The sequence below is a fragment of the Rhinatrema bivittatum genome, chromosome 7 (assembly GCF_901001135.1).
Source record: "Rhinatrema bivittatum chromosome 7, aRhiBiv1.1, whole genome shotgun sequence".
Taxonomy (NCBI): Eukaryota; Metazoa; Chordata; class Amphibia; order Gymnophiona; family Rhinatrematidae; genus Rhinatrema; species Rhinatrema bivittatum.
This window is the reverse complement of record NC_042621.1, coordinates 216801718-216945896: the sequence shown is the minus strand read 5'-3', so window position 1 is coordinate 216945896 and position 144179 is coordinate 216801718. Positions and strand designations below refer to the sequence as shown.

General features: G+C 43.6%; 1 protein-coding gene and 1 long non-coding RNA gene across 2 annotated transcripts; one reads left to right on the top strand and one right to left on the bottom strand.

The window, feature by feature from the left end:
• Positions 1–47392: 47392 nt before the first annotated feature.
• FAS (Fas cell surface death receptor) lies at positions 47393–110040 on the bottom strand. The gene is made up of 9 exons (XM_029609831.1): positions 109907–110040; positions 95288–95420; positions 90756–90893; positions 81445–81559; positions 74272–74333; positions 61183–61257; positions 60998–61080; positions 60882–60906; positions 47393–48830 (listed from the first exon to the last, which is right to left on the bottom strand). Exons 1-9 carry the CDS (start codon positions 109946–109948, stop codon positions 48457–48459), a joined length of 1047 nt encoding a protein of 348 aa, XP_029465691.1. The 5' UTR covers positions 109949–110040; the 3' UTR covers positions 47393–48456.
• A 5076-nt stretch (positions 110041–115116) lies between these two features.
• LOC115095734 lies at positions 115117–143613 on the top strand. The gene is made up of 4 exons (XR_003857857.1): positions 115117–115284; positions 123729–123922; positions 124602–124726; positions 143465–143613. It is a non-coding gene; the product is annotated as an uncharacterized LOC115095734 (long non-coding RNA).
• The last annotated feature ends 566 nt before the right edge of the window (positions 143614–144179 follow it).

The following is a 144179-nucleotide window of genomic DNA, read 5'->3' as shown; positions in this document are numbered from 1 at the left end:
GAGGGCCTGAGCCAAAGAGCCCGAGGGTGCCTCATAGATACGCTCCAAGAGTCAGCTAATTACAGTGAGGTTACATCAGCACTTCAACATATCCCAAGCCACTGAAGGCTAGAAATGTATAATACGATAGTAGGGATGTCCATGGAAAATTAGTTTCTTGGGGGGGGGGGGGGGTTTCATTTCATTTCATTTTGGTTTTGTTTTCTTTTTCCCTTTTAATGAGCACTGAAACATTTTAGTGTGCTCCAAAAACTTTTAATATGCACACGGACGGTAACTTTTAAACAGGCGCACGGGCACCCATGTCAGCACATTTGTCGGCCCGCAACAAGGGAAGCGGCCATTTTATAACAATCGCGCATATATGCGTGCATGTTATAAAACAGCCTGACCGTGTGCAATTTTAAGTGGACGTGTGCCTATGCTGCTTCTACCGTGTAAGCGGGGTGATTTTAAAAGCCACATGCACCAAAAGCATTAGCCGTTTTCCCAGTTCATTCCCATTTCACCCAGTTTAATAGCCTCCCTTCTCCCATCAGACCCGACCCTTAAAACCCTGCTGATTTGTCTAGATTTGTTGGTTTTACAATTTGAATGTTCTCCATAGCAGAAGTAAAGTTATGCAGCAGGGGCTCACATAAGTATTTATGCACTAATTTCAATGTGAAATCCACGAACGCCCATGCCCCGCCCCGACGCTGCCCATTGTCAAGAATAGTAACACACGTGCTTACCTAATAAAAACATTCTAAGGTGTGCTGAAGCTGCTGCTGGTCTGTATGCGCATGTACGCATATTTGTATGCGCAAAACCCTATGCAGGGATTTAATAAAGGTTTTGTGCGCAGGAAAAAAGTACATATGAACGTGCTTACTGACCTGCGTTTTTTTCTGCACGAATGCTCTGCTAATGGCATGCAAAGGAGGCGATTATCTAATCATGGGCAATGCAGGAACCGTGCTAATACTAATGCGCGTTTATTAATGCAGGTCTTTTACCGCCACGGTCAGAGCATGAGAAAGTTACAGTGCGACTCAGGGGCCATTTTATTCCATTGCTTGCATTGGTGTGGTGTGGTTGTGTGTCCGCGCAGCTCTGGTGTGATTTCTATGATGGAGATTTCTGATTGTGTCCAGCTGTTCGCCAAAGGATGACAGCAGCAGAAAATTTGGCAGGTGGCAGAAGTCGTGGCAGGAGAGAGAGGATCCGGAGGAAGCAGGCAGAGGGATGGTGAGGAGCAGGTTGTTCCGGCTGGAACAGGCCACAGAAGGGTATGGAGGAAGCGGATATTTCAGCTCAGGACCTGGGAGTGCTCTAGTCTGATGTGGTGAGGACCTACAGACTGAGCTCCAGGACTATCATGGGCCTGTATAAAGATCTCAGAGAGGACATTGATCTCCTCACAATTCTTTCCAGAACACAGTGGCTGTGGTGGCTGGCATGGAGCAATCCACGTTCTCCTGTCACTTCACCCAGGTACTGAGGGCCATGCTGAAGAGGGTGAAGAAGTACATCAGATACCCACAGCAGCTTTAGGAGTGGCAGCAAATGAAAAGAGCATTTTTCGACATAGCCGATATGCCAAATGTGATGGGAGCTATCGACTGTACCCATGTGGCTTTCACTCCTCCTCTTGGAAGAGAGATGGCATACTGGAATCGAAAGCATTACCGCTCCCTCATTGTGTATGTGGTCTGTAATGCTGATCAGAAGATTCTCAGCGTGGTGGCAAAATTCCCTGGTAGCAACCATGAATATTTCATTGTGGCACAATCAGCATTGGCACAGCAATTCACTGAAGAGAAATATGGTGAAGACTGGTTGCTGGGTAAGTATGCTTAGCTTGGAGAAGAGACGGCTGAGGGGGGATATGATAGAGGTGTTTAAGATCATGAGAGGTCTTGAACGGGTAGATGTGAATCAGTTATTTACACTTTCGGATAATAGAAGGACTAGGGGGCATTCCATGAAATTAGCAAGTAGCACATTTAAGACTAATCGGAGAAAATTATTTTTCACTCAACATACAAACTCTGGAATTTGTTGTCAAAGGATGTGGTTAGTGCAGTTAGTGTAGCTGGGTTCAAAAAAGGTTTGGATAAGTTCTTGGAGGAGAAGCCCATTAACTGCTATTAATCAAGTTTACTTAGGGAATAACCACTATTAATTGCATCCGTAACATGGGATCTTCTTGGTGTTTGGGTACTTATTAGAAAGGGAATGGTGAATAAAAAGGAAAATGTCATAATGCCGCTGTATCGCTCCATGGTGAGACCACACTGTTATGAATCGGTTATAGATCTGTTGCTGGATACTCCTGTTGGGGGAGGAGTCAGCAATCTGATGTGAATACGTCTCCTGTGAAGGAGGAGTTAGCAAACTGTTATGCTCCGTGGGCGGAGTTAGCAATCTGTATGGAACTGCTCCTGAGGAAGGAGGAGTTAGCAATCTGTTATGGATCTGCTAGGGAGTTAGCCATCTGATATGCTCAGCTCCTGTAGAGGGAGTAGATAACAATCTGTTACCAGCGGAGTGCTTAGAGAGGGCTCTCAGCTGTAGTAGAATGTAGAATGGTGGATCCTTGGGCCAATGGCAGATGACAGAGCCCCCAGGAGGATATCCTGAGAGAGACCACCAGCTAGGCTTGGGTATGGAGACAGAGACAGATAATTCTTTTATTAGACAGGTTAGTAGAACCACCAGAGGTGGCAGTAGTGAGCTGATATGCCCGGCCGGGCTGAAGTCCCTCAGGTACCGGAACCACAATCCCAGAGTTGCTGAGCTGTAGAGAAACTATAGATAGTGAGTAGACAGGGTATGCTGTGTACATAGCCAATACTAGATGATAACTCACATAAGGTCTTGAGGAAGCTCAGTAGCTGGAAAGGGTTAGGCCCTCGAGGAGAGAGTACCTGGTTCAAAGGAAAGCTCTGAGAGAGCGATGGTAACTCACAATTGTCTGTATCTGTAATAGCTTCCAAACAGTAGAGAATCTTCAGTGAATTCAGGAACATGGGTCCTCAAGGAGCGAGTACCGGTTCCTATCTGCAATCTGAAATAGAGAAAAGAGAGTGAGACCCCCGAGGAGCAGGTAACTCTGGTAAGTCCGAGGAGGCAGAATAACTTGGATGAATCCGTAGAGTCAGTGTCCTTCTCCTTGCTAACGCAATTCATTAGTGAATACTGAGACCTTTTATATTGGAGGCGGATGACGCCATCTCGGGGAACGCCCCCGAGATTCACGCCCTTGCTGGTACATCAATGGGTGCATGCACCCTACGTCATCAGGAACATGGCGGATCTGCAGCGTCGTGCCGGTCTGGGGACACCGGATGGAGACAGCATGGAGACGAAGCGGCAGCTAACCGTCCATCAGACCCGGAGGGAGTCGCCACAGAGGTAGAGAGGGCGGAGTGAGCGCATCGAGCAGCCACGGACGCAACACACACCTTGAATACTGTGTACAATGGTCGCCACATCTAAAAAAATATATAGTTGCGATGGAGAAGGTACAGAGAAGGGCGACCAAAATGATAAAGGGAATGGAATAGCTCCCCTAAGAGGAAAGACTAAAGAGGTTAGGACTTTTCAGCTTGGAGAAGAGACGGCTGAGGGGGGATATGATAGAGGTATTTAAAATCATGAGAGGTCTAGAACGGGTAAATGTGAATCGGTTATTTACTCTTTTGGATAATAGAAAGACTAGGGGGCACTCCATAAAGTTAGCATTTGTTGCCAGAGGATGTGGTTAATGCAATTGGTGTAGCTGTGTTTAAAAAAGGATTGGATAAGTTCTTGGAGGAGAAGTCCATTACCTGCTATTAATTAAGTTGACTTAGAAAATAGCCACTGCTATTACTAGCAACAGTAACATGGGTACTTTTGGGTACTTGCCAAGATCTTATGGCCTGGATTGGCCACTGTTGGAAACAGGATGCTGGCTTGATGGACCCTTGGTCTGACCCAGTATGGCATGTTCTTATGTTCTTATATTTAAAACTAATCGGAAAAAGTTCTTTTTCACTCAATGCACAATTAAACTTTGGAATTTGTTGCCAGAGGATGTGGTTAGTGCAGTTAGTGTAGCTGTGTTTAAAAAAGGATTGGATAAGTTCTTGGAGGAGAAGTCCATTACCTGCTATTAATTAAGTTGACTTAGAAAATGGCCACTGCTATTACTAGCAACAGTAAGAACATAAGAACATGCCATACTGGGCCAGACCAAGGGTCCATCAAGCCAGCATCCTGTTTCCAACAGTGGCCAATCCAGGCCATAAGAACCTGGCAAGTACCCAAAAACTAAGTCTATTCCATGTTACTGTTGCTAGTAATAGTGGTGGTTATTTGTCAACTTAATTAATAGCAGGTAATGGACTTCTCCTCCAAGAACTTATCCAATCCTTTTTTAAACACAGCTATACTAACTGCACTAACCACATCTTCTGGCAACAAATTCCAGAGTTTAATTGTGCGTTCAGTGAAAAAGAACTTTCTCTGATTAGTTTTAAATGTGTCATATGCTTCATGCCCCCTAGTCTTTCTATTATCCGAAAGAGTAAAAAACCGATTCACATCTACCCGTTCTAGACCTCTCATGATTTTAAACACCTCTATCATATTCCCCCTCAGCTGTCTCTTCTCCAAGCTGAAAAGACCTAACCTCTTTAGTCTTTCCTCATAGGGGAGCTGTTCCATTCCCCTTATTATTTTGGTAGCCCTTCTCTGTACCTTCTCCATCGCAATTATATCTTTTTTGAGATGCGGCGAACAGAATTCAAGGTGCAGTCTCACCATGGAGTGATACAGAGGCATTATGATAATTTCCGTTTTATTCACCATTCCCTTTCTAATAATTCCCAACATTCTGTTTGCTTTTTTGACTGCCACAGCACACTGAACCAACGATTTCAATGTGTTATCCACTATGACGCCTAGATCTCTTTCTTGGGTAATAGCACCTAATATGGAACCTAACATTGTGTAACTATAGCATGGGTTTTTTTTCCCTATATGCATCACCTTGCACTTAGCCACGTTAAATTTCATCTGCCATTTTCATGCCCAATTTTCCAGCCTCACAAGGTCTTCCTGCAATTTATCACAATCTGCTTGTGATTTAACTACTCTGAACAGTTTTGTATCATCTACAAATTTGATTACCTCAGTTGTCCTATTTCTTTCCAGATCATTTATAAATATATTGAAAAGTAAGGGTCCCAATACAGATCCCTGAGGCACTCTACTGCCCACTCCCTTCCACTGAGAAAATTGTCCATTTAATCCTACTACCTGTTTCCTGTCTTTTAACCAGTTTGTAATCCACGAAAGGACATCACCACCTATCCCACGACTTTTTATTTTTCCTAGAAGTCTCTCATGAGGAACTTTGTCAGATGTCACCCATTTTCAATTTTCCCCTTACATGATTTGAGCATGGATATATACCTCGTTATATTGTAGATATTGATTTGGATTAAGTTGTTGTTCGGAACCAGTTTCAGTTATTGTTAAATGCTTTAAATGTAACAAGTTGTTGTAAATGTAAACCGGAGTGAAGGCAATTTCTGCTATACCTCGGTATATAAAAACTGCTAAATAAATAAAAAATAAATGCCTTCTGAAAATCCAAGTACACTGCATCTACGGGTTCACCTTTATCCACATATTTATTAACTCCTTAAAAAATGTGAAGCAGATTTGTGAGGCAAGACTTGCCTTAGGTAAAGCCATGCTGACTATATTCCATTAAACCATGTCTTTCTATATGTTCTGTGATTTTGATGATTAGAACACTTTCCACTATTTTTCCTGGCACTGAATCAGGCTAACCGCCTTTCCCGAATCGCCCCTGGAGACCTTTTTAAATATGGGGGTTACATTAGCTATCGTCCAGTCTTCAGGTACAATGGATGATTTTAATGATAGGTTACAAATTTTTACTAATAGGTCTGAAATTTCATTTTTTTAGTTCCTTCAGAACTCTGGGGTGTATATCATCCGGTCCAGGTGATTTACTACTCTTCAGTTTATCAATCAGGTCTACCGATGTGGTTCACAGTGATTTGGTTCAGTCCATCTGAATCATTACCCATGAAAACCTTCTCCAGTATGGGTACCTCCCCAACATCCTCTTCAGTAAACACCGAAGAAAAGAAATCATTTAATCTTTCCGCGATGGCCTTATCTTCTCTAAGTGCCCCTTTAACCCCTCGATCATCTAACGGTCCAACTGACTCCCTCACGGGCTTTCTGCTTCAGATATATTTAAAAAGGTTTTTATTGTGAGTTTTGCCTCTACGGCAAAAATTCTCTCTTTTCAAATTCTCTCTTAGCCTGTCTTATCAATGTCTTACATTTAACTTGCCAAGTTTATGCATTATCCTATTTTCTTCTGTTGGATCCTTCTTCCAATTTTTGAATGAAGATCTTTTGGCTAAAATAGCTTCTTTCACCTCCCCTTTTAACCATGCCGGTAATCATTTTGCCTTCTTTCCACCTTTCTTAATGTGTGGAATACATCTGGATTGTGTTTCTAGGATGGTATTTTTTAACAATGACCACGCCTCTTGTACATTTTTTACTTTTGTAGCTGCTCCTTTCAGTTTTTTCTAACTATTTTTCTCATTTTATCAAAGTTTCCCTTTTGAAAGTTTAGCACGAGAGCCATGGATTTGCTTACTGTCCCCCTTCCAGTCATTAAATCAAATTTGATCATATTATGATCACTATTGTCAAGTGGCCCCACCACCGTTACCTCTCTCACCAAATCCTGTTCTCCACTGAGAATTAGATCTAAAATTGCTCCCTCTCTCGTCGGTTCCTGAACCAATTGCTCCATAAAGCTATCATTTATTCCATCCAGGAACTTTATCTCTCTAGCGTGTCCCGATGATACATTTACCCAGTCAATATTGGGGCAATTGAAGTCTCCCATTATTACTGCACTACCAATTTGGTTAGCTTCCCTAATTTCTCTTAGCATTTCACTGTCAGTCTCACCATCTTGACCAGGTGGACGGTAGTAAACTCCTATCACTATAGTCTTCCCCAACATACAAGGGATTTCTACCCATAAAGATTCATTTGTGCATTTAGTCTTGTGCAGGATGTTTATCCTATTGGACTCTATGCCATCCCGGTCATAAAGCACCACACCGCCTCCCGGGTGCTCCTCTCTGACATTGCGATATAATTTATACCCCAGTATAGCACTGTCCCATTGGTTGTCCTCCTTTCACCATGTCTCTGAGATGCCAATTAAGTCTATGTCATCATTCACTGCTATACATTCTAATTCTCCCATCTTACTTCTTAGACTTCTGGCATTAGCATACAAACATTTCAAAGTTTGTTTTTTTGTTTGTGTTTTCATTCTGCTTTTTAATTGATAGGGATAAGTTAGAATGTTTTAGCTCATGGAATAGACTTATTTTTTGGGTACTTGCCAGGTTCTTATGGCCTGGATTGGCCACTGTTGGCCTGGATTGGCCACTGTTGGAAACAGGATGCTGGGCTTGATGGACCCTTGGTCTGACCCAGTATGGCAATTTCTTATGTTCTAATGAGAAAAAAGCTGGTACAAGTACTTGGAATAAGTTTCACTCAGCTCTATGGGGTACAGGGTATGCACAGACATAATTTAAAAACTGTGATGGGGTAGGAATCTAAGGCATAGTAGTAAGTACTTTCTTGTACATTGGCGCCCAAGTGCTTACTAATCTGTGATCTCACATGTTTTATAAATTAAAAATACCTTTTTATAAAAATTGGTGGTTTGGGGTAAAAATGGGTATATAATGTTCAACCTTTTATGTTAGCTGGGTTTTGGAAAGTAGGGGATTACTCAGCAGTTCGCAATTATTCTATGTGGACAGGATTAGTGGAGGGGGAAAGGATAATAGTTTTGTACCTATTTTTTTTCAGATTGGACTTGAAGGCGTTGCCCTCATTGGTACCATCATGTTTTTAAGGCTAGATAAGGTAGACAGCCAGGAAATGAGTCTATTATTTCATTTAACCGATTTTTTATTGGATAGTATGGACTTTAAAGGATATAGAGGTTCATGAGTTAGAGAACAAATGGTAAAGAATAGGCCACATTTTTCTGGCACACATGAATCAGATAAGTAATGGCAGAATTGTTCATACTATCTTGTACAAGGCTGTCACTGCGTCTATTAATATGTAGTGCATGTTAGTAAATAGGACTGAGCCCAAAAGGCAGAATAATAATTTTTTTTATTGTACATAAGAGACTCATTTGTAATTTTAAAAATGTTACAGATGTCAGCTTAAAGGAATCTAGTTAATTTTATGCAAAATAATTTTTTTTTCAACAGGTGATGCTGGCTATTAATGCAAATCATGGCTGCTAACACTACTTGCAGTTCCTAGGATGGCTGCGGAATTGAGGTACCAAGAGGCACATGTCAGGACACGGAATATCATAGAGAAAACATTTGGCCTCCTCAAGAGTTGTTTCTGCTGCCTGGATCACTCAGGAGGAGCACTACAGTTCTTTCCTAAGAAGACAGAGAACATTGTGGTGGTCTGCTGCATGCTTCACAACCTTACTCTGCAGCATGGTCCTCCACAGGACATTAATCCTGACCTGGAGGGAGAGCTGGATATGAGCTCTGCAGATCCTGGAGAGAACACAGCCAGGGGAAATGAGGTGGGGAAATGAGGTCAAGAGGTATGTCATACAAGACTTTATTGGAGACTGACAATAAGGATTGTGCCTTAATGAGTACCTCTTCTTCGGCCGGTTATTTATCCTTGTACACACTTGTTACTATTGTTAATAAATGTTTATTTCTTCACCAAATACTTGTTTTAAAATGTTCTCTATCTCTGTTGGATGCGGTCCTTGGTATGGATGGTCACTGGGGGTTGACAGTCTAGTGTCCAGGGTCTTACAGACCTGGGCAGGCAACATACAAAGCACATCTCTGCCAAGTTCAGCAGCCATATTGCGGTTTATTTCTCACCCCATTGAGTATGTTAATTTTAGGGAGGGGATAGGTAAGGTAACAGTTGAAAAAGGGGTTAGTAATGAGGGAGGGGGAGGATAACGTGTTTGGAGAAACCCATGCTTATGATGGGAGGGGAAAGGAGAGAGAGTAGTGGAGTTGATGGACATGGAAGGGAAGAGGGAGGATGGGAAAGGGTGATGGGAGAGAGGTGGGATTAGGAGAAACCTAAGCCTGAATGGCCAGATTCCTGCAAAGCCTGACACCTTTCTGGGCGCCCAAGCACCCAGATTCATGCCCAGCTGAGTGCCTATTTCATCACCCGAGCAGTTCCTGCTTAGCTAGGTGCCTTTCTGGGCACCCAAGCGCCCAGATTCGCACCCAGTTGAGTGCCTATCTCTGCACCCGAGCGGCCAGATTTCTGCTTAGATAGGCACTGTTCTAGGCACCCAAGTGCCCAGATTCGTGCCCAGCTGAGTGCCTATCACAGTGCCCGAGTGGTCAGATTCCTGCTTAGCTAGGTGCCTTTATGGGCACCCGAGTGCCCAGATTCATGCCCAGGTGACCAGCTATCTCAGCACCCAAGCGGCTAGTTTCCTGCTTAGCTAAGCATCTTTCTGGGTGCCCAAATGCCCAGATTTGCACCCAGCTGAGCGACTATCTCGACGCCTGAGTGGCTAGATTCCTGCCTAGCTAAGCATCTTTCTGGGTGCCCGAGTGCCCAGATTCTCGCCCAGCTGAGTGAGCATCTCAGCACTCGAGCGGCCAGATTCCTGCTTAGCTAGGCACCTTTCTGGCCGCTTGAGTACCTAGATTCACGCCCAGCTGAGTGCTTATCTCAACACACAAGTGGCCATATTCATGCTTAGCTAGGTACCTTTCTGGGTGCCTGAGTGCTCAGATTCACGCCCAGCTGTGCCTATCTCGGTGCCCGAACAGCCAGATTCGTGATTAGCTAGGTGTCTTTCTGTGTGCCCGAGCACCCAGATTCGCACCCAGATGAGTGCCTATCTCGGTGCCCGAGCAACCAGATTTGTGATTAGCTAGGCACCTTTCTGGGCACCCAACTGCCCATATTTGCATCCAGCTGAGGGTCTATCTCCCAAGTGGCAAGATTCGTGATTAGTTAGGTGCCTTTCTGTGCGCCACTGTTATGCACGTAGATCCATTCGCACCTAAGCACATACGAATGTGCACGCACATGCTCATACTAACTTCCTCGAGGGTAGAACTTCCTGTTTTTCATGGGTATGTCACCACAATACCTCCACCAGCATGCCAGCCCAATTTTACCACCAGGGATGTTACCCTTTTAGCATCCCTGGTTGTGGCTAATGAAACCAATTTATATAGGTGTACTGGTGAGAAGCGCAAAATCCCTGGATATCTTTTTAAATATCGGGGTTACATTGGCCATCTTCCAATCTTCAGGTACATCGGATGATTTTAATGATAGGTCTGAAATTTCATTTTTTAGTTCTTTCAGTACCCTGGGATGTATACCATCTGGTCCAGGTGATTTACAACTCTTCAGGCCTATCACATCTTCCAGGCTCACCGTGATTTGGTTCAGTTGATTTGAATCATCACCCATGAAAATCTTCTCCAATATCTTCTTCAGTAAACACTGAAGCAAAGAAATCATTTAATCTTTCTGGGATGGCCTTATCTTGTCTAAGTGCCCCTTTAACCCCTTGAACATCCAATGGTCCAACTGACTCCCTTGCAGTCTTTCTGCTTTGAACATATTTAAAAACATTTTTGAGTTTTTGCCTCTATGGCCAACTTCTTTTCAAATTTTCTCTTGACCTGTCTTATCAATGTCTTACATTTAACTTGTCAATGCTTATGCTTTATCCTATTTTCTTCTGATGGATCCTTCTTCCAATTTTTGAATTAAGATCTTTTGGCTAAAATAGCCTTTTTCATCTCACCTTTAAACCATGCCAGTAATCATTTTGCCTTCCTTCCAACTTTCTTAATGCATTGAATTTATCTCATCTCTGTTTCTAGGATGGTATTTTTTAACAAAGTCCATGCCTGTTGCACTTTTTACCTTTGTAGCTGCACCTTTCTGTTTTTTTCTATTTTTCTCATTTTGTCAAAGTTTCCCTTTTGAAAGTTTAGCGCTAGAGCTGTTGATTTACATACTGTCCCCCTTCCAGTCATTAATTCAAATTTGATCATATTATGATCACTATTGCCAAGTGACCCCACCACCATTATCCCTCTCACCAAATCCTGTGCTCCACTGAGAATTAGATCTAAAATTGCTCCCGCTTTCCTTGGCTCCTGAACCAATTGCTCCATAAAAAATGTCTTTTATTCCATCCAGGAACTTTATCTCTCTAGCATGCCCTGATGTTTCACTTACCCAGTCAATATTGGGGTAATTGAAATCGTTATTACTGCACTACCAGTTTGGTTAGCTTCCCTAATTTCTCTTAGCATTTCACTGTCTGTCTCACCATTTTAGCCAGGTGGATGGTAGTATACTCCTATCACTATTCTCTTTCCCAACATAAAAGGATGAGATTTCTACCTATAAAGATTCAATTGTACATTTAATCTCATGCAGGATCTTTATCTTTTTGGACTCTATGCCATACCAATATAAAGCGCCACCCACCCACCAAGATGTTCCTCTCTGTTATTGCAATATAATTTGTACCCCGGTATATCACTATCCCATTGGTTATCCTCTTTCAGCATGTCTCTGAGATGCCAATTATCATCATTCACTACTATACACTCTAATTCTCCCATCTTACTTCCTTAGACTTCTGCATACAATCTTACTTCCTTAGACTTAGTATACAAACATTTCAAAGTGAGTTTTTTGTTTGTATTTACATTCTGCTTTTCAGTTGATAGGGCTAAATTGGACTCCTTTAACTCAGGTGATTTTTTAATTAAAGGCACTTGGACTACTTTTCTTATTATTGAAATCTCTCTGTTGTGATGCCCTAACTCTAATGCTTCATTAGTATCCTTTGAAGATACCTTTCTCTGAACCATGCACTGCAGAGTGACTGTCAGCTTTCCCCCTTGTTCTAGATTAAAAGCTGTTCTATCTCCTATTTAAAGGTTAGCGCCAACAGCCTGGTTCCACCCTGGTTAAGGTGGAGCGAATCCCTTTGAAAAAGACACCCCCGTCCCCAAAAGGTTCCCCAGTTCCTTACAAAACTGAATCCCTCTTCCCTGTACCATCGTCTCATCCACGCATTGAGACTCTGGAGCTCTGCCTACCTCTGGGGCCCTGCATGTGGAACAGGCAGCATTTCAGATAACACTACCCTGGAGGTTCTGGATTTCAGCTTTCTACCCAAGAGCCTAAATTTGGCTTCCAGAACCTCTTTCCCACATTTTGCTATGTTGTTGGTGCCTACACGTACCACGACAGCTAGCTCCACCCCAGCACTGTCTAAAATCCTATCTAGGTGATGCGTGAGGTCCATCACCTTTGCACCAGGTAAACATGTTACCAGGTGGTCTTCACGCCCACCAGCCACCCAGCTGTCTACATTCCTAATAATCGAATCACCAACTATGACGGCCGACCTAACCCTTCCCTCTTTAGCAGAAGCCCTGGGAGGCACATCTTCAGTGCAGGTCCTTGCTACAGAATCATTTCCTGCTGCACCAGGTTGATGCTCTCCAATCATGAGACCTTCTTCCTCCAAGGTAGCACCAGGGATGCCAGACTGGAGTTGGGAATTGGCTACTATGTCCCAGAAGGTCTCATCTATATAACTTTCTGTCTGCCTCAGCTTCTCCAGGTCTGCCACTTTAGCCTCCAGAGATCAGACTCGTTCTCTGAGAGACAGGAGCACCAGCAGGTAAAAAATCATACATGTGACACTCAATGCAAAAGACTGGGAGGCCCCCCTCTTGCTGCTGGACTGCTGCCTTCATCTTAAATTTCTTCAGTTCCTAATTAAGTTTTAGGTTGTTATGATTTTGTAGACCTCTATTACATCCTCTCCCAGTCATTTCTTCTCCAAACTGAAAAGCTCTAACTTCCTTAGCTTTTCCTCATAGGGCAACCGTTCCATGCCACTTATCATTTTGGTTGTCCTTCTTTGCACCCTCAAACAATTGCACACCCCTCTCTCCTGCTCCATCTGCCCTTCCTAACTACACTCACCTGAGACAGATGCCTCACTCCTCCTATCCATCTTTTCCCCACTTGGCCACCTATCATAAGAAAGAACATAAGAAATTGCCATGCTGGGTCAGACCAAGGGTCCATCAAGCCCAGCATCCTGTTTCCAACAGAGGCCAAACCAGGCCACAAGAACCTGGCAATTACCCAAACACCAAGAAGATCCCATGCTACTGATGCAATTAATGGCAGTGGCTATTCCCTAAGTAAACTTGATTAATGCACATGCACATGCACATCCTTGTCCTCAGACAGGCCCCCTCCATCACACTCCACTCTTTTGTTATCTAGAGGATAAAAACACAGACAGCAAGACAATAATAAAACAATGCTCTCCTAAATTGCAATCACAGACAATAGACCAGCGGTTCTCAACCAGTGTGTCGCCAAGCACCGGCAGGTGTGTCGCGGCTCCCGGTGTCCCACTGCCCTGCTTGTGCTTCCCTTCTCCCCAGGGGCGGGGCTGAAGAGTGGAGAGATCTGTGTGCCGCCGCTGCCGCAGGCCAGGCCGAAGAATGAAGAGACGCTGCGCGCCACCGCCGGAGGCCAGGCCTGAAGAGTGGAGAAACCTTTTCTCTGCCGCCAGAGGCCAGGCCAGCGGGGCCGAAGAATGAAGAGACGCTGCGCACCGCCAGATGCCAGGCCGGTGGCGGCTGGAGAGAAGTTGCATGCCACTGGAGGTCAGGCCAGTGGCGGCTGATAAGTGGAGGCCAGGCTTATTGGGCCAAACAATGAGAAGAGACTCCATATGAGCTTGTGTGTGTGTGTGTGGTTGTAAGTGACAGAGCATGTGTGTGATTGAGAGAGACTGGTCAGAGGTGGATGTGTTTCTGTGAGAGAGACAGACTGCTCAGGAAGATGACTGGTGTGTGTGTGTGAGAGAGAGAGACAGAGGCTGGTCAGCGAGGTGACTGGTGTCTGTGTGAGAGAGACAGACTGGACAGGGAGGTGACTGGTGTCTGTGTGAAAGAGAGAGACTGGTCAGCGAGGTGACTGATGTGTCTGTATGTGTGTCTAAGAGACAGAGACTGGAGGGAGGTAACTGGTGTGTGAGAGACAGAGACTGGTCAGGGAGGTAACTGGTGTGTGTGTGTGAGAGACAGAGACTGGTCAGGGAAGAGACTGGTGTGTGTGAGGAAGAGATACTAGTTAGGGAGGTTACTGGTCTGTGTGAGACAGAGCCTGTGTGTGAGTGACTGGTTGTGGGCCCTAAGGAAGAGGACTGTGAGGGCAGAGCTTCAGCAGCCACTGCTGCTTCTGGTGAGTGCTATTGGCCTGCAAGGGAAAGGAGCAGGAGAGTTGCTGAAGAGGGTAAGTAAAAGAGGCTTTTAAAGTTTATTTTTCTTGATTGACTGCCATTTTAATTATTGGGTATTATGTGATGTGTCTGCTGTTTTGAAATATTTTATTGATATTTGGACAATTTTTAATAATTTTTATGAGTTTTTAATTGTTGGATGTTATTCTGTTCATCAGCTGTTTTGAAACATTTATTAGTATAGTTTTACAATTATTTCTGTGCAGGGATCTATACGCAGCTTGGCTTGTTTCTGTTTCCTGATAGGAGGTGTATAGTGTTTAGGGCCTGGTTAAATATTTGTAGTGGTAAATTACTGTCTTTTCATAAGGAGGGGTATTGTGCCTGCCGGTAAAGAGAGTTTGTTTTGCTTTTACTGAGATGTCATCAGAACCAGAATATCTTTTTTTGTATGGTGAGTTGTATGGGTAATGCCCTAGTTCTGCTCTGCACCCATTTTTGGGAGTCGAGGAGGTTCCTGAGGATATAGAATGTATATTTACATTTTGCCCCTTGATAGGTCCATGTTCAGTGTGTCACGCATGTGAGAACCATCTGTCAGGTGTGTCCAGGCCGAAAAAAGGGTGAGATTCACTGCAATAGACAATGGGAAAGGGAAAGAACAATGAATAAAACAATTAGCTCAAAAAAAGACAGCAATCGGCAAAAAATAACTCCTAAACCTGCCGCTAGCCTCTAGACACCTCCTACTCCCACCACTCCAAACTACACCCATGCCAGGCTAATGTAAGGATCTGCTTTCTAGCAGGAAAGCAGTGTATCCTGTGACTATTGACATGTATGTGCACCAATCACAACTCTTTGAAGATCATGCCACTGTACAGAACCAATAAAACATGTGCTACAATTTCCCACTCTCCCCTATACAGCCAATGCTACATTTCCCTTGCTTACCGATGCAGCCAGTAGAACAAGCACTGCTTTTCCCGCTTTTAAAAGCCCCACAATTATTGCTGCCATGCAGTGTGAATTATCACCTTTGAAAATATTTGACGTTTTCTGCAGCACACAGTTATTAGAAATATTAAAATACATTCCAGGGTCATCCTTTTATTGAATAAAGAGACCCATTCCCTCGCTCGCTTTTATGCACGTGTTATCGACGCTCGAGCAGCCAGATTCGTGAATAGCTAGGTCCTTTGTGGGAGCCCAAGTGCCCAAATTCGTACCCAGCTGAGCACCCATCTTGGTGCCCAAGCAGCCAGATTTGTGATTAGCTAGGCACTTTTCTGGGCGTCCGAGCATCCAGATTCGTTCCCTGCTGAGCATTTTTCTTGGCGCCCGAGCAGCCAGATTCGTGATTAGCTAGGTAGGTGCCTTTCTGGGTGCCCAAGCATCCAGATTTGTGTCCCGCTGAGTGTCTATCTGGTGACTGAATGGCCAGATGCGTGATTAGCTTGGTAGGTGCCTTTCTGGGCCCCCAAGCGTCCTGATTCACGCTTAGCTAAGCGCCTATCTCGCTGCCATGCAGTGTGAATTATCACCCATGAAAATATTTGCCATGTATTCTGCAGCACACAGTTATTCAAAATATTAAAAATACATTCCAGGGTCATTCTTTCACTAAATAGGGAGACCCGTGTGCTCGCTCACTCGCTTTTATGAGCGTATTATCGGCGCAGCTTTTCTGCAACGAATGCAGCTTGCTTATTTACATAAGGCCTTATGCGCTTAGGTACACGCATTTCTTCATGTGTGCGTGGATTTCTGTGCGCAAATAATTTGCATTATTTTTTTTTTTTTTTACATCCCACAGAGGCACCAGCCTGTTTTGCCACAGGTCTTATTACATCAGCACCTCTAAACTGTGGTGTTCAAAGCACAATTGTTATGGTCGTCAGTCGCAGCGGTCCCCGACCAGGGTCGACTGTCCAAATGTTTACCCGCGGCGCCAGGGCCGGGTCCAAATGCTTACCCGTGGCGCCGGGCTGTTTCGGAGGCTCCTGCTGGAGCAGGCAGCCTCCCTCGGCGTTCTCCCCACGGCCTTGGCTGCTGCTGAAGACTGGCAGCATGGCCCTGCTTGGCCGGGAAGACTCCTCCTCCTCCGGGTATGTTAAGAGCTGCGCGCATGGCTGAAGATTTTATTTAAGGGGCCACGACAGGAAGTTGTTGTGGCACCTTCCTGAAACTCCTCCCTCGATTCTAGTATTTAAGGCAAGGTCTGAGGAGCAGACCTTGCCTTGGTATTGAAGCTCCTTGTTGTTTGGATCCTGAGTCCGTGCTCCTGGTTCCTGCTCTTCGTCCTGCTCCTGCTCCCCTCCTTTGTTGGACTGATTCTTGGCATCTGACTTTGGACCGGCTTCCGTTCTTCTCTTGGCTCGACCCCGGACCGGCTTTGGACCACTCTCTTGACTTGCTCCTGGACCGGCTCTCGACCCCTCTCCTGGATGTGACCATTGGACCTGCTCCTGACCATTCTTCGGCTTTGACTCCGGGACTAACTACAACCTGCTGGAGGCACCAGCTGTCTGGAATCCACGACCTGCAGGAGGCGCCTCCTTCCAGGCCTATCTTCAGTCTTCCGTGAGTCTCCTAAGTCCCAGTTGCCCGGGTCCCTAGGGGCTCCTCCTGGGGGGGCCACGAGCTTCCAGGGCGAAGTCTTCGTTCAGCTGCTGATTCACCAGGCCTTGCCCTCCAACGGTAGGGACCTAAGAGGGTTGATTCTCTCTTTGGTAGCACTAACCCTACCTCGGAACAGGGGTCCACCCTCTTATTCATTACAGAATACCAAGGCCATGGACCTGGCAGAGGCTTCAGCTCGCCAGGCCATTCCTGGACTAGCCCAGAAAGTCATGGAGCAGCAACGGGTATTAGAATCCATGGCGTCTTCCTTAGAGCGACTCAACGCATGTCTTGATTCTATAGCTGTGGCTCACGCAGCTCCTTCACCATTACCACTATCATCCGTGATGCAGGGTAATACCCGTTCCACGATTCCATTACCTATTCCTCCACGTTACGCTGGCGAACCTCGCTTGTGCCAGGGATTCCTCGACCAATGCAGCATGCACTTCCATCTTTAAGCCTCCCTCTTTCCGGATGATCTTACAAAAACTACATATATCCTGTCTCTGTTACAGGGTAAGGCCCTGGCCTGGGCTTCTTCCTTCTGGCAATGGTCAGATCCAGTCCTGCAAAACCTTCCTAAGTTCTTGGAATTGTTTCAAACTGTATTTGACGATCCAGGGAAACAAGTATTCGCTGGCTCCAAGCTTCTACAACTTCGAAAAGGAAGTCAGCCACTGGCTGATTACACCATTGAATTTAGAACCCTTGCATCTGAACTCCATTGGGAGAAACGCTGTCTCCGGTCCATATTTTTGGAGGGCCTGTCATCCAGAATTAAAGATGAAATGGCAGCCCAGGAGTTTCCTCAATCGTTGGACTCTATCCATCGTCTACAAGAAAGAGCTCATCAGGGATCGAGCACGAGAAGGCACATGGCGGCTACTACTCTTTCTCGCTCTTTTGCTTCTGTCTCTCGAACTGCATCTAACACAGAAGGGACTGTCGAAGAACCAATGCAATTGGGTCATGGTCCTCTCTCTCCTGAGGAACGGCAAAGACACCATAACGCAGGCCTCTGCCTATATTGTGGAGGATCAGGCCATCTCATTGCTCGTTGCCCAATACATCCGGGAAACTCCCAAGCCTAGGCTCCATCAGGGGAATAACCCTAGGCATCACTTCTCTGGCTCCCCCACTAACTCTGCATATCACACTGTGTCTCTGAGATCACCAGTTCTCCACCCTGGCTTTAGTAGATTCTGGAGCCGGAGGAAATTTCATTCTGCAAAATGTGGTTGAACAACTGCACATTCCTACTCATCTGTGTCTAAAGCCGTTAATTATATCTTCCATCCATGGAGATCCCCTGCTGGGGAGAATAACTCATCTCACAGTTCCGATGGAGTGCCACATTGCACCGAACCACACTGAAAGTATCTCCTTCTATGTCATCCGGAGAGCCATCCATCCTATAGTTCTTGGTATTCCGTGGCTGCAACATCACAATCCACAGTTCAACTGGACATCTTTAAAACTTATCAACTGGGGTCCAGCATGCCATAAGACCTGCACTAAAGAATCAAACTCCTCCTGTAGTTTCATCTGCACCTTCCGTCTTGAGGGAGGTGCAGACGTTTTCTCCAAGAAAGCTGCTGACACTTTGCCTCCACATCGAGAATTTGATTGCAGCATTAATCTGATTCCTGGAGCTACCCCGCCTCGTGGTAGAGTCTATCCGTTATCTGCCCTGGAGAACCGGGCTATGACTGAATATATCCGAGATAATTTACAGAAGGGATTTATTAGGCACTCTAAATCTCCAGCTGGGGCTGGCTTCTTCTTTGTTGGGAAAAAAGATGGGATTCTGTGTCCATGTATTGATTTCTGTGGGCTAAACGCCATTACTATCAAAGACCGGTACCCCATTGCCGCTAATAGCTGAACTCTTTGACAGTCTACAGGGAGCCAAGGTGTTCTCTAAGTTGGATCTTTGAGGAGCGTATAATCTTATCAGGATTCGGGAGGGTGACGAATGGAAGACGGCTTTCAATACCAGAGATGGACATTATAAATATCTAGTCATGCCTTTCGGATTAACTAACGCTCCGGCAGTATTTCAGCAACTCATCAATGAGATATTCCTAAACTTGCTTTTATGTCTGCGTTGTAGTCTATCTAGATGACATTTTGATTTTTTCTTCCAATTTACAGATTGCCTCGACAACACGTTTACTCTGGTTTTACAAACGCCTAAGAGAAAATCATCTCTATGCTAAGATTGAAAAATGCATTTTCGAGCAAGAGTCACTACCATTTCTGAGGTATATCATCTCCAAACAAGGCTTCCAGAAGGATTCCTCCAAATTGAAATGTATTCAAGAATGGCCCCATCCTAACGGTTTACGTGCGCTCCAGCGCTTCCTTGGTTTCACTAACTACTATCGTAGCTTTATTCAGAATTTCTCCAAATTGGCTGCACCTCTCACGGCTCTTACGTGCAAAGGGGCAAACATTAAGTTCTGGCCTACAGAGGCTGAAGAAGCATTTTGGGCGCTCAAGAGTTCCTTCCTCAAAAAACCCTGTCTTCGGCATCCTGACCCCAGATATCCATTTGTGGTAAAAGTGGATGCATCAGCTGAAAGGGTAGGAGCTGTCTTAAGCCAGAATCACCCCACAGGAACTTCTCATCCTTGCTCATATTTTTCTAGGAAATTTTCGTCGGCTGAACGTAACTACTCCATCGGTGACAAAGAGCTTCTTGCCATTAAACTGGCATTTGAAGAGTGGCGGCAATGGCTGGAGGGAGCCCAGCATTGTATAACAGTCTACACTGACCATAAGAACCTGGTGTACCTCCAACAGGCCCAACGTTTGAACCCACGTCAAGCTCGGTGGGCCGCTCTTTTTCACACACTTCAACTTTGAACTGAGATATCGTCCTGCTAACAAGAATATTAAGGCAGATGCCCTATCCCGATCCTTCTCTGCAGAGGATATTGATGAGCCTATTCAACATATTATAGATCCGGCTTGCATCATCCTGTCTGCAACATTTACCATTCCACCTGGTAAAATGGTTGTGCCTAAAAGACTGCCTGGGGGCATGACTCTCAGCTAGCTGGGAACCCGGGAAGAGCTCAGATTCAACCACTCCTACAACAATATTATTGGTGACCTGAGATGTGCAAAGATATTCGAGCATATGTGGATTCTTGCTCAACGTGTGCGCAACACAAGATTCCTACTGGGAAGGCTTGGGGACTTTTACAGCCATTACCTACCCCCTGGAGGCCTTGGACACATATTTCCACAGATTTTATTGTGGATCTTCCGCCAGAGGGCAACTGTAATATGGGTAGTAGTAGATCGATTTTCAAAAATGGCCCACTTCATCCTGCTACCCTCCCTCCCATCTGCTCCTCACTTGGCCCAACTGTTTATGTTTCATATCTTCCGTCTCCATGGTCTTCCACTGCACATCGCATCTGATCGCGGCCCTCAGTTCACGGCCCATTACTGGCTCAATCTCTGTAAGAAGTTTCGCATTTCTATAGACTATACCACTGCGTTTCATCCCCAAGCAAACGGTCAGGCGGAACATGCTAATCGTACTTTAAAACAATTTCTTCGGATGTATGTTAACTCCCGTCAGGATGATTGGGCAACACTTCTCTCTTGGGCTGAGTTCTCCCACAACTCACATGCCTGTACCTCTACGGGGGCCTCTCCTTTCCAGATTGTATTTGGACAACAACCCAGACCACCTTTGCCTTTGCCGGTGCCATCACCGGCAACCCAACTTACTACAGTACAGTTGCGGTGGCTCTGGATTCATACCCAACACATACTTCGTAAAGCATCTCACACCGCCAAAACATTTGCTGACAAGCATTGGCGACCAGTTCCATGGTTCCGACCAGGAGAAAAGGTGTGGCTTAGCACCAGGCACATCCAGTTGAGAGTTCCTTCCATGCGATTGGCTCCACATTATATTGGGCCTTTTCTGATGCTGCGACAGCTTCGTCCTGTGACTTATCAACTTCGTTTGCTGGCCACATTGAGAATTCATAACTCCTTCCACACGTCCCTTTTGAAGCCTTTGGTTCTCTCTTGGCCTACTCGGAAGGTTCCGAAGTTCCCCAACCTAGGGCTGAGGAGGAGACTATATCGAGTGCGTGAAGTACTAGATGTCTGGAAATGAGGCAACACATGGGAATACCTTTTAGCGTGGGAAGGATTCGGACCTGAGGAGAATTCCTGGGAGCCTGCCAAGAACATCCTGGATAAGACTCTTCTCAAGAACTTTCACACTGCTCACCCGGGAAAACCCAAACCTTCTAGAGGGAGGCCTAAAGGAGGGGGGGTACTGTTATGGCCATCGGTCGCGGCGGTCTGCAACTGGGACTGACTGTCATGGCCGGGACCAAATGCTTACCCGCGGCGCTGGGCTGTCTCGGAGGCTCCTGCTGGAGCAGGCAGCCTCCCTCGGCGTTCTCCCCATGGCCTTGGATGCCGCTGAAGACCGGCCACATGGCCCTGCTTGGCCGGGAAGACTCCTCCTCCTCCGGGTATGTTAAGAGCCGCGCGCACGGCTGAAGATTTTATTTAAAGGGGCCACGACAGGAAGTTGTTGTGGCTCCTTCCTGAAACTCCTCCCTCGACTCTAGTATTTAAGGCAAGGTCTGCTCCTCAGACCTTGCCTTGGTATTGAGGCTCCTTGTTGTTTGGATCCTGAGTCCGTGCTCCTGGTTCCCGCTCCTGGGCTTGTTCCTGCTCTTCGTCCTGCTCCTGCTCCCCTCCTTTGTTGGACTGATTCTTGGCATCTGACTTTGAACCGGCTTCTGACTTCTCTTGGCTCGACCCCGGACCGGCTTCGGACCACTATCTTGACTTGCTCCTGGACCGGCTCTCGACCCCTCTCCTGGATGTGACCATTGGACCGGCTCCTGACCATTCTTCGGCTTTGACTCCGGGACGAACTACGACCTGCTGGAGGCGCCAGCTGTCTGGAATCCACGACCTGCAGGAGGCGCCTGCATCCAGACCTATCTTCAGTCTTCAGTGAGTCTCCTAAGTCCCAGCAGCACAGGTCCCTATGGGCTCCTCCTGGGGAGTCCACGAGCTTCCAGGGCGAAGTCTTCATTCAGCTGCTGATTCACCAGGCCTTGCCCTCCGACAGTAGGGACCTAAGAGGGTTGATTCTCTCTTTGGTAGCACTAACCCTACCTCGGAACAGGGGTCCACCCTCTGATTCGTAACAACAATAACCGACATGATGGAAAATGACCTAATAGCTGTGTGATAAATGCTTCTACGGTCAAGTCCAAAAGCAAAGCACGTTCAAGCAGCATTGTCTGAATTATCATAGAAACATAGAAATGATGGCAGAAGAAGACCAAACGGCCCATCCAGTCTGCCCAGCAAGCCACGCACCTTATCCATTTTTTTTATTTCCCTTTTTCTCTCTCCCACCTGTCACTATTGGCTTCCAGCACCCTCCAGCCCTAACTCCCCTCCATCCCACCACCAACGTAGAGAGCAGCGCCGTATCTGCATCCAGCTGAACATCCAGCTCAATTAGGGGAAGCAACCGCTGTGCTGTAACAAGCAGGCCACACCCCTGCTCCATACTCTTTCCCACCCCTGTTTTTTTTTTTTTTTTTTTTGAGATGGCAGCCCTCCATCCTTCCGCTCCGTGAAGGTGGAACACCAACCACTGGCATCCCGCTCCGTGAATGCCTCTGTGGCATTCACGGTTTCTCATCCAGTAAAAATGTTGCTAGCATTAATTTTGTTATGGGTTTGGCAGTTGCTTGGTTTTGATTGTAAACGTTATTACTCTTAATATAAGGCTTGGGGGTAAGTTGCACAGAGTGGCAGTTACTATTATAAGAAACTTGCTGGGCAGACTGGATGGACCATTTGGTCTTTATCTGCCATCATTACTATGTTACTATAACAATTGTATTGTACATACAATATTTTAATCATAGGTCAGTCCACAATTGAAAAACATATAAGATCCCAACTTTTTATTTTTTCTTAAATTTTTTATGTACTTACAAAACTTTTAAACCATTTTTGGACCATCACCATGAGATGCTAAGGTTTGCCATTGATGATCATCATGAGGAGAACACTCTGGTGAAGCAGTAACGTTGAAACAAAAATCTCCCAAGGCAGATGCATTAACTACTTCGAAACATGGCAACTGTTGGGTCTGGGATTATATTTTGATGATGCTCTAAATAAGATAAGTTCTTTAAAGATTTCCCTTTAATATGTTGTGTACTAGTGCCTGTGTGTCTATATCATGATGATGGTCCAAAAGTGATTTAAAAGTTTACGTGCATAAAAAAAATTAAGAAAAAATAAAAAGGGAACATGTTTTTCAATTATGGACTGACCTATGATTAAAATATTGTGTGGTATGTACAATCATTATCACACAGCTTTGAGGTAATTTTCCATCATGACTTGGTTAATGTTCCTATGTCATTTTAAAATTAAAACACATCCCTATACGATGAAAAATACTTTAAGGACATCTAAGTTTGTCCAGTTTGTCTTCTGGTGTAATGCTATAGACCCCTTGTCAATTTCTGCCTTTCCTATTACTTTCTCACAACTAGGGATCCTCTGTGCTTATCCCATGCTTTCTTCAAAAGCCAGAAGAATGCTGGGCTGCATAGAGAGAGGAATATCGAGTAAGAAAAGGGAAGTGATTATCCCCTTGTACAGGTCCTTGGTGAGGCCTCACCTGGAGTACTGTGTTCAGTTCTGGAGACCGTATCTACAAAGAGACAAGGACAAGATGGAGGCGGTACAGAGAAGGGCGACCAGGAAGGTGGAGGGTCTTCATCGGATGACATACGAGGAGAGATTGAACAATCTAAATATGTACTCCCTGGAGGAAAGGAGGAGCAGGGGTGATATGATTCAGACTTTCAGATACTTGAAAAACTTTAATGATCCAAAGACAACGACAAACCTTTTCCGTCAGAAAAAAATCAGCAGAACCAGAGGTCACGAGCTGAGGCTCCAGGGAGGAAGACTAAGAACCAATGTCAGGAAGTATTTCTTCACGGAAAGGGTGGTGGATGCCTGGAATGCCCTTCCGGAGGAAGTGGTAAAGTCTAAAACTGTGAACGACTTCAAAGGGGCGTGGGATAAACACTGTGGATCCATCAAGTCTAGAGGGCGTGAATAAAGAGGAGGCAGCAAAACACTGCATGGAGCGGCAGTAGCCACAGAGGCATTCAAACACTGCACGGAGCGGCAGTAGCCACAGAGGCATTCAAGCACTGCACGGAGCGGCAGTTGCCACAGAGGCATTCACAGAGCGGGATGCCAGTGGCCAGTAGTTGGTGTTCCACCTTCACGGAGCGGAAGGATGGAGGGCTGCTATCTCCAAAAAAAACAAAAAACAAAAAACAAACAAAAAAAAATAAAAACAGGGGTGGGTAAGAGTATGGGGTAAGGGTGTGGCCTACTTGTTACAGCAGTTGCTACCACTAATTTATTTATTTAGAAACTTTTATATACCGGTATTAGTGGGGACATCATACCGATTCACATAATAACTGAAAGTTTGGAAAATACATTTCAACAGGGAGAATGAACCTGGGCGGGGGTAAACCAAAAGGTAGTAGGAGGATAGAGAAAACAAGAAGGTCATAACAAAAGAAAATAATTTACAAATTTACAATGAATGTCTCCTTAAAATAAGTAGAGGGCGGTCACCTGAGTGGAGGGGGGGGGGGGGAGTGCAGGAGCTATTCTGTGTAGGCATGGTTGAACAGGAGGTGCACATTTGTGCAACCTGCGCGCGCCGAGCCCAGCGCGCGCTGCCTGTTCCCTCTGAGGCCGCTCCGATTTCGGAGCGGCCTCGGTGGGAACTTTCCTTCTCCCTCCCCCCACCTTCTCCCTCCCCCCACCTTCTCCCTTCCCCCACCTTCCCCTCCCTTCCCCTACCTAACCCACCCCCCCTGGCCCTATCTAAACCCCCCCTTACCTTTGTTCCACGATTTACGCCTGCTAAAAGCAGACGTAAATCTATGCGCGCCAGCAGGCTGCTGGCGTGCGATCACCCGACCCGGGGGCTGGTCCGGAGGCCTCGACCACGCCCCCGGGCCGGCGCCACGCCCCCGGTCCCGCAACACCGCACCACGCCCCCGAAACGCCGCATCATTTTAGACGCGCCCCCGACACGCCCCCTCCCCGCCCCCTCCCCGCCCCTTTTAGAAAGCCCCGGGACTTACACGCATCCCGGGGCTTTCTATGCAAAATAGGCGCGCTGGTGCGCGAGGGCCCTGCGCGCGTACATCTGGCCGGATTTGCGCGCGCAGTATATTTAAAATCCACCCGTCAATGAATATAATTGAATCAATGTAGTTGCATATTTGTAAGCTTTGAAAAATTATAAATAAAGAATTAAAAAAAAAAAAAAGATAGTTCCTCTTCCTCCTACGGCACCTTGGCTTTCAAAGGGTTCCTCTCCCCCCGCTGGGTTGGACGCCATTAATCAACCCACCACAGTAGGAATCTCGGTCTCCCCTGGTACGCGCACCTCGGGTGTACTCACCCCAGCTAACGACATCCGTTGTTGGGGGAGCTCTGCGCTTGCAGCTTGTATCCTTGCTGGGGGGGGGGGGGAGGGAGTCAGCGGTGCGCCAGGGCTCAAAGTTGTTTCGCCCGCTGCCGATAACGTCTGCTCACTAGTCATCACTGGCGCGGGACTCTCTGGAGTTCTAGCTGCCTGAGAGAAAAGATCCGGGATTAAAGTCTGCGACATCGGCAGGTTGGGGGTCCCCGAGGTAATCTCCCTTATCCTGCCTTTCCTTTTCATGTGCGGCATAATTTCCAATTCGTGGAAAAGGCAACAAGGTAACGCTTATATAGACAATCACAGGAGTTCCAACTCTGCGTCCTCTCAGATTGGCGCCATCTTGGATCTCTCCCACACCTCACTTTTTAAATGCTCTTGTTGCTGCTACCCATCACAGCTCTTCAGGTAAGAGAAGCTGTTGGGGGGGGGGGGGTACTGTTGGGAGAAGATTTTGGGGAATGCCGACCCTGCCTCCCCCACTGACCCCATCATTTTCTTAAGCTTTACAGGAACTCTGCATCCCTTCTGGGCTGTGCCTTGGGCAGCTACCTCACTCAGCCCACTCTTGTTACATCAGAGCTGAGAGGATCCCTAGATGCACTGAAGTGAAGAGAAAGCCAGAGACTGATCAGGGTCTATGGCATTGCATCAGGAAGGAAACTGGGCAAATCAAATAGCCTTGTGAACTTTATTTGCATCATATTTTACGGTTCTGTCTTTGAGTGCTTCCTACAGTTATATTTCATAAAGTAGTTACTTTGAATAACCTAGTGTGTTAGTCCACTTGAATGCACGGAAATAAAGGTTCACCAACAATATATATATATATAAAACACACAAAATTCAGGCAATATTGCTAATTACCCAGTGCTTAACACTTAATACCAAAAAAAAACCACTCCTTACAGAGTGGGATACAAGTACATACCAATACTTTATATTGACTCTGTGTCACAAACAATTTTTATTATTTTTCAAAATTCATCAGTACAAAACAAATTGCATTTACCATCAGTTAATTGTGCGGTTATTAACAAACCTCACATTCCATAAACCCATGGAGAATGTAATATAAAAGATTTTTATGTATAAGATTATCTTGATGAATGTACAAGATTAGTTTAGTAATTTTGTGGGTTTATGGAATGTGAGGTTGGAGGGGGTATTTTATGAATGAGTTGTTAGTATGATTGAGTATGTATGGGTATGAGTGAAATGTTTTTTAATGGAGATTTATTTATTTAAAAACTTTCCAGTACTGTCATTAAGTTAATTAACCATCACAACGGTTTACAAAAAAGCACAAAATAGGGTTAAAAGTTGATTGATATAGATAACATATTATAGGTATGCTATTAGGGAATGGTAACATTTTTTCAAATCAAAACTATATGTTGAGTTTGCTTATATTGGAATAAAAACTTCTTAACAGTTCCTATATAAAATATTTAAAAGGTTTGTTAATAACCGCACAATTAACTGATGGTAAATGGAATTTGTTTTGTACTGATGATGAATTATTGAAAAATAATAAAAATTGTTTGTGACAGAGTCAATATAAAGTATTGGTATGTGCTTGTATCCCACACTGTAAGGAGTGGTTTTTTTGGTGTGTATATATTTGATGATACTGTTTTATTGAGTTAACTGAATACATATCTTGACTAGCTTCCAGGTGTCAATACTCCCTTCCTCAGAAAGCTCATTGTGCACTTGAGAAAGGTTGGAGGAAGAGAATGTTAACTCTCTAAGTTAATCATCACAAGTCTTTTCTTATTTAATTACTTCACTACCTGAGACTGTAAACCCAGAACAAATAAAAGTGCATAGAATGAGGTTTTCTGCAAACACACCCTATAAACAGGTATTGCACAATGCAGGCTAATTCAATTGGACTGAACAATTACATCTGTTTTTAGGGAAATACAAGTGGGAATAGAGTGTAATTAGCCAACCACAAAAACCTAACTAAACACATAGTTAATAGACTGGGATCGTTTAGGTTAATTACATTCGTACTGGGAATAGAACAGGAAAGCCAGTTTATCTGCATGTGCCAACTGCTGAAGGAGTTCAGCAAAACACTTCATCAGAAGCTGTAAATGCTTGAGCATATTGATTCTACTGAATAGTAAAACAGGCTGAGGAGAAATGCCTCTGACTCTTTCCTAATAGTTATATTTCTGCGAAGGATGAAAAACCAGTTTCAAAGAAATATAAACAAAGAGGCCTAAAGTACTAAATTCGCTGATATTTGCAAATGCATGAATGTGCATTACGTTCACCGATAACATGAGCTACATTGATTAGGTGCATTATCAAAGCTTTTAACATGCATTATTTAGCTTTTCGGAACATTGGTGCAAAGCCTACGCAAAATAGGTAATGAGTTGCATAATTATGCAAATCAGCTCAATACTTAGGAACACATAACAAATTAATTCATGGGGGTGCAAATAGGGGGCGTGAACAAGCCTCCAGGGGATGCCAGTTGCTCTGAGGGGCAGGATGTGAAGGAAAATCTAAACCTTAAGCTGGCTGACAGGTGGCTGCCTTGAGCCTCAGCTGAGCTTGATAGCCTTAGGAGTGCTCTGTCTCATGGGAGACTTCATACTGACAGAAGCAACCCTGAGGGAGGCCAGAGAGTGTCTTCGAGAGGCAGAGGAAAACTTAAGGCATTCCTGCATGCTTAAGTTTTTTGGGTTCTCTTGTTGTGCTTCATCCAAGTTCTAAGTATAGCGAGGGCTTTGTCTCGTAACTGAAATTTCCCTCTGGTGACATTTTGGGAAATATTTACATCTTTGCTCCTCCCCCTGGCTTTAACCATTCCCCTTTTTGTGATGGGCCTACCCTTTTATAAAGGAGGGTCAAGCTTTTTTCTGGGAGGCATTTGCTGATGAAGAGTGGTAGTGGAGCTGAGGAGGCTGTTTTCCTCAGGGGTGTTCAAGTAGGCAGCCCTGCCTAGCTCTGATAGCTGGGGGTCTCTCAAGGACTTAATTTGGAGAGCCCTCCCTGATCTCAGGGTGTTTTCCTTGTTTTCAGCGGAGAAGATTTTGTAATTTTTGATATTGACCAACTCCTGGTAAGTAGGGCTGTACCCCTGCTTCAAGGAACTGGATTATCTCTGTGGTATGGCCCTACAGACAATTAACCGTGGAGGCCCAGCCCTTGTTCAGAAAGACTCTTTCCAGTCACCTGCGTTGTGAGGAGGGAACAATGGTGAGAGCCTGACTCCAGTGGACGATTGTTCCTGAGGACCATTTCTCTAACCTTGACTACCAGAGTTTTATCTATTAAGAAACAATCCAGCCTAGAGTAAGATTGGTGGACTTTAGAAAAGAAAGTATAGTTGTGAGCTGTTGGATGTGTTATATATATATATATATATATATCCACTAACCTCCTATATGATATCATGTGTTTAAGGGCTACACATGAAACCCTGGATCCCGCAGCACCCCTTTTAGAATTATCCAGATAGGGGTAGCGAGTAGTGGTGTGCAACATTTTTTTTTTTCATTGCCTTTTCGTTTTCGGGTATGGGGTGGGCCATTTTGGTCCACCCTTATTTCGGAAAATATTTTTCATTGTCAATTTCGTAAGAAAAAAAACCAACCCTGTCCCAATCTGTCAAATTTAATTAAATGCAATTCCTCCACCCTCCCGACCCCCCAAGACTTGATGAAAGTCCCTGGTGGTCCAGCGGAGGTCCCGGGAGCGATCTCCTGCTCTCGGGCCGTCAGCTGCCAGTAATCAAAATGGCGCTGGCCTTTTGCCCTTACCATGTGACAGGGGCTACCGGTGCAATTGGCTGGCCCCTGTTTACATGGTAGGAGCAATAGATGACCGGTGAAGGAGCAGCAGTTGAGATACCACTGCTGCTGTAAATTTGTCATTTGTGAGGAAGGAGGCGGGGTAGGGGGAGGAGAAACAGGTGAGTGAGATAAAGTATGCCTCCATGAAAGGCTTGTGGTATACACAAGGCCAGATTTTGGGGTGGGCAAACTGGGCAGGCACCTGAGGTATTGGGAGTCCTGGGCCCCACCAGCATCACCCATACTATGGCGGCATGACCACGGTGGATCCCAACTGGCCGCAGCCGAAAAGAGGCCTGGTAGCCTTGGTTAATGTTAACACAAGTTGGTAAAATGTGAATATCCCGATGGTTTAAATTTACGCATCTGCAAATTGCTTAATCCTAATCATTAATCTGGAAAATACATTCTATGGCACAGAAGATTGGGTTTCAGAGGTTAAAAAAGGAGGCTCTGGGTCTGAGGAGAAGGAACATAACTACAGGGTAAGCCTTTTCAGCTGGGTCCAAGCTTCTGTTTTCCTCTGTCAACATCACCCCCACTCCATGCTTCATAAGGACTGCACACTGTTCTGTCAGAGCAACCCACCTGACAAACCCCAACAAAGATGGTGCTGGTAACTTCAACTGTGGCCAAACAACTCATAATAGAAAGCAGAGAGCGTCCAGTGTGTGGTAGCATTTTCTCTTCTCTAAGGTAGCAAGCTGCGGCCAAAGAGAGGCCCAGTGGCTGCGGCTGACACCACCCCGGTGTGGCTGAAGAGAAGCCTGAGTGAAGAATGCTTTTTGTCCAGGGCGCCATTTGCTCTAGAGCTGGACCTGGGCATGCACTTTTTAACTTGCTTCCGTGTCTGATGCTTCCTTTTTTAATTTGAAGTTTTCATGATTATAACCACACACATAAAAGAAATACTCGTTACATAGAAGATATATAATAATTCAATCAATCTGACAAACTTTGAATAAGCACTTTATCACTAAGGGGTCAATTCATCCCCTGCATTTTGGGCCTGTCCTTGGTGAATGGCAGCACCCCAGGACGCTAAAACTATTTGTGTTATTTGATTTTGTTTGTATACTTTCTATGCATTACTCTTTCTGTAATTGTTTATTGCATTTTGCTATTAACTTTTAGAATAGCTATATAAATATAGCAAAATATAATAAATGCAGAAAATAAACAAGGAAACCTTGGGAAAAAAACAACAGGATATTATTCTCACCTAGAAAGCAAAGGGTTAGCTACTTCTTTTGCATGTAGCATACTATCGTAGCAACTTTCATAAGCTATTCACCCATGTTAACTGCAGTTAATGTGGATAAAACCTATTAACAATTCAATAGCATATACTGTAGCAATTTTCAAAAGCCCACTTACATGAGTAAAGTACTTTACCCATATAAATGCTTTTGAAAATCAGGCCCACTGCGGTGGAGGAAGATAGTCACCTAGCAAGTTGGGACTTGTATAGACGCTACCTAATCCCCTTATGCACTAACCTCCTATATGATATCATGTGTTTAAGGGCTACACATGAAACCCTGGATCACGCAGCATCCCTTTTAGAATTATCCAGATAGGGGTAGCGAGTAATGGTGTGCAATAAGGGGATTAGCGCCTCCACAACACGTGTCCAATTTAGGGCAAAACAAATAGCGCTCATCACATGCAAACCTATGTGAATTCACTCTGAATGCAAGGTGTTAATTGCTGAGCACTTCCAAAAATTGTACAGAAAAGCAGAAAAAAATGCTTTTCTGTACTTCCTCCTACTTAATATTGTTGCAATATTAAGTAGGAGGAAAACAATCGTTAGAAAAAAAAAAGTGCTGATGGTCGGATTAAGGAAAAGGATGCTCACTTAACAAGCATCCATTTCCCGAATCCCTGGCTGTGCGCTGATTAGGAAAACGGATGCCGAAAAATTTGGCTTTCAGCATACGCCCCAAAGTGCGCTGAACATTCAATGCCTGCTTTCCTAATGCGCCCCCAGGTACCCCTCCTGGGGGCGCCATGCAATATTTAAATCACAGTTCGCGCTGTCCATGCAATTTTTAAATTAGGGGTCGCGTTATCAAGGAGGCGCTAGGGGCATGCAAACAACCCTAGCGTCTCCCTGACAATGGGAGACCGCGAGCGGTCAGCCATCCAGCAGTTAGGAAGCAGAAGCCAAATTTATCAGTGTCCGTTTTCCTAATCAGCACACGGCCAGGGGTTTAGGAAATGGACGTTTGTTAACTGGGCGTCCGTTTCCTGAACTCGACCACCAGCACTTTTTTTTTTCAATTTTTTAAAGATTTTTATCTTCTTACTTAATAGCGCAATGATATTAAGTTTTCTGTACAAATTTTGGGAACGCTCAGCAATTAACGCCTGCTCTTAGACACACATTTTTTTTGCATTCAGAGTGAATAACTAATAGCCTCATTCATATGCTTTTGCATGTGATGAGCACTATCAGTTTCACCCCGCATTGGAACTGCATTGTGGAGGCGCTAATCCCCTTATTGCATTAGGGGATTAGGTAGTGCTTATAGAACCCGCGTCCAAGTCGGCTGAGTGCACTGTATTGCATCGGCCCCTTTGTTTCTCAAATAGGTCTTGTAATACACCTTGCTTCCTTTCCATGCAAATCTTTCTCATACATATTCCTTGTGGATACCTTAAAAATGAGGATCAGCTTAAGAAACACTGCTTTACTGTAAACATTACTGTTTTAAATATCCTGCAGTCCTTTGGGCTGATTCATTTTCTTTGGCTCTCTCCAGTGTAATGTTCATATTGGGCCGGATTTTAAAAAGGTTACGCGTGTAAATCCGGAGTAAGCAAACTGCATCTCTTAGCCATACACTATGACCCATTATTATCCTCCTACTCATCATCATCAAATCTTATTAAAATACTCATTTTAAAATTATTAATGCCCAAGGCAAGCTTACAGCAATAATTACACACAGTTATAACAAACATTAAAATAACATTTAAAAAATATCAATTACCATCTCTAATTTATTTGATGTTAACAGTTAAGTAAAACATCAATTCAATGAATACCCCCAATTTATAAAATAAAAGCAAACAATGTAACCCAATTTATTGCAAAAAAAAATAAAAAATTTAAAGATTCTGCAACCAAAGATTGATTTTTTTTTTCTCAACTTCAAATTTGCCCTCCATTGAAATAGAAGATGGAGTCCACTACTGGCTATAACTTTTTGGTACTTTTTTCTTTAGTTTATTTCTGCTTAAACCCGCCCTACTGAGTAATCACTAGCAAACCTTAGTCATTTTTCAGCCAAACACCCTCTGTGATAACAGAACTGCCAGAGCTCTCCCTCCTCCATGTGGATAGAAGGGTGGATGGGGTGTTTACGAAAGCTATTAAAGTCCTCCAATAAGAAGTTGGCCACACATCAGTGCTTTGGAGAGGGGGAGGGAAGAGGCTGAGAGGGAAGAAAATAGAAAGATATTTTCTTCTCCAAAATCTTATTCAAATAATTATCTTCTCACTGGCAGATTTTTAAAAGTAAAAATGTACTTGTTAGCAGTCTTGTTTTTAATTATTTTAGTTTGCTATAAAACAACCTGAGTGCGTGCTACAATCTTATGAATAATAATACATTAAAAAAAAAAAGACTCAGTGGCAAAATTCTGTTAGTTAGCAGCATGTCAGGTGCCATGGGCTCTAGTACATACAACATGGGCGTAGAGGTAGGAAACCAGAGAGCTGCATTTTACTGCCAAAAAAAATGTCAACAAAAGGGAAATTTCCAGCTCTCATATTTGCACATGAAATCATTGTGGAGTTGGAAGATTGTACGGTGTCATGTGCCTGGTGGAATAGGTTAGAGAACCTCAGTGCTGCCTTACCTTGGACTGGAATTTCCTGTGCTTTGTTTATGACATAACCAGATGAAGATGTGACTGGCAGGCGGACTTTCCTTACAAGAGCTGTTGGACCTGTTTACCATTCACATCCTGCCATGAAGAGGAAAGTTTCTGTGGCCCTCGGGAACAAAAGTAATTGTCCTGGGACAGTACCTGGCTTTCTGCCAGGGATGGTGTAATATTTTGCATTCTCCAAACAAATTACGTAGGTTATTTCAAATTCATTCCCTTAACAAAATCATGAATATTGTGACAGTTTGGACTAAAACAGTTGTTTTCATTGGGTCAGGTTAGTGCTGATTTATAATGTTTACTGTGTTAGAGACAGGCTCGGAATTCCCACTGGTCAAGGTAAGCTGCTGCCTCATCTGTCCTGATGCCACTTTCCCTAAAGAGGTCAGAGCAGCAGTGCCCCATCTTACCCTGTCCTTTAAAGGCACAGGAGCGGGCTGGCAGCTTTCTGAGGAATGTAGAATTGCTGCTGGTCCACCCCTTTGCCTTTAAGGGGGCAGGTCTGACAGAACGTTGAGGGTCAGGCTGAACAGCTTTTGAAAAACAGGACCACCCTTTTCGCTTCTCAGCTTTGCTTCTAATTCATCCTCCCATGTCCAAGGGTGCCAGAGTTAGAGAAATAGAGGTTGATATTCAAAGCTTTGTCCAGCTAAAATTTGGAGACAGCTGGACAAAGCCCAAGATTTGACTAGCTAAATTTTGTCCAGGTAACTAGTTACCTGCTCAGAGGTTATCTAGATAAAAAGAGGTGATGATGGAGGTGTTGCAGGGGAGAGGTTATATTTTAGCTAGTGAGAGCTGACATTCAGTACTAGCTGGCTAAAATTAGCTGGACAGATCTGGTTGGAAAAATATGTCCAAAAGTTATCCAGAAACTTTATCCAAGTACATTCAGCAGAACTCTTATCTGGGTCAATTCCCCTGAATATCTGGTTAACAAAAGTTAACACAAGGGCTGCCATATAGAAAACAATACATAGTAAATCTAGTAAAAGGTATCAAGAGCTTTTTATGACATCTCTAACTGGAACTTTGAATATTTTCATTAGGTCTTCTCTCTAGCTAGCCCCCCTTTCCCACAGATTGGGCCTTTGGGTGCTAGGGGCCAGTAAGAGTCCAGTGCTGCAGCAGCAGCATATGGGAAGCCTGGAAACAGTCTGGATCAGACAAGGCAATAAACAGTCTGAGTTAAGCAAAGCTGTAGCCAGGCTGAACTAAGCAAGGCTGTGGCAGGATGAACAGGCAAGGCTGTAGCCAGGCTGGACCAGGTAGGGCTGTGGACAGGCTGGATGCGGTGAAGCTGTAGCCAGGCTGGACCAGGCAAGGCTGTGGACAGGCTGGGCAGGATTGGAACAAAGCTGGGTCTAGGAGCAAGCACAGGACAAGGACTGGGACAGGACACAACACCAGACAAGGACAGGGCAGGACTGGAACAAGACTAGACAGAACAAGGTCTGAGCAAAGCAACAGAACACAGAACAAATATGCCCAAAGGCAGGCCACTTAGTAACAGAATAAGGCCAGATAGGCAGGTGCAGCGCAATCAGGTGTCCAAACTGTGCATTTGCACGGAGCAGCACACCCGGGGAGGGGGCGAGCCGACGGGTTGGTGGCAGCAAGAGAGATCAGCAGTGACTGAAGATGGAGAGAGTGCTGCCGCCGCCACCGCAGGGGGGTGTAGGGGTGGCACAGCACAGTACTTGCTTGCAGACGGCGGAAGACAAGCTTGCACCGACCCTGCAGATAGGCCACAAGACAGACAAGGCAAGGAGCAGAAGACCCAAAGACCGCAAGGCAGGGCAAAACAAAGAACGAGAAGGCCAGATGGCCGCAAGGCAAGACAAGACAAGGAGTGAAAGGCAAGATAGCCACAAATGAAGGCAAGACAAAGCTAGGAGCAGAAGACCTGAAGGCCACATGGCAGGACTAGGAGCAGAAGGTCACAAGGCAAGGCTAGAGGAAAAGTAGCAAGAAAGACAGACAGACCAGGACAAGGAGCCAAAAGTAATTCCATGAACCAACAAGGTGGCTATGGCAGGGCTGGATTACATATGGCAGAGAGCCAGGTGTGGTGGGAACAAAGAGGAGAAGCTTGGCCAACCTGGACAGTATGCTCGTTGAGGTCCCCTGGTGAAGGGGAAGCTGCAAACAGGCTGAGTCATGAGACCAGAGAAGAGATGATGACGTCAATTCTGAGCACGACTCACTGAAAGTCTCTGCTAGTAGAAGACGTCATAGTCAGGGTATGGTGAGGCTGCATAGGAGCTGAAATCGTAACAGTATCATTCCTGGTCCAAGCAAATTTTTATTTTCCTCCATTGTCCTCCACGCTCCTGTGTTACTAAGCATACAAGATCCTCTTTTTTAGTTTACCCCCAGAACTACTCTCAATGTACAACCATGAAATCCCACAAAAATCCAAAACTGCCACTAACAGTAACATGGCTGTTACCCAAATATCCAACCTTCTAGGTCCACATGACAGATAGACAGATGCTCTTCATTACCAATTTGTCGTACTGACAGACCCAGCTACACGAACACGGACATTTCCATTCAAACTTCTTCTTACTGAATTGGCAGCTGCCAGTTTCAGCTAAGACTTCTGTTATTTTTTTTTTTTTTTACTTTGTACAACTAAGGATCCTCTCCAACTTCAAAAAAAACTTGGGATAAGTACTGTATTGGTATCCACCACTCATCAAGGCAGAGGTGTGGTCGCTTGCTCAAGAGAGATTGTGAGCCCTTGGGCCACGGCGCAGCTCAGGGAGGAGCCCCAAGACACACACTGTGGGAGGTGAGAGTGTTCAGGCACGGGCTGGACCAGGATCAAGGCGTGGAACATCAGGAACTAGAACAGGGCAGGCTCAGTCCTCCACTGGATCTGCATGCACTGGTGAGACCCAGCAACGCAATGCTGGTCTCAAGAGTAGCCCTCCGGTCATTCGGTAGCCCTTCCGGACCCGCCGCTTGGGAACGACGAGTCGTGAGCCCAAACGGAGGCTGAGAGCAGGAACAAGACAAGACATGGAACTCAGGAAGCTTGGAAGACTCAGACGAGGGTTCGAAGAACTTGGAAGACTTGGACGAGGTTTCAGGATACTTGGAAGACTCGGACAAAGTTTTGTGGAACTTAGAAGATTCAGACAAGGATCCAGGATCCAGGATATTTGGAAGACTCAAGCGAGGATTCAGGGTTCAGGCACTTGTACAGGGTGAGTACTGCACCACAGCACGCCCTACACAGCCACCCATGGCTGGTCGTGGTCCAAGCTGAAAGCGAAGCAGACTCCAGAAGAGAAAGAGAAGACTTAGAACTGGAAACATGTCGAAGATTCAGGAGAGGCCTGCACAGAGGTGCACCCTATACAGCCGCCTGTGGCTGGTCGCGGACCATGCTGAAGCAGAGCAGGTTCTGGCTTGAGTCTTGGGCATAGACGAAAGCAGGCACAAGGTGCTCCGAAGACCGGGAACAGGATTCAAGACTCAGGATTCAAGACTCGGAACTCGGGTTCAGGAACAGACCTCAGAATTAAAAGCAAGGGGCCTTCCGGAGACTTGCACTGCAGACTTGAAGACAGGCCTTGTGCCATGAAGCGCCCTACACAGCCCCCCCCATGGGCTGGTCACGGACCACGACTGTGTCACGCCAGGAAAGGTGGACAAGCAGGAAACCTGGAAGCAGGATGAAGAACCAGAGACAAGGACATCAGGACCAGGACTGGAACATCAGGGACATGGAACGCCGGAACATGGAACATCAGAAACTTCAGGAACATGGAACATCAGGACATAAAATAGGCGACGAAGAAGCTCCAACCAGGAACATCAGACGAAGGAGACCAGCAACATCAGACACAAAACACGGAACCATCTAGACAGAAGCAGACCACAGGAGACCTTGTTGGACAGAAGCATGACCATGAGGATCCAATTCGAAAGCCCTAAGGAATGAAGGCTGAGCCCTTTAATAGGGCTGGATGAGGTGACGACTGATATCATCCGTTAAGGCCGCGGGCTTTTCCCACCGCTGGCCCTTTAAATATTGTAGAGGGGCACGCACCTATGCAGGGCCAAGAAGGTGGAGGAGTCGACGTTGGTGGCGTCCCTGCTGCATGAAGGAGACAGCGGCAGCACCAGGGCTGCGAAGAAGCGATGAAACGGCGGTGGCTTCCCAGCCGCAAAGAAGAGGCATCCTGGCAGTGGCTCCATGCTGCGAAGAGGATGGCATCGGTGGTGGCCAGGACGCATTAGCGCGGCGGCAGTCCAAGGTGGCAGCGGCACGGCAGTCCAGGCCGCGCGAAAAGGATGGCCTGCAGGAGCAGTGGCAGCGTCAGGCCAAACTGGACAGGTGAGAAGCTGCTTGCGGGATGGGCTCCATGAGCAGCATCGTAACAAATTCCTGATCAAGAGATTCTTATGTGGCAGTTCCTATATACACCACTATCAATTCAACTGAAATTTTCTGGCCCAGGATCTCAGGATATACACTGTGGGGCATGCTATACCTGGCAGTAGAGGTTACAGCACTACAGGGTAGAGTAGAGCGTTTCCATGATTCTATAAGCCTGTCTTTACTTAAATTTTGAGATGGACATCAGCCATGTCAATGCAAAGAAATGTATACATCAAAAAATGCCAGTCTTGAGCTTGATTTCCAAAGGGTTTTCTTCTATTTTGTGCCTACGGAAAAACCTGTACTGATTGTTTCAAGATAAGCTTAGTGGCGCTAAATCATCTGCAGCAGTGCGACAGACTGTCTGCAGTTTACAGTTTCAGCCAGTGGCACAGCAGTGCGCACCCAAGACAGTGCTATGGATTATCTGCAGCTTATAGTTGCAGTTCCTGGTATCAGTGATACTCAGGTAAGTGCTACAGCCTGGACAGCTTAAATCAAGCCACTTGCTTTTAGATTATACAGTAATGTATTAGGTCACAGGGTCACAATAAATTCAGCTTGATTAATTTATTTGAGAAAGATACAAATATGGTTATCTCCGGCATGGCATCTATTGTCTCAAAAGCTCATGTACTACAGCATATCTGAATTATATTTATATTGGTCTTAAATATGGCACCACAATCAAGTGTTTTTCAGGACTAATAATCTACTAGAACTCATGCCAGGAACAAATATGAGAAAAAAAAAATTTTGGTTAAAATAATCAACATTCAGCAATAACAAATATAGTCCAAAATAAATAAGAATGCATACAATTTTCACGGCAATAATTAGAAAAAATATATATATAAAGAAATTTTATTCATTCCAGATTTTCAAATGAATTTAAAAAATATCAAACAAAATGTCATATATTACAAAATAAACACACAACCGAAAATCACACACAACTTACACACATTGAAAACTACTCGACACACTCATCTTCATACATCCAACTAAAAACTTAAATCGTTAAAACCACATATATATTCCTTTGTGTTTTAGGTAGGTGGAGTGGGTTTAATTTGTATTTTGTTATATAGGACCAAATATGAGACACTAAAGCCATGCTCACTGGCTAAATTCAGATACAGACAAGACCCTTTGATAAGCAATACTGCTCACAAATTTCAAATTTAAGCTTATTCTTTTTTTTTTTTTAATCTTTTATTTATAGAATTTTTTAACCTTTCATACAGGTAAAATCACAGGAAAAAAATACAATGGGATTATGCAGTTATCTATCTTTAAACATTTGAATATTGGAAAACAACAATACTACTTTATACATAATGTAAGTTAACTGCAATATTTCTCCATGTAATATTAATGAAACGAAAGACAACTCCTATCTTGAGCGATAAAGGAAATTTAGTAATTTACTCTTTTATAATATTGGAAACAGAGAAATTAGTGGCTTTTATCCTTCTCTAACCGTAATTCAAGCAATACCTTGACTCGGACTTACCCGAGAGCTTGAGTTTAGGAAAATCTGTAGCTGATCAGGTTCATAGAAAACATTCTTAACCCCTTGCTTATTCACTATACATTGGCATGGGAACCTAAGAGTGAACTTGGCTCCCATGCCTACCACTTCATTACGCAATAAAAGAAACCTTTTTCTACGCTCCTGAGTAGAACGTGTAACGTCTGGAAAGACCCATATGGACTGTCCCAAAAAAGGTGTCTTTCTATTACGAAAGAAAGCTTTTAGTATCATTTCTCTATCTTGTGCAAATACACATTGGATAAACATAGCTCCTCTTTTAGTAGGTTTTATTTCCCCAGATGTTTCTAAGAATTGTGTTAATTCCAGATCTAAATCAGGCACTTGATTGTTTGATGTTATTGGAACAGTTTTTGTCATATAAATTTTTGCCATTGTGGGCGTCAATTCTTTAGGGATTTTTAATACTTCCATCAGATATTTTTTAAACATTTCTAAAGGAGAAACCTTTTCAAAAAAGGAAAATTCAGCAAACGAAGATTCAAATATCTAATTGAATTTTCAATATTTTCTATCTTTCTTTGCTGAATTATATCAGATTTTATAAGTTGTACTTGATTGGTTTGTAAAGTAGAAACCTTTTGTTCTAATTGAACTATATTTTGCATATTTGTGGAAATACTTAATTCCATGGGGTGAATTTTCCCTACTAAACTAGAGGTAACATCTACAAGAGAAGATACTGACTTTTCTGAAACCATTATTGCAGTCCATATGGAGTCCATTGTAATTTCAGTGGGTTTAGGAATAGCTGGGCGTAGAATAGTAAACTCAGTTCGTTGGGTATCCACAAGGTTACTTGATTCCCCCGATGTTAGTATTTTCTCTCTAGGAGTAGAGGCTTTAATTTCCGGGGAAATCGAAATTTCATTCCCCCGGATAATGCCCTCCGTGAACCCCACAGCAACTGGTTCCGGGATAGACTCACTTATGACAAGAGAAAATTCTCTGTCAATACTTTGTCCTTCTGATGTATTTAATGCTCCTGAGGGAAAGGGGGGAGTAGACGGCGCTCCGGGACTTAAGCTGACTTGTATGTCCGGCGAACAATCCAGACGCTCCTCTGGATTGGATGCCAAGGACTGCCGCGGAGTTGTCGTAGCCACTAAGGAAAGCATGAAACCTTCGATTGTAGGTTGCAAGGAAACTTGGGTCTGGGGTCCAAGCCCCAGCTCCCTAATCCTTGCTTTCCTTTTCGTATGTGGCATAAGTTTTCTATAATTTTAAATCAAGGGTTCTACCTTCCCAAAAACTCTTGAATCCAATAACTTATTTATAGGAGTTGGCTGACGAGGGTACACAGAGAGGTATGGAGAGAGAGAGTTTTTTTTTTTTTTTTTTTTAAGAATAGTACTTACAATTGATGAAACAACGAAGAAACCTTGGTAATACTCAGGCAAAGCCGCGCGCCCCTTTGGCGGCTTCGGCTGCGCGCCGCAGAAGGGGGCGGTTTTAAGGCCTACTGTCGCCTTTCTGATGACGTCAGAGGTAAGTCCAATCAGGCCGGGACGTATCCTCGCCTTCCAGAAACAAGAAAAATATTCAGGCCGGGACGTGTCCTCACCCTCATAGGAGGTAAATTCAACAGGTTAAGCACCTCTCCGGGTCCTCTCTCCTCTCTGCTTCCCCCGGAGAAGTTGCAGAAGGCGGCGGTTTTAAGGCCTACCGTCGCCTTTCTGATGACGTCAGAGGTAAGTCCAATCAGGCCGGGACGTATCCTCACCTTCCAGAAACAAGAAAAATATTCAGGCCGGGACGTGTCCTCACCCTCATAGGAGGTAAATTCAACAGGTTAAGCACCTCTCCGGGTCCTCTCTCCTCTCTGCTTCCCAAATTTAAGCTTATTCAACCCATATCTAACTTGTAACATTAAGTGATAGAAAAAAAATTCCATTAAATATAAAAAGTGTAAAAATATAAACAGTATTCTGAAAAAATCCTCATTAAACAGCCTATAGCTCATAATTGGGCTCAGTTTCTTAAAAATGCTATGGCAGAGAAAGTGGTCATGGTCCAGGTCTTGCTCATGACTGTTTCTGCATCATTCCCAAACCTTTTAGTAAGTAAAATGCTACCTTCCTTGCCCCATGTCTAGTCAGGCTCATGTGCTGATACTTTTCAGGCCGATGAAATATTGGTGTGCTCTTGATTGAGCGCCTGCTCCCTTAACGCTTGCCGATCCACCCCTCCAGGGCGCCCAATGCAAAATGCAAATGAGCTGCCACGGTAAAAAGGCGCTAGGGGAAATTGCGCTCCTCTAGCGCCTCCTCAGCAGTGGGCACCTGGGAGAGGTGGCTGGTTAGGAAAAAGGACGCTCAATTTTAGAGCATCCGTTTTCCTAACCTGACCAGCACACTTTTTTTTTCAAATTTTTTTTGGTTCCTCCTATTTAATATCGCCACAATATTAAGTCAGAGGGAGTACAGAAAAGCAGTATTTTGGGGGTTTCTCAAAACTTAACGCCTGCTCTGGGCAGGCGTTAATTTTTGAGCATGTGATTAGTGCTATTTTCTAAGCGAGCGACTAGACACGTATTTTGACACGCTAACCCCTACCTAAATGTGCGTCCAATCGCAGGTTAAGCCATGTGCTAAAGGCCCAGCGCACGGTGTAGCATTGGCCTGAATGTGCTTTGGGAATCACAAGCGGGCCGATTCAGTAAAGTCCGCGGGAGACGGCGCACGCACAGACCACTCACCTGTGCACGCGATTCAGTATTTAAATGAGGCCCGGCAGTAGAAACGGGCAAAAGGAGGCGCTAGGGACCCTAGCGCGTCCCTAGCGCCTCCTTTTGGCCTGGAGCGGTGGCTGTCAGCGGGTTTGACAGCCGACGCTCAATTTTGCCAGTGTCGGTTCTTGAGCCCGCTGACAGCCACGGACTCGGACGCTGGCAAAATTGAATGTCCATTTTTTGACCCGACAGCCGCGGGCCGACTTCATTTTTTTTTCCCTTTTTTTCCCCTTCGGGACCTCCGACAATATCGCCATGATATTAAGTCGGAGGGTATTAATATAGCCATGATATTAAATCAGAGGGTATTAAGTCGCCATAAAGAAATTAGCGCCCGAAGAAATTAGTGCCTACCTTTGGATAGGCGCTAATTTTTGAAAGCAAAATGTGCAGCTTGACTGCACATTTTGTTTTCTGAATCGCGCGGGAATACCTAATAGGGCCATCAACATGCATTTGCATGTTGAGGGCACTATTAGGTTCAGCAGGTTGGATGCGCGTTTTCGGCCCCTTACTGAATAAGGGGTAAGGGAAAACGCGCATCCAATGGGGGGTTAATAGTGCGCTCCGTTGGAGCGCACTGTACTGTATCGGCCCGTTACAAAGGAAAGAACAGCGGACACCCTGAGATCTTCTTCCTACTGGCAGATAAACACTGCCATCTTGTGGTCATTTCATACTAGACTGTCTGAAATGTCTATGCACACACAAAACTAGACCTTTGCAATTATATATAAAAGTGTATGATCCACTGCAAGAAATACAATATAAAATAATCATATAATGTATATATCTAGGGACAGGGATGTTCAAATGCATTTGTGGGAATCTGATGAGTGTTTAAAGTATGCACACCTTCGGGAGGGGGGGGGGACTTCTGTCACATGTTCTCGGAATGTCTGCAATTATGTCCCTTTTGCAAAAATTTGTGCAAACATAGAAATAATTTTGGGCTGCTCTGTTAATTGGGAAAGCAGTTTATTGTATTTAAACTTGTTTAATGGGGTAAGTTAGTTGCCTAATGGGGGTCAACGGTTTATTGTGGTCTCTTTGACCTTGGCCAAGAAAGTGATGTCATCCTGCTGGCATAACTATGCTCTTCCATCATTTGGCGAGTGGAGACAAGCGATGAAGTGCAATGCCTTGATGGGGAAATTGAGGAAGAGAGATCTTGGCTCTAAATGCAGCTTGTTGTATCTTCAAGGTTACTTTGCACTATGGGAAAAGATATTGGTAACGGGATTTGGTTACTGCTGCCATAGTGTATGTCTGTGTGTGAGTGGGAATAATAGGATGAACGTGGGGTATGCGAGTATCTCAAGAGGATAGGACCTACTAATGGGAAAATATAAAGGGAAAAAAAAAGAGTGAGATGAACCAAGAAACATCCAATAAGTGGTTGTCATATGTTCACTTTTATTAATGGTGTCTTGTTCATGTTGAGATGGTGTAATCTGTACCTGATTTGTGTTTATCTCTTCTAATAATTTTTTTTTTTTTTAAAGGGTCGAAATAGCACAAGTTTGAAACTTGTGAGCAATAGCGCCACTTGTCAAAGCTTCAGCCTCAGCTACTGACCATTCATGATTCAGAAACATTCATGATTCAATTGCCTTTAAAAAAACGCAAATATCAAAAGTAAATCTCATTTGCTCACCTGCCCAGATTGGTAAACTGGATTGCGGGCTGCACTAGGAAATTGTACATTTCCATTGTGTCTGCCACAGTCCCTGCCTCTTCCTACCTATAGCTCTAAACTTCAATAATTCTGTCTAGGATTTTAACTTGCACTTTTAACTAAATTGGACAATTTCATGAGACTCTGACAGCAAACCAGAGGCCTTGTTTCCTTTTATTTGTTAAGACACTGTCCTTGGTACAAATACCGAATTAGGCATGCATATATATATTGGATGGGGGCAAAGACAGCTGCCGCTACCATGGTGGCCTCTATTGGGCAACTAGTGGCACTGAGGGTGTGTCTCAAGAGGACTCTTCTCCACCCCACCCAAAAATTAAATAAGAATTTGGAATTCAATTTTTTTTTATTTTATTTTAAAGCATAAATTCTGGTGTACAGAAAATATAAATACATTTATTTATAAAGATACAGTTTTACATCTATTTTCAAGTTCAGTCAGAACATAGCAGCAGATTTTCCACAATCAAACAAGAACAGATTCATAAAGTGCTGCTGGGATCATTACTGTTCCATCACATAGAGCAAATATCAGGTAACACAAAGGTTGGATTGACAATGGTTAAATCTAGAATGATAGCAGTTTTGTTGTGTGAATGCATTCTCTAAAACTCTTTCTATGGCATACTCTGGAAATGAAAAGCTAGTCAATACTGAATATTTACCTTATCACTCATGGTTTCTGATTTATTCTCTAGGATATGACCAGCAGAATGGAAAGTGTCTCGTCATTTTACCATATTCCTTTGCACCATCTGAAGTATAGGGGTTTCTCTTGAAGCAGAAACACTGGCTGACAGAGGAGCTCTAGTGGATTGTGACTGTTAGGTTTCCAGGTACAAGACCTTTACAATGTAATCGCAAGAAACAGAACTGTCATTAACAAAAATATCAAATAGAAACTACACAGCTATATATCATTGAGAAAGAATGCTTAGTTAAAGAGCGGCTTTTTGAGTCTGCAAGTTTGAAATGCTACTCACAGATGAAAGATTTTAAATTAAAAGCAGAGTTCTAAAATGCAAGAGCTAGTGTGCCCTAAGAGAAGAGGTTCTCTTCACAGTAGCGCTCCAACCTCTTACGAAGTGTGTCCAGAAGGTTGAAAAAGAAAAGGAAAGCTAGGTATGCTGGCTTTCAAAGAAAGCTCCATAATTACAGAGAAAAAGTGAAGAATTATTTTCTTCTCCTCGGATAGCACTTCTATTTATTGACTTTCAGTTGGCTAGGTTGATACAGCTCTTTAAAAATATACCATGAAACCAAAATAACATTGTAATAGGGCTGGGTGCTTCTCTAACATTAATAAGAGGAACTAATTGTGGAACTATTGATTCTGAAGTATTGGTGGGAGGTCTATATTCAAAAGATTTATGCAGGTGGAAATCAGCTTTGGGCTGCATAAATCTGGCCCTTTCAAATAACCTTTGTCCACTCAAAATTTTGTGCAGAGCAATTTACTGGACAAAAAGAGGGCAGATCTGGCATCATGGCAAGAGTGAGTTGGTCAGATAGCATTCAACATGGCGCTAACTTACTAATTCTGTGTGAAAAATTCGGTCTGCATAAAATAGTTGGCCTAAAGGTATCTGGGTTTGAATAAGGTATTCAAAAGATTCAAGGCTCAAACCCATAAGAAATTTATTTTATTTATTTATTTTTATATTCCGCTTTTCACACTTTATTCAGCACTTCAAAGTTGGCCCTAGGCCAAGTGATTTGGTATCTTCAGGGAGGTTAGGCAGGTGTGGGGACACCTGGGAGCTCTGTCTAGGGAGAGTAGTGAGCGGCAGCATCCCATAAGACAGAGCACTACCCAGCAGAGCAGGCGGCCCTCGAGTCGCCCTGCCCCTAAACCCACTCTAAATAATTATATTCCACAATCACAATCCTTCTTGCCAGCCTGTCAGCTACCCACAACCCAAGCTAATCAGTCATTCAGTCTCCATCCCAACCTCAACCAGTTGGTCAATACTCCTCCCTGTTCTCTCCTTTTGCTCTGATGCTCCCTACCACTGCTGCCCCTGAAACTGCTGATCACTTCCAGCTCATACCATAATAACTCTGAATGAATTTGAGCCATGAGGTGCCTGCTCTCTTGCATTATTCTTAAAGTCTTTTTTATTTGATTCAGATTCCTCCTGTCAGGCATTTCAAAAGCGAGTTGCATTCGGGTACCATATTTCCCTATCCCCAAAGCTTGCGAGACCAGTGCAGAGGTTTGTGCATCACATAGCTCAAACTCATCCAGAGTTTCTCAGAGCTGGAAGGAATGATGGCAGGAACAAGGAAGGAGTGACTTACACAGGATGAGGTTACCAGAAAGACAACGGGATGTGGTGCACTAAGCAGCCGAAAACTGCGCAAGATATTTCAATCATGTAACCTCTCTCCAATTTTGATTTTTTTTTAAATGAATTTAATTTTGTTTCAATCTATAATTGTGTATGAATAAAAGCATCAAACAGCATATCCCATAAGCCGAAAGTATCAAATGGCAAACCCCAACATAGACGATATTTCGGCAAGTGTCTTCTTCAAGTAGAAAAAACTTATCTGATGCAATGTCAAATACGGCCACAGCAAGTCAGCATCTAGAAATGTGTCCCGTTTTGGAACCTATCACAACACTGTAATCACTTATTGCAAGAAGTGCCAATAAAGCATATATTTAGCACAGAAAAACATCTGCATTTTTCTTTCTACAAAAAATGGAAGAATTATTACTTGCAATCAAGCCCAGAAGAAATGGTATCAGTAGGGGCTACCATCTGGAGAAATTACAATAGACAATTTTGAAATGACAATACCCACAAACAGGCCGATACCCGCATTTGGACGTGCGTTTCCGAAGCACTAGCTTTACCCCTTATTCAGTAAGGGGTAATAGTGCGTCGAAAATGCGCATCAAATCCCCCCAAAGCTAATAGCGCCCGCAACATGCAAATGCATGTTGATGGCCCTATTAGTTAGTCCCGCGCGATACAGAAAGTAAAATGTGCAGCCAAGCCGCACATTTTACTTTCAGAAATTAACGCCTGCCCAAAGGCTGGTGTTAATTTCTGCCGGCGCTGGGGAAGTGCACAGAAAAGCAGTAAAAAACTGCTTTTCTGTGCACCCTCCGACTTAATATCATGGCGATATTAAGTCGGAGGCCCCAAAAGTAAAAATAAAGTAAAAATTAAAAAAAAAAAAAAAAATTAAAATTCGGCCCGTGGGTCGGAAGACGGACGCTCAATTATGCCGGCGTCCGTTTTCCGAACCCATGGCTGTCAGCGGGCTCAATAACAGATGCCGGCAAAATTGAGCGTCGGCTGTCAAACCCGCTGACAGCCGCCACTCCTGTCAAAAAGGAGGCGCTAGGGACACGCTAGTGTCTCTAGCGCCTCCTTTTACCACGGGCCCTAATTTGCATAGGCCACCCTCCTGAATCATGTGCCCAGGAGAGTGGCCTGTGCGCTCGCCAGCTCTCCCGCGCGTTTTTCTGAATCGGCCTGTCAATGAGGTAAGAAAACAGAGCAACAGAGCCTGACAAATACCCAGGAAAATTCTACTACAGGATCATCCCCAAAGAAAAAATAACAGAAAACCTCTGGTTTTCATCTATAGCTCCCCAGTTGCAACCACCAAAAAGTATCATCAAGGGTCTACAACCCATCTTGGCATCACTCTCTCAGAGACCTTCGGTGGCAAGCCTTTCCTGGCTTACCAACAACCTTCCCCCCCCCCCCCCCCAAATCTCAAAACAGATACTCACCAGCAACCACAAATTGTACAACAATGACACAAACTTTGGAACTAGATCCTGCCAGAAATCCAGATGCCAACTGTATCATCATATTATCCCAAGCAACACTATCACAGGACCCAAACAACACCAACTACAACACCCTGGGCTCATTCACCTGCTCTTCTTCCAATATGATATGTGCCATCATGTGCCAGCAATGTCATTCTGCTGTCTACATAGGACTCATGGGTCAATCTAAGGAAAATAATAAATGAACACAAATCTGACATTAGAAATGGCAACATTCGGATACCAGCAGGAGAACATTTCAACCTTCCAGGACATTATCTATTTGATCTTAAGGTTGCCATACTCCTGAAAAGGAACTTCAAAGGGACACTACAGCAAGAAACTGCCTTGTCTTATTCAGGGCCTTCTCTTTGTTCTGTATCCTTCTCCCCCAACCCATCTTCATGTATATTTATCCACCTCCTGTACCTTCATGCACCTGAAGAAGTGCACACTGGTCCTAGAAAGTTCAGGTCTCAATAAATTAGTTCACCTATAAGATGCCACCCAACTCTCTCAGTATTGATCATGTGACTCGAATGATAATCCATTCTTTCTTGTTTTTGGTGCTGGAATAGCACTTACTGAAGTCATTACATTATGTTTCTAAGGAAGGGGGAGGTATTAAATTGAGGTCCTATTTATTCTGTAAACATCAAATAGCCAATAGCACCTTTGAACAATAGTTGGGGTGTCATCCTTAGACTATTCCATTACCGCATATCTCACTCTCTCTTTGGACAAAATGAAAAGGTAAAGGATGGTCCCTTCTTGGCCTTCTGACTGAGCCAGAGTCGGCAGAACATTCCCATTTACAGAAAGACAATGTTTGTAAATGCCAAACTACGGTAACTGGGATGCAAAAATCTGGTGGACTAAAGAAAATAGCATTTCGAAAGTAGTCTGTCTACCCTTTCATAATGCCTTTCATTATTAAATTTGAAACGCATAATTATATGCTCTGTAGCTCCTGTTTCTTGATTACACATTTCTTTAAATTCCTTCTTCCACACTGGATATTTGTCCTTCATCTTCTGGATTTCTGTCCTCAATCTGTATGCTGGAAAATTTCACACTCTCTTTATTACTGGGAACAGGAACAATTCCCAGGATGTCATCGACAACTTTATTTAATTGCAATTCTTTGAGCCTGCTGATCAAAGTGCGATATGCCCCTTTCTTTCCATGGTTCTGATACCACTTGTAGAGGAATTGAAATTTCTGCTCCCCTTCGTTGTTCTGGTGGTTATGGAGAATTGTTTCTATCTCTGGTTCTTTCATGCCGCTCTTTCGCACAAAGCTTAGAATGTCCGTCAAATTCATTACTTTCTGAGCGATTTCCGAGAGATAGGGTTCTATGTCAATATCTAAAGAAATAAAAAATAACACATGCTATTTTAACACATATGCATAACACTGGTGTTTCCTCACTTTCAAATGGACACTTCTGCCTACCTTAGTCATCATACAAGAGATATTAGTTTTCATTTTAAAAATAAGAGCTAGGTGTACAATAAATTTATTTTCTTAACATCTATTTTGAAGTTTCATTGCAATAATCTACCTTACTATATGGAAGAGCATAAGCACTGACAAGTTGGATGAAAAAAAAGAATTAAGCAGGCGAAGAGAGAATTTGAAAAGAAGCTTGCCGAGGAGGTAAACACAAGTAATACAACTTTTTGAAGTACATTCAAAGCAAAAAGCCTGTGAGGGAGTCAGTTGTGCCAATAGATGAATGAAGGGTAAAAGGAATGGTCAGAGAGGATAAAGAAAATATCAGACAAACTAAATTAATTCATTATCTTTACTGAGGAAGATGTCAGGGTCATATCCACACTGGAAACATTTTTTGATGATAATGATTCCAAGCAACTAGATGGAATCACTGTGAAAAGGAGGATGTAATAATAACTTAGACTGATAAATAATAACAAATTACCAGAAGTGGATGCTATGTAACCCACAATTCTAAAGAAACTCTAAAATAAAATTGCAGACCTTTTTCTATCATTTAAAGCAGCCATGGTACCAAAAGACTGGTGGGTGGCCAATGTGATACCAATTTTTAAAAAGGGCTCTAGGGTTGATCAGGAAAACTATAAATCCGGTGAGCCTGAGGTTGATGTTGGGCAAAGCGGTCAAAGCTATTCTTAAAATAGTTCTTAAAATAATCGCCCATTATTTCTCGCACTTACCTCCGAGGGCCTCACACACCGATCGACCACGTGTCTAGCCGCAGCCGTCTGCTCCGCCGAGATCTACACACATAGACGAGCGGAATCATCCTCCCCCCTCTCAGGGCGCGCCGATCGATGACATCATACCCGCGCGACTAGAGGGGGATTTAAACTGAGGAACCTCTCCCGGACGCCCTTTCTGCCGCAACCCAGGGTCCCTGCAAGACTGGTGGAGGACGCCTCATTCAGGTGCTGGGAGAAGGGAGCCGCGCGGTAGGCGCACGAAGAAGACATCGCGGTGAGTGCAAACCACTCCCCCTGAAAGGCACACTGAAAGGCACCCGGCCCTTGAAAAGGCTGCGTGAAGCCCTTTAAATTTAAACGCTCACAGACGGCGTCGCGCGCCGGGCGTCGCGCGTCCAAAGGGGCGCGACCTAAGGGGCCTGCCCCTTAGCGAGCCCCTTTGTGAGACACTGGTGAGGTGAGGTCAGGGTGAGACTACAATAGTAACCCATACCATCAATACTCAGTCTCGCCACTCCTTCCAAATCCTAGCACACCTGAACTAGACAGACAACAACCCTTAGCACATCCTTCCACTCCAGCAGTCACCTAGCATCTAGCAGTCATCCAGCGCTCATCCTTCCACTCCAGCAATCATCCAGCTTCATCCGACTGCATTCGCCCAGCATTCATCCGACTGCATTCGCCCAGCATTCATCCGACTGCATTCGCCCAGCATTCATCCGACTGCATCTGACTGCATTCGCCCAGCATTCATCTGACTGCATCCGACTGCATTCGCCCAGCATTCATCTGACTGCATCTGACTGCATTCGCCCAGCATTCAACCGACTGCATTCGCCCAACATTCATCCGACTGCATTCGCCCAGCATTCTCCTGACTGCATTCGCCCAGTATTTCTTCTGACTGATAAGACTGCTGATACATCTAATCATGGGAATCCTCACAATTCCCATCATCCACAGCCACAAGTGGAGAGCACCTAAGCCCCCCACTCCCCCCCATCACAACCGTCAACAGAGGCTAAGGCCTATCCTGCTGACACCGGTCACCCAATTTCTAGGGCTGACGCTCTTCTCTCTCACGCTTGTTAACGCACAATCCATCTCTAAGAAAACTCATATACTCAATGACTTACTATCCGACGCAAAACCAGACATATGTGCCATCACAGAAACCTGGTTAAAACCCACCGACACCGCTCTAATAAATCAGCTACCCATCCAGGCATACGATCTTCTCTCCATACCCAGACACAAAAAAAGAGGAGGTGGACTTCTCCTTGCAGCCAAAAAATCACTAGGTCTGGCTTCGCAGACCTCAAATAACCTATCAAACATCGAATTTGCGCTCTTCAAATCGAAACACCTGACGATTGGTTTAATTTATGCCCCTCCTGGAATACTGGAATCAGACCCATCATCAATCATAGAACTCACAGCAAAACACCTAAACTCCAGTAATCCTACCATACTCATGGGAGATTTTAACCTCCACGTAGATGTCCAACCTCAATCCACCAACTGTAAAACTCTTCTCGCCTCGCTCAGCAATATGGGTTTTAGACAGATTGTGACAGAACCAACCCACAAAGCAGGTCATACGTTGGACCTTATCTTCATAAACGATGGAATCACAACACACAACATCCCCACTTGCCTTCCAGTACCATGGACAGACCACAGAATCATAACATCGGTGTTAGAAATAAAGGAGATCTCCCCGCAATCCACACAATCAATAGCCATCTCCATCAGGAAACAATGCTCTGGAGACCAACTCAGTGAACAACTGGCCAAGGAACTAGTGCATCTGGACCTCTCCAACGCCAACTCAGCGACTTCTTCATGGACCAACATCACTAAAAAGGTTGCAGACCAAATGTGCCCCATGACGACTAAATATATCAACCCTAACAAAGACAACAGGAAACCTTGGTTCACTCCTGAGCTGAAAAAACGCAAACATGAATTGAGATCCAAGGAACAAAATTGGCGAAGAAACCCATCTTCAACCACCCTCCTCATCTACAAAGAGTGCCTCAACTCATACAGAAATGACATCAACAAAACCAAGAGAGAATTCTTCTCCAAAAAGATCCACCACCTCATATTTGATTCAAGAGCACTTTTCTCATACGTTTCTACCCTTACTAAACCTCCTGCGCCTACCATTCCAGACGACCAAGCTCTCAACAAAGCGAATGAACTAGCTGCCTTCTTCGACAACAAAATCACATCACTCCTAGCCCCCCTCAAAGGAGCAGCTACACTTCCAAACCACATTCAACAATCAGTTCACTCAACCGCTCAACAATCTTTGGACACAACAGATCAACAGCCTCCGCACTCAACCGCCCAACAATCATTGCACTCAACCACCTTACAACCCAACACAACCCCATCAGTGCTGGACAAGTTTGATCCCACATCTACTTTAGAAATAGAGAACATTCTCAAAAAAATAAAACCTTCCTCTCACCCATCGGACCATATCCCTTCAAACACCCTGAGTATGATCACCAACACCATAGCCAAACCTGTTGCAGACATCATCAACTGCTCTCTCACTCAAGGTCAAGTTCCCAACCAACTCAAGTTAGCCATGCTCAAACCGCTCCTCAAAAAACCCAACCTTCCCACCTCAGATCCAGCCAACTTCAGACCTATAGCAAACCTCCCTATGTTAGCCAAAACTATGGAAAAAGTGGTTAACAAACAACTTTCAGACTTTCTTGAAGAAAATAACATCCTCACCCCAAACCAATTTGGTTTTCGTAAGACTAGGAACACAGAATCGCTATTAGCCTCACTATCAGACACCATTATCTTTAATCTAGAAAAAGGCCAACCTTGCCTCCTCGCTCTCCTGGATCTCTCTTCAGCGTTCGATACTGTAAACCACCCGTGCCTCCTGCAACGCCTAACGGACATTGGCATTACAGGAGCAGCGTTCAACTGGTTCAAATCTTTTTTGGAGGACAGATCATACAAGGTCAGGATAAATAACAAAGAGTCTCGTGCCATCGAATCTAAAAGGGGAGTTCCGCAAGGTTCATCCCTCTCCCCGACTCTCTTCAATATATATCTTCTCCCTCTCTGCCAATTACTCACCAACCTCAAGCTTATACACTTCCTATATGCGGATGACATACAAATCCTCATCCCTATAGAGGACACACTACACAAAGCCATGTCACACTGGAGTAAATGTCTCGCAGCTATCAACAACCTTCTCACCAGCCTCAACCTAGTCTTAAACACAAACAAAACTGAAATCCTCATTATAGCACCGGAAAACTATGTCCCATCCACTCCTCCGAACGCCAACCAAAGTCCGGATACCTTTTCTCAACAAGTAAAGGACCTGGGAGTCATCTTAGACGGTGGATTCAGCTTCAACAAATTCGTCAATAACACAACAAAAGAATGTTTCTTTAAACTACAAACCTTAAAGAAACTAAAACCACTCCTTCTGTACAGAGATTTCCGCATGGTTCTACAAGCCATCATACTCCCAAAACTGGACTACTGTAACTCTCTCCTCCTTGGCCTACCAGCTTGCACCACAAAACCACTTCAGATGGTCCTGAATGCCTCGGCAAGAATTCTCTCAAATGCCAAAAAAAGAGACCATATCACCCCAATCCTGCATCATCTACACTGGCTCCCGATAAAATACAGGATCCAATTCAAGTCCTTAATGATGATACATAAGGCCTTACATAATATCGCTCCACTCAATTTAACATTTCAAATTCAGCTACACACATCAGTGAAACCAACTAGAAGCGCATATCAGTACAGACTAACCACACAACAGGCGAAATCCTCCCTGAGGAAACGTGCTCTATCCACAGCGGGCCCTTCTCTCTGGAACTCGCTCCCTCCGGACCTTCGCCTTGAACCGTGCCACGCTACATTTAAAAAGAAACTTAAGACTTGGTTGTTCGAACAAGCTTTCCCATAGAACTAATGAGCAAGAAAAAAGGCATTTCATATCCTCCGTATCTTCCCCAGCTTATATTATATACCTTTTCTCAAATTAACTATTTTATGTTTATTTATGTTTATTTATGTTTTCTCAAATTAACTATGTTCAATGTAAACCGCTAAATGTTCAATGTAAACCGCTAAATGAAGCGATAGTTACGGTTCCTTAGCGATAGTTTTGGTTCCTTGTAAACCGGGGTGATATGTATACTATACAGGAACCCCGGTATATAAATTCTTTAAATAAATAAATAAAATAAAAACAAAATTTTCTGACATAAACAGACATGGTTTATTGGGGGAGAGTCTACATCGGTTTTGCAAAGGAAAGTCTTGCCTTACCATTTTACTAGATTTTTATTGAAGGAGTAAACAAACATGCAGATAAAAAGTGAGCCAATAGATACAATGTATTTGGATTTTCAGAAGGCATTTGACGAAGTCCCTCATGAGAGACTCCTCAGGAAATAGGAAGGTCATGGGATCAGAGGCAGTGTCCTGTTTTGGAATGGTAATTGGAAAAAAAGACAGGAAACAAAGGGTAGAATTAAATGGTCAGTTCTCCAAACAGAAAGATTAGCGGAGCGTCCCAGGGCTCTGTTTTGGGACCTGTGCAATTTAGCATATTCATAAATGATCTGGAGAAAGGAATGACGAGTGAGGTGGGCAGATTTGCAGATGACACAAAATTCTTTTGAGTTGTTAAAACAGTAGCAGATTGTGAAGAATTGCAGAAGGTCCTTGGGCTTCTAAATGGCAGATGCAATTTAATGTGACAAATGCAAAGTAATGCATGAAGGGAAATACAATCTCAACTACAGCTACACAATGCTGGGTTCCGTATGAGGAGTCACAACCCAGGATAAGGACTGCGGAGTCCTGGTGTACAATACCTTGACATCTTCAGCTCAGTGTGGGTCAGTGATCAAAAAGGTAAATATAATATTAGGAATTACCTAGAAAGGAATAGAGAATAAAACAGAGGATTTCATAATGCCTTTGTACAGATTCATAGTGAGACCGCACTTTGAGTACTGTGTGCATTTCTGATCACCCTTCTCAAAAAAGATAATAGTGGAAAAGGTACAGGGAAGGAGACAAAGATAAAGGGGAGGCAAAAGCTCCCTTATAGAGACAGGCTGGACAAATTAGGGCTATTTAGGTTGGAAAAGAGATGACAGAGAGGCAATACGACTTATCTTTATAAAATCATGAGTGGGATGGAATGGATACATAGGGAATCACTCTTTCAAAAAAACACTGGGAGTAGGGGACGCTCCATGAAATTAGCCATCGGCAGATTTAAAACAAATCATGGGAAGTATTTTTTCATTCCGCGCACAATAAAGCTATGGAATTTGTTACCAGAGGATGTGATTGAGGCCACTAACATAGTGGAGTTCAAAAGAGGATTGGACAAGATCCTGAAGAAAAAGTCCATAAATAGTTGTTAGCCAGGTAGAAGTGGGAAAACCAGTGCTTATCCCTGGGAGTGTGATATTAGAAATAGATCAACTATTGCGGATCTGACAGATACTTGTGACTCGAACTGGCCACTGTTGGAAACAGGATGCTGGGCTTGATGGATCTTGGTCTGACCCAGCATGGCATTTCTTATGTCCTTTTTCTCTTACTGTACCTCACTGTAATCTACTGCACTAAAACCTAACCTTCCATACTGTACAACCCACCCTGAAACAACCTCATAGTGTAATCCTCAACTACTTACCTAAACTGCTTTGAAGTGGCTGACCATCCGCGAAAGACGGAACAGAAATATTAAATTAAATACACCAATTACATCCCTTACTTACAAACTTTGGCCCAATTTTCTCTAAACATGAAAGAGAGAATTTTTGGCATGGGTTAAGCGCCCGATCTAGTCAGGCACAATTTGGCCACTTAGATTTAGGCCTGCCTTTTGTACACCTTGGTTAGGTGACTAAATTTTGCCATCTAGCACTGAAAATCAGTACTAGGTGGCTCAGTCCTTCCCCTCCAGCACCCCCGGGAATTCTTTCAGGGCCACCTGCTTTTTGAGTGGCAAACTTTAGCCAGTTGGTTTCACTGGGTGGCTAAAATTTATCCACTCAGCCCCATGCAATTTTCAAAAGGGCTGAGCTAGCCGCCTAACCCCCGAAGTTAAGAGACTGGATGCTTTGGAAGCAGCTGAAAAGGATTCCGTGCAGCAGCTGATAAATAACTAGGATTGACAGCTTTAGTATCCCTATGCCTCCTCTACTCCTCCTCACAACCATGCAGCTGCCAGCAGTCCTCCCTACAGCCGTGGACTGCGCAACTAATTCAGAGCTCTTTGGTTCAAAAAGTACTGCTGGGGAAAATATGGAGGGACTGCTGGACTGTGGCGCTGCTGCAAAAATCAGAATCACACAATTTATTTATTTATTTATAACTTTTTTATACCGAGGTTCAGGTAACAGAGTTACTTATCACTCCGGTTTACATTCCAACAGGCAATAAATGATGACAGAATATGTCTTACAATGAACAAGGATGAGAACAACTTGGATAAACATAACTAGGAAAAAAAATAATGTGTACAGATAAAAGGAAGTGGACTTGAGGGATTTCAAGCCGACTGGGGAGGGAAGTTGACTAATGGAGGGGGAGAGGGAGACAAGTTACTATGGCTGATTAAAACATGAACAAAGGCCCTGGGTAGGGACAGTCTGTGGAAGCTGTGGAAGAATCTTGAAATTATGGGAAAGCTTGGCCGAACAGCCATGTCTTGAGTCTTTTTTTGAACGTGATTGGGCAATGTTCCAGCCTGAGCTCAGGTGGAAGCGAATTCCACTGTTTGGGGCCCACGGTGGAGGGAGCTCTTTTTCTTAAAGATGTTTTGATAGGAGGTGCGTGCAGAGTGCCTCTCTGTGCTAATCTTAGCGGACGGGAGGAAGTGTGAAGTTGAAGATGAATCCTGAGGTCCAGTGGAGTGTTGTTGTGAATGGCTTTGTGGATGATTGATATAAGTTTGTAGAGGATTCTATATTTGACTGGGAGCCAGTGGAGCTTCTTTAGAATTGGAGTTATATGGTCCCTTTTGTTGGACTTTGTGAGAATCCTTGCTGTTGCGTTTTGTAACAACTAGAGAGGCTTTAGGGAGTTGACTGGAAGGCCATGTAGGAGTGAATTACAATAATCGATTTTTGAGAAAATGATAGATTGTAACACTGATCTGAAATCAAAGAAATGGAGGAGGGGTCTTAGCCTTTTTAAAACTTGGAGTTTGTAGTAGCACTCTTTTACCGTGTTGTTGATGAAACCTGTGTAGCTCAGTTGATTATCCATGACGACCCCAAGGTTTCTGACCCGGGGGGAAAAAAAACTGGGAGAGCTGTAAGGTGTGAGCTGTTTAGTGGAAGGTTGCCGTCCTGAGTGATCAAGAGGAACTCTGTCTTGTCGGCATTGAGTATCACGTTGAGGTTTGAGAGGTTTTATTTATAACCCTTAAGAGAACAGCTTAATTTATAACCCTTAAGAGAACAGCTGATAGCTGGCGCAGCCTCAGGTTCTGCAGTGCGATAGTGATGAGACAAGGAATGGCGATTGTGAACAATCTACCAGTACCGGATAGAAAACAAGAAAGCCGTTCGTCGGTGCTCAACGGTGCAGCAGTTGGCAATCTGAGGCTTTCCCTATCACGCTAGCACTACCTGCAGCTCACACCTTCTTCAGCCCCTGCAATGCATGAAAGCTGAGAACAACTCTTTCCTACAGTCTCAGAGTCTGTAAAGAAACAAACCTAAAAAAAAAAAAATCTTAAAAATGCAAGGGAGTCGATTCACCCATGCTGAGGTTGGAAAGAAGACAGTGGCAAATACGAGTATTTGCTACTCAAAATAGAGTAGAAACTCCCCAGAGGGTTGAATAGGGTGATACTGGGCATATAGTGAGGCATTGCAAGAGTTATTTTCAAAAGAGATTTCCGCAGGTAACCACATTTCACTCATGTAAAATCGGCCATCTGAGAATTGCCGATCCCATACGTGGATGAAAGTACATGCATAGTTCCACAGCATCCCCACTCTCTCTCCCCTGCCCAACAGCATCCCCCCTTCTCTCTACCATCCCACCCATCCAGCAGCGTCCCCTTTCTCCTCCTACCCAGCATCCCCTCTCCTCCCCATACCTACCCAGCAATATCCATCTACCCCTCTATCTCCCACCACACATTTGCTCTCTTGCCTAAGAAATGTCTGTATTGGCTGAAACTGAGACAGCATGTAGCAGCCAAAGATTATCATGGCAAATCACATAAGAAGAGGTTCTCCTTTATTGCACAAATTGCTAGTGCTGGTGTGCAGTAAGTTTAAGATACTTTCTTAATAAAGCCTTGCATGTCATTGGCCCCAAATACTTTTAACTGTAGTTGACAACAGTTGTGCTAGACAACTGGGGTCATCACACCGCTATAATGGATACACGTAAATTGGCTTGTTTTGCCATAGCACCATATTTGTGCAATTCACTTCCTGTTTAACATTTGGTTAGAAATAGATTTATATTTTGAGTTCTTTGCTTATAAACCACCTTTTTGCATCAAGCACTGCATCCAAAGCAGTGTACAACCAGTAAAAAACAAAGATGCAGTGTTAAACATCAAATAAAACAATATACAAATACACTATCATATCACACATTATATTGCACAGTCCAGCTGAGATACAGACCATTATCTAATGTATAATGGGCAGAAGCCCATGGCCCATCCTTTTAACATCCCAACCTCATCCCTACCTTGCTTCTTAGCTTCTCTTGACCAGGGCCAGTGCTTCCATTAGACAAACTCGGCAGTTGCCTAGAGCACCATGATTTTGAGGGCAGCACAGTCCTGCCACTGTGAGATCTAGAGGGGTGCTGTACTAGAGCAAAACGGACGCTTGTAAAATTGGGCGTCTGTTTTCCTAACCTGCTGACAGCCACCTCTCCTGGGCACCTGCAGCGCACAATTTCCCCTAGTACCTCCTTTTTTACGCAGTAGCCAATTTAAATATGAGATGGGGTGCCCCAGAGAAATTGATCGGTGCACCTTAGGAGAGCGGGCACTCAATCATGAGCGCTCATTTTTCGTGCGCAGATACTGCATAGGCCTGAAAGAGCATTGCAAAATCTACATGGGAAAGCACAAAGGAGAGCACCACCACCTTAAAAGCCTCAGAGTCCAAACAAGAATCTAAGTGTGGAGCCATGTGGAAACCCAAAAAGGCTAGTCAAGACAGTAGCAAATCTGCATCTCCAAAGATAGTGAGGGGTCTAACATGACCCTTATTCTCTCATTTCTGCAGACAATGCGCAAGGAGTGCCTTCAACCATAAGCAGGTACTGTTAAGGGATTTTGGGATACGGGTGACCCTTGAGGTATTCCATTCTGATGGCATCTGGATGATGAAAGGACTACTTCAAAGCTGACCAACTGTGTTCTCCCACTCAAAAATGTTTTAATCAGGTTAACCACTGTGCCTCCCAGTCCCAATGTTTCACATTTATCCAGTAAAATAGTATAATTGACCAAATCAAAAGCTCTGGATAAATCCAGCAAGACCACTAGGAACTATTATCCAAATTACACAGGATGCTATTCACAACTGACATTAGGACTCTCTCTATGATCTACCCAGCACAAAGTCTGCACAGGTAACTATTTAGTCCTGAGAAGCTATCCAAGAATGATGAAAGTTGACTTAAAACAGCTATTTTGGCCAATTTAACCATTAATAGCAGACTCAAGATTGCATCCTGCTCAAACAAATGCTAAATAAATAAATAAATAAATAAACTACAGACCAAAGTCCAGAGTTTTTGAATAAAGGAATGTTTAAACTCTGAGAGACTCTTCCATCTTTAAGGGCAGCATTAATTATATCCACCAATCACCATAAAATGTCATCTGGCTGTTGTTTCATTGTTGTGTTTGGTGCATCTTGTGGACCCTTAGTCGCAGTGGAGATGACTCCTCCCACGGGGAGGGGCCCCATGGGGAAACCACAGCAATAGGCTAAACTCAGAGAGCAGACACTTGTAGGTGGAAAGCTTTATTGTACTGCTGTAGATAGATGGTATGAGGCAGGAAGGAAAGGCACTGAAGTCCAGCAAAGTGCCAATGCGCTCAGTCTCAGATGTAGAAGTCTCACCCAGATGTTCAAGGTAGGTAGAGGCCCGCAGTGGGGAATAGCCAGCCTGGTGGGTGGAGTTGGAGAACTGGATCGCAGAGGTACTCACAGGAGCATAGTGCGGATGTCTTCCTGGCAAGGAGATGGTAGGACCGAAGGTCCGTGGTGCAGGATAACTAGATTGACAGGCCCTCGAGGAGCGAGTACCAAATAGTGCAGAAGATCCTGAAATGAAATAGAGAAAAGACCCCCGAGGAGCGGTTGTCTAGATAGAAGAGAACCCCGAGGGATTGTAGGAAGCGAGAGGCCCCCGAGGAGCGGGTGCCTAGAGCTTTGTCAGAGCGAGATTCCCCGTAGGGTAGAGAGGCATCTAAGCAGCAGCTTAGAGCAGTCAGAATAGCTAAACCAAAGTCCTTGCTAACTCAACATGGGTAGCGTAGTGGAGGCTTAAATACCCGGAGGTATTGATGTCATGCGGTGGGGACGCCCCTGAGGTTCCCGCCATGATGTGTGTTTAGGCATAGGCAACTTGCACGCGCGCACCCTAGCAGACCACAGGAAGGAGCATGACGGACTGGGATGCCCATGTTGCATTGGACACACCGAGGGTTTCGGCCCTCGGCACTGGAGGCAGCCATCTTGCCCACAGAGGAGGAAAAGGGTAGAAAAGAGGTAAGGCAGAGCAGTGCAGCTGTCTGCGACCGATGGACGCAACATTCATTATGGTTGTTGGACAGGGATCCTGGCCAGGTTTTTCTGATAAAAAACCATAAAAATATGGCTCTTTAATGAAACCGATTAGGGAATTTCTGGGAGCTGTTTTACATAATGGGACTGCTGGAGACCTACATATTTGCTGGCTGCTTTTATCTATATTTTTATGATAATTGCATAGTCTGAATGTCATAATTTGTTGTTTATCTGAAAGTATATTATTGTTATAAGGATTTGATCTCAGATAGCTATACTGTCAGGTGGCTTGTATATTACCTTGTAAAATCGCTGTAAAAGCGATTTATACATTTTTAAAATGTAAATTAAATGAAAACTTTCAGAAAGGTTACAGAAATACACAGATGTAATTTTGTACCTTCAGGCAGCAGCAGCTCAGTTTCCTAAGGAAAAACAAAGAAAATAACATCAGTGAGTGTAAATAACAAAGTTGTACTGCATGCATTACAGATGGTATAATAATAAATGATTTACAGCAGCTTTTGGATCTTCTGTACATCTGGGTGTGTCATCCATTGTACTCCTTTTCTTCTTTCTTTTTTCTTTATAATAAACCCCTACAAAACAATACAAAACATGTTTTCACAAGCAGTAGTTCTATCAGTCCAAACAGATTAATCAAACACCAAATACCATACAGAACCAAGATCTGAACTTACATATAGCAATTCCAATTCCAATTCCAACAAATAGGATAGATAATTGAATTATCCAATAAATGTATCGTGTTCTTCCTGTGAAATAAAGTATAGTGCTTTTTATATACCAACAAATAAGTCTAACATGATCAAGATTTCAGAAATAGTTTCTAAGACAGCACACATGGAAAGTGTGAAATAAAGCAGTGAACAGGTGTTTAATTATTACTGACGTGCATTAAGTGCTATCAGTCTACATAGTGTTGTTAATCTGTAAGGGGCTGCAAAAGAGAAATACAAAACATGTGCAGAACAAGTCATAAACAGGCAGAGTAAGCTGTCAATCATGCCCCCAAAATCTTACATCTTAGGGGCCCCATTGTAAGTGAAAAATTCTTAGTATATAGGGCTCTTAGTGTTTTAAGACTATGCTTATAATGCCTTGAGGCGTGGAGACGTGGCCATTGGTTAGAGCAGCAGGCTGCAAACTAGAGAAGCCAAAGTTCAAATCTTACCTCTCTCCCCAATGCTCTTTGTTACCTTGGGCAAGTTACTTCACTCTTCATTGTTTCAGGTACAAATTTTGCCAGGATCCAGGGCTTGGATTGAGATTTCTCCTGTACCCAGCCCTCCATTGGACCCTCTCCTCCTCCTCTTCCACCTCGTGGCTGTTAACCCCTCCCCCAGCTGGAAGACGTCCCAGAAACTAAACGAATGTACTTTTAAATCTCCCTTTTGTGCAGCCAGGATCCAGGGCTTGGATTGAGATTTCTCCTGTACCCAGCCCTCCATTGGACCCTCTCCTCCTCCTCCACCTCGTGGCTGTTAACCCCTCCCCCAGCTGGAAGACGTCCCAGAAACTAAACGAATGTACTTTTAAATCTCCCTTTTGTGCAGCCAGGATCCAGGGCTTGGATTGAGATTTCTCCTGTACCCAGCCCTCCATTGGACCATCTCCTCCTCCTCCACCTCGTGGCTGTTAACCCCTCCCCAAGCTGGAAGACGTCACAGAAACTAAACAAACCCACCTTTAAATCTCCGTCTTACACAGGCGTCGCGCGCCTGCGTCGCGCACCTAAGGAACACAACAAAGGGGCCAGCCCCTTTGTGCGCCCCTTAGTGCACATTTGAGCACCCTCCGGCTGTACCGCTGCTCCACAGGACCCAACCGCTGCTTGACCCTTCCTCTACGCTCCACTGTCTGCCAACAGCTCTGTGACTCCAGGCACCCATTAAGGTTACCTGGCCCAAGCACCTACTTTCAGCAAAAACTTCACACGCCTCAGGTGACTTCTATCTTTTGCAGCTTGCTGTTAGTGTATGTACCTTTAATATCTGCTCTTGATTCTTCTGACACCGCTGTATATACTTCAACCTCTATTAATTCACTGTTACAGTCACCGCTTTACACCGATATACTATTTGTGACCACAACCTCACTGTTTGTTTATTTCCTCCTGCTATCTGCCCCCTGCCTACAGCAGTGACCGTTCCTCCTTATCCCCCCACCATGGCCGGCATTTCCAGCCTCCCTATCCCACACATCCATCACCCCTCCCACAGAACACATTACCCCCTATTAACCACCCAGCCCACCCAGCGCAGATCCTTCCTCCTCCCTATCCTCGTCTCCCCTTTCACTCAGCTCCTAGGTCTCACCACCCTCTTCATCATGCTTATGAATGCTCAGTCCCTATCCAAGAAAACTGTCATACTGTCTGATCTACTAGATGACCATAAGCCAGACATATGTGCCGTCACTGAAACCTGGCTCAAGGACTCTGATATTCTCCTCCTCAATCAGCTCCCTTCTGACACCTATGACTTTTTCTCCATCCCTAGACCGAAGAAACGAGGCGGTGGTCTCCTCCTCACTGCTAAAAAGCACATGAATCTCAAACCTGTAAAAATCATCACACCACGCAAATTAGAGATTGGGCTATTCAAATCTCAGAATCTCCAGGTCTGCCTAGTATATGCCCCCCCCCCCTAGCATTCTCGAACACAACTCCTCCCCCCTTATCGAGTTCATCTCCAACAACATCAACAGCGATGCCCCTGCCATTATCCTGGGGGATTTCAACCTCCATGTTGATGCCACCCCCCCGCTCCACCTCATGTGAAGCCATCCTCAGCACACTCGAAGCCATCGGCTTTACCCAAGTTATCACCTCCCCCACGCACAAAGCAGGGCACACCCTGGACCTCCTCTTTGTCAACTCCAGCATTAGCCTACCCTCTAAACCACGCTGTACCCCTGTCCCATGGTCCGATCACGCTATTGTCAAATCCTCCATCTCTATAAAGATACCCAAACCATCCAAATCCCCCTCCACCACATCTTTTGCCTACAGAAAATCCTGCCCCAGTGAGGACCTCACTTCAGCCTTTGCCAGCTCTTCTCTGAAACTCAACTGCTCAACTCCAAACACAGCCCTAGACTCTTGGAGCCACATCACCTTAGATATCGCAAACAAACTGTGCCCTATCTCCACACATAAAACTAAACTATCTGCAAAAAAACAAAACCCATGGTACTCCCCAGACCTCAAACTAATGAAATATGAGCTCAGGCAGAAAGAACGCACATGGCGTAAAGACCCATCCCCACAAAATCATCCATATTCAAATCCTCACTACATCTCTACAGGCTAGCCACCCTTAAAGCCAAACGAGACTACTACGCCCTAAGAATCCACGATTACAAATATAACCCCAAAGCCCTCTTCACCTATGTTTCTTCCCTTACCAAACACACATCCCCCCCCCCCCCATTCCTGACAGCGAAGCCAGCAGCAAATGTGAAGAACTGGGACGCTACTTTCATGACAAAATCGCAACCATCCTTCTCCGATTTCCCTCTACTCCCTCCTCGCTCCCAGCTGACACAGGCACTGTCCCACCCTCGTCCTCCTTTAACGACCTTGAACTCGTTTCATCCACTGAAATCACATCTATCCTCAAAAAGATGAAACCTGCGACTCATCCATCAGACACTATCCCCACCAAAGCCCTCCTCACCATACCTGACATCATTTCCAAACCCATTGCAGATGTTATCAATTGCTCCCTCTCTTCAGGCATTGTCCCTGACCCACTCAAGCATGCTGTGGTCAAACCACTGCTCAAAAAACCTGCACTTGACCCCAAAGACCCCCGCCAACTTTCGCCCTTTCTCCAATCTCCCTTTCATCTCAAAAATCATGAAGAAGGTAGTCAACTCACAACTTACAGAATTCCTTGAAACTCACAACCTTCTCCACCCCTCTCAATTTGGCTTCCGTAAACACCTCAACACTAAGACCCTCTTACTTTCCTTAACTGACTACTTACTCAGGGGAATGGATCAAGGTCACAGCTACCTTCTTGCTCTACTGGACATTTCAGCAGCTTTTGACACCATAAATCACACCCACCTCCTTGCCCGCCTAACCGACATTGGCCTTTCCGGCACAGCCCTTAAGTGGTTCTCATCCTACCTCGACAATAGGAAATTCACCGTGAAAATAGGCAATGCTGAGTCCTCCCACTACGCCCTCGCCCAAGGAGTCCCCCAAGGCTCCTCCCTCTCTCTTCTACCCTCTTTAACATTTACCTCACCCCCTTGTGCAAACTCTTATCAGAACTTGGCCTCAAATTCTTTCTCTACGCTGATGATGTGCAAATCATCATACCCATTCAAGGCTCCCTATCTGACACCCTTGAATCCTGGGGAAACCATCTCGCTGCCATCAACTCCTTACTTACCATCCTCCACCTTGCTCTAAACACTGCCAAAACTGAACTCATATCCCATCACCCCCCTACCAATCCCGCACTCACAATTGACTCTGCTATCAAGATTCCTCATGCACAGCCCTGCGCAAGGAACCTGGGGTTCCTAATCGACCAACAACTGAACTTCAAAAAACATATCAGTGCCATACTCAAAGAGGGTTTCTTCAAACTTAAAGTCTTAAAAAACCTGAAACCTCTCCTTCACGCTAGTGACTTCCGCACTGTCGTCCAGGCTACACTGGCATCCAAGATGGATTACTGTAACTCCCTCTTTCTTGGCCTACCCTACTCCTCCTTAAAGCCCCTCCAAATGCTACAGAACACTGTAGCCAGAACCCTCTCCAACGCTCACAAATACGACCATATTTCCCCTATACTGAAGGACCTACACTGGCTCCCTATTACCTCCCGCATCCTCTTTAAATCCCTGACCATTATACATAAAGCCTTATATTCCCATCACTCCAACTGGCTGGCAGATCCCCTCCAATTTGCCTGCTCGAATCGACCGACAAGGACCACTAACAAAGGGCCCCTCCATGTGCCATCCCTAAAGAAAGCATACCTCACAGCTACAAGGGATCGGGCGCTCTCCATTGCTGGACCTATGCACTGGAACTCACTCCCAACCACCTCAGACTTGAACCTTGCATCACCAGATTCAGAGCCCAGCTCAAAACCTGGCTATTCAAACAAGCCTTTCCCCAACACCCTTGATGAATATTGAATTGTGATGGATTATGACCTGAATTTGACTATAACCTTGTTCTTATGACATTATAGTTCACTTGTTGTTTGTTCCTATGCTTCTCTGCTCTCCTATTGGTTTTTGTACCCCTTACCCTTCCCCCTGTTACTTGTAATTTCCGTTGCTTTTGTTCCATGTAAACCGAGGTGATGTTTCGACTAACATCGGTATAGAAGACTTTTTAAATAAATAAAATAATAAATAAATTATGTGACTATAGGAAAAATGCTTAGTAAATCAAGCCTATCTATTGTACCTGATTGTAACTCACTTTGGGCTCAGGTTTGGAAAGATGAGTAACCAAAGTATCACATAGCTCGACACGTCCATACAAGAAATCAAGGCCTTCTAGGCCAGAAAGTGAAGGGAATAGTGTGTGCGACAACAAAGAAGGTGGAACAATGATTTACTACGCAACGTACACTGATAATCAAGTTTGAATGTGTCAATGCTTTAAAGTTGTTGCGCCAGAAGGTGGACCCTTGGCCTAGTGCAGGATTGGTAGGCTCCCTAGTTGGACCCAGAGAGCACCTGCCATCAGGAGGCGGAGCACAAGAGGAGACAGAGGATAGCTGGAGCTTCGCCACTAGCAACCCTAGGTACCCCCAGGTTGAGCCCTTGGGTGCCCGGGCCACCTGGTCTTAGGTGGGCCTCACAGGGTTTCCTTGATAGGAAGTTCAGGGGTGTGCGATCGATACTCAGACCAGATGTCCTGGGTGCCTGAGAAGGCCAGAAAAGAATCTCTGAATATATGGCAAGGATCAAGGCCAGGCTCAAGGAAGCATGGTCAGCCAGTGCAAAGGTCAGAGCCATTAATCAGTCCATGGATAGTCAGGCAAAGCAAGGGTCAGTTACCAGTAGTCAGTCCGTGGGTAGTCAGCCAAAGCAGAGGTCAAGTTCCAGGAGGCAGTCAGACGAGGTCGGGTTCAGGCAGAGATCAGTTCCAGGCAGCATGCAGACATGGTCAGTAATCAGGCAGAGGTCAGTTCCAGGCAGTGTGCAGACGTGGTCGTAGAACAGGCAGAAGGTCAGAGGCAGGCAGCGATCAACACAGTCAGAGGGAAGCTGAGGTCAGTACCGAGAAGACAGTCCAAAAGGTACTACCTGGGGAGACGAGGAGACAGGAGAACGCTGGAATGGAAGGATGCTGGAACAGAAGGACGCTGGAACAGGACTGGAATGAGACTGGAAGAGGACTGGAGCAAGACTGGAACAAAGGCTGGAACGAGACTGGAACACAACTGGAATGCAGAGGCAAACTAGAAATCACTAGGATCGATCCGATTGCCAAGGCAAGGAAGTGACGGTGGGAGCTTTCTGTTATAGTGTGATCAATCAGGGCGCGCCGCGGAGCTGGGATCCATCTCTGGCCCTTTAAGGTGCTGGGCGGTCCGCGTGCGCCTAGGGGCAGAGCTGACGCCACGGAGGATGCCGAGCCCCGCCATGAGGCTTGGCTGGAGGACGAAGACCTAGCGACCGCTGCCGCTGAGGCCTAGCTGTGCTTGCCACCATTGCAGGGGAGGACGACCCGGGACCCCTGGAGGAGCTGGAGAAGTGAGCAGGCCTGGGCGTGGGCTGAGCATGGACGGGTCGCGCAACAGTGCCCCTCCTTCTAGGATTCCCCCTCCTTGGGCAAGGCTTGTCTGGGTGAACCCTATGGAAGGCTCTGAGGAGGTCCTTGTCCAAGATGTTCTGTGAGGGCTCCCAGGAGCTCTCCTTGGCCTCATACCCCTCTCAAGAGAGTAAGTACTCCCAGCGTCCTTGATGCCGACAGACAACGAGGACCTCTCTTACCTGAAGAGCATGATCAGGTTCAGTGGATACTTGAGGTGGAGATGGATCCTTGCGGGAAGGCCAAGATAGCACGAGTGGTTTCAGTAGAGAAACATGGAAGGTATTGTAGTTACCCATGGATCTTGGCAATTGTAACTGGTAGGTGACTGCTCCCACTCTCCGGAGGATGGGAAAAGGTCCAATGTATTTTGGTGCTAGATGATGTGAGGGGAGACGCAGTCTAATGTGCTTAGTACTTAGCCATACCTTTTGTCCGGGTCTAAAGAGGGGTGCTGATCTTCTATGGGCATCAGCGAACTTCTTAGAACATTCTGCGGCTTGGGTAAGTCGTTCTTTCACTCAGTTTCATATGTTACGGATACTTTGTGCCGTGAATTGTGCTGCTGGCGAAGGCACGGAGAGTGGTATCAGTAATGGTAAGCGAGGTTGGCGCCCGAATACCACAGAAAATGGAGATAGATCTGTGGTGGCAGCAAGATGCATATTATGAGATAATTCGGCCCAGGGGAGCAAATCGGCCCAATTATTTTGCTGGTCGTTTACGTCAGTGGTCCCCAACCCTGTCCTGGGGACCCACTAGCCAGTCACATTTTCAGGATATCCACAATGAATATACATGAGAGAAAATTTGCATGTACTGCCTCCATAACATGCAAATTTTCTCTCATGCATATTCATTGTGGATATCCTGAAAACCTGACTGGCTGGTGAGCCCCCAGGACAGGGTTGGGGACCACCGGTTTACGTAAGATCTGAGAAAGGCTTTCAGAGTCAGGTTAGCTCTTTCGACTTGGCCGTTTGCCTGAGGATGGTATGCTGAGGTGACGCTTAACTGGATATTGAACTTTTGACACAAGGAGTGCCAGTACTTTGTGGCGAATTGTGGACCTCTGTCTGATACAATTTCCTTTGGTAGCTCATGTAGTCGGAAAATGTGTGTCAGGAACAGCTTGGCGAATTTGGGAGCCGATGGGAGGTTCCGGAGTGGGATGAAATGTCCCATTTTGGAAAAGTGGTCGATGATGACCCAGATGACCGCGTTGTTTGAAGATGGAGGGAGATCAGTGATGAAATCTGTAGATATGCTGGCCCATGGTTCAGTGGGCGCTGGTAGTGGCTGTAGGAGTCCCCATGGCCGGCCGGTAGGTGGTTACTCTTGTGCACATATTGGGCATGAGTCCATATAGTTATGAGAGTCTGTCACCATGCTGGGCCTCCAGTAATTACGCCTCAGCATTTCAAGTGTTCGTGCTCGGCCAGAATGTCCAGCCAGCCTCGAATCATCAGCCCAGTGGAGTAAGCGTTTGCGTAGCCGATATGGGACAACTGTTTTACCCGCCGGTACCATTGTAGTTACAGCGAGTGACACACAGGCTGGGTCAATGATGTGCCTTGGGATGTCTGGGGTGTCCTCAGGCTTGAGAGAGCGGGAGAGTGCGTCGGCATGTAGATTTTTTGAGACTGGTCTGTAGCACAACTCAAAGTTGAATCGTTCAAAAAATAATGCCCAGTGGGCTTGTCTCGGGTTTAATAGTTGCGCTTCCTTGTAGTGCTCCAGATTCTTGTAATCTGTGAATATAGTACATCTGTGTTGGGCGCCTTCCAGCCAGTGGCGCCACTCCTGGAGTGCAAGTTTAACAGCTAGGAGCTCCCGATCACAGATGGTGTAGTTTTGAAAAGGAATGTTGAATAAAATGGAAAATGTCATAATGCCTCTGTATCGCTCCATGGTGAGACCGCACCTTGAATACTGTGTACAATTCTGGTCACCGCATCTCAAAAAAGATATAATTGTGATGGAGAAGGTACAGAGAAGGGTGACCAAAATGATAAGGGGAATAGAACAGCTCCCCTATGAGAAAAGACTAAAGACGTTAGGACTTTTCAGCTTGGAGAAGAGACAGCTGAGGGGAGATATGATAGAGGTGTTTAAAATCATGAGGTCTAGAACGGGTAGATGTGAATCGATTATTTACTCTTTCAGATAATAGAAAGACTAGGGGGCACTCCACAAAGTTAGCATGTGGCACATTTAAAACTAATCGGAGAAAGTTCTTTTTCACTCAACGCACAATTAAACTCTGGAATTTGTTGCCAGAGGATGTGGTTAGTGCAGTTAGTATAGCTGTGTTTAAAAAAGGATTGGATACGTTTTTGGTGGAGAAGTCCATTACCTGCTATTAATTAAGGTGACTTAGATAATATTACTAGCAACAGTAACAGGGAATAGACTTAGTTTTTGGGTACTTGCCAGGTTCTTATGGCCTGGATTGGCCACTGTTGGAAACAGGATGCTGGGCTTGATGGACCCTTGGTCTGACCCAGTATGGCATATTCTTATGTTCTTATGCTCCACAGGCGAGAATTTATGAGAGTAAAAGGAGCATGGTACCAGTGTACCCTTGGAGGAGTACTGGCTTAGTACTGCACCGTCTCCAATAGCGGACGCGTCTACCTTGACGACAAATGGACGGCTGGGGTCAGGATGTCGCAGACGGGGTCCAGAGCAGAATGCTTCCTTTAGTACTTGGAATGCTGATTGGGCTTGAGGACTCCAAACCCGAAGATTGCTCCCTTTCTTGGTCATTGCGGTGAGTGGAGCGGCTTATGAAGTGTAGTTGGCTATAAAACTTTTATAATAATTCGTGAATCCAAGAAATCTTTGTAAGGCCCGGAGGCCGACTGGCTGGGCCAGTCACGAATTCCCTGAAGTTTTTCGGGATCCATGGTAAATCCTTCATTAGAAATAATGTACCCTAGGAAGGATAGACAATTCTGCTCGAATATGCATTTCTCCAATTTGGCGTAAAGGTGATTTTCTCGGAGGCATTGGAAAATGGTTCTGACATGGGAACGATCGGACTCCAAGTGTTTTGAGAATATCAGGATGTCATCTAAGTACACCACAATGAATGAGTAGAGCAGATCCCTAAGGATTTCATTCATCAGGCATTGGAACACCCCAGGGGCATTGCAAAGGCCAAAAGGCATCACTATGTACTCGTAGTGGCCATCCCTGGTATTAAACACAGTTTTCCATATGTCCTCAGGCTGGATGCGCACTAGGTTGTACGTGCCTCGTAGATTCAGCTTCGTGACGATCTGGGCCCCTTGTAGACGAGCAAATAATTCACTGATGAGAGGTAATGAGCAGCGATCTTTACGTGTGATGGCATTTAGCCCTCGGTAATCGATGCAAGGACAGAGCCCTCCATCCTTCTTCTTAACAAAGAAGAAGCCTGCTCCTGCTGGAGAGTCAGAAGGTCTAATGAAACCTTTCTCGAGGTTCTCTTTTATATATTCGGACATCGCCTGAGTCTCGGGGAGCGAGAGTGGATAGATCCTACCCTTGGGAGGTGTAGTCCCGGGTAGAAGTTCAATTGGACAATTATATTTTCGGAGTGGAGGAAATTAGTCTGCTTTTGTTTTGAAAAAATGTCCTCGAAGTCAGCGTACTGAGCCAATAGACTGGTGAGGATAGTGGTCTTCAAGATGGTAACTGCTGGGGATACTTGCTTCAAGCAGTGTTTCTGACATTGTGGGCCCCACTGAACTAATTGGAGGGAGTGCCAGTCGAATTGGGGTCCATGAGTCTGGAGCAAGGGGTGACCCAGTATGACTAGATGTGTTGAATGTTTTAGAACATATAGGGATATCTCCTCTTCGTGTAAGGTTCCCACGGTGAGACGGAAAGACATCGTGCGGTGTGTGATACGTCTGGGGAGATGTTTCCCTTGAATAGAGGCTATGCGAAGAGGAACTTTTAGGAATTGTACTGGGACTTTCAGAAGATTTCACTATGTCATCCATTATGAAGCTACCATTAGCTTCTGTATCAATGAGAGCCGTGGTGGCGAAGGAGCGGGACTCCATGGATAAGGTAACAGGTAGAAGAAGTTGAGGGCCTGTGACAGTAGCACCCAAGCTCGGGACCCTCGCCAGGCTTAGGCCTTGAAGTTTTCCGCACGACCGGACAGAATTGCCTCAGATGTCCGGAGGCATCACAGTAAAGGCAGAAGCCATGCTTTTTACACCGGAGACACTCCTCGGGGGACAACCGCCCATGGTTGACCTGCATCAGTTCTTCATTGGAGGGAGGCGGTGCCGGTAGAGCTTTCATCTGAGGGCTAAGGGCACGTGCTGGGCATTGAGCAGAAGGCCAGGGTGTTTTCACTTCGTGGTGCCATTGTCTGAGGCAGTGGTCAATTTTCCCAGCGAGGGAAATCAGGTCCTCTAGGAGATATGGGAATCTCACGGACAGCAAGTTCATCTTTGAGAGAAGGTGATAGACCCTCAAAGTAGAGTACCCAGAGGCAATCCTCTTACCATCCCAGTTCTGTTGCCAGTGTCCGGAACTCCATCGTGAACTCTGAAAGGGATCTGGAGCCTTGACGAAGGTGGAGTAGGTGATGACCTGCAACCGCCTGAAGACCAGGATCTTCAAAGGTCCATTTGAAGGCGGTGATGAACTGGGACATTTGCGTGAGGATAGGACCAGAATGCTCCCAAAGTGGAGAAGCCCATGCCAGGGCCTTCCCCTCAAGGCAAGAGACAATGAAGGTTATCTTTGTTGATTCCTTCAGGAACAAGGAGGATTGGAGAGCAAATTGCATGAAGCACTGATTGAGGAAGCCTTGGCAGGTGTGGATCTCCGTTAAAGCGAGGAGATGCTGGCAATGCCACTGATGCTCTCGGTAGCAGGGTAGAGGTTAGGCCCTCTGGATTGGCCATTGCTGTGTCCTGCAATTGAGAGCAGAGTTCCTCTACGGAGGAGATTAGAGACTCTATGGCTTGTCCTTGTTCTTGAATAGTTGCGGCCAGACCCAGGATGGTCTGTATGGCGGGAGACTCCGCCGAGTCCATGGCCTTGGCAATCTGTTGCACCAGGAAGTTGACCTTTGGCCTACTGCAGGATTGGTAGGCTCCCTGGTCGGACCCAGAGAGTGCCTGCCACCAGGAGGCGGAGCACAAAAGGAGACAGAGGCTTGCTGGAGCTTCGCCACTAGCAACCCTAGGTACCCCCGGGTTGAGCCCTTGGGTACCCAGGCCGCCTGGGCTTAGGTGGGCCTCGCAGGGTCTCCTTGATAGGAAGTTCAGGGGTATGCCCACCACGATCAAGGGTGCACGGGCGATACTCAGACCAGAAGTCCTGGGTGCCTGAGAAGGCCAGAAGAGAGTCTCTGAATGTATGGCAAGGATCAAGGCCAAGTTCAAGGAAGCGTGGTCAGCCAATGCAAGGGTCAGAGCCAGTAATCAGTCGGTGGATAGTCAGACAAAGCAAGGGTCAGTTACCAGTAGTCAGTCCAGGTGTAGTCAACCAAAGCAGAGGTCAAGTTCCAGGAGGCAGTCAGACATGGTTGGGTTCAGGCACAGGTCAGTTCCAGGCAGTGTGAGGACATGGTCAGTAATCAGGCAGAGGTCAGTTCCAGGCAGCTTGCAGATGTGGTCGTAGAACAGGCAGAAGATCAGAGGCAGGCAGCAATCAACGTAGTCAGAGGGAAGCCGAGTTCAGTACCGAGAAGAAAGTCCAAAAGGTACTACCTGGGGAGACGAGGAGACAGAAGGACGCTGGAACGGAAGGACGCTGGAACAGGACTAGAACAAGAGTGGAAAAAAGGCTGGAACGAGACTGGACCACAAATGGAACGCAGAGGCAAACTAGAAATCACTAGGATCGACCCAATTGCCAAGGCAAGGAAGTGACGGTGGGAGCTTCCTGTTATATTGTGGTCAATCAGGGCACGCCGCGGAACTGGGATCCGCCCCTGGCCCTTTAAGATGATGGGCGGTCTGCGCGCGCGCACCTAGGGGTGGGGCCAATGCCACGGAGGATGCCGAGCCCCGCCGTGAAGCCTGGTTGGAGTACAAAGGCCCGGCGACCGCCGCCACGGGACGCCAAGGCCTAGCTGTGCTTGCCGCCATTGCAGGGGAGGACGACCCGGGACCCCGGAGGAGCTGGAGAGGTGAGCAGGCCCGGGCTGAGCACGGATGGGACATGCAACAAAAGTAAGCCTATGTGTTCCTGGATACCTGCAATAAGCATAGAGGGAAGGCGGAATAAACAGCACACACATAGAGCAATATCAATAAAAATAATGTGTGGCAAATAATCTACTGGTCAATAACAACAACAAAGATTTTTAATTTTGCATACTCACACATCAATTGTGCATAACACTTAACAAATTGTAAAATGTAAACAGAAGACCCAGACACGGCCGTGTTTCGCATCAGGGCTGCGTCAGGGGGACCAAAGTATCCACAAGTATAGTTTTTGTTGAAGGTCATGATGCAAAATAAAATCTGAAGGATGATAAGCAGCACGAAGCTTAGTTCAATAACTGTGGAACTTTTGTGCATGAAGCCACGGAGGAAACTTAATCCTGGCACCGAAGAAATAGTAAACCTTAAATTTATTGTGGGTGATCAGGATTCTGGCACGGACCCTCACACCTTAATACTATCTACTGTATTAAACAACACTGGAAACATTACTCCTACAAGATTTTCAAGCAAGACCTTATGGATCCTGACACTGTTCTGAAGGTAAGCTGGACCGGGTAGGTCTCCTATTGATGACTCAACTGAGGAGAGTTTAGAGAATGCTTCGATAGCAATGTCGCTAGGACTGACAGTTGAATCATCAATAGAAGACCTACCCGGTCCAGCTTACCTTCAGAACAGTGTCAGTTACACTGCATTATTTGTTATCTGGAAACCGCTGTGATGTTCCCAACGAATGTCGGTATATAAAAATGTTAAATAAATAAATAATAAAGAAGTCTAATTACCTTCACGTCTACATATAGTATTGCTGGTAGATGTGCATTCTCTCTCAATGCCATTGTCACATCTTGGGGAAAAAAAAATGTAATAAAAGACTGATGTTAAGAAACCTGGAATTACAGCCATCCCTTCTTAAAATTCACAACACAGAACTGCAAATATTTTTCCATAATTTGTACGTATCAGAATTTAATTTCTGCATAACATACAATAGGGTCTTTCTATGGAGCTGGCAAACTGGCCCCTTAAAATTTTGAGTCTTCAGGTATAGAGCGAAATACCAATGCCAGACATACAATACTTAATTACTCTTCCCCATGAAATAATATTTAAAAGAGATGGTTTGATCCACATGACTTGGTATTCTAAACCTTGCCTACAATCCATGGATTTTCAAGAGTGGTGGTGGTGCTGGGGGGGGGGGGGGGGTCAGACTGTAATTGGAAATCATGCGAATGAAAACCCTGAAAATTGACAAAGAAATGACACAGTCAGCAGATTTTTCTCTCGACTACCTGTGATCACAACTGTGCACTGCATTTTTTTCCAGCCCATTTCTAGTTTTTAATACAGAATTTTAAAGCTGGGCAGAGCCTCTAGCAATCTAACTCGCTTAAAATGAAAGTGGTTCAGCTTTATTAAAACCCAAACTCAACCAGCACCTGCTGGAAGACGAGGGCAAGAGAGAGCATGAGGCAAAGGGGATCAGGGGCAAGGGGGAGAAAAGAAAAGTACAAAAAGGCAGAAGGAGGGGGTGATGAGGCGATTGCTCCCTGCACTCTGAATTACTGAATACAGGGCAGGTAACGTTAAAACTGCTGCTTTTAGTCTTAAGTGGGTAATTTTCTTATTGCCCACACTGGTCAAAAGTTGGCAGGTACTTTTTAAGCCACAAATTTTACCGCAGTTTTCAAAGATACGCGTGCACTTGCACTTTGAAAATTATCCCAGAAAAGCCACTCTCATACATTTACACTGCTACTTTGTGCACGTAGCTTTCCTGAGAAAATTCAAGCCTGCAAATGTTCCATAAGCAATGTAGTGGGTCTGGAAATTTGGAGTCTTTCAAAAACTGAAGGGAAAAAATCCTCCTTGATTACTATTAGGCGCGTATATATTGGGACAGTAACTTTCAAACTGGCGCGTGGGCACACATTCGCATGTGCTTCAGCCTGCACCCAGGGACACGGCTAGTTCATAACTGGCGCACATATATGCTTGCATGCTATAAAATAGCCTGGCCGCGCGCACACGTGCGCCAAATTTTAAGCAGGTGCACAAATCCTGCTTCTACCGCATAAGTCAGGGGATTTTAAAAGAATTGCGTGCCGTCACTGTTAACTGGATGAACTGGTGAGCAGGTAACAGCTAGGTCGTCCAGACCCTCTGGATTGATAGCCTGTACTCCCCCCAGCTACCCCAGATCCTTTAAATTCCTCAGACATGGCTCAATGTTTGTTTGTTTGTTTTTTAAACTCACATGCCATTCATAGCAGAAATAAAGTTACGTGGCCAGGGACCTTGATGTGCATTGGGGTGTGTACATATGTAGCGCCCATGTCCTGCCCAGGCATATCCATGCCCTGCCCTTTTTGAAATAAGTTTTGAGATGTGTGAGTTGCAGGAGATACATGTATATCCGGGTGGCTTTTGAAATCCCCTCGGCACACGCAAGCCCAACTTATTCACACATCCTCTAACTAATGTGCGATAAAATTCACCTTTAACTAATAACAGCACTCTTCCATATAACCTCCCTTCAAAGATAACACAACAGCCATCTGGATCTCTATAAGATTTAGTAATAGTTAATGGCTAGGGCTGGTGCAAGGGTATTAAGCACCCTAGGCAACCCGCCCACCCTCACCAGTAAAAATGATGCATTTATAATAGATTATACATAAAAAGGACAATCAAAGTTTAGTTATCTGAGATAAATATATCACTTACAGCATTGCATATAAATATAATAATTAATACAGCAGGTGTGTTGTAAAAGTGTGTAGATGGTCCATATGAAATAGAGCTAAAGACAAACTAATTGACAACAGAAATTATGTGATTCCAAGTTATCAAAATATTTATTAAAAAAATCAGTCCCCTGACATGGAACCGTGTTTCGCTAAGGCTGCATTGGGAGGGACAAGTCACATATGATGTAATATGGTTGACGATAGAGCTGTTGAAGAGAAAACAAAAGAAAATATTAGTCACGTGAGGACCATAATAACATGGCCAAATTAGCAGAGAAGAGAACAAGAATACGTGCCCCACACAATCAAAACAGCGTGTGAACATCCAAACTGTCATGGCTAACATAAAGAAGTATAGAAAGGCTCTATGACTAATGATAGCTAAGAATGTGAGAAGTTCAGACTTTAATTTACTGCCAAAGCTGTCAACGTATAGCAATGTCTGATATGGCTTATCGAAGCAAAAGTGAAGGCTAGAGGCGTACAGTTTAAAGGAAAAAAAAGAGCGCGAAAAGAGGGGGGAGCGGCTACCAGATGACATAAAGGTAAAGAAAGATAACACGCATTGAATAAGTAGTGGCGCAGGAGCCAGAATTGTAAACTGACCGAATAGTGTTATAATTGTGTGAGGGGGGTTCAAGGCTACCCACAGATTGATTGAAAATCAAACAGAAAAGAATCATGATAATAAGGACAACGAGAAAATGTAAATATTTGTTTTAAATTTTTAATTTTTAAGGAATAAAAAATAAAATAAAATTGTGAATTCTAAAAATATAAATAAAAAATTGAAGCAAGTAACCTGAAGGAGGGAAAAATGTATAAGAGAATAAAGTAGCAAGGGGGAGGAAAAAGGAAAAAAAGGGGGCTATTTACTCAGGAAATCATACTGTGTTCAAAAGAAACAGGATACGAACAGGGATTCCTCACTCGCACGGAAAAAGAATTCTTAATTAAAAAGCATCCCTGTATTCCAGTCTTATACATCGTTCCTAAAATACACAAAACATTAGAAAATCCACCGGGACGTCCAATAGTGTCCGCGAATGACTCTGTCCTGGAGCCAGTTTCAATTTTCTAGACAAAATACAACCGCATGTGTCTGAAGCTCCATCTTATGTTAAAGACAGTTCTCACATTTTACAATACCTCAATACTCTCAAAGTCTCAGCACACTGTCTATTGGTTACTATGGATATAGAATCATTATACATAGTCATTCCGCAGGACTTAGCAGCCAAAGCAGTATTCGATATACTGGAAACCCAACCCTCCTCACAACGCTTACCGTCACAATATATTATTGAACTACTTTTGTTTGCCCTAAGAACTATTTCATGTATGATGGTCAGTTCTATTTACAAATTCGGGGCACCGCAATGGGGGCAGCCATGGCCCCAGATGTTGCAAATATTTTTATGGCTGCATTTGGAAGCTCTACACATTCAAGGTCTCTGCACAGACAAATTGGACTTTAAACCCCAAGCTAAACGAAAGACGGATCGCTTTATACAGAGAGGTACCCTATTCCCAACATTAAGAAAGCTTATAAATGAGCCCTATGTGCTGACAGGGATTACCTATTCTAAAAAAGGAACACCAGAAGGCTCATCTCACCGACAAACCACGGTGCTAAGGCACACCACAAAATCTTCACGTATCAGCCAAGTTATTCGTAACCACTGGAGTACTGTACAACAGATCCATCCAATCTTTGAGGACCCAATATGCTTCGCCTACAGTAGGGGCTCCAACATTAAAGATGACGTGGTACATGCCAGTGACAAAACTCCATCTTTACCCATTACAGTACCAGAATGCACAGGTTGCATTTACTGTGCATTAAAATCATCCAGAACAACGGTCCAATCAGCTACAGGACTACTAATTACTTTACCCGAAAAATTCTCTTGTCAAGTTAGTTTTGTAGTGTATGCAATTTTTTGCCCCTGCAATCTAACATATGTAGGGATGACAAAACGATTGAGAACAAGACTGATCGAACATAAAAGCTGTTTAAAAACACAAAAAACCGAGGCACCTTTGGTGGCACACTTCATAGAGCAACAGCATTGCTTTGATGATTTAAGTTGGACCATATTAGAATACATCCTCAAACATTGGCGTGGTAGAGATAGGATAAAACAATTAAGGCAGAATGAACAGCACTGGATTTTTCAATTACACACGGTTTCCCCCTATGGGCTGAATCGAGAAATAGAATGGGCTCAATTTATGTAAATCCTAGTGATTTGAATTCAAGCCAGTTCCATATGTGCACAATCATGAATTCATCTGTTCACTGATCCATGTTAGGAGCATGCGAATAAAAACAAGACCGTGGAGATCACCTCAGTAGGAGGCATCTCCCGTATCACGACGATGTAATGGCAATGCTCGCGGATTCGTAAGTGTACTATCGAAGTAAGATACAGCAAGTAAAATCCCAGAAAAATGGCTGTGATAACATTCTTTCTTTTCAGAAAAATCTAAAATGAAATAAGGAACATCCCATCAGTTAACCCGATACCAGAGAGGTTCCTGAGGCAGCTGGGACACGAAACATGATCACGTCGAACTGCACTCTGTTATCAGCTTAAGGAAATTACTCTGGATTTATCTCTGTTTAAGTGAAATTAACCTCTACCCAAGCGAAATGATCAAAGGAATTTAATACTTGCTTGGAAAAGAATATCATATTTTTAGAAAAAAATCTTGAAAAAAATACAAAAAAGAATTTGGCATCAGTGGTGGAAAGACCGATGATTAAAGATGATCCCATAAGCGGTTTAAGCAAGGAGTAGACAAGCCCCATACACCGCGGGATGTTATGAAGGTCTATAATATAACCACACCTGGTATGTAAGTGATGGGGTATTGCTTTGAATAATGGTAATTTTGAAAAATTCAATAATTTAATTGTTGATGCTCTATTATATACAGTTATTTTATTATCATCGTTTGAAAAAAACAAGTCTTCACAGTATAAAAAGTTAACTAACATGTGTGCCTCCCCAGGGTCTCTCTCTCTGTCTCTCTTCCCCGAAATGGGATTTGCACTAAAAAAAAAAAAAAATGCAAACAGAAGGTTAGGAATTATTAGAAAGGGAATGGTGAATAAAACGGAAAATGTCATAATGCCTCTGTATCGCTCCATGGTGAGACCGCACCTTGAATACTGTGTACAATTCTGGTCGCCGCATCTCAAAAAAGATATATGGTAGTTGCGATGGAGAAGGTACAGAGAAGGGCGACCAAAATAATAAAGGGGATGGAACAGCTCCTCTATGAGGAAAGGCTAAAGAGGTTAGGACTGTTCAGCTTGGAGAAGAGATGGCTGAGGGGGGGATATGATAGAGGTGTTTAAAATCATGAGAGGCCTAAAACGGGTAAATGTGAATTGGTTATTCACTCTTTCGGATAATAGAAGGACTAGGGGGCACTCCATGAAGTTAGCATGTTGCACTTTTAAAACTAATCGGAGAAAGTTCTTTTTCACTCAACGCACAATTAAACTCTGGAATTTGTTGCTGGGGATGTGGTTAGTGCAGTTAATGTAGCTGGGTTCAAAAAAGGTTTGGATACATTCTTGGAGAAGTCCATTAACTGCTATTAATTATCACTAGGGGCAGCTACGACCGTTGAAAGGCGCCCTGCCACCAGCGCCCTCGAACTGGCAGCCCACCCACCACCTTTGGGCGCCCTGCGGCACTTCTCCATCGCCATGGGAACAGGAGAGAAGAAAAAAATATCACCTGAAACTGAAAAAGGAAAAAAAACAGAACTGTAATGTGAGGGAGTGACCCGATTGGAAGCCACCCCCCCCCCCCCCAACGTCACTAAGGGCAGCTCCGACCATTGAAAGGCACCCTGCCACTGGCACCCTCGAACTGGCAGCCCACCAATCACCTTTGGACGCCCTGCGGCACTTCTCCATCGCCATGGAAACAGAAGAGAAGAAAAAAATATCACCTTAAACTGAAAAAGGAAAAAAAACAGAACTGTAATGTGAGGGAGTGACCCGACTGGAAGCCCCACCCCGTCACTAGGGGCAGCTCCGACCGTTGAAAGGCACCCTGCCACCAGGCGCCGCGCGCGGAAGGGGCCCTCCCCTTTGTGCACCCCTTAGTGCAACCTGTAGTGCAAATGCCAGTTAATATCTTTGCAACTGAATATCTCTCCTTTGTTTAATATACTTCCTGTTATCCCTTTTTGCTCAATTGTTAAAAATCCTGCATTTTGAGCTTTTTGTAAACCGTTGTGATGGCTTTACTGAATGACGGTATATAAAACTCATCAAATAAATAAATAAATAAATATTAATCAAGTTGACTTAGGGAATAGCCAATACTATTAACTGCATCAGTAGCATGGGATCTATTTAGTGTTTGGGTAATTGCCAGGTTCTTGTGGCCTGGATTAACCACTATTGGAAACAGGATGCTGGGCTTGACCCAGTATGGCATGTTCTTATACTCTTATGTAAATTGCAAATGCGTTATGCTATCGTACATGATGTTAAACACCCCTCATTTTCATAAACTTCACCCAAACTCCTCCCTTTTGACTAAATATTTAGAATTTGCATATGCATCTCACGATGCGATAAATAATGCATGTGTTATGGCATTACTGTGGGAGTTAAGGTCCTAACTCATTTTGATGAATGACCCTCTTTATCTTGTGTAAGCAAATAATTTTAAATCTAATATTTTAGCCTACTGGAAGCCAATAAAGTTTGTACAGAATGGGGAAAATACTATCCCTATACTTTGCTCCATAATCCTTACAGCAGAATTTTGAACTAAATGAAGACAAATCAAATAAACTTTTTTTTGTTGTTGTTAATTCCCACCAAAAGGCTATTGCAATAGTTGAACTGTATAAATACAAACATTTGGATTATTGTCCTTAGCTGGTCACAGCCTAGAAAACCACTAGCCTCTTTTATAAGGTATTGTATCATAAAACAAATATGGCATTGCCCGCTTCTTATGGACCTTACATTTCCTGCTGTCTTTTGGTGCACAAACTTTCCTGCACTTTAAATAATAAAAACAGATGCTTTTTTACATTTTTTGAAAGGTCCCTTCTTTTTAAGATTCAGTGAACGTAAACTGAATCTATGTCTTTTTTATGGGGCCTGTTACATGATAAACAGGTAACTATAAGTGTTTAAATGTTGTTACTGCAGTTCTTACTTACTTAGCACATGGATCACAGTGTGCAGAACACAGCGCAGAAGAATTGCAATAATAGTCCTTCATACATTGGCATTTTGTATTCTGATCCTCAGTGCAGTTTTCCAATACTTCCAAGCCTGAAATGCAAATAATTCAGTGGTACATAATCTTTAATTAGCTCTGAAGCAATGGTTGCCCTATTTGAAAATATATTATTTCTGTTATTACTGTTTGTCTGCCTGTCTGCCTGTCTGCACACTTAGTAACGAAGCAGTGCAATGATTTATTTTGAGATCAGGGCCTTTGAAGACTGACAGATCCCGCACGTTTTATGCTTCTCAACAATGATTGAATCTATAAGCATCATTTTGTCAGTGTGTATTCGACTGTAGAGAATGCAAGGTCATCCCTCCTTCTTCGAGACAAATCTCTGCTGAAAATTTTGAAATCATGGGTGAAGATGGGAGGTGCAAGTTGAATGAAGAAAACAAAAACAAGGGACAGAAAATTCAGACAGAAAAATAGAGACAGTAGAAGGCTTGAAAACAATGCTGCAGAGAAAAGCAGGAGAATTAAAAAAAAGGTAGAAAACTATATACGAAGAAGCAACTACATGTAACCCTTAGCGGGGAATTTAAGTCTCAGGGCACACAAACTAATTTATTTCTCTTCAGGGGCTGCTCTGGCTAGCAGGCCTCCCAGGTACTGAGCTCTCTATCCCAGGGGGGGGATTCTATTTATGGGGGGGAAACTCTCCTTTATGGCCCAGTGATGTGATTTATCTCTTGTGTACGTTGGTAGCTGGAGGGAGTTACAACAGACAGGATCAGACACTGGGTGTTAATCAATAATGTACTGATTACTAAAGGCAAAGTAAGCCCATCTTTAAATAAGCGTGCAGTTACAGATCATTCTTTATACAGTTAGGGTGTTTCTTTCTGGGTAGCTGTACTTTTCTTCAGCAAACAGGGTGAGCTGGTGACTCAAGAGTTAAATGTATTCCAGGATCCTCAGCTGGTAGAAATACAAACCAGATAGTCCAAGTCATTGAAGAAAGAAAGTAGGAATTTTGATATCAGTGATATTATCCATCTGAGGACAAATGACCTCAACAGAAATGGTATCCATGGAGAACAAAAAGATTTCCAAAATCTAGGCAAGATAAGGCACATTGCAAAGAATATTGTCTTTTCGAAAGTATTACCTGTTCATGGAAAGGGAAATGAGAAGCTGTGCCATATAAATAATTTCAATTCCTGGCTCAAAACCTGGTGTACAGAAAATGGTTTTGGATACATTGGAGGCTGGGTTCATGTATGGAGCAGTAAAAGGCTACATAGTAAGGCTGGCCTACATTTGTCTGTAGCAGGAAGGGGGATGCTAAGTGAGAAATTCAGATCATATATTATCAGACATTTAAACTAAAGAATGGGGGTGGCAGGAGATGGCCAATGAAATGGACATGTCACCTCCAAGCAATATAGGACGTGGAACGAGAAAATAACAAAATCAATCAGCAGAAAAAAGCAGAAAAGGTGTATATGAAGTACAACAAATCAAGGGAAAAAATGGGAAAGCTATGATTACAAATGCTAGTAGTATGGGCAATGATGGTGGAGGCGGACTTGGACATTGTTGCTGTTACAGAGACATGGTTCAGGGATTCTCATATGGGATATGGCCATACTGGGCTATAACTTGTTAAGGAAGGTCAGAGAGGACAGAAAAGGAGGAGGAGTAGCTCTTTATATCAAGAACAATATCCCAGCAACTGAACTGCAAGGAAAGTGGGGTAGAGAAGAAGCATTATGGGCCATCCTAAAAAGGATGATGGCTCACCCATTCTTACTAGTGAGGTTGTCAGGCCTCTGACTCAAACTGGACAGAGATCTGGTTGAAGACATCCAAAAGGTGGGAAAGAAAGGAGAAGTGCTGACTGTTGGAGAATTTAATATGCCAGTCGTAGACTGGAGAATCCCTTCTGTGGAATCTACCAGAAGTAGAGAGATAGTGGATGCACTGCAAGGGGGCTCTCTTCAAAACAAATGATAATGGAACCCACGAGGGAGGGTGTTATACTTAACCTGGTGCTCACTAACGGGGAGACTGTCTCTAATATCTAGGTGGGTGCCCACCTCAGCACCAGTGATCATCAAACAGTATGGTTTGACATCGCAAATAAGACACAGAAGTCACAAGAAGACCCAATCTTTGCATTTCACAAATATGGACTTTGTCCATTGGAGATCCTAGGTGACTGTGGTGTTGGCCTTGAAAAACATTGTAATCTGTTGAAGGGTCAAACCTTTAATTACAATTTGATTTGGAATATTTATCAGCATTCTGCTTAATTTTATTTTATTTTTATTATATTTTATTTCTTGATGTATCAGCATTTCCTCTATGAGTGTCTGTTTTGCTGATTCTCCTTTTTTCCCTGCCTAATATGATGCCAGTATGGTGTTTGTATATTATTGTATGCCAAAGTATTTCTATTAAATAAAAAGTTATAAATAAAAAAAATATAGACTGTCGAAATGGGGACGTACCTGGAGGTGGAACTAGAAGACTGGGAGAAAATGGGAGAGGTGGAACAATATCTATATGTTAGAAAAGTAAACAAAAGTAAGAGAAATAAGAAACCGATCTGGTTCTCAAAGGAGGTGGCTGACATAATAAAAGCCAAAAAAAACAGCATTCAGGAATTATAAAGGATCCTCAAAAGAACACAGGGAAGTTAGTGTAGTTAGTGTAACTGGGTTTAAAAAAGGTTTGGATAAGTTCTTGGAGGAGAAGTCCATTAATGGCTATTAATCAAGTTTACTTAGGGAATAGCCACTGCTATTAATTGCATCAGTAGCATGGGATCTTCTTAGTGTTTGGATAATTGCCAGGTTCTTGTGGCCTGGTTTGGCTTCTGTTGGAAACAGGATGCTAGGCTTGATGGACCCTTGGTCTGACCCAGCATGGCAATTTCTTATGTTCTTAAGAATATCTGGTAAAGCTTAGGGAGACAAAAAAATAATCAAGAAAGCAAAGTCTGGCAGAAGAAAGTATTGCCAAAGAGGTAAAGTGAGGTGACAAAAACATGTTTCAGATACATCAGAAAAAGGAGAAAGGTCCAAAGAGGTATAGTGAAATTGAAAGATGATTAGGATCAATGTGTATAAAGAGATGAAGTAATGGCGGAAATATTAAACAAATACTTCAGTTCGGTGTTCACTAAATAAGACCCTGGAAAAGGACTGTCGCTAGTTAACAAGACTGTGGAAGGGGGTGGAGTAGACGAAACTCCATTTACAGAAGAGAACGTATGGGAAAAGCTGAAAATGGACAAAGCCATGGGGCCTGATGAGGTTCATCCCAGGATACTGAGGGAGCTCAGAGATGTGCTGGGGGTCCACTTGCTGGGCAGACTGGATGGACCATTTGATCCTTTTCTGCCATCACTTCTGTGTTTTCATAAGCTTCCCAAGTGGTGGTATAAATGTGCACTAAAGCTCTCCCAGCAGCTTACTCAGGATTTCTATGTCAAAGGTCCTCAAAAACCATCCTACCTCAATCTTCGATTCTTACTGATCACCTAGCCCTGAATCCTGGTCCCTTGGGTAGAAATCCGGATAGGGTCTACAATGATCTTACTTGACTTCTTTTAGATGTTCTGAAAAGGGTGATTTCTCGGGTTGAAAAGTCTGCGATTCAGGAACCTGCTATCCCAGCCTGACTCTCAGTGAGAAGCGGTGGCTCAAAAACCTCCTCTCAGAACAAAAGGGAAAATACTTTCCTAATCAAACATTCCTCCCAGGCTGGTGTTCTGCTGTCACAGGTGCTTGCCACATTCATGAGGGGAATGGGCTCACTGGTCTTCAGCCCCTATCCTCTGAGTCCAGCCAGCGAGGGTGACCTTTCCCAAAGGGGCAGAGTTTAAACACAGTCCCTTCCAAAAACAGGATTCTTCTAGCCTTCAGTCATCTCACACAGCCAAGCCTGTCACAGGTGCTTGTCTCATTCAGGGAGTGAATGAGCTCACTGATCTTCAGTCCTGGAGTGGGAGTCCCACAGAAGTTCCAGAAAAAAAAGAGGTCCTTCCTGTATCTAATCTCCAAGAGACCCTCTGGCAGGGTGTGCACTGACAGACTCCCCTCAAAAAGCAAAAACTTGATAAGGCAGGGAGGCCTCACCAGGGAGGGAAAAATCAAACACCTTCATTGCTTGGTATCTGAACTGAACTGAAACTAGCCACATCTAAATCTGTAAAATGGCTGGGTTATAAAGCAAAGAGCAACCAATCGGAGGGGGAGGGGGATGGATAGCTCAAGAGGTGATAAAATCTACTGGAATGACACTAAAGGATTATAGTGGCGGACTGGGGTGTCCTGCCACACAGATGTAAAGGAGAAAAGAGAAGAAGAGCAGGAATGAAGAAAATATATAGAAAAATTGTAAAAAAAAAAAAAAAAAGAGAGAAAAGGAAACATGAGGCAGAAATGGAAGAACACTCCCAACTCACACCTTCATGGACATTTGAAAAGAAAACTTTTTTCATCCTCAAAGTACTGGAAAACAGACACACAACCAGCCATTGTCTAAAACAGTATCCCCACAAATGAAAAGACTGGGCAGCACAATGGAATGGGTGTGAGAGGGTGGGGAACAGAGAGCAGTGCAGGAACAATGTAAAGCAAGAAGAACATGGGGAAGACAGAGCAAACGCAAGAGATGGCAGGAGGAGAAGGCAGAAATCCAGTAATGTAATTTAACTCACTCTAAGAGAGGTCTTATAAGACAAGGACTCAAAGAAACAGCTTCCCAAACTTGCATCAACTTCATGGAATGGGTGCAGAATTTCATACTTTTGATATATGAACTGAACCAGAAGGAGTTGATGTAGACTGTAGACCAGAAATGCATGGGAGAACTTGGGAGATGGCCGTGGTAAATAGGAGTGTGTGGGAAATGGAATGGATAACTGCAGCACAAGGGAAATGCTCTGGAATAGCAGATATGCATGTGGGGCTAAGCGCTTTGAGGTGACCTTGTAGGGCATTCTGTGTGTATTGAACAATGTGGGGGTGAAGGTCAGAATAAAGCCCACATCCCTGGGCGGAGATGCAGCTTACCTCAAGGAGTAAAAAAAAAAAGAAAAGGGCAGAGCAGTTAACAGGTGTAAAGTTAAAGCAAGCTCATGATGGAGGAACAGTCAACTGTGGTAATTAGTTTAGACAGCACTAGGAGCAAACTGCAAGAGAAAGAAATCCAAGGAAAAAATAGAAGAAAATACTTAGTGCCTGAACCCATATATAGTGCACGTTAATAGGTTTTAGCAGGAACCTTACTAAATTTATCATCATGGGACAAGCTTGCAGTTGGGCTTAGCATTTCAATTCTACATGACAGGGTCCACATTGAGAAATGACTAGGGATGTGAATCGTTTATCTGACAATTGAAAATATTGGACGATATTTTCAATCTCGTCAGATATCGGGGGGGGGGGGGGGTTCCCCCCGATAGCGATAGGAAACCCCACGATTAATTTCGTGGGTTCTCTTATCATTATGGGGGGGGGGGGGGGGGGAAGAAAGGGCACTTAAAAGTAACACAAAAACACAGCCCCACCCTTTAAAATTAGTTCTTTAGTATCCCCCCCTCCGGACCCCTCCAACCCCCCCAAAATTTTTAAGTATCTGGTGGTCCAGTGGGGGTCCCGGGAGTGCTCTCCCGCTCTCGGGCCTGGTGCCGGCCGTCCATTGCTCTTACCATGTGACAGGGGCCGGCCAATGGCACGGATACCCTGTCCCATGCTAAGGGCAGAGCTGTCTCTGGCGTTCTATCAGCACAAACTAAGCTAAGTGCACTTTACTAACAAGTCTGAAGTTTCCTTATTGTAACTCTTGGAGTACAAGTTAAACGACGAGAATAACTAACGTTTATGGCGTCTTCATCAACAAATTTCAGTGCACTGTTGAAGCTGGTCTTAAAGTAACTCTTCGCAGTACTTAGATAAGTGAATGGATGACAATTTGTACTTCTTAAAAATAAGTATGAAGCTGTCCCTGTTGTAACTCTGTGTAGTACAAAGCAATATTGCATCTCATTATTTTACTTCAGCCTACTAGGCTTAGTTGAGAAGGCAATACATCACAGTCCAGCTGGACGTTATTGAGTAAGCAATTTGGACTTTAATATTAATGCACGGGCAGGGTTTTTGAAACCTCAATGATTGATAGTACTTTATAAGAAGAAATACGCTAGAAATAATTTCCAAAAAAGAAAATACATTTATTTTTTCTGAGAAGAAATTGGGAATCATTTGGATCATTTTAGTAAAAATTAAAAAAGAAAAACAGAAAAATTATTTTTTTTGAATTTTCAATAAAAGATACAATTCTAATTAGAGGTTTTTGACCTGTGATTGTAACAACTGGCAGTAATTCTGATTAAAACATTTTTCAGACAATCACCAGTGCTGAGGTCTTTTCCTCTATATTACAATATATCTTTAAAAAGAGTTTTTTAAGAATATCACATTGTGGTGATCATACACTACAACACACCAGCCATTACTTTCGGCAGCGTTTTGGCGGTAATCTTTTCCCAAGCGGTTTGTTATATTCCATGAGTCTTATCAATTTTCACCAACATATTCGTTATTACTTTCGGCAGCGTTTCGGCGTTAATCTTTCTTCTAAGTAATAAGTGAAGTCCCTGAAGAAGCCCTGGAGCACAGGGGGAAACGAGGCTCTCATCGGACTGTATTGGAGAATATTTCAGAGAAACATTGGGTTTGGAAGACCCGTTTAAAATAATGAAAGAACTGGACTGAAGATAAGGGAATGTTTGGTTGTAAAGTACACTGATTCACTGTATTTGTTTAGAGACATATATGGGAACAAGTGAATGTTATAAGGCAATGTAATTTTTGTCAAATTTTAGAATGTAAAAGCCTTTAGTTTTAAGGGCTATGGAGAGTATGTTTTAGTAGATGAATGAGAGTGTGATGATGTTGGGGTAAAGTATGGAAGTGTGGTATGGATGTTAATGGTGTGAGAAATAAAAAAAGAGTAGTATGTATGGGGTGATTTTTAATGACCACGTTTCACATGAGTCCATTTTAGTATAGCCATGATCTGCATTGCATTAGTTTAGTAAATTGAGTACTAAAGCCCTTTGTCAACATGTTGTGATATGGTATGTGGGGGGGTTCATCAGTGGGGAGAAGGTGGGGTGGGTGAAAGATGGCTGTTGCAGGTCAGAGAGGGGTCAGTAGGGTATCTCCCTATTCTTCCTTCGAGTCTGGCAGAGGGGCGAGTCATGCATGATATCAGCACAGAAGGGCATTTGTCCATTGCATCAGTAGAGCCTTCTTGGTCCAACCAGAAGCCTAATAACCATTTCTAGCACAGGGTCAGCCTCAACTAGATTAGAAGGTAGACACAGGACTTAAAGGCACAGGCTTTCTGCTGCTGCAGATTGTGAAATGCAATCTGGGGCGGACATGGCTTTGTGATGACATCGGTTGGGAAGGTCCGCCCGAGGACCTCGCGCATATAATCACTCTACCACAAGAGGATCATTTTCCAACTATTGCAGGAGCAGCCCAAAATATGCAAGTAGCTCCAGCAGGCTGATGTTAAGGCTGTTTGGATGATTAGCTGAGTATAAGCACATAATGAGCTGTATGAGGGAAGAGGGAGGATGAAAGGGAGACATAACTTAGGTGAAAATATGACACATATTTGCAATTGTAGGACACAAGATGGTATTATAATGTGTAGGAAACATTTGTGTATTAAATTGTGTTATATTTTAAAATAAAGTTGCAGCCAATTGAAGCTACTCCTTGCATGATGGATTCTTAATTCTTTAGATAAGGGAGAGCAGGCTGCTCATGCCACCACTATGAAGAGTTATTTCTTGGACTGAAGATTGCTTTTTTTTTTTTTTTTCATTTTCTTAACAGTTTTTGTAGCATGGCATTCCAGTAGCTGTACTTGCATGGAAAAAACTGGAATCTTTATAAGGTTCAATACCTTTTATTGGACCACAAAAAAGATGCTGTGCTACATTCTATTGGGCGGATTTTAAAAGCCCTGCTCGCGTAAATCCGCCTGGATTTACGCGAGCAGGGCCTTGCGTGCCGGCGCGCCTATTTTCCATAGGCCGCCGGCACGCGCAGAGCCCCGGGACGCGCGTAGGTCCTGGGGTTTTTCGAAGGGGGCGTGTCGGGGGCGGGGCCGGATGACACAGCATGCCGGGGGCGGGGTGCCGGCCCGGGGGCGTGGTCCAGGCCTCCGGACCAGCCCCCGGGTCGAAATACAGCGCGCCAGCAGTCCGCTGGCGCGCGTAGATTTACGTCTGCTTCTCGCAGGCGTAAATCTAGGGACAAAGGTAAGGGGGGGGGTTTTAGATAGGGCCGGGGGGGTGGGTTAGGTAGGGGAAGGGAGGGGAAGGTGAGGGGAGGGCAAAAAGAAGTTCCCTCCGAGGCTGCTCCGATTTCGGAGCAGCCTCGGAGGGAACGGAGGCAGGCTGCGCGGCTCGGCACGCGCAGGCTGCCCATAATCGGCAACCTTGCGTGCGCCGATCCAGGATTTTAGAGGATACGTGCGGCTATGCGCGTATCTTATAAAATCCAGCGTACTTTTGTTTGCGCCTGCTGTGCAAACAAAAGTACGCGATCGCGCTTTTTTAAAAAATCTACCCCTATATTATTTATAATCAAATTTTCTCCTAATTAGTTTAGCACAATAATTTACACTGGTGTCTGTAAACTATGCCTTGATAACTATTCTGTTAAGAAAGAACAAAAATAGTTCTCTAAATACTTTGGTGCCACGTCATTGTATATGCATAACCAAGTATCAACCACACATCTCAAGGATATTCAGACCATCTTTTAAGGCAATTTTGTAGTGTTCATCAAGAATCACTGAGGCATATAGCAAATATATGGTCCACATATTGAATTCAATCCCTCTAATGGTTTGCAAACCAACAGGAGCTTATAAAGAAACACTAATCTGCAAAATCCTCTGGAAGAGTGACCTTTCCCCCCAAAACCCCCCACAGCTAAGGAACTTTGTAAACAAATCTAATATTAAGCCAAGCTCTGGAGTTTCAAATTCAAATTCAGGTGCATGCAGAATAAAATTAGTCAGAAATGTATTAGTTTAATCTATGAAAAAGATATCATCTACAACTTGTTTGTTGACCTTAATTTCAGGCATATACAGGAAAGGGTCCATTTCTTCAAGAATGCAGCCAAAATGATATGTAATTCTGCTTCCCTAATTTATTCTATACAGTACTATCAGTGTATGTACTGGGAAACAAACCTTGTCCATGGTCACATGTGTCGCATCTTATGCAATGTGTTAATTGATTTGGCTTGTCCATGTACTCCTTCCCTCTTTCGCAAGATACACAACAGTCTTCACCAGTGGCATTACTGCAATCTGACTTTTTATATTTACCTATAAAATTGTATTAAATAAAAAGGCAATATACCATTACCATCAAAAGACTATTCATTATAAAAAGTCTCAATTTAATATCACAAATGCATATTTCTCATATAATCACTTACCGGTAAATATTGAAATAAGTTAATTTTGACAAATGAACATAAATCTACCCTATTATTCTTCTAATATTCCAATTCAGTCGATATGAAGCCATCAGAATCTGATGACTCGGCTATGGTCTGAGGTCTAGTTACACAAACCAAAATGACAACAGTTCAGTACTTTACCAGGATGGATTAAGACAAGGATAAAATGCTGTTCTGTATTCTAGGTATATTCAAAAAGAATATTACAAATTATATAAAATTAACAAATCAGTTTTAACTGAAAACTAGTTTAAATTCTGAATTTTCTTTGTATACAGTATTCACATTTCAAGAACACCTACTACATAAATGGTCCCACTAGATGGAATGTATTAAAGTCAAGATATTGCCCATTTTTTAAAATTCAAAATTGCTAAAATTTGTCTGATTTATTCTACCATCTCAGATTCTATCATAGTTAAAAGAGAAATGAAAAATGAAATATTCAATAATCTGTAAAGGTATCATACCCCTCATTATAAAAGTGCAAAAGGTCAAGCAAAATCTAGTTGCCAGGTTGTCTCAAAGGACAGAACCTTTTTTTTTTAAAACAGAATGCAATTATTTTTATGCAAGAAAGCTGGTGAATATCTCTCTGTTATAAAAGTTTGTAAGTTCTAATTATAGGTGACTGGAGTTGTAAATTAGTAACTTCAAGTCCAAAAAGAAACAAGAGGAACACTACCCATATATAATGCTCATACCAAACGTGAGTCCATGAGAATGAAATACTATACTCTCTGAATAAGATCATCTCAATATCCCAGTGTGTTTTAAAAAAATGCAAAACAAACACCAGACACTTTGGTTTTGAATACTGCATTGGAAAGGCAAATAGCTAAACTCATTTGGACTGCTGAGGGTAAATGATTACAGCAGGATTGGCTAACAGACGTAATGTGGCTTACCCACTGAATAGGTCAGATACCTAAAACTTGTATGTACCTAGGTGTTTGGCCTCAAAGTCAGCTGTGATAATTTGCAACAAAATAAGGCTGCAATTAAAACTGTTTGAGCCTTATTCACTAATCACCCTTGTTTCTGTGGCAAATTATTTCTCGACCTGCTGCTTCTTGAAATCTTTGAGCACTATTCAGGTGCTATACTTACCCTGGCAATATGTTTCTTCACACATTGTAACTATGAGTGCTTCAATGATATACCTTCCTCTCAACCGCGATTGCCTGTGTTTCATACCTCCTTTTGGATTCCTGTGAGCTTCTCCTTTATATATATATATATATATATATATATATATATATATATATATATATAGATATAATTCAATGTTAGCTATGAACATGGATATTTAAAAGCTGGTATAATTGAACAGGGTAGTAGGTATCCTTTTCCTCATCTCTGCTAATCCTGCCACACTGTTATGGTCCTAATATTATTAACATCACATTTTCTTTTGTTTTTTTTGTAGAGATCCTTTTCAACGGTTATTGTCAATCATATTATATCATAATGTGACTCGTCCCTCCCGATGCAGCCTTAGTGCAATATGGTTCTGTGTCGGGGGACTGATTTTCTAATAAACATCGTGTTAACTTGAGATTACATAATCCCTGTTGTTAATTTGTTCTTAGTCTTAGTTTTCTTTTTTGTGGACCACATGTATAAATTTTTCGTCACACACACCTGCTGTATTGGTTATTACTATAGTGTGTTTGCCTGTTGTTCCACATCCTTTTGAAAATTTAATCTGTTCCATTATCTGCCCTTTAAAACCCATTTCTCCAGAATATGTAATTCCATATAAAAAGTGAGCCAAAGGCCTCTTCAGCATCCAGACTTAAAACAAGCCCTTGATCGGATTCTTGTTCCTTATCAACACAGCTTCCTCACGTTCTTCACTCCATATCTTCTTCTCACAAAGCCCTTCTGATTTGACCCAACTAGATCCAGGATTATTCCTTTATGTCTCTCTAACATGGCCACAAATATCTTAACATCCACAGTTAGTAAAGATATTGGTCAGCACACATTTCCTTCAAGCGGATCTCTTTTTTTTATTTTTTTTTGTGAAGCACCATTATTGGTTCATCGCCGGAGAAAGGAGTTCTTGTTTCAGTAACCCATTAATATAGGTTTGTTAAGGGCTTTAGCACTTGAAATTTTAAAAGCCTGTAAAATTCTGGCCCTAGAACATCTAAACCTGTACCCTTCCTTAATTTCAGCCCCTGTATGACGCTAAAGATTTCTGAATCTCTTCTTAGCATATCTATCTTTTCTAAAACTCTATTTAAAATTTGGGTCACATGAAATCAGTGAAAAAACTATTCCTTGTTTCTCGGTTTTCTGCTTTCCTACTGTATAATTTTCCTTAATATTCAAACATTTCCACTATTTCTTCAGAAGTCTTTATATTGACTTGTTTGTTTTTAATTCCTGCAATATAAGAACATTTTTTTGACCTGTTCACTAACGTAGCCAGCATTTTAAACATTTTGTTACTGAGTTTATACAATTTGGGGTACATTTTAAAACACAGCGCATGCACGAACAAAAGTACGCCGGATTTTATAAGATACGCACATAGCCGCGCGTATCTTATAAAATCTGGGGTCGGCGTGTGCAAGGGGGTGCACATTTGTGCAACTTGTGCGCGCTGCCCGTTCCCTCCGTCTCCCCCCACCTTCCCCTCCCTAACCCACCCCCCTGGCCCTATCTAAACCCCCCCCATCTCTGTTGCACAAGTTACGCCTGCTCGAGGCAGGCATAACTTTGCGCACGCCGGGCCGGCTGCTGCACGCCATGTTCCGGTCCGGGGGCTGGTCTGGAGGCCGCGGCCACGCCCCCAGAACGCCCCCGGGCTGAAACCACGCCCACGGCACCACCCCCGGATGACGCGCCAACTATGTCACGCCCCCGACATGCCCCCCGATGACGCGTTGACCGCGTCACGCCCCCCGACTCGCCCACCCCAAGAAAGCCCCGGGACTTACATGCGTCCCGGGGCTTTGTGCGCACCGGAAGCCTATGCAATATAGGCTCGGCACGCGCAGGGGCCTTTTAAAAAGGTTACGCGCATACCTTATGAGATACTTTTGGAGATGATTCAACACAGCCTGCACATTTGCTAATGTCTTCTTTTGCTCTACAGTCATCATCAATGCTATGTGTTTATTCTGTGCTTGTTTCCTAATCTTAGTTAGCTTCAGTACACCCCTGTCTCGCTTTTTATTCTGTTTAGCCACATAGGCAATGATGTCACCGTGTATTACTGCTTTCCCTGCTTCCCATACTAATGCAGAAGAAATACCTGGTTGATTGTGAAAAATAATCTTCCTGAAGCATTCATTAAAGGTTTCATCCTGATACAAACCCAGGGTCATCTTCAAACTAAAACACTATTCACTGGACCCCCAAAGACTAGACTTACTAATACAGGTCATAGTCTGATATTGAGAATACTCCTATATTCACTGCCTTCACTATCAGAAACAAGGTCTTTGACAACAGAAAATAATCTCTCCTTGATTAACTTTTGTGTGCGTTAAAGAAAAATGTCACATCTAATTTATCATAGTGGCATGTGCACCAAATATCAATCAAGTTCAATTCCTTATTGTTCAAATTCACACCTAGCATATCATCTCCTGGTCTAATATCCTTTGCTGGCTTACAATCTTTACTGTGGTCAGCAACAAATTAAAGTCACCCCCCACAATTAGCTGGCATTACAGGAATTGTAAAATCTCATATATTTTATTCAGAAAATCACATGAGTACATATTTGGTGCATACAGACTGCAGAACAGGACTTTGTGACCAAAGTCCCCACCAGCATAATCAATTCCCCTTCCTCATACTGAATCTCTGCTTCTCTACAAAGGGGAGTTATCTATGCACTAAAATGACGTCCCCTTTGTCTTCTAAAATAGGAGGAGAAAAATATTGCCCTACCCATTCCCACTTAAGCTCTAAATTTGACAAATGCACTTCTTATAAATTCCTACACAATGTGCATCTTCAGATGTTTAAACATGTTAAACAATTTCTTTCATTTTATGGGAGAGTGACTATACTCCACATTCACTGTGGAAATGTTTATTCTTACCATACTGTAGGATGTTTATGCTTAATACAAAGAATATGTCCTAGGCCACCTGCTTGTTATAGGTTACTCCAAATGTTCCCTAGCCTGAACATCCTGGTTTTTTAAGTTTTTGACTTGCTTTTTGAGTAATCGTAATACATTTCCAACTATTCTTTTATCAAAGCACACAAAAATACAGATGAAAAACCTACCCTTGGGACAATCTACTAAACAATTATCGCATCTCTTCGCAATTTTCCTTTTCAGATTGGACTGTCTAATGCTTACTCTTGCCACCGATGCATCATGACTTTCATAGGTTGATTGAATACTACAGATAATTACCTGCAAGACAGCAAGCAAAATAATTTAGGATTTCATGAACACAGGCTGATGCTTTGTCAACTATCAGTTATGTCAGTCATCTTTGGAAAATAAAACATATCGCAGAAGTTAGGTTGAACCATCCATTCCCCCCATCCTATACTGTCATCAACACCCCTCTCTGGCCAAAGATCAGAAGGTAAATTCCTTCAAAATAAAGCTCGGTGAATATATTAATTGGATATTTATATAATGCTGAAACTTTGTACACATGAACTTCAGCTAAAATTTTCAAAACAGACATATATGTAAATCTGCTTTGAAAATTAGCATGTCTGCAGGGCATAGGTGCACAGAGCAGGTGTAAATGTGATTGTGAACATTTATGCGTAGACTTTCAAAAATCAAAGGCATGTGCATAAATTAATTTTCCACCCTAACTCAATTCCCTTTGATGCTTCTCTGCAGTACACGGAAAGATATACATTAAATCACTTCTGTATGTACTTTTATGCATACAAGACCCAGAGTAAATTTTCTCATCCAGTCCACTATTAAATATCTTGGTCCCCAAATAAAACAAAGACTAGAACCTACAAAAATAAAGTTTTGACCGCCTTACAACAGTGAAACATTAGTTTTTCTTCTAATTTGTTTCCTAACAGAATTCGATTACAAAGATTGCTACTCGGCAACAAAAGCATGGATAGAATCAACAAACCAATTAGCAGATGAAATTAACCCCATGAAACATAAGCGCATTAATGAAACAAAACAAACAAAGCCCTGGTATAACGAAAAGATAAAAGAAGTCAAACGAAACCTTAGAAAAAAAGAAAAAGACTGGAAAAAACATAAAACAAATGAAAACTTAAGCTAAGTATTTTCTGAATCTGGTTATTATAAACAAACAATTTTAGATGCAAAAAAAAAACAATACTACAGCTCAAAAATTGAAAAGTTTGCAAACAACCCAAGAGCACTATTCACTATAGTTAAAGATCTCACCAATGATTATACAGAGCCCCCCCCCCCCAACCGACATTACCTGAAAATAGGTGCAACGAAATAGCGCAGTTCTTCAGTGACAAAATAGGAAACCTAAGAACCAAAATACCTGATACAACCAAACAAGAAATTAAAATGCACAAAAGAAATGTCACCCACTGGTCTAGGTTTGATGAGACAACAGAAATTGAAGTAGAATCCTTATTGAAAAAGATAAACCCTGCCCCACACAGAATTGACACCCTACCAACTATGGACATCAAAAAATTAGCAAACATAGGGCCTTATTTTCTAAGGCTATCGCAGGCTTGCGCTAACAAGCCTGTGATAGCTAGCGAAGGTAGCGCACGCCTGCGCTACCCTACATCGGGGCAGAGTCGGCCCCGGAAGAGGAGGAGTCAGGGCATCACCGGGGCCAACTCTGCGAAGACGGCGCGGGCAGCGAAAAGGTAAGGAGCCTTTTCGCTGCCTATTTCGCACCCAATAACTGCACCTTCTATGGTGTAGTTATTGGGTGAGATGCCGGCAGCGATCGCACCGCGGAGGTGCGATCGCTGCTGGCTAGCACAGGACCGCCCCCCCCCCCGTTTCGGCCCTCCACCCCTCATTACCGCATTTTTCTAAAGTACCACAGGCCTGCGATACTTTAGAAAATGAGGCCCACAGTCGCCCCAACACTAACAAAGATCATAAACCTATCCCTAGAGGAAAGATCCATACCGGACACACTGAAAGGAGCGATCATCAAACCAATCTTAAAGATAAAAATAGTGACCCCCTTCTCCTAAGCAACTACATACCTGTTTCAAACTTACCTCTAATTGCAAAATTAATTGAAAAAACTGGCCGAGCATTTAGATAACAATAATATACTGTACCCTTCACAACATGGATTCTGCAAGCACTACAGCACAGAGACATTGCTGCTTTCACTGACTGACAACATTCTGAGAGGATTTGATAGTGGAAAACATTACATCCTGATGATGCTAGACTTATCATCAGCATTTGACACAGTAAATCATGACATACTTTTTAAGAGACTAGAAGAAATAGGACTAAATAAAAAAACTATAGCATGGTTCAGCTCATACCTAAGTAACAGATTTTATCAAGTCCAAATAAATAACATATTATCAGAGAAAATTAATCTACAAACAGGAGTACCACAGGATTCAGCACTCTCCACGACACTCTTTAATATTTACCTGCTCCTGCTCTGCCACCTACTAGCAGGCCTGGGTATCATACACTACATATATGCAGATGACAATCAATTATTATTACCTATTGAAGACACAATGGAAAAAACACTAAACCTAGCAAACATGTACCTAGGCATCATCAAACAGCTACTAAACCAAATGGAACTAGTCATTAACATCGATAAAACTGAATTCCTACATTTAGAACGAAAAAATATATGACAGTCATCCAAACCCCCTTACTACTAAAAAATTAACTGAGAAAGTACGGAACCTAGGTGTGCTAATAGACACAGAACTCAACCGCAAACATTACGTATCACTAAAGGTTAAAGAGAGATACGCAAAACCTTTGGTCCTCAGGAAACTAAAACCTTTACTAACATTTACAAACTTTCAAACAGTCTTACAAGCCCTAATATTTGCTAGCACCGACTACTGCAATGGCCTCTTTTTAGGACTACCATACACAACAATAAGACCACTCCAAATACTACAAAACTCTGCCGCAAGAATTCTCACTGGCAAAAGAAAAAAGGATCATATTACTGAAACTCTAGCGGAACTACACTGGCTTCCAATAGAACACAGAGTACAATTCAAAACACTTTGCACTATACATAAATTAATTCATGACGAAAAAGCAGAATGGCTGAACACAGCTCTACTTGTTCATGTCCCACATAGAAACCTGAGATCTGCTAATAAAGCCCTCCTAACCATCCCTTCCATTAAAACAGCAAGACTGACCCAAGTTAGAGAACGGGCTTTATCTTTAGCCGGACCAACATTATGGAACACCATGCCCTTAGAAATTAGACTACAGAGTGATTTCAAACTTTTCAAAAAGAATTTAAAAACCTGGCTTTTCAAACAAGCTTTTTACAAAGAGAACGGAGATTAGTAGAACAACGATACCTGGCGTCTAAACACCAGTGCATAGCACCTAACACAACAGGTGTGATTTTATTTTATTATTTCACCGTAAAGTTAGACATGTAATGAACACTGATAATTGCAGGAAAAAGTCAAGATTTACAACATTTAAAAATAATCAATATTTGAAACTATGTTACCGGTCTTTAATGGCACTCCCTATTGATATTGTTAACTAATATAATTATCAAATTTTTTATATGTGCCTTTCTGTAAACCGTTGTGATGGTATGGAAAATATTTTAAATAAATAAATAAATTTATTTGCATAAAACCTTTTGAAAATTACCCCCTATAAGTTTTAGGTGGAATGTAAGAGGTCAATTCAAACCTTCCGATGCCAGAAAGGAGGCAGAGGTGACTATTTATTTGGACAAGGAGTAACTAAAAAATATTTGCTATTTAAAACTGAAGAGGAGGCTGTGCTAAAGGCCAAATAAGGGCAAATATGTAGAAAATGGGCATCTAATGAGGTATCTGGGGCCCATCCAACTCTGAACCATAGAATGTATTACCCGCTTCATTTCCCTATGCAAGTGTGACAGTTGTCATCTATGGGCTGCCCCAGAAATGAGTGGCCTAGTGTCAGGAGAGCCAAATCCAGACAGCTGACGGTAGAAGTCTTCCGCCTATGCGAGTCACCTTGACTTTGGGTTGAGGTCTCCAGTGTTTGTGGTTAGTGGCTGGCGACATATGACAGACAGGGATAGCCCCTTGATATGAGCAAGAAGTGAGAGATCTGGAATTAAGTGAGAAGTTGGACAAACCAGGAATCTGTGAATCTAAGAATCCAGGGAAGAAAACAGTAGGAGTGCTGAATAGGAATCTGTAGAAAAAGTCTTTTGGAGACAGGAATGGAGCCAGAGTACAAGGATCATAAGGTAGGACCAAGATCTGGCAACTGCCTGACGAAACTGCCTCAGTATAAATACAAGTCTACACAGGATATAAGATGGCCACCAAGGGAAGCAATAAGCACTGAGCTGGGAGTACTGGATAGATAGTCCAAGCAGTTTACACCACCACTTGCAGGCTGGAGGAGGGTTTGGCAATGGATCCTTATAGCAAGAACCTCAATATCCGTGCATAAAAAATTGCTGTGGTGATATCAATTCCCTACAGAAAATGATGGTGGAAACCACTCTGAGCACACTCAGCCTGTGATATCAATGTGATCAAAGGGCAAAAAGCTAAAAATGCCTGCCCAATCTCCAAATCATCTTATTTGCATATTCTTGGAAATAATAATTTACTCTGGCTCCATTGGAATCAATACGCAAAATCCAAGAGCTCTTACACCAGGGATAGGCAACTCCAGTCCTGGAGTGCCACAAACTGGTCTGGTTTTCAAGATATCCCTCATGCATAGTCATTATGGATATTTGCAAGCACTGTCTCCATTATATGTAGATATATGTCTACATATAATGGAGATGCCCATCCACTATATGCCCTACATATAGTGGATGCCCTGAAAACCAAACCAGTTTGTGGCACTCCAGGACTGCAGTTCCCTGCCCTAGTCATACACACATAAAATAAATGGATAACTGTTACAGTTGGTAAATAAAATGCCAATACTTTAGCAAGCTGCAGTGCATGAGGAACTGCTGGTAAGCTAGGCCAGCATGTTGCAAAGATTAAAAAAAAACAAAGACTTGCTCCTATCTACAAAATCATTATTCTAAATCCTTTATTCAAAGCTGTCCTCTTGATGACAGGACAACATTCATAGGACACTAGTACTTTCCCTTACACACACCATGCAGTCCTCAAACCCTTCATTGCTGGCATGGCCTCAATCTTGCAACCTCTTTCCACACAGGCCAGCAAGACTAAAAGCACTGGCCACATGTGGACATACCTAGAAGCCTCTTTCATCTTGTTTCTTCTCTAAAGCCTGCTGTTTGGACTCACCAAAGGGTACAGGATGCCTCTCACCTGTGCTTAGATATTACACTCAGACCTGATCAAGACAGAACGGAAGCCAGGGTCCAAACTTCCCTCATGATCCCCAGTCACTGCTGGCCTGCCAGTTTTCCTGCAGCTGGTCCTCTGGGACAAATACTGCGTCCCAGAGGACTACCTCTGATGAGTTCTCCTATCTCTGGTTACTTTAATCTGTCCTTGCTTTTATCTTTTTGTGTGTAAAAGGTAGGATCTGTTCACTTTCCCGATGTATCCACTACATGCTGTCAGAGAGAGTCTTTTCTCTAGATTAACACCTTGCTTTGTACATGTTGGACTTGGTCCAATAATGAGCATTTTCAGTTTTTGTAAGTTTTTCCTGTGAGGCACCTCTTCCTCATCCAGAGCTCAATGGGCCAGCTTGCCTACTGTGTACCAGGAGGCAAAAATGGAGGGAGCTTAAAGGGTTTCATTAGTGGATGGAGGACCCACAGAGATATGTCAGCATGGTGGTCAAGCCATAGCCACAGAAGCTGATCCATCCCGTGTGTACTTCCCATTACATGTCTGCAATTTTCCAACATATGGCATGTGTGTCTCTGTCTCTGGCATGCACTGTAGCATCTGCTGAGTTCTCTTTCCTTGTTTGTATGTACCACCTGGACCAACTTTACACAGGGCCCGTTCTCTTCTGTCCCTCTCTGTGCACTCTGGCATTACTTCTTTTTTGGGATTTGCCCTTCATTCACATCCACCTCCTGTTAAGGGGGGAGAAGTTCTCTTTAACATTACTTTTGTATAAAAGGATTTTCTTTTTGGTGACATGTCATGTCTTATGTGGGTTTTCTTAGGCTTAGTGGTATGTGAGAGGAATGATTCGAGTGTATGTTACAGGGTCAATCCCCATAGTTTATACTTGTGAGAGCCATGGATGGAGATGAGAGTGTGCATGTTATAAAATATGCCCAGCGCGCACAAGTGAGCTCCTAATTTTAAAGCATATATATGATCAAATGTTATTTTATTTGTGCATTTTCTTTAGCATTTCTCGGCATTTACACGCGCAAGAACCGCATTCCTGTAATATATGCACGTGCAGGAAATGATTGGTTTAACCTAACAGACTGGGCAAACTGGCAGACTATCTCTAGGTCTTTGAGATCTCCCTAGTTATTCAGCCTGACCCTTCACCCAATCAATATATGGCTAGAAGGAGTTATTCAAACCTACACCTGAAAAATAGCAGAAGTAAATGGGCGCATGGTTACAGCTGGATGAGTGCCACTTACACTGGTTATAAAACAGAAATTTATGCCCGTGTTGTCCCCCTCCCTATCCTGACTTTTTTTTTTTTTTTTTTTACACTCACTGATTTGTTTACGGAGTGGTATTTGAGTGCACATAAGCGAGGTTTATAAAATTGGGTGGACATATGTGCCCATATAGCGCTTACGTATCTCATAAAAATTTCCTCTTAAATATGTTTTTAATGTTTATGCAATTTTAGACACACTAAAGCATTTAGCATGCATGATTCACAAACGTATGTGCCCTTGCAAAAATAAAATAGTGTACAGTGTAAAAAAAAAATAGTGCATGCTCAAATCAAAAAATGAATGAAACAAGTGGAAGACATAGAAAAAACAAACCAAAAATTTGACATGTACTCCTAGTGTGGATACGAAACACAAAAGGTTATAAGGGATAAACACACTCCTATAGACATGATGATCTCATAATGTTACAGTTCTTCCTTTGGAAAGTTGGTTAATGAGCAGTAGTAGTAAAATTTTATTTAAATCGAGGATCCTTTAGAGAAGAGACACAGCTAAAAAAAAAAAAGCCACACTTCTTCGATGTTGTCCTTTTTATACGGCAGAACATCAAGGGGCAGATTTTCAAAGGCCCGCGCACGCCGGCGCGCGTAAAGCCCCGGGACACGCGTAAGTCCCGGGACTTTTGTAAGGGGGCGTGTCAGGGGCGGGGCCTACTGACGCGGCGTTTCGGGGGCGGGCCGTGGCGCCGGCCCAGGGGCATGGTCGAGGCCTCTGGACCAGCCCCCGGGACCGGAGGACGGAGCGGGGCTGCCGGCCGACACGCGCAAAGTTACGCCTGCTTCCAGCAGGCGTAACTTTGCCGACAAAGGTAAGGGGGGGGTTAGATAGGGCCGGGGGGGTGGGTTAGGTAGGAGAAGGTACGGGGAGGGTGAAGGAAAGTTCCCTCCGAGGCCGCTCCGAAATCGGAGCAGCCTTGGAGGGAATGGAGGCAGGCTGCGCGGCTCGGCGCGCGCAGGCTGCCGATTTTGCGCAGCCTTGCGAGCGCTGACCCCAGATTTTATAAGATACACGCGTACCTTATAAAATCAGGCGTACTTTTGTTCGCACCTGCTGCGCGAACAATAGTACGCGCTCGCGCAACTTTTAAAAATCTGCCCCCAAGACTAATAGGGATGTGCAATCGTTTTTCCTGAATTAGGCAATGTCAACGAAATTGCCTAATTCGGAATGGTTTGGGAGAACCGAAAAACGATTGATTTTTTCCAAAATTTCGGAAAAAATTCATTTTTGAGTTAGTGCACACTAACTCTGCCAGGTTAGTGCGCACCATCTCCTGATAGTGCGCACTAACCCGAAAATCGGGACACCCGAAAAAAAAACCTCCAAACCACGGGAAAAATGAAATTCCCGTGGGGGGGCCCCAAAACGAAGCCCGACATAAAAGTTTTACCCAAAGCACATCTCTAAAGACTAGTAAAACAACTTAAGTATGTCCTATCAATTGTTATAGCAGCAATCTAATGGGCAAAGAATTCAGCTCTGTCAAGATGTGCATTATTATGCAGTGTTATATAAACTGAATGCAGTTGGCAGCATGTGTTTCAGGCTTCCATTTATTTGTATTTGCCCAGCAGTTTCCTTCCTCCTCCTTTATGCTTTCGATTCGAAAGGAACCATCCCTCACTGAGAACATGCACCATGAGCCAAAATGTGGGTTTTCCCCATTTTAACCTGCTTTCCATGTTCACTAGCCATCACAAAAATCCTTGGCCAGGGCCACAGCCCACTGTTCCATCAGAGGCCCAGGATATGTGCAGTAGATGTTACTGTTGAGCAACGGCTGGGACTTTCACTGGGACTCCTTCTCCCCCATCTGAATTTTGCTTGGTCAAAGATGCTGCTCTGCCCATGAGTTAATTTTGTGTGCGTGTACAGCAGCATGAAGTTTACTAGATTTTTTTTCAAACTAAATATCCTGTATAGCCCTAATTAGGAATATAAAAATGCACAGATGTCACAGATGTTAGCACAGGTTAATGAAGTTATTAGCATCCTGATTTACTTGTCAGCAAGTTAGCATTGAGTGCTAACCATGAATGGATTTACAATAATACTAAGTTATCGTTAGGAAATCTGGGTGCTTTTAAGATTCAGAAAAAAAAAAAAAGATACTCTCCTCGATCTATCATTGAAAGCTCTGCTCAGATTTTATTAGCATTTTCATTCCCCCTTCCCATTAGGATCGTAACACAATGTAACAAGAGGGGAGGGGGAAGAGAGGAAAGAAAAACAACAAGGAGTGTGACACAGGATAGTGTATACAGTGTAAAAGCATACCTCCCCCCTCCCCGTTACATTGTTTTTTTTACACACCATTAAGTACCCTTGCTGCAGAACTCACAGTATGCTAATCCAGTAATCTCTTAGGTTTGGATTTCTTATTTTCTCGTGAAGACACAATTGGTCTTCATAATGGTAACTTTCACTTTACGTTTCTAGCTCTGCTCTGTGTTTACTTCAGTGCTGTTGCAAAATCATTTCAGCAACTGGAGAGAAACAGAAAATGCTTCCACTGCCTCACCAGTTACTGGAAATCGGGGCTGAGGTACAGAATAGATTCTCAGAGATTAGAGTCTGAGATTAGAGACTCTGACTACTCAAGATGCTGTGCATCTGCTATTTGCTAAGAATACAATGCAAGGAGGGTGGCTAATGTAACCCCAATATTTAAAAAGGGCTCCAGGGGCGATCCGGGAAACTACAGACCGGTTAGCCTGACTTCAGTGCCAGGAAAAATAGTGGAAAGTGTTCTAAACATCAAAACCACAGAACATATGGAAAGACATGGTTTAATGGAACAAAGTCAGCATGGCTTTACCCAGGGCAAGTCTTGCCTCACAAATCTGCTTCACTTTTTTGAAGGAGTTAATAAACATGTGGATAAAGGTGAACCGGTAGATGTAGTGTATTTCGATTTTCAGAAGGCATTTGACAAACTTCCTCATGAGAGGCTTCTAAGAAAAGTAAAAAGTCATGGGATAGGTGGCGATGTCCTTTCGTGGATTACAAACTGGCTAAAAGACAGGAAACAGAGTAGGATTAAATGGACAATTTTCTCAGAGGAAGGGAGTGGGCAGTGGAGTGCCTCAGGGATCTGTATTGGGACCCTTACTTTTCAATATATTTATAAATGATCTGGAAAGAAATACGACGAGTGGAGGTAATCAAATTTGCAGATGATACAAAATTATTCAGAGTAGTTAAATATCAAGCAGATTGTGATAAATTGCAGGAAGACCTTGTGAGACTGGAAAACTGGGCATCCAAATGGCAGATGAAATTTAATGTGAATAAGTGCAAGGTGATGCATATAGGGAAAAAACTCCATGTTATAGTTACACAATGTTAGGTTCCATATTAGGCGCTACCACCCAAGAAAGAGATCTAGGTGTCATAGTGGATAACACATTGAAATCGTCGGTTCAGTGTGCTGCGGCAGTCAAAAAAGCAAACAGAATGTTGGGAATTATTAGAAAGGGAATGGTGAATAAAACGGAAAATGTCATAATGCCTCTGTATCGCTGCATGGTGAGACCACACCTTGAATACTGTGTACAATTCTGGTCGCCGCATCTCAAAAAAAGATATAGTTGGGATGAAGAAGGTACAGAGAAGGGCGACCAAAATGATAAAGAGGATGGAACTGCTCCCCTATGAGGAAAGACTAAAGAGGTTAGGGCTGTTCAGCTTGGAGAAGAGACGGCTGAGGGGGGATATGATAGACGTGTTTAAAATCATGAGAGGTCTAGAATGGGTAAATGTGAATCGGTTATTTACTCTTTCGGATAATAGAAGGACTAGGGGGCATTCCATGAAGTTAGCAGCACATTTAAAACTAACTGGAGAAAGTTCTTTTTTACTCAACGCACAATTAAACTCTGGAATTTGTTGCCAGAGGATGTGGTTAGTGCAGTTAGTATAGTTGTGTTTAAAAAAGGATTGGATAAGCTCTTGGAGGAGAAGTCCATTACCTGCAATTAATTGAGTTGACTTAGAAAATAGCCACTGCTATTACTAGCAACAGTAACATGGCATAGACTTAGTTTTTGGGAACTTGCCAGGTTCATGTGGCCTGGATTGGCCACTGTTGGAAACAGGATGCTGGCTTGATGGACCCTTGGTCTGGTATGGCATGTTCTCATGTTCTCTCTGGAAAAATATCGGATTATTTACCTGCTTTAAATATTTTCTTTGGCCTCTATTCTGCAAAATTTGGAAGTACACAAGAATTAATCACAATTCGACCCTGGAGATTTGGACTTCCATTAGGTGAAAAGCAGCCAAATATCGGGTTCTTCCCAAGTGTCTGCTGTCATAAAGGGAATATTTGACTGCCTTACGAGATTTTTTTGACAAAACATATTCAGTAGGGCCTGAAGAAAGATGTTCAGAGTACACAGAAGGTGGGCTCCACTCTGCTTTTGGCTCTGCTCCTAAAGGGTTATTCATCCCCTTCCAGGTAGATATCTTATTCACCTCCCTCAGGCTGTACGCTGAATCTATTTACTCACACTCTGAGCAGGAGTAAGTTCAGTCTCATTTTTTTTTGGCAGAAAAAAACAACAACTCTCTTTTAAATTTTATTTGCCTCTCATAGAAAATCAACCCTTTCCTTTAACTCTAATTCCACTGCAGTCAGAAAAAAGTCTGAGGAAAGAGCCTTCTTTTTGCCACGTTAAAGAGAATACTTTGATCAATATAGCACAATAAGGCATTTGTCTTTTGAAAAGTGGCTTTGATGACCCAGCCAGTACAATCACTACACATGCCCCTCCACCCTCCAACATTCATACGTGTACCCAGGACATACACTGTGCACATGCATCCACACGCCACCACTCAGACCTATCACGCATGCTCTCACATCACTAAACCTATTAAGTAATACATACAGAACAGAGAAGTTATAAAACATATATTTAAATATAATTTAAAAATATGTCAACTTTTTCATCTCTTCCTGGAGGGAAGGGTGAGAGTTGACAGTGCGCCAGTGCCTCATTGGTGGGTGGTTACTGATTCTGTCTCCACCCTCCAGGAGGTCATCTCCTCCTGCTGCTGCTGCTCCCGGGCAAGGTTGAAAGAGAAAAAAAAGGAGACAGGATGACTCGCGGAAAGCAGAGAGAGCAAAAAGTGGCAAACAGGAAAGAAGGCAGCACAGACAACTATGCCTCCAATAGAGGGCTCCCCTTCACCTCCACCACCTATTTTTAAATACCCGGGCGATCTGATACCCAAGATTTTTCCAACCCAGACTCAGAATTTAGTAACATAAAGGGCCACACCCAAAGTACGGACAAAAAAAAAAATGACACAGAAAGAAGAGAAGGAGGAATATGCACTGATAAGATGATGAACCAAATGACATTCACACAAGACAGAAGAACTCAGAGAAAGATGCTCCATAAAAACATTTGCAGACAGAATCAGACTCCATGATGGACAATGACAGACTCGTATAAGTAAATACTCAAAGACTGGATCTACTCAACCCAAAAAGGAGCACCCTTGCCCTCTCCATGTCTGCCCCCTTGTATCCAGAAAGTAGGGTGCCATGTTCCAACATGGAGCAGCTGCCTCACAGGATCTGGGTCTGTCCGAAAAATAAGACACATTCGTGCAGCAAGTCCAAGAAGTAGGAGGCAAAATATTATTTTGAAGGGAAAACTCTCTCTTACTCTGGCAGCACACACTGGACCCATCAACAATGTTTGCAGACAGAAAAGTAGGAAACAACCATGCCAGACGTCACGGATTTTGGAGAAGGAGGACGATCCACCTGGGGTGGTCCTTCGAGTCCCGGCATTGGTCCTGGAGGGCTAGCTGCAGGAATGCAGGCAGGAGACTGCTGGGGTGCTGCCATGGTGGCTCTCAAGCCATCAGTAAGCTTGAGTATGTTTATACAATATCCAGTGCCACCACTCGGCCCACCTACTGCCAGCAGGTAAAGCTGACAGCATGTGTTAAAGCTGCCCAGGCACAGCTGACAGACATCTTGTACTCTTTTAACGATTATAAACCACGGCCTCTAGAAAAGAGACACAAAGAATGAGCAGCGGGAGTCATTCACTGGCCTCCATTGTTTGCGCATATCATGGTCAACGCTAGATAAAGCACATGAGTACCCCTTTATGAAGGTGAGATGAAAAATGCCCAAACTTGTATTTAGGAAGAAGGGTGGCATTACATTTCTACAGTAATTAAAAAAGGAAGAGTTGTTAGAGAGTTGTTAGAGAAGCTCAAATTGCCTTCTCATAGGACAGAAAAGTTGAGAGATTTCTATGCCATTCAAAACATCACGCATTTATGTCACCTGTAAAGGGGTTCATGATGTAAACAGGATGCAAACAGCAGATGCACAGTATCTTCAGTAGTCAGAATCTCTAATCTCAGACTTTAATCTCTGAGAATCTATTCTGTACCTGAGCCCCGATTTCCAGTAACTGGTAAAGCAGTGGAAGCATTTTCTGTTTCTCTCCAGTTGCTGAATTGATTTTGCAACAGCACTGAAGTAAACACAGAGCAGAGCTAGAAACGTAAAGTGAAAGTTACCATTATGAAGATCAATTGTGTCTTCACGAGAAAATAAGAAATCCAAACCTAAGAGATTACTGGATTAGCATACTGTGAGTTCTGCGCATAGCACTGCTCTTTCTGAGAGACTGGTGGCGCGTGGTTTGTGATTATTGTAATAATCTGCTGAGCAACAGGCCATCTGGACTTGTAACAACCCACAGCAGGATGTAACATGCTGCTTCCTAAATGCTTTTCTGGCCACCCAGGAAACCCAAGCAGAGATCTGTAACCTGTGGATACACCACCAATACAACACTGTAAAACCCAAGGGTAGGTGGATTCTGACTGTGAAATAAGAGGGCATTTGTTAGCATTTTCCATGCAGAGTTAAATTCTGCATTTAGTTCACTTACAAAGGGCCAGATGTAATAAAGTGTATTCAGAAGAGTGCTTTTGCACCAAATAGCGCCATCATAAAAGGTGGTGCTATTGGGTGCGAAATTGGCAGCGAAAAGGGTTCTTACCTTTTTGCTGTCCGCAATGTCTTTGCAGTGTCCGCCCCAACTCCTCCTGTTTTGGTCTTGTCGCTGCCCCAACTCTGCCCCATTAGTGATGGAAAATGGCTTTGGAAAATGACCCCCTAGGTGACAGGGAGGGGAAGAAAGATTGTGTGCTCCTCCCTCCCTATCCTAACCCAGGACAATCTCAGGACACCTGGAAATCAGACATTCAAGGTACGGAGAGAGGAATTTTTGTTATCCTTATTTGTTGTAATTATTGCTTGGTAATATTGCTTGGTGTTTGCTGTTTTTACATATTTTATTGGCATTAGGGATATTCTGTTCCTTAGTTGTTTTGAAATTCTTATTTTTTGTGAGTATTGTTTTATTACCTTTATTATTTTAGTGGGGGAGGTAATGTTGGGGCTACAGAGTGTTACTCTCCCCTCAGCCCCCTCTTCTCTTCCTGTCCCCAGCTCTCACCTCTCCCCACTATATTGGGGAAAGAGTTAAGGGCAATTTGCATTGTCCACCCCACCCCGCCCCCCCCCCCCAAAAAAAAAAGCTTTCTGCTGCCATTGAGAAGAATACTTGCCTGCTCTGAAACTATACAAGTCCTCTACTTTCTTGTGTACAGGGGACTAACTCAAAGGCATCATCACAGTCTTACAGATCCATCCCAGGCTGGTAGGGGCTTCAGAAAGGCAGTTTATGTGAAATGAATTCGTAATTTCGGTTCGAGAGGCCACGGCATCACAGCCCCCGTCAGATTCCTCCAAATCTGTGAATCCTGCTGCACACCTCACCGCTAATTTGCCACAAGGACAAGAGGAGAGAGAAAGACCACCTCTGTTTTACCAGACAGCACGACTGTCTCACATAGTGAAGTCATCAAAACAAGGGGAAAACCAACCCGGCAAACAATAAACGTTTAGTGCTCGGCAGCCACAGGGAGGAAACGCGTCGGGGCCTCGCCGGTACAAGAGAAACAGCCTCGGAAGCCTCGCAAGGACCGCGCCGCTACTTTACAAAAATAAAGCGACTGCTCTGCCTCCGAACAGGTTGGGGCATAGTTTTGGACAGAAATAATTACTTACCAAGAAGAGAGGTGCAAGCTGAGGAATCTTCAGAGCTACCATTCTGCCGCCCGTCTGTACTTGTCACAAAGTGAAAGTAACATCTTGAGGTTTCTCAAGAGGCTCTGGTGAGTCACTAAAGGTCCCGCCCTCGGAAACTCCCCTCATTTAAGGAAACGCTATTACTAACTCACTATACGCCTGGGGGAAGTCTGCGCAAAAAATGTAAAGTTCTGCAAACTTTATATTGGTCAGAATAACACAATTTACATGACAGTCTAAGTAATCACATTCTAAATACAGAAAAAAGTTATTACTTACAGATGCAGAATTTTAAATATTTTGAGCAGAATTTCCCTAGACATTCACTGTAAGAGTGTCCCTTCCACTTGCTCTCCCTACTCCCCTGGCCATTTTGCCTTCTCAGGCCCCAACTCCTCCACCTGCAGTATCTCTCCCCTCTACCTCTAGGCTCAACCCCCTTCCACTCTATCGCCAGTCCCAGAGTTTGACCCCATTCTCAGTACTGCCCCTCACACAGACTCCCTCTGTCCCTCCCTCTCTCACACACATGCTCCTTCCCTCTAGTACACATACACACACCCTCATACAGGCTTCCTCACTCTCCCACACACATATCCCCTCATACAGGGTCCCGCTCTCTTCCATACACACACATACAAGCTCCCTTTCTCTCTCACATATACATCCTCACACAGGCTACCTATGTCTCTCTCTCACGCAGCCCTTCACACAGGCTCTGTCTCACACATACACAATCCCTTCACACAGGCTAGCACCCTCACATACACAGGATCCCTTTTTCATACACACGAGCTCCCAATCTCTCACACACATACACACTCCTTCACAATCTCCTCATATAGGCTTCCTCTCTCTGAAACCCACACTCAAGTATCCCCCCCCCCCCGCTCTCTTACCTCCCATGCTCTCTCTCACCCTCCCCTCTCTCACACCCCTCTCCCTACTCTCACCCTCCACTCCCCCACACCCCCTCCCCTCCCCTCTCTTACACCCTTTCTCCTCTCTCACACCCCCTCCCCTTTCTCACACCCCTCTCCCTCTCCTCTCTCACACCCATTCTCTCTCACTGGGGCCTTCCATCTTCACCGCGAGTGGAGCACACTCCGTTCACAGCACATGGGGGCCTTCCATTTTCACTGCGAATGGCGCACCTGGGCCTTCATCTTCGCCACGAGCGGAGCGCATCCTGCGGCACATGCGGGCCTTCATCTTCGCGCACTCCGTTCACGGCATGCCGGGGTCTCCTCTGCTATTTTCTGCACAGAATTTGGCAATTCTACTGCGCTCCGCAGTAGTACAGAATTCCCCCAGGACTATATAAAGTACGGGTCTCTCTTTTTTTTTTTTATTTAATCTAAATCCCCAGGCTCTGGAAAGGTCCCTCCACCTGAAAATTTTAATCAACTTAAATATTTCATGCCGCACTGAACACAATACTTGATAAAAAGCTGAAGTCACCTTAAAAGAGCAATTACTGTCTCCTTTGTCTAAGCTGTATTTATAGCCAACCACACTAGACCATGTGCTTGACTCAGGCATTAGGTCCATTAAAGAGGTTTTTTTTATTGCCAGAAAATGTGGGTTATCAGGGGCAGGCTGGACCAGTTCTGTTTTACCCCATTACAATCAATTAGATAAATACCAGGACTAGCCCAGCGCTAAATTATTTACTCCTGGGGGAATTCTGCACAAAAAAAATTGAAAATTCTGCAACAAAAAATTGAAAATTCTGTGCACACATTTCTAAATTCTGCAAAATTCTGCACATTTGTTAAAATACCACAGTATTTTTTGCAAATTATTCTGCATTTCAGTGCAATCCAGTATTTTTATTTAAATAATAGTACAGAAAACAAGGAGCCTTCATATTTTTCTCATTTGGGACAAGATTTATGAAACTGCACTAAATGTTGCATGCGATAGGAAAAGGGGCATGTTTTATGGCAATAGCCTTTTTATCACAATGTGCATTATCTTAGCACTTCACATAGGTATTACCACAAAGTGTGTTAACTTTTTGCACTTTGTGGTAATATCTAAATAATTGCATTTCCCTTCCTGCAAAGTGCTCATTTCACCACTGTGAGTGAGAGAGAGAGAGAGAGAAACACTATCTACAAGGCCCTTGTAGTAGTTAGCTATTTATGCTACTATAGGAGGCCCACCTAGTAACTCGAGGTGAGGTTTAGGTAGTAGTGTAGGGCTTAGGGGCCACTTTTACATGCAGTGAGACATACGAACAGAACGCGATTTGATAAATTACCCTGTTAGTCATTTCCTTTTGGCAAAAAGTACCAAACTGTACAGAGAATGTTTACCATCTGCATTTGAGAAAGATCTCAGCCCAGCACCAATCACCCTCAGTGACACTAGGATTGTCTGTCAGCAATGGCAGTAGCTGCTGACACCTGAGTGTCCCTGGCAACTTGGCTCATCTGTCGACAGTGGCAGCAATCACTGCTGCTGGCAGATGAGCCAAGCTGGCAGGGACTGCTGCAGTTGTTGCTACCCTCCACTTGAGTGTCCATACCAGGGCCCCTTCACTGCATGGGCTCTGATGCAGCTGCAGTGGAAGTGGCTTCTCCAATGACTGCATCATGCACTGCCATATGGGAGACTTGGGATGAATCCCCAGCATGTTGTCTCTTTTACATGAAATTCAGACATATGCTTTCTCTCACATGCCATCTGTCACATACATGTTCTGTCTCCCCACATACAACCTCACACTCATACACACAAACACACACACTCCCCCTCCCCCCCCCCCCCCCACACACATACAGACTCCCAGGTAGACACCTACCTACCCACACTGGCTCTCAACAAACACAAGGGTTCACGCATACACTCTCAGGGCCGCCAGCAGGGTGAGGTCTAATGGCAACCCACGGCACTAGAAAGCTGAGCAGGCAATGACCGCTGCCGCTACCTGAATCAGAAAGCTAGCTCCAAGCCTCACATGCAGCAGCGGGAGTCGCATTTAACCAAACATCTCCCACTGCTGTGGGGTCTGTCTCACGCAGCAGGAGATGTTTGGTTAAATGCATCCTCTGTGGGGAAAGGCAGAGTCCGCTCAGCTGTCCAGTGCCAGGGCACCCATGTCAAAGGCTGCAGACCTTTGGCCCAGAACAAATGGAAATATGAATCCCCCTTGGCCTCTGCCCCTGTCCCATTCACCTGCTTTCCCCTCATACTTTGAGCCCCCACTGGAAACCCTCCTCCTCCCTTCTTTCTTTCCCCCTCCCCTCTCTCCCTCCTTCCATCCCCTCTCCTCTTTCCCTCCCTACCCCTCTTCCTCCCTCCCCCTGCCCTCTCTCTTTCCCCCTCCCTCTCTTTCTGATTGTAGGTTCCTGGCCTTAGCACGGTGCAGCTTGCTAACCTCGCCCCTGCCGTGCTGCCTCTGCTGTCAATGCAGGAACTTTGCCAGTCCTGCGATGCCTCCACTCTCCATGCGAGCCGCCTGTGCCGTGATTATTTCATTCTCCTGTGATGGCTCCGCTGTCCATGCGCAGCAAACCTTGCCCGTGCCACGATGCTTCTGCTTTTGTTTCCTCTTCCAGCAGAGCATTCGGAAGGGAGAAGCATGTGGCTGCGGTGGATTCTGCACGGTGAGGGAATAAATCTGCGGGAAGGGAGAATTCTGCGCAAATTCTGCATTCCGCAGTAGCGCAGAATTCCCCCAAGACTATAAATTGTTTGATTAACGGATGACTTGAAGTCAGATGCAGAAGAGAGTGCTAGCAGCAGAGGCAAGAGAAAGGCAGAGTAAAATAAGACAGGGGCCTGAGTATGGAAACTTTGCTCATCTACTCAGAATAAAAAAGGGCCAAAAAGGGGAGATGAAAAATCCACACAGCACTATTTATTTACATGTTTATTTATTTACATGTCCTTATATTCTGCAACTTCCAAGGCATGTATACATTGTAGATTACAATAAATAAAAAATTCATACAACATAAAATATCACAGCATTAATTAAACAGCTACTGTATCTCCAACAGTTTAAATCGCAACAGTCTGGTCCCAGGCAGCGGAGGACATAGCCCACGACTCCTGCGCCACTGCTATACTCCTAATGAGAAACCTGGATCAGTGGTAGAAATAATTTATCTGGCTACACAAGAAATGTCACAAAAATAACACCTAGTCATATTATTTGATATGCAAATAGTCACATAATTATCACCAAATTTCAGAAACGTTGTTGCAGAATCTAACTTTGAGCTGCCATAGTAAACTGTGGACTATGTGCAAGGTTGGCCAGCATGCACCAGCAGCAGGACTGTCACGAGTGGGCAAGCAGGGCAATCACCCAGTGCCAAGCCCATGGAGAAAAGGGCACCACCCTGCCCCTTTTGAGTCAGTCTGTGAGTCTGCCAGCATGCAAGCACAAGAGATGGGGGAGACCAAAAGCAGCTCTTAACCTTGGGCACTGTTTTGAAGAGCAGGGCTTTAGTATTTCTCACATAGAACCGGGGGAGGTAACAGGTTGAGCAGGTAACAGGTAGCATGAACTGCAGGAAGACTTGACCAAGGACATAAAGAATAAGGCACCTCTACTGCAGGCAATCAGGCATAGAGGCAGATAGCTAGGGAGTGATCTTTAGCACAGTGGGCAGAGGTAGGGGAGGACAAAAAAGGTTGAACACAAGAGCTACGGCAGAGTATGCTGTTAAAATTGTACAGCTTCAGCTGGAGAGAGATCATCAGTACGGTAGGAGTGGAGGAGTAGCAGGCTGTGAACCTGTGACGCCATATTTTAAATTCTGCTGCACTTCATCCACCATTGCCTCAGGCACAAACTTAGGGGTCCATTTTCTCAGAAAAATGCTTAGTACATTACTCTTGGAATTGTAAGCCCTCTGGGGACAGAAAAGTACCTCAAATACCTCAATGCAAACGGCTTTGAAGCAGCTGAAGTCAGGAAAGGCGGAATATAAACTTAAAAACCAAACAAAAACGAAGACAGACGGATTTCCCAACATTCACTATCAGTCAATAAATACATGCTATGCTATTGTAACCCAGAGGCGCTGCCCGATTGCTTTATTTTTCTTTTCAAACTACTTTGGAACCCAATGTTTACTTTTGCCCGCAGAAGGAGGAGGGGGGAAGTGTCCTCTCTTCCCGGGCCACGATCTCACTGCCCAGAGTTTATTTTGGGCAGAGTTACAGGGACCACAAGAGCGGCTGGCGGCGTCTCCGTGCGGTATCAGCGTCGGCCGCAAGGCGCTTGCGAGTGGCATCATCCTCCGGTGACCTGGCTGTGCAGCTGAATTTGTAGTCCCGGAATCTCAAAACGGCTTAGACCCAAGACAGGAGAGTAGCAAGGAGGAATTGACGGGAAGGTAATTCGGAGACCTTTCCAGCTGTGCCATTTGCTAAGAGCTAGGAAGCTGCATGCAAGAGTCGTGCGATCTGCCGTTTAAAATCGCTCCCGTAAGCTGTCGTTACAGCAGCTGGATTTAGGAGCAAATTCTGTTCAATCTCATGATTATTTACTAAAACAGAGTTGGGTTCCTGCAGAGACCCCCGGCTTTCGGTGCAGAGCTTTCAGGGATCGGTATTTGAATCTAATTAGGTATCAGGGTTGTTGTATTGCGCAATAATTAAGCGTTTTGTCAGGGTTCAGTCCATCGCTCCATCTCATGGCATTCATTCTGACAGACTGACAGTTATTTTTATGAAAACTTCATTTGCGGTTTAGCATGAGATTGTTTAATAAATAAATAAATTCGGTGTAAGGTTTTTGTTTTTTTATAGAGATATGAACAGTAAGCGCAAAATAATAGATGAGAAAATATTTTTTCTAAATAAAACAGTGTCTGCTGATTACATAATTTTGACCCTGAAACTATATTTGTACAGGTAAAAATAATTAGTGTGAAGAGAACTGCAAGTGATAGTAATTGATCTAAGTTGTGTTTTTGGCTAGGGACTCTGTTCAACTTCATTTAGTGTTTACACTAGTACAGGCAATTTCTCATGGAAATATTGGAAAGAAAGCACATACAGGTGAGTATAGGTAGGCGTGCAACTTATTTTTCTTACCTTATTCTCACAGAATTCTTCTTGCTAATATATTTTTTTAATATTTGAGATTCCATCATTTTTGTTTTTCGTGTCTTATTTTTTATTACTCTTTAATTGTGGGTGAAATGACAAATAGAATTATTCTTGGCAGATTGCTTGGGCAAACTGATACATTTGGTCTCTTTTAAATGATATATCAAATAAATTGCTAATTCAGTCTCTCTGTTACAACATTTGAATTATTAAGTGAAGTTGGTTTGAAGCCTTACTATAAATTTCAGGATCCTAGCCTTTCACAAAGACACACTTCAGAAACAAATATTTCTTACATTTTTTACAAACACTCTAAGGAAGTGTTCTAATTCCTTTTCATTTACCAAACTTGGATCAATTCTGCTACCACTGTGCTTATTTTGTGGCCCACTAGACACTAGTAGTTACAAGTTACCAGCATTATCTGCCATCACAGTGCAGATCAGAGAAAGGGTACACTATTATTATTATTATTATTATTATAGAGAAGACAGGCAGTCACAGGAGCGCCTTCTATGGCTCTTTAGCTGCCAGAGAGGCCTCAGCAAGGACGGCTTTCAGACTGCTTAGCAGGATGGCTAACAAGAGCCTTGCTGCAAATGGAGTCCCCTGCATACTTACAGCGGTTGGGGCTTCGAAAACCTGAAGTTTTGACAGAAGAGCCAGTCAGGCCCTAGAGTAGTCTTGGAGCCACTTGGTGAAATTAAGAGAGTCATGGAGAGAAAAAGGCACTTAATTCTGCTGGGTTAGGTGGCCATAGTTCCAGAAACCTATTGTTTCTTAGCCTTAGGGTATGGGTGCTCTCTCTCCCCTCCCCTCCTTCTGGAGACAAGAGATTGAGTCAAGACAGGCTTGAGTAACCTCAGCCCATGGCTTGCTACCTCGCTTCCTCTATAGAGCCTTCACTGGCTCTTGGGTTCAGCCAGGCTTAAGGAAGCTTAGACAGCAGACTGTCATTTCTACCCAGATTCTCTCTTCTCAGGACTTCATCAGACTGTTGTCCCTCCAGATGTACTCTACAAAGCAGGTTTATTTAACTGCACCTATTATATTATCTTGGCATTAAGTTATAAACATTAAAGTGATCACTAACACTGGAAAAGCATTGTACCTTTCATGTGTAAAGGCTTTGACAGCATCAGAGGCAAAACCCAAAACTAACTTGTGAAAACAAGACTAATAGCATTCACTTACTGAAAAGGGAGGAATGGCTGAGGTTGTTCCACGATTGCAGCAGAAGATGGAATGCTTGAAGTAGCAGAAATAGTTTTGCAGTATGTATTGTGCAAAAAAATTCCACATCATCAAAAGAATTTCAAAGATCAAAATGCCTATGACAAATATACAATAGATGACATTTAAAAATGAAACTGTGGATCCCAGTATAATATTGTTCCTCTGGTACAGTACAGGTAATGCAAGTCTGCCTGTCTGTAGAGATCAATTAATTCTCTCTTACAGATTGTGAATTTGTTTTCTCCTTCAAGCTTACTGGCAGTCTTGCTATTAGAGGAGAAGTTAGACAACTTTTTTCTATTTTTAACATTTTTTATTGACCAACGTGAAGTTAACAGCAGAACAAAAGAACATATAGTCACAAATGAAAAGAGTAGTTGTATACAAAAATAAAATTCAGACATTAGAAAAAATGGCCCCCTGAAGTGGTTCTGCTTTCTGGTGGGGCCTAAATAAGAACAACATGAAAGAAACTTCAGGCAGACTAGCATTCCCTCCCACAATAATCAAGAATTCAAGTCATAAGTGAAACCATATATAGATGAAACCAGTTACATACTGTAAGCACCAAAAAGCACCTTAATTCTAAAGAGCAACACATCATGAGTCTCAGGAGATAGAAAAGGAGGACAAGTTTACCCTGTAGACAAGTCATTAGGTATGAGACCCCGTGCCATAGGTGAAAGTGAGGAAAGATACAGCTCCCAACGTTTCAGAAACAATAGACAACTTTTAAATATATAAGTATCTTTTATATACCTGATGAAATAAAGTGGGATTAAAAAAGTGTGATAAAATTTAGATAATTGTGTTTTTACTGTTAGGCTAAAAAGTAAGATTTACTACCAATGCAGTAAGTTATTAAGGGATTTTGTGTGAGATTTTTTTTTTTTACAAAAAATGGAAGTAAAGTTAAATTCCACCTCTAAACACTAGAAGTAAAGTTTTAATGCACACCACTAACCATTTGAATAAAACATAAAATTGGAGTCTCTCTGACTCTGTCCCGAGTCTGGTAAGTCATGGGGCTAGAGACTCTCTGATATGGGACCCCTGGGCCAAAGATCTTCAGTCTTGGAACCACACACGCACACACTAACCCACCTCCTCACTCACCTAATTCCCACTCGCCAACATACTTGCCCCAATCACCTTCCCTTCCCTGTTAACCCACATCTCCACTCACCCAACTCTCCATTCACTTACCACCCCACCACTAAATCAATCACACATGCCCACTAAACCCCCCCCCCCCGCCCCAACAAAGCACCCCCAATCTAGACATGTCACAGGACCTTCCATACTTTCCTGTCTTGTAGAATGGCTGTATCTTTCTCCTCCACTGACTATTTAAAAATGGCACCAGTTCATCTGAGGTGGCAGACTTCATTTGAACCGGCACCATTTTTTAACTAACACGTGGGGAAGAAGGATTCAGACATTTTACAGGACAGATAGATTTAGGTGGTGCCTAGAGTGGGAGGCATAGTGGAGAGTGGGCTAGATTGATGAGGGGGGAGCTTAGGCAGTGGGGATGAGTGTTTTGGTGCAGTGGACTCTGGGCCATAATTAGGTGTGGATTAGAAGGTGTGGGGTCCTGGACTCAGACTTCCCTGGAATCAAGTTTCATGGATTTGGGCTTCCCGAGTAATGGGGACCGGGAGTCAGCAAGGGATGCTCAACAGGGGGGCACCCAGTTCTTTTGGATGGCTTATTGATTTACCTTCCTGAGAAGTAAATGGAAGTAAAAACTACTTCACCTAATTTTTGGCTCCCTTTTCTGCATTGGTAGGCTTACTATATGCAGTTCATTATCATGCTATTTGCCTGGAAAGTGTGCTAAAACTATCTAACTTTTTTACTACCAGTTTAGTGCATTTTTGGTGCTGAAACCTTCATTGAATAAGAAGTAATTTTATTGAACAAACAATTTTATTCTCTGGTCAGTACCATCTCTCTCTTGGCTGTTGTGTGCAATTTGCTTTTATAAATGGTATATCATTTTAGTCTAGTTTGAGTGAAGTATTGTGGTAACTGTGTAATCCCTGTGAAGGAGTATATAATAGGGAGTCCCAGAACACCTTAAGGGACTAGCTCCAAATATCTAGCCTGGTCCAGCTTAACACGCTCCCCAGAAAGGAATCTGGGCCTGGAGCATTTCCCTAAGCTAGAGAATAAGAAGGTAGGCTCAGAAGGGAACAGGGAGGCCCCAGGGTGGAGAAGAAAGCCGAGCATATGCCAGAACTGCTTATATTTAATTGGTCCATCTTTATTTTCAAGACTGCTGAGGAAAGCAGACCTGTTTTTGCTTCTTTGGTGTAAATAAAGTTTTTTGTGAAGAAATGGCCGGAGTCCAGACTCCTTTGACATCAATCTGATGGCCCCACATTCTGCAACTTTGTGAACATTCCCCACTCTGGGTTTTCAACTTTGGTCCTTACCCAAACTCTAGTGGATTCGGGAAGCATTAAAATCCTCATTTGGAGGAAACTGATTGACTATGAGAAGAGTGAGACCCTTGCCTTTATTCACAGAGACCAGTGACAATACCCAACCACCCAGGTTGCATTAAGAACACAAGAACATAAGAACATGCCATATTGGGTCAGACCAAGGGTCCATCAAGCCCAGCATCCTGTTTCCAACAGTGGCCAATCCAGGCCATAAGAACCTGGCAAGTACCCAAAAACTAAGTCTATTCCATGTTACCATTGCTAGTATTAGAATCTAGGAAGCCATCAACTAGACGGAATTGGATAAGTTCTTGGAGGAGAAATCCCTTACCTGCTATTAATTAAGTTGACTTAGAAAATAGCCACTGCTATTACTAAGAACATAAGAATATGCCATACTGGGTCAGACCAAGGGTCCATCAAGCCCAGCATCCTGTTTCCAACAGTGGCCAATCCAGGCCATCAGAACCTGGCAAGTACCCAAAAACTAAGTCTATTCAGTTGGACATGTTAAGCTAGAAGTAAGAGAATTCCCTGGCTTCCATATCCCTTTGTACTGGGATGGGATTAACCAGACTTTGGACTCTCAGGAGCTGCTTTATGATTGGTCCAGCTAACTCTGACAAGGACAAAACATTTCCAGAGGTCTTCCCAATAGAATACTCAGATATACGTTAGATATTCTAAGATACCTAAACCACATAGGCAAATCCAGCAAAGGAAGCTTAGGTATTCCCAATACTTGGGCTGCCATGGGTGCTATCCTGAGTCAGATGAAGGTACCCAAACCCTTTAGGACATCATAGTTGTTCTCCGAGACTGGGAGGGTGAGGCAAACGCCAGTAACTGTAGACAGGCCCAAAGAGAAGATGAGTCACTTAAGTTTGTTCGAGAACATATATAAATGGTAGATGGAGAGTTAGTCCTGGGGCTGAAAGTAATAGCACAATTCACCCCTTCTTTATAATGGAGACTTAGTATACAGAGTAGCAAAAGGCAATCTAGAGGGCAAAAGTTTTGAGCAACTTTTTTGTATGAAACGTATAAAATTAAATAACAAAAACAATAATAAAAAGAGTGACAACATGAACAGCCATATAAAAAAAGTAGCTTTTAATTTTTTCCTAAAAATCCTATATTTTTCCTTCCTCAACTGAACGTCTGTGGCATGCCAAAGTGTCAGACTGATTAGTGGAAAAGCTCTTGATCTAGTTTCTTGGGTATAGCGTACTTTCAGACTTGGAACACTAAGAAGCTGCTTATCAGAGTGGAGAGAACACACACATGAATTAATTAGCATATAATGAAGCATTTGAGGCCCACCCACCTAAGAATGACGGAACATATCAGTCTTATTGCAATATGTATAAGCTTGAATATCCCTTTCCAAAATACAAATTTGCCTCCGTAATAGAAGGGGGAAAGTGAGGGGGTGGATTGTGAGGGAGGGGAGAAACAGGGGGCAGAGTTTGCAGTAGAGGAGAGCAGAAAGGGCAAATGCTAGGGAGGGAGGAGATGGAGAGGCAAGGGCAGATTCTAGGGAAGAAGAGGCAGGGGGATGGAAGTTGGAGAAGGATGTAGGAGGGTAGATACTGAATACAAATGGAGGGAAGCATGGGTGACAACCCAAGGGTGGGAGAGCAGAAGAGCACAAACACTCAGAAATTGGCTGATGATTGGGAAGGGTGGAAGAGTAAGGACTACGAGTTCCATCAGGGACTCGGGGATTAGGAGGACTATGGGGACTAAGTGATTGGGGGGGGGGGGGTAAAAGTAGGGGTGTGAGGCAGGGTAAAGAAGGGTGGGAAGGTTCTTATGTTCTTAAGGAAATGGTGTGAAAGACCTGTACAGTTGGGAAGCAGTAGAAAGGGACAGGGGGTTGTATAAGAAGTGAGAGAGAAGAAAGAGATGCACCTTTAAAAGGAGGTGAGAGAGGGTGAAAATAGAGGAGGTGAAAAGGATTAGGAAGTGGGTAGGGTGTAAGAGACAAGGTGCTGGAGGCAGAGGAAGGTAGATAAGGACTGGGGAGGGGTGATTGCAGTGCATGAAAGGGGGAATAAAAGCTGAGGGAACAAGCAGAAGATAAAGGGTGGTGTGGGAGATGGAAAACTGATAGGTAAGTGAGATGTGAAAAGAGGCTGATTGTAGAGAGAAATGGAGAAGGGGGAGTAAAATCTAGCTATGGCTGGATAGAGAGGCACACCAGAGAAATGTTAAAAAAAAAAAAAGAAGGAAAGGCAAAATCATTGTCAGAAATAGATGTAGGTGAAGCAAAGAAGAAGCCAGGGAGCGAGAAGACACAGAAAATGGAAAGTCTGTGCTAGAAAAGGACTTAGGAAAAATAGAAAAGAGGTTGGGACCAACCGAATTAGGAAAATAAAAGGATCAGACATAAAAGGTACAAAAAAGCATGTTTCATATTTTTAGTGATTGGAATATGCCACTTTTAGGAAAGCATTTCTTATCTTTGCATTTTGCTTCTTACAAGAGGACATGCATTTCGGTTTCTCTTTCTTCAGTGTGCTCAGAATCTTTTTTTTTTTTTTTTTTATATCAGGCTTTCCAGCTCACGTTTTTGTTTGCATGTCTGTTTCTAATTTGTGGTCCCTTATTCTGTATTAGTTAAGGGTCAGTCTGTGCTCTGTGGGTGTACATGAGGTGCAGTATTTCTACCAGCATTAAGTTTCTGTGCAAGGCTCTGTCAGTTTGCCTACAGGGAGGATGGAGGAGTTTGGCCCCCAGGCAGCAGAGTCCCCTAGTACACCTCTGCTCAACCCTGCCTCATCACCATACTTTCTGAAATGCTGATTTACCTAGCGCTCAAGGAAGAAACCCCAGCATATGAGGCCCAATAAAGTACAGCTGTTCCAAAGTCTTGCACCGCATGTCTTCATAATTTTAGGAACAGAAACATCAGCTAAATCAAAACATTTCAATACACCCACAGGAATATACACAAAATTATGGTTCTCGTCACCATACAGACTGGTAGTAACCGTAGAAACATGATGGCAGAAAAAAACTATTACAGTCTACCTAGTCTTCCTATCCACACCAACTATTCATCTTGACAATCCCTACTGCTCCCTTAGAAATCACTCGTTTATCCCCTGCTTTCTTGAATTTAGATATGGTCCTTATTTCCAACACATCCTTGGGGAGGCTGTTCGGTGCATCTGCTACCTTTTCAGTAAATAAATATTTCCTTAGATTACTCCTGAGTCTACCTTCTTTCACCCTCATCCCATGACCTCTTGTTCTTGAGGCTCTTTTCCTTTGAAAGAGGCTCACCTCCTGTGCACCGAGACCTTGGAAGTATTTAGATGTCTCTGTCATGCCTCCCCTATCCCACCTTTCCTCTGGGGTATGCACGTTTAGATCTTTACCTCTCTCCCCATATGCTTTAGAATGAAGACCACTGACCATTTTAGTAGCCACCCTCTGGACCGACTCCCATCAGTTTATATCCTCCTGAAGGTGCGAATTCCACAACTGTACACAGTATTCCAAGTCAGGTCTGTACAGGGCCATGTCCATTCCTTTTTTTTCTGCTGACTGTTCTTCTTCCTATGCAACCGAACGTCCTTCTGGCCAGAATTAAGCACCCTTTTCAGCAGAGAGTTATAAGCATGCTGGGGAGAGCTAATCTGAGCTGGTGTGATTGGTGTGCAAACATTTGCAGGGGACAGCAACATCTGAGGAGTGACAAAGAGGAGGAACAGCAGTACAGCATGTGCTCGCAGACAAACTCAAATAGCCATCAGCACTTTAAATCACTTCATCTTCTTGTCTTTTGTGTGAACAAATGTACAGCCATGTCAAGTTCAGCTTTTCAACACGGTTAGGCTTTCAGAATTTTTTTTTTTTTTTTAATTTGACTTGTTTTGTGCCGAAACCTCTGACAGGACCCTGAGTTGGTAGCTTTCAGTTCTGTACTATTAAGACTCTCTCTTTTCTGCATTAATACCCAACAACCTTTCCTTTTGCTAAACTTCCTAACTGCAGCAGTTTTAGAGGTACTGGTTTTGTATTTACAGTAACCTTGTGGAAGGACTACACTGCTCCTTTATAAAGCCAGTGGGGCTTTTCTGCTGCCAGCACTTCAAGGCTGGAGCCATTCTTAGTTTTGCCGTACACAATGCCACTGCCCAGGACCAGGCTGATGATATCGTATACAGGAGAAATAAAAAGTGGCTGCAGCCTCAGGCTCCTGGCACCATTTTTAATCAAGGTAATGGCAGGGATTGGGGGGTAGGTGGGGGAATCGGGAAGAGAGCCCAGGAATGGGGGGGGGGGGGGAGGGGGAGGTTGAAGAAATTGTGCTTTTTCTTTCCATTTTAAAAAATATTGAAACAAAAGTTTGTTAAAAATGTCTGTTTTGTTGGGCGGGGGGGGGTTGCTTTGTTTTTTTTTTATAAATTTCATTTGGGTTTTCACAGTAAAGAAAGAAATGAAACAAAAAAAATATGGGAAAAACCACAAAACGCAAATTGAAACAATGTCTCTGCTCACCCCTGGAGAAGATCTTGGGTTTACGATGTCACTGGACTGACAGTTTTATTATTTTTATAAGAACTGATTTGGGATTATTGTTATTGTCCATTAGTAATATACTGTAAATTGGCCATTGGATTGTGTGGATTATTTTATTATAAATGTTATTGAATGTGCAATATGTGAGATCTGTAAATCACTCAAGCAGATTGTAGCAGCGATGCACAAACGTAAATAAATGAGAGAAAAAAAGTGCAGTCATTCAGGGGATAGGCACAGCCATGTAATCTCAGCCTGGCATGTGAAAAAAAATCAAAGTATAGCATTCTATAACTGTACTATACATACCATTTAGCTTTCCAGATGGGGCCAAAAGTTTCACAATGGAGTACTTTTGGTGTCTTCTTCCTCTGCAGGCATGCACTTGCCAGACCACTCCCAGGAGCAAGCGAAGGATCCATCCTATTTTCCTCCATCCTGCCCACGAGACTCCTTCAATGTCGGTTTGGGAGACTTGCAACAGCCAATAGGAATCTTGGAGGTAAGCATTCCCTTCCATATACCTATTTAATTGAGCAATTTGGAGTGCCACTCAGGCACAATGCTATAGAAGCAATTGGGTCCTGTAAAGAGGCCCATGTTTGGGGCAAATGTGAATTCAGAGAATGCATTATGTTGTTACATTAATAGGGTCTGTATAGAAGATGCCTTTCTTTCCAGATCCCACTGATATCCAAGTTAGTGAGGATTATAGTGGCACTCCTGAGTCAGAGGATGCCTCAGAAGATATCAGTGTGGTTGATGATGGGATTCTTCTTCTTTTCCAATCACTTCCTTCACAAGACCTGTCCCCTGCTCAACACTCACCTGTCTTCGTTCGTCAGATAAGGGATGGTGAGGCTACAGATATGATCCAAGGAAGGACCCTCCCCCCCACCCACCCCCTACACAATCACTACACCCAGAGGCTGAATGGGGCTCCCATGTTCATCTGGTGAGACAACTCCCTGTTTGCCCAGATTTCCACTCTCCTGCTTAACTTGAGTCAGTCTAAGGAGATAGGCAGTATCATAAATGGGTTCCTGTTAATTGGCCGTAGAGTTTAATTTGCAATTATTGAATCTAGAAAGTAGATGTGATGCAAACTTGCAGGCTTATTTAAATAATGAATGGTTGAGCTCATTAGTCAATGCTCTAGAGAATCTGTAGGCTCAACATTAGCTGAGTTTTGTGCCATGCATAAGGTGCATGAGCTTGTGCCGCAGCCAACCATCAGAGGTTTGAGCAAACCTTAACCGGCACATGCTAGCTGTTTAACATTTGACTGGCATGTGTCAAATGTGGGAGGAACATATGATAGGCAGGAAACAGCGTGATGCAGTCTTCTTGCACACTTTGCAGCAAGACCTTGCACATGATTAGCACTAGTGCAGTCACATGTCAGCTGCCTACTCTCCTGTTCCAGAAGGCAGGAAGGCTCAAGCTCAAAACACAGGTTGCAGCCACCTCATCCACACCTTTTCAGTGGGAAGTGCTCTAAGCTTATTTTCTTCAAGGTCCACATCTTCCGTCTAGGGCCCATTTTCATAACAATCAACTCCGAGAGCCAGGAGTTCTACCAAAAGTCTACAACGTGTGGCATAAGGAGAGCCAGGCCTTCTCGTCCCTAGGCCCAGTGTTTTTCCTTGCTTCCTCCCATACATTTCACCTTTTGGATCACTGCTTCTTTCTTCCATTTTATGCTTACAGCCTGGAGGTTGCTAGCTTCATTACTATGCTCTCTTCTTTACATGGTTGTAGTCTGCATCCTTTGGTAGTACCTGTGCATCCTGAGAAAGAAGCCACATATCTCTTCAGGAGCTATAGCAGTTTGGAAACTAAATGGAGTTTCTGTGTTTTCTGCATGCCATGATCTTCCTTGGGTTAAGGCCAAGGCCATTGCTGGTTGGCTAGGATGCGTTGACTGGCCTGTTTTATAATCTAAGCTGTGCTGAATAATACATTCTAGATATTGAAGTTTAGGGTGCTTATCCTAGCTTAGGAAAAGGGTGAACCTCCTTTGTGTGCAGCTGTAGATGGTGACGTTTGCATTTAACAGATGACTTTGCTTGCCATAATGAGCTTGGATAATATAGGACCTACATGGTGCGTTGCCACTACTGGAAGCAGGAAAGTTTCCGGTGTGATGGATTTCTGACTGGACTTAAATCCATGAGTATAGGATGCAGAAGATTTCTACTGCTCTAGAAGTGCAGCATTGGAAAGATCTTTGTTTCCTGTGTTTTCACAAAGAAAGAAAATTATTGTTGTTAAGGATAAAGGATTAATGGTGAGATTTGTAACCAAAATTGTGATACTTTTTCAAAAGACAAGTGCTGAGATGTGCCATTGTAGTACTGTCTCTTTAAAAGGGACCAGAAAAACTTCCTAAACCAGGGTTTTTTTTCTTACAAATGACTTTTGAAATGTTTCACTGAAAAGTGATTGACTGCCCTCATTTCCAATAGTTGCTATTCATGAAAACCCAATTTTTGGCTACAATGTACCGAGTGGAAGCCCAAACCTCTGGGAATGAAAATAAGGGACCGTTTCCATATTTGGTAGAAATGGGCAATATGGTATCAAGATATATAATGCCCCTTTATATTAAGGGACACTCGGCAAACCTAGTTACACATGCACAAAATCTCATTGGACAATACTGGATTTTTCTTTTTCTCTCTGATTTACACATTCACTATAGATTTATATATCTGATTTCAGGCAAGATAGAATAAATAACCAAGATACATCAGGAGCAGAGAACATGCAAATGCCTTTCTGGCATCTTATGTTTGGTGGTTACCCCAACATAGCTTCCTGTTGTCACAGCTGCATTACTAACAGTTCAGATCTCAAGTCGCAGATAAGAGACTGTATTTAACTCTTCTGTTTCCGTGGCATAACTCAAAGCCTCACTCTTCCTGTCAGTGTGCATCTACTGACAGTGAACACATACTACTAAGAGTAATCCCTCTATGAGCACCACACACCTCAAGTTCCAGGTATTTTTGCAAAATGTTTTATATCAATTGGTTGATTTCCCATCTGTACATAAAGGGGCTTATTACACAGATAAGAACTGACCACTGAGTCATACTACATAGATCAGGCAGAAAGTACATGTTGCCCAAGATCCCCAATGTCAGTCCTCCTAAGCACTTCTTCTGAAACAGGAGCTTGAGATCACCTCTTAGTTTCCTTGGGAATTTAATACTAGCTGGTGGTTTTAGTAAGTTCCATTAAAGGGAAAAAAGCCCTTGAGGATCAGGGAAAGGAAATAGTTGCCAACAGGCCTGTGTTTGGCTAGCCTGGCTTGTATTTTATATAGTTAGTTATTTTTAAGGCAGAACCAGGAAATCAGAAAATGTAAGTACCAGCTTTCTGCTGACCATTGGCCTCCGGCCCTGCCAAGACTCCTTCCCTTGTTCCATGGACTTTTCATTTTTATGAGGGGCTGATTCGAAGTCTGTGGCAGCAGCAAATTATTCTGAATGAGTATGAGCCAGAGACTGAGCCAGCATGCGCCCTGCTACCAGGTCTTATGGTGAATCCATGCCCTTCTGGCTTCTCTGTGTTACTTAGGGCCTGGGAGGGAAGCTTATGCTGGTTCAGTCTCTCTATCTCGCAAACCTGCACAATGAGCTATTGCTGCTGCTGCAATTAGGCTTTGGATTGGCCCTCCCTGAAAAAAAAGAACAGGAAAGGAGAGGGTGAGGAGCATTGGGGGGAAGGGTATGTGGCCTTTGTTAAAATTTGGCAAACTTGCTGCAAAATCTACAGGATGCTGCAAAGAAAACAGCAGTGAGGTGCGCCTTGTTTTTTGTCTCCATCACGAGTTGCAACTGAAACGCCCTGCCTACTCTGGCTTCATGTTCATGATCATCTTGCTATGGAAAGTATGTTTTATTCTGGGACAACCGTATAAGTAGCTCGGAAAATAAAAGGTTGGAATTCTTGAAATTATCTGACGATGGTTAGAAGGTGTGCAGTTGACAGAGTGTTTTATCTAAATTGGTACTGAAATATGTGGAGATTTCAAACACCTCAGTTTAATAATTTTGCTGAGTTAAGTTTCAGGTTTAATTTATTTTAAAAGTTCTTTTTTTTTCAAGGGGAAAGCAATTTAAAAAGATATTGCATAGCAGATTAGCAAGTGGGGATGGAGGGGAAAGGCTTTCTGAGGGCCAGGAACAGGTCTGCATATGGACCTGGGGGTAATCTTTTGATATGAAATTTAGTAATCCATTCATTGCAATTGCTGCCATTTTCCAGTGATCACAGTTTGGAAAAGGATTTGCAAATCACTATCCAGCTATATCGTAGATTACAAAAAAACAGATCAGACCATCTGTGGTTTGAACCTAACTATGTAGTAAGCATGAAGACAATGTTTCTTTTGTGTTAACTATAACACACTTTAATGTTAATGTGTGTGTGTGTGTGTGTGTACATATATATGACATCTACTTAAGATATGTGTGTGTTTGTGTCTATATAAAATGTGTGACCCAGATTCTAAATTCTGATCCCTGTGCCACCTTCCCCAAATTTTCAGTTAACCTCTACCATTGTTTATGGGTGAATGATGATGCAGAACAGGATGGCACAGTTTTCCTATTTCTGTAAGTGTCTGGAGAGATGACCCCTCAATGGAACATAACCCTGTGTATATAAGTCTGAATGTGGAAGGAGATTCTTGGGAGGATTTGGAATTCAGAGAATTTGAAAGCCAGGAGGATAGGATCCATCCTATATTCTGGAGATATCCCTTAAGTCTTCCAGGTTCCACTAGTCATAAGAACATAAGAAGTTGCCATACTGGGTCAGACCAGGGGGTCCATCAAGCCCAGCATCCTGTTTCCAACAGTGGCCAATCCAGGCTGCAAGTACCCAAACACTAAGTAGATCCCATGCTACTGATGCCAGTAACATTAGTGGCTATTCCCTAAGACAACTTGATTAATAGCAGTTAATGGACTTCTCCTCCCAAGAATTTATCCAAACCATTTTTAAACCCAGCTACACTAACTGCATTAACTACATCCCCTGGCAACAAATTCCAGAGTTTAATTGTGCAGGGCCTCTCCTTTTCCAGGGATTCTGGTATTCCAAAGATATATGCTCCTAGGCACAATGGGGAAGATATTTTTGTATTAGCTATTTTGATATCTGTATTTATACATTCACTATTTATAATTACCATTGTAGATATTCAAAAGCCATTTAAACGGATAACTGTTAACCAACTAAATGGCTTAGATGCGACATTCAGCAAATTACCCGGCTAAATTCTAGCTGGATATCTCTTTATTGGGCTAGAATGTAGCCAGATATCGCAGGGGCCTTCCTGGAGCAGGTGGTAAGTGTTCCGGGGAGGAGCAGAGTTAGCCAGTTAGCTCTGGCTATGCTGCAGGCAGGTCTAAAGTTAGCCATATATACACCTATCCGGCTAACTTTTAAGATAGTCGTGTATATTCAGTGGTGCTGTTGCGCTGCTGAAAATCCCAGTTAAATTACTCAGATAGTTGTATCCAGCTAACTTATCTAGCCGCTCAGTGGCTGAATACGGACCCCGATATGTCTAAACTCTTATGCAGAGCCTTAAGGAGATTATGGACACGAACGACTGCCAGGATAGTTTCCTGTAAGAAAGGCCCTCTTTGCCGAAGGACCTGGCCTTACTAGTGAGTACTGCCTGGTGTTAACATGAGGTCAAGCTGGAAAGTGAGTTTTCCTTCTTTTTGGATACTGGAGCTGTTTGAAATGTTAATAGCTGTGCTGCTGTAGTGAGGGGATTTTTACCCAAGGCTGTCTGTCCAATTGTTTTGTAGTAGAATCCTTTGACTCATTCTTCTTGTTTTTGTGATTACTATAAGTGTATCCTGTTGTGACTGTACTGTATGTGACTGCCAGGGTGCGGGTTTGCATGCGCGTTGAAGTTCCACAGTGGAGAGAGCAGTGTAGATTGTTACAGGGAGGGAAAAGCTTTTTTGGTTTCCTTTTCACTGTCATGAAGAATAATACACCCCTTTGCCTAATCCAGCATCTTACCTGACCACTACTTTTTGAACCTACAGAGCTGGGATGAGGACCACAAAAACCCAACATCAGGACTCTGTATTTTATGTGCTCCTAACAGGGGAGGGATAGATAAGATATACACACACGCGGAGGATAACAGGGCTGAAATATCCCTCCAGGGCTTACACGTCAGGCGCCTAATGCACTTGCCATGTACTCCTGCCACTGCCAACTTCCTCCAATAATATATATTTTTGGCAGTGTGGGGATGGGGACAGGAGTTCAGAGTTAGTAAATTTCTTCCCTGGCAAGTGTCCAGCTCCCCTCCCCATCCCATCTACTCCTCCTCTCCCCCTCCCCTACCCAATCTCTCTCTCATTCTCTTCTACTCTCTCTCTTCGCCACTTTCTGCAGTGGATGAGGAGCTTTGGTGGTAGCAGCAGAAAAGGAGGATGGGGGAAGGGGTTAGGGTGGAAAAAAGAAAAATAGCATGTAGTGGGGAGGGTGGATGAAAAATGATGGTGGCAGGGAGTCAGGATACTTGGAGCAGGAGACAATGGAAAAAGGATGGAGGTGAGGAGACACCTGCGAGAGAAAGGAGATGCAGGCCAAGGAGCTGCATAGGGAGAAGGGACAGAAGGAGGGAGAAGACAGGATAGGTGGGTTGAGGGGAGAGGTTGCACATGATAGGAATAAGGAGAAAAGAATCTGAAAGAGGGAGCGACAGGTAGACAGAAGATTGAAGAAAGAGAGGAGAGATTAGACAGAAGAGAGCAATAATGGAAAAAGGGCCAGCCTGATGCCTCAGTAGCAGTAGCTTGATTCCCGACTCAGGTTCTTCACTCCCCCAAGGCAGCTGAGGCTTGGGATGCCACGAAGGCAGCAGTCATAAGCCCTGCAGGGGCGGGGGAAGGAGTCCCGGTCATCGCGCAATGGCAACACCTCATGGGCTGGATTTCAGGGCTCCAGAAGGAGCACTGGTGTATGGCCCCTGGTTGAAAACTGTCACTGTAATAAGTGGACCAAAATCAGTTGGGAGGGGATATAAAATAGGAGCAAAAATCCCTGGGCAGTTGCTAATGAAGCCTCACGATGCCGGATTGAGCTGGAAGCCCAAAAGAGCAACTGGAAAAAAATGAATAAGAAATGAAAAAAAATCATTCAGAATGCTTTATTCTTTTAATAAAAATGTTTGAAAGTAGATCCAAGATGGCTGCACTTCATCTTACCTGCTAAGCCCTCTTCCATCAGAGGATTTTTACAGCCCTACTGATAATTTTATTACACGTTGAATGGGGGAAAGGAAAGATGAAAGATTATCTTCATGCTCCTTATGTCACATCAACAGGCCCAATGGATCAATTTGTCAGCTATCAGGCAGGGTGTTTTGGGGTCTCTGGTGGTAGTGTGGTCAGTTCTATGCCTGCTGATAATTTTATTTGAAATCATTTCTAAACTGCCTTCCTGGCCAAACCAGTTGGGTACCCAAGACCCTGGAGACAAAGACGATTCTGAACCCTGGTGGAGTCCCATCTTTCCCCCACTCCTTGCATGTGGAGCCCCGGATGAAGTGGTTGACTTCCAAGCAGTGCCGGCCTTAGGGGTGTGTGACCTGGGTGGCTGCACAGGTTAACAGGCAGTTGGAGGAGCCCCACAGCCTACTTGCAATACTAGGTTGAATGTAGAATAACAGGGCGTCACAATGTCACACGGCCATTCCTGTCACCATAGGAAGTAAAAGCCCTTCAAAAACAAAAATGGCTTATTCCCCTCTTCCAGTGCCTGAGACTATTTGTCACCTCCAGGGCTCCCCTGCCCATGGTCCATTTCCAGCCCTGCCACTTCCTTTTGCCGGCATTGGCTTTCCTTGCATAGTTCATGGGTCAGCTGTTTGAACCCTGCATTGTTCTGTAGACAGAACTCCGTGGGATTGAAACCTCCAATTTGAATAGAATGGGAAAGGCCAGTCCTGGCAGAAAGAGGAGAGCAATAGACGTGTCAGGGTTTGGAATGGTTTTAACTTGAAACTGTCTACTTATGATGGATTCTTCTAGCAAATTATTTCAAAATACCACCATGTAATACTGAAGATAGCTCGAGCCTGAGATATGTTATAGACAAGGAGACCTCATATATTATGGAGAGGCTTTTAATGCATTTGCATATACCTCAACGCCTTGAATGATATTATGCGGTGATAAAATCTTTTGTTACACCGTATCAAACTGTTATAATCATTGGTCTCTTTGTCAAGGTTTAGTAATAGTTCCTTGCATCAAGGTTACAATGTAATGAAAAGCAATGAAAGAAAAGAACACTCATCGTAGCGAAGTAGGCAGATGTGCAGCAGGGATAGAGTTCTGGCGTTGGCCCGACACGGCTCGTGTTTCTGGGAACCTTCTTCAGGGGCCGCCGTTTGCCAGTGCTGTAATATAATATAATAACATTGGAACTTTAAAGACATGCTGTGCATGACTGTATACCACTGTGTACCTACTTATTCCCGAGTCTGCCGTCTAGTTCTGCTACAGGGCTGCAGCGCTATTCGGGCAGCAGGATCCGCCATTTTAGATCACAGGTTTTGTACCTACCACTGGGGGCGGAAACAATTAATGTTGACGTCAAACCACTTAGTTGAATTAATTAGTTTTACTAAATGAGCGAAGACCATTCTACAGAGTCATTAAGGCCGGACGGTGATTCTGAAGTTAAATTAAAGATCCACCATTGCTCACGGAGGTTCAGCAATTGGTTAGCGTCTCCACCGCGGAAACTTGGCCTTATTTGTTCAAGTATTGTCCATTGAAGTTGACAAAGAGACCAATGATTATAACAGTTTGATACGGTGTAACAAAAAATTTTATCACCGCATAATATCATTCAAGGCGTTGAGGTATATGCAAATGCATTAAAAGCCTCTCCATAATATATGAGGTCTCCTTGTCTATAACATATCTCAGGCTCGAGCTATCTTCGGTATTAAATGGTGGTATTTTGAAAGGGTTTGGAATGGGCCATAGTCAGGGGAACAGAGAAGGTGAGAAATAGAGGTTCTAGCAGTGACAGAAGGATTTTTTAAGCTTTGGGATAGAGGAGGGAGGGGGAGATGGAAATTTTGGAATTTGGTGGTTTGGAAGAGCATGGAAATGCAGCAATTGGTGGGGAAATAGATACATAACAGTTGGTAAGGGGGGGGGGGGGGCGAGATTGAGAACTCCAGTAATTGATGGGAGGAAGAGTTGGGATGCAACAATTGTTATGGGCTGGATGACGATTCAGCAGTTGGTAGGGAAGGGGAGAACAGGGACTTGATGATTGATCAGGGTTGGGAGAGCAGGGACCCAATAAAAGGTGAGTGAGGAGGTATGGCAGGGACTCTCGGACAGAGAAGGGCATATTGCAGGCAGGGGGAGGAGGAGCAAAGAGGGAGATGCTGAGCTATAGCTATCATCATCACTTAAGGTGGGAGCAATGTGCCATATCAGCTGTATCATATTTTTCATGGGGGAAGGAGGGTCACTAATTTAGATTTCTTGTACAGGGTACCCTTTAATCTAGAGCTGATCCTGCTCTCTGCCTCCCCATGAAGGAAGTGCTGCCAGCTTGAAAAGTTTGTTGGACAATGATCTGTGTAATCTGCCCTAGAAACAGAGAAACTTGACAGCAGAAAAAGACCGTATGGCCCATCCAGTCTGCTCATCCATCTAATTCATTTATCATCATAATTCTCATCACTTCCTTAGAGATCCCCTGTATTTATCCTATGCTTTCTTGAATTCCACCACTTCCACTGGGAGGTTGTTCCACACATCCACCCCCCTCTCTGTAAAGAAATATTTCCTAAGATTACTCCTGAGTCTATCCCCTTTCAACCTCATCTCATGTTTTATAGACCCTCCTTTCCATTAAAAAAGGCTCATCTCCTGTGCATGGAAACTGTTGAGATATTTGAATGTCTATCAGATCTTGCCTTTCCTCTAGGGTATACTTATTTAGATCTCTAAGTCTGTCCCTATATTCTTTAGAATGAAAATCACTGACCATTTTAGTAGCCACCTTCTGGACTAACATCTTCCTGTTCATATCCCTTTGAAGGTGGGGGTCTCCAAAATGGTACACAGTATACCAAGCAACCTAAAACTTAACTAGGAACTGAACAAAATTGAGATGAAGGCAGCAGCTAGAGGGGGGCTTCCCAGTCTTTTGCATCGAGTGTCACATGTATGTTTTTTTACCCACCGGTGAGAAGTTGTACATGTGCATGCGATGCAAAGAGCTCCTGGCTCTCAGAGAACGAGTCTGATCTCTGGAGGATATAGTGGCAGACCTGGAGGAGCTGAGGCAGACAGAGAGGTATATAGATGGGATATAGTAGCCAAGTCCCAACTTCAGACTGGCAGCCCTGGTGCTGCCTTGGAGGAAGAAGGTCTCATGATTGGAGGGCATCAACCGGGTGCAGCAGGAAAGGATCCTGTAGCAAGGACTTGCTCTCCAGGTGATGCATTGTCCTTTCACACCGAGAATATCTGCCCAAAGCCTACTGCCCAGGAGGGAAGGGTTAGGTCGGCCATCATAACTGGTGATTTGATTATTAGGAATGTAGATAGCTGGGTGGCTGGAGGGCTTGAGGATCGCCTGGTAACATGCCAACCTGGTGCGAAGGTTGCGGACCACACGCGTCACCTAGATAGGATTGTAGACAGTGCTGGGGAGAAGCTGGCTGTCATGGTACATGTAGGCACCAATGACATAGGAAAATGTGGGAGGGAGGTTCTGGAAGCCAAATTTAGGCTCTTAGGTAGAAAGCTTAAAACCAGAACCTCCAGGGTAGCATTCTCTGAAATGCTCCCTGTTCCACACGCAGGTCACCAGAGGCAGGCAGAGCTCCGGAGTCTCAATGCGTGGATGAGACGATGGTGCAAGGAAGAGGGATTCAGTTTTGTTAGGAACTGGGGAACCTTTTGAGGAAGGGGGAGTCTCTTCCGAAGGGTGGAACCAGACTGCTGGTGCTAACCTTTAAAAAGGAGATAGAGCAGCTTTTAAACTAGAACAAAGGGGAAAGCCAACAGTTGCTCAGCAGCGCATGGTTCGGAGAGAGGTATCTTCAACGGATACTAATGATGCATTAGAATTAGGGCATCCCCACAGTGAGGTTCCAATAATAAGAAAAGTAGTCCAAGTGCCTGTAACTAAAAACTCACCTGAGCTAAAAAAATTCTAACTTATCCCTAACAATTAAAAAGCAGAATGAAAAATACAAACAAAAAACAAACTTTGAAATGTTTGTATGCTAATGCCAGAAGTCTAAGAAGTAAGATGGGAGAATTAGAATGTATAGCAGTGAATGATGACATAGACTTAATTGGCATCTCAGAGACATGGTGGAAGGAGGACAACCAATGGGACAGTGCTATACTGGGGTACAAATTATATCGCAATGACAGAGAGGAGCACCTGGGAGGCGGTGTGGTGCTTTATGTCCGGGATGGCATAGAGTCCAACAGGATAAACATCCTGCATGAGACTAAATGCAAAATTGAATCTTTATAGGTAGAAATCCCTTGTGTGTTGGGGAAGACTATAGTGATAGGAGTATACTACCGTCCACCTGGTCAAGATGGTGAGACGGACAGTGAAATGCTAAGAGAAATTAGGGAAGGTAACCAAATTGGTAGTGCGGTAATAATGGGAGACTTCAATTACCCCAATATTGACTGGGTAAATGTATCATCGGGACACGCTAGAGAGATAACGTTCCTGGATGGAATAAATGATAGCTTTATGGAGCAATTGGTTCAGGAACAGACGAGTGAGGGAGCAATTTTAGATCTAATTCTCAGTGGAGCACAGGATTTGGTGAGAGAGGTAACGGTGGTGGGGCCGCTTGGCAATAGTGATCATAATATGATCAAATTTGAATTAATGACTGGAAGAGGAACAATATGCAAATCCACGGCTCTCATGTTAAACCTTCAAAAGGGAAACTTTGATAAAATGAGAAAAATTGTTAGAAAAAAACTGAAAGGAGCAGCTACAAAAGTAAAAAGTGTGCAAGAGGTATGGTCATTGTTAAAAAATACCATTCTAGAAGCACAGTCCAGATGTATTCCACACATTAAGAAAGGTGGAAAGAAGGCAAAACTATTACCGGCATGGTTAAAAGGGGAGGTGAAAGAAGCTATTTTAGCCAAAAGATCTTCATTCAAAAATTGGAAGAAGGATCCAACAGAAGAAAATAGGATAATACATAAACGTTGGCAAGTTAAATATAAGACATTGATAAGACAGGCTAGGAGAGAATTTGAAAAGAAGTTAGCCGTAGAGGCAAAAACTCACAGTAAAAACTTTTAAAAATATATCCGAAGCAGAAAGCCTGTGAGGGAGTCAGTTGGACTGTTAGATGATCGAGGGGTTAAAGGGGCTCTTAGAGAAGATAAGGCCATCGTGGGAAAGATTAAATGATTTCTTTGCTTCGGTGTTTACTGAAGAGGATATTGGGGAGTTACCCCTACTGGAGAAGGTTTTCATGGGTAATGATTCAGATGGACTGAATCATATCACGGTGAACCTAGAAGATGTGGTAGACCTGATTGACAAACTGAAGAGTAGTAAATCACCTGGACTGGATGGTATACACCCCAGAGTTCTGCAGGAACTAAAAAATGAAATTTCAGACCTATTAGTAAAAATTTGTAACCTATCATTAAAATCATCCATTGTCCCTGAAGACTGGAGGATAGCTAATCTAACCCCAATATTTAAAAAGGGCTCCAGGGGCGATCTGGGAAACTACAGACTGGTTAGCCTGACTTCAGTGCCAGGAAAAATAGTGGAAAGTGTTCTAAACATCAAAATCACAGAACATATAGAAAGACATGATTTAATGGAACAAAGTCAGCAAGGCTTTTCCCAAGGCAAGTCTTGCCTCACAAATCTGCTTCACTTTTTTGAAGGAGTTAATTAACATGTGGATAAAACTGAACCGGTAGATGTAGTATACTTGGATTTTCAGAAGGCGTTTGACAAAGTTCCCCATGAGAGGCTTCTGGGAAAAGTAAAAAGTCATGGGATAGGTGGCGATGTCCTTTCGTGGATTGCAAACAGGCTAAAAGACAGCAAACAGAGAGTAGGATTAAATGGACAATTTTCTCAGTGGAAGGGAGTGGGTAGTGGAGTGCCTCAGGGATCTGTATTGGGACCCTTACTTTTCAATATATTTATAAATGATCTGGAAAGAAATACGACGAGTGAGAATCAAATTTGCAGATGATACAAAATTGTTCAGAGTAGTTAAATCACAAGCAGATTGTGATAAATTGCAGGAAGACCTTATGAGACTGGAAAATTGGGCATCAATATGATAGATGAAATTTAATGTGGATAAGTGCAAGGTGATGCATATAGGGAAAAATAACCCATGCTATAGTTACACAATGTTAGGTTCCATCTTAGGTGCTACAACCCAAGAAAGAGATCTAGGCATCATAGTGGATAACACATTGAAATTGTTGGTTCAGTGTGCTGCAGCAGTCAAAAAAGCAAACAGAATGTTGGGAATTATTGGAAAGGGAATGGTGAATAAAACGGAAAATGTCATAATGCCTCTGTATCGCTCCATGGTGAGACTGCGCCTTGAATACTGTATACAATTCTGGTCGCCGTATCTCAAAAAAGATATAATTGCGATGGAGAAAGTACAGAGAAGGGCTACAAAAATGATAAGGGGAATGGAACAGCTCCCCTATGAGGAAAGACTAAAGAGGTTAGGACTTTTCAGCTTGGAGAAGAGACGGCTGAGGGGGAATATGATAGAGGTGTTTAAAATCATGAGAGGTCTAGAATGGGTAGATATGAATCGGTTATTTACTCTTTTGGATAATAGACTAGGGGGCACTCCATGAAGTTAGCATGTGGCACATTTAAAATTAATCGGAGAAAGTTCGTTTTTACTCAACGCACAATTAAACTCTGGAATTTGTTGCCAGAGGATGTGGTTAGTGCAGTTAGTATAGCTGTGTTTAAAAAAGGATTGGATAAGTTCTTGGAGGAGAAGTCCATTACCTGCTATTAATTAAATTGACTTAGAAAATAGCCACTGCTATTACTAGCAACGGTAACATGGAATAGACTTAGTCTTTGGGTACTTGCCAGGTTCTTATGGCGTGGATTGGCTACTGTTGGAAACAGGATGCTGGGCTTGATGGACCCTTGGTCTGACTCAGTATGGCATGTTCTTATGTCTCAGTAAAGGGCCAAATCCAAAAGAACAAAATAAGCAAAACTGCACTCTACTACGATATGTTGATAACAATGAGTGCAGAAAGAGATATCATTTAGTCCAAAGGTATCTTCAAAACTTTATTATAATTCTTATAAATCTTTGTAAAAGGCGGCAGCTCCGTTCATGTTTACAAATAATAGCGTCTTAGGTCCCCCGACACAGACCCGCGTTTCGCGGTGGCTGCTTCGGGAGGGACGTGAATTTTCATATAGTCATCTGTATACATTTGAAACGGCATTTACTATCATTGTTTTAACAGAGTCAGGAGCTGACGCCATCGGGGGAGGTAACACTCTTTTTGTAAAAAGTTGGGTAATTGAAATCTCCCATTATTATTGCACTGCCAAATTGGTTAGCTTCCCTGATTTCTCTTAGCATTTCATCATCTGTCTGACAATTTTGTCCAGGTGGATGGTAGTATACTCCTATCATTATACTCTTACCCAACACACATGGGATTTCTATCCATATAGATTCTACTGAGCATTTAGTCTCTTGTATGTCTTTATCCTGTTGGACTCTATACCCTTCTGGACAAAAAGTGCCACACCCCCACCAAGTTGATCCTCCCTATCATTGCGATATAATTTGTACCCTGATATAGTACTGTCCCATTGGTTATCCTCCTTCCACCAAGTCTCTGTGATGACAATTATGTCAATCTCATCATTTGCTGCTATATATTCTAACTCTCCCATCTTAGACTTCTGGCATTGGCATACAGACATTTCAAAGTGTGGTTTTTTTGTTTGTTTTAACAACCTGCTTCTCAGTTGTTTGGGATAATTCGGAAATCATTAGTTTTGGTGATTTTTTACATATAGGCACATGGACTATGTTTGCTTTTAATGGAACCTCTCTGTTGGGATGCCCTAACTCTCCTGTTTCATTAGTATCCTTCAAGGATACATTTCTCCGAACCATGCACTGTTGAGTGACTGTCGGCTTTCCCCCTTGTTCTAGTTGGTAGTTTAGGTTGAATCCTATTCATATTGAGGAAGGTGGGGGGGGGGGGGGAACCAGTGAAAAGATGTTGTGATTTCTTTTTCCATAGATGGGTAAATCTATTTTCCTGCGAATGCATTGCTTTCATGAGAAATATAATTTTCTTACAGTAATAGTTGAGGAGGATAATTTTCAAATAGGCCGCATAGGCTGAGGTTTGCGGGTACTTTTTACCCACAGATTTTTTAGGCAGAATTTTCAAAGTGGCATTATGCTCATGAATCTGCTTTCAAAATTTAAGTGTTCATGGAAACCTCCCCTCCCCCCCCCCCATAGCATATATATTAAAAGTTATGCCTGCTGGAGAGCAGGCATAACTTTGTGCGCATGGATTTACATGCATACTTTCAAAATTGATCTCCCCTCCAGCTCCTCTCCCCAGAACGCCTGTTTAGTATGCACATAAAGTACATATGAAAATGTGTTGACCATGTTGCCATGGTCGGTTCCCCATTCCCAGGACCTTGCTTCTATCATGTAACAGAGGCAAGGTCTGGTCTTTGCCATTTTGGAAAATGGCGCCAACTGGGCCCAGAGCTAGAGGGTGTCCCGGGCCTTCTACCTTTGCTGTTATTTCTGTTTTGAGGTAAAGTGGTTTTGGGGGACCCGGGAAGCCACTAGGCCATTACCAATATTGTTGGTCTTTTGAAGGGGCCCTACCGGCCTATTTGTATATTGGAAAGGGGGAGTAGGGAGATTTGAGGGGGGTCCTATCGCCCTATTTCTCTATTGGAAAGGGGGGATGGGGGTGGACCATTTGGGAGGGGGTCTCGAGCACTAAGGAGCTGGTGGCCAAAGGGAGGAGGGCATTGTCGTGTGAATATGTTTCATTTTATTATTTATTTTTTGGGCAGGGCAGCTGGGATGATCTGGGGAGTGGTCTAAGAAGATCCTTGATGATTTTTAGAGTCTTTCTAAGGGGTGCTGTTTTGGGCCACAGGGCCCTTTAAATCTACTGTGGGAGCATTAGGACCTGTGTTAGGGTCTCTGTATCTCCTTGATAGATTAACGATTGTCCAAAAGGTGTAGATAATGTAATGTGGCTGACAAAATTCTAAGTTAGCCACTTTATTTTATGTACATAGGATTAGGTATGCATGAGTGGCTTTGCATGGATTTGCAAAATTCATGCATACAAATGCCATATAAAGTTGCTCATTGTTTTAGAGGTGGGAATCAGGCCAAAAATAAGTGCAATATTGGGAATATTGCACGATATTGCTGCAATAGGGCTATATCGAATGATATTCAGCGTTCATCACACAGTATACTTTAATGCGGAGTCCTATTGCAGCTTATCGAATCTCTCCCTATAAATTAGCTGGATAAGAAGATAACTTTCAAACATCTGCGTGAGCCCTCATATATGCATGTATATGGAACCACAAAAATCTACTCCTGTATTTTATAACCTGCACATTTATGATATCTGCAGGTTATAAAATATATGTAAATGTACCCTGCAACATGCGTGCATATGTAAAAACAACGAGTGAATGCATATAGCACTTAACTGGATAGGTTCAGACTTATCCGGCCAAGAAGTGCAAAGCCACTACTTATCCAGCTAAGTCAGATGGCCAGATAAGTCTAAAAAGTGCTACTTATTCATATAGTCATATAGTCTTAGTTGGATAAGTAGCATTTTAAGACTTAACCAGATAAGTAGGAGTTTTTTACTGCTACTAAGCCAGATAAGTCAGAACTTGTCTGGATAAGTGCCACTTTCAAGATTTAGCCAGATAAATTGTAATTTATCTGGATAAGTAGTGCACAACTGCTATAACCTTGTATTTTTACATCTAGCTTTAAAATTATACATGGGGAGATTTTATCTGTGGAATTTATACACATTTACTTCTTCATAAATTGGCATATGTCAGGAGATTTTCTAACATGCGCGTGGGAATGAAATTACCAGTTTTACCAATTAGTCTACCTGTTCGCTCAATCGATCAGTAAGTCATTGAGACCCCCCTGTCTCTTCTGTCTTAACTTCCCCCACGTCACTCAGACCTCTCCCCCTGTCAGTATTTCACTTTTAAGATGTTTACTATCACTTACTCCAGATATGCATTTTATGCAGGAAAATCGGTATAGAAAAACTATAAATAAATAAATAAATAAATAAATAAATAAATATAGAGCAGGTGTAAATATACACAAGTAAGCTGCCAAATTTACATATCAATTGCTTTTAAAATAGCAACTTACTCACGTGTAAATTTCCTCACATACCCTTACTGCACGTGCATTTTAAGATGTAGAAAATAACGTATACACAAGTATATGCTATTTACGCGTGTATGTACTAATTGTTATACGAACTGTTCTTTGAAAATTCACCTTTAAGTGTACGACTGCTGTTTTGGCTGTCCTAAAGTTATCTGGATAAACTTATCTCGCTAACTATAAGCTAGCTGAGTATACTCAGTGGCATGGCCATGCTGCTGAATATCTTGGCAAAGTTAACCTTATAAATTTATCTGACTTACTTGTGGAGGAGGATAGTGGCTGAATATTGGGCCCAAAATGCTTACAAAATCAAATTTTTGTGCAGATTAAATAAGAAAGTATAATGCCAGTGTGCTGCAGAATCTAAAAGTATGAGCCACAGAATTTTCAAATACTTGCTGCACAGTCTACCCTGTGCTGCCACAGGAAACTGGGGATCTTGCCTGTATTTTCCAGTTATAGCATTGTTTTCTACTCCTGATTAAAGAAAATAAAGATGCAATCTGTGCTTCTTTAACTGATCAGAAAGATGCTGAAGTATGGTGTGACGGCTGTGTCAAGTAAGTCCTTTTAAGGAGAGAAGGAAGAAACCAGGTCTCATTGGTATTATTTCTACCACTGGTGTTAATTCTACCACTGCACGCTGCTTGCTCGTTACCATTTGCTGGCGTTGAGGCACAGCACCATGCTTGGTGGGTAACATACTCCAGGGGTCTTCACCGACTCAGCAACCTTGCTCTGAATTACCTCACTGTCAGAGGGGTTTTTAGAGCTGGTGGTGGCCTATAGGTTATGTGCATTGCATTTTAGGGTCTTCTGCTTTTTCTTTTCTTCTTCCTTTAAAAAAAATTTTTTTTTTTAACAAAACCAAGCTCAGCTTTGCCAGAGGATTCTTCACATCAGTTTACAAAAAAAAAAAAAAAAAGGAATTTTTTTTTCTTACCAAGCATTTCCTTGGCTCAGAAAAGAAAACTGGCTGCAAGTCCTCTGTGTCTTCAGCCAATCACTGCAATGTTACCATAAATGTAGATGTGTTTCCCTCCGAGGGTGGGGTCCTGTGTTCTTGTGGCTTCATCATTTCAGTCATGGACCTGCAACATGTGGAATATTGTGTTACTGGCTTTGTGCTGAAAAGCATGGCATGTGGAAAGCTAGGACTAAATCTGTTTCTGATTTCATCTGAAGCTGATTTTTTAAAAATGTTATGTTGCTTAACTGATTAATAAACGAAATGGTACTTGTGAATATTAACTACAACAGCAATACAATGAGTGAAGCTTTGTACTGGGGTTGCACCTTTTCCAATTTGTGAATATCAAGCCAGTCCTACTGGCAACTGAGTATTAAACCCCAGCTGCACTGTAAGCATTGCCTCAGCAACAGGTCCTCCTGCAGCCGTGCAGTGCATGTTGCTTTTCTTAATTACTTGTCTCCTTGCTGCCTTGCCTTGTTGTGCTCTGGTCTTGTCTTGTCTCACCTTGCCTGCCCTTGTATCTTGGCTCCTTCATTTCCTGACCTGATCTTGTCTGACTCCTGGTTCGATCTCGGCTTGGACCTTGACTACTCTTCTGGATCTTCGCCTGCCTGGACCTTGATGCTGCTTGCCCTGACCTCTGCCTGGACCTCAACACTGCTTACTTGCTGCCTGCCCTGACCTTGTTCTGCTACTTGACCTCGCCTGACCGCTTCTTACAGGACCCTCGCCTAAGCCCTGTCGGCCCTTGGAACCCAAGGGCTCAACCTGTGAGGAATGGGGCTGGTATAGGTGAAGCCTTGTGGGTTCGCCTGCTAGGTTGCATCAACCATGCCTCAGCCAAAGAGCTCACATCTGTGACACTGCAGCATTTTCCACAGAAGAAGCAGAGGCAAATCTCTGCAGGGAATTTTCCCAGGGCAGTTTTGAATGGGAAATTGTTGCTTAAGCCTGTGGACTTTGCATTGATGTGGAGAGACTTATAAAAATGGACCCTGCCTCCATACATAAATCTCCCACCAAAGCAACATTTTCTGGTGTGCTGTAACATGCTGCTGACCTCATGCCACTGCTCTGCAGTCTGTGACCTGTATCTCTTAGTTCCAGGCCTGGTGTATTGTCCTGCGATATGCTAGGGTCATCCAGCGTGGCTCCCGGCATCCTGCCCCTCCATTGTATCTGCTCGATAAGTAGGCTCCACAGTTTTGTAGACCCAGCATCCCCAACTCTCTGTGGTACAGGCTGATGATGTCATCACTGCTGCAAGATAAAGGGAAACCCAGTCCTATGGGCCAGTGCTTGAGCAATAGGTTCTCTTCCCTTGTTCCTGTGCTGGGAATTGTTCCAGTTGCTGTTTCCTGGTTTTCACTCTCCCTGATCACGACTCTGCTTCTATTTACCATCTGCCCTGACTCTTACATGACCTTTGCCTCTGCA

Excerpts from the sequence above, each read along its gene's own strand:
- FAS (XM_029609831.1), bottom strand. The coding sequence starts at position 109,948 with ATGGTAGCTCTGAAGATTCCTCAGCTTGCACCTCTCTTCTTG. Across the intron at positions 61,081-61,182 it reads TGGAATTGGAATTGCTATAT|GGGTTTATTATAAAGAAAAA; the intron begins GTAAGTTCAGAT and ends ATTGTTTTGTAG. Across the intron at positions 60,907-60,997 it reads CAGAAGATCCAAAAGCTGCT|GAAACTGAGCTGCTGCTGCC; the intron begins GTAAATCATTTA and ends GTTTTTCCTTAG.